At 40.1% G+C, this 103132-nt stretch overlaps 1 protein-coding gene, 1 long non-coding RNA gene and 1 other non-coding gene across 9 annotated transcripts; all 3 read left to right on the top strand.

Annotated features, from left to right (window-relative positions):
• Positions 1-15984: 15984 nt before the first annotated feature.
• LOC108271165 (uncharacterized) lies at positions 15985-19277 on the top strand. Of its 4 annotated transcripts, XR_008397111.1 has the most exons (5): positions 16018-16053; positions 16812-16930; positions 17019-17122; positions 18517-18624; positions 18753-19277. It is a non-coding gene; the product is annotated as an uncharacterized LOC108271165 (long non-coding RNA). The 4 variants fall into 4 exon arrangements; XR_008397112.1 differs by lacking the exon at positions 16812-16930 and having other exon boundaries at positions 15985-16053; XR_008397110.1 differs by lacking the exons at positions 18517-18624; positions 18753-19277 and adding an exon at positions 17600-18367.
• Positions 19278-19814: 537 nt separating this feature from the next.
• Positions 19815-101031, top strand: tle2b (TLE family member 2, transcriptional corepressor b). 4 transcript variants are annotated; one of them, XM_053683163.1, is made up of 20 exons: positions 19815-20540; positions 33404-33501; positions 36999-37062; positions 58981-59025; positions 73415-73477; positions 75309-75383; positions 77916-78090; positions 80515-80531; positions 82177-82308; positions 85690-85743; positions 88834-88998; positions 89901-90033; positions 90207-90376; positions 90560-90636; positions 95011-95260; positions 95596-95843; positions 95957-96104; positions 96240-96390; positions 96525-96601; positions 97777-101031. In XM_053683163.1, exons 1-20 carry the CDS (start codon positions 20517-20519, stop codon positions 97882-97884), a joined length of 2274 nt encoding a protein of 757 aa, XP_053539138.1. In that variant the 5' UTR covers positions 19815-20516; the 3' UTR covers positions 97885-101031. The 4 variants fall into 4 exon arrangements, with proteins under 4 accessions (XP_053539138.1, XP_017334004.1, XP_017334005.1 ...); XM_017478515.3 differs by having other exon boundaries at positions 90204-90376; XM_017478516.3 differs by having other exon boundaries at positions 77913-78090.
• On the top strand, positions 51426-51498 carry trnak-cuu (transfer RNA lysine (anticodon CUU)). The gene has a single exon. It is a non-coding gene; the product is annotated as a tRNA-Lys (tRNA).
• Positions 101032-103132: the final 2101 nt, after the last annotated feature.

Here is a 103132-nt window from a genome sequence, read left to right as displayed (position 1 = left end):
CTGTCTATATTTATTACTTTATTTAAAATGAGCTAGTAGCTAATTATCCATTTATATTTAGCTAAAGGATGATCTGTGGGGGCACGGTGGCTTAGTGGTGGGCGAGTTTGCCTTGCACCTTGCATCGCACCTCGTCCCCTGCCTCATGCCCCAACTTCCCTGGGATAGTTATAGCGCCCTTCTGTCTCTCTCTCCCTCGTCCTCTGTTCCTCTGTCTTTTTGTCTCTCTCTTTCCCTTCCTCTGTCCAGGCTCCCCTGCGTAGGATAAGCGATACAGAAGATGGATGGATGATTTGTGACAAATAATTTCGAAACCTGTCATTATACCTGGAGTTTCTCATATTTATAACATCGGTTACGAACGTTGTCGTGTGTGCCAGGCACAAACATGAGACAGCAAACAAGTCTTGTCTGATCGACTACACGGAGGTAAGTGAAAAAATGTGCCTGTTTAATTTGATCAAACTTTTTCCATGATAAATTTGAGTCTCTTTTGCACCACCTATAAAGCCTAATAAATCTAATGTGTATGTGGAATTACTAGCTGAATGAGTGTACAAAAAATGGGCTTTCAGTCAGCATCAAGCACGTGGGTTGTGGATCATGGCTTTAGACCTGAACGCCTCTCACATATTGCTCCAGGAAGAACTCGTTGCAGTTTTCTCCACCTTGCAACCTCACACACATCGCTCTGAGTTCTGGTGTGTTTACTGAGGAGAGCTGCTCATGGAAAACTCTTTCATCCCGTCTCTCATTCTTTATTCACTCGTTTACTACCTCCTCTGTCCTGCAGGGCTCTGAAGTGGGAAAGCACCCTGGGCTAGAAGTACAATAGCGCCCTTCTGTCTCTCCCTTCCTCTCCCTCGTCCTCTGTTCTTCTGTCTTTTTGTGTCTCTCTTTCCTTTTCTCTGTCCACAAAAGCCTCGGCTTGATCTCGGGCTTTCTGGTCATATCCTTTTCAGCCCCTTGTCAACTTTCTCTCACCTTGTCTCTCACAACAGGTGTCTCAACTTTCTGTAGTCATATTCGCTCTTCTACTTTTGCGCACTATGTGAGTCTGTTCTCTTTTGCAAACACACACATACACATACACAGTATGTCTCCTGCAGTCTGTCCACAGTACAGTGATAATGACACGGTAATGGCACCAATATTGTTACTGCGGTCATTAAGGTATGCCTCAGTGACTCATCTGCCAGCAGTAATGATGATGCAAATGTGTGTGTGCGCAGGACTGTTTGATCCTGGGATGCCGTCCCAGTCCCCCAGGCTGCCCAATCTCGGTAAGCTGCGTATCCCAGAAGGCCATGCACTGGGCTGCTGCAGAGCTGTGGTTACTGGGCAAATCATGTGTGGTTGTCATGTGGTCTGTTAAAACTGCCAGAGCAATAATGTCTCTCAGTAAAGGCCAACAGTGGCAGCGTGTTTGTTTTTGTGTGAGTGCTCTGTAAATGGCACCACTTACTCTTATAGAGCATAGAAACACTGCCTCTTCTTTCAGTAAATATTCACCACAGCAGTCTCCACTAATACGAGTTTAAAAGTTCATAAGTCTCAACTTGGTCCCAATTGTCTCTCTTTAGATTCATATGTTTAAATCATTGTTTGTCATTTCACAGTAATCAGTTCCGATGATTCATACAGAATGTATGTTTTTAAAAAGAAATATATATTTTCTATATGAATTTCGATAAGACCTGTTTTATCAGGATCACGTCTATCACCACCGAGAGATGCCTTATGGTCTGATAGATAGCATATGATCAGGACGTTCATGATGACTGATGCTTAATGTGACATCAAACTGCTAGATTTCAAGTCACAATCTTACAATCTAGGATTTGTAACGTGACTTGACACTGGATATTTTTTCTGAATTTGGTGTGTTCTGACTGGTAAATATGCTACATGAATCATTTATATCATATTAGATAATGTTTCTCAAACTCCTCTGCTACTGCGGCATACATAAGGCGCAGTGAGCATATCTTCATCTTCATCCCAGTGGGCGTGTCTTTATCTTCGACCCAGTGGGCATGTCATCATCTTCATCCCAGTGGGCGTGTCTTCATCTTTGGCCCAGTGGGCGTATTTTTATCTTCGGTCCACCGGGAGTATCTTCATCTTCAGCCCAGTGGGCGTATTTTTATCTTCGGCCCAGTGGGCGTATCTTCATCTTTGGCCCAGTGGGCGTATTTTTATCTTCGGCCCAGTGGGCGTATTTTTATCTTCGGCCCAGTGGGCGTATTTTTATCTTCGGTCCACCGGGAGTATCTTCATCTTCAGCCCAGTGGGCGTATTTTTATCTTCGGCCCAGTGGGCGTATCTTCATCTTTGGCACAGTGGGTGTATCTTCAGCCCATCAGCCCAGAGGGCGTATCTTCCTCTTCAGCCCAGTGGGCATATGGGCATATCTTCAGCTTCAGCCCAGTAGGCGTGTCTTCTTCAGCCCAGTGGGCGTGTCTTCTGCTTCAGCACAATGAGCATATTTTCATCTTTGGCCCAGTGGGCGTATCTTCATCTTCAGCCCAGTGGGCATACTTTATCCTTTATTTTACCAACTTTATTCTATAATGAGACACTTCTATCCTAATGGGAGTGGTCTCTTCCAGGATAACCCCACCTTCATCCACAGGTCATGAGGGCTCACTGAACGGTTTGATGAGGATGAAAATGACATAAACCATATACTATGGGCTTCACAGTCACTAAATCTCAACCCAATTGAATACCTATGGGAAAACCTATGTTAGACAGTTCTCTCCACCACCAAATATCTTTTGGAGGAGCAGTGTTCATCCCACCAGTACAGTTCCAGAGACTTGTAGAATCAAAGCTAAGCATGGGCAGCTCATGGTGTCCCAGCACCTTATTAAAACACTACGTTCTTCCTTCTTCCTCCATGAACACTTGCATACATGGAGTCACAACCGATCTTACTGGATTTGAGTAGCAGCTTGAGGATCTTGGACTTTAACTGTGACATACACACTGCAAGAGAGTTAAGGTCATTTGATTTACGCCATTCCCATCTTTAGACCATTTTACCATTTTTGATTTTTTAAAATTGACCTTTAACCTGTGTGCCACATTCTGTTAAAAGTGACTTTAGTTCTGCCAAGGCATTTTGCTGTTTGTGGACTGATTTAGGTTTAATCATCCAAGCTTTACATCAAATTAATGTTTTGCGCACACACACCTAGTTTACAGTAATCACAATTTAGCATAGTTTACAGGTTTAGTCATCTTTCACGTAGAACTATTCAAAAATGTATTAAAGTAAACTATATTTTAGATTGATTTGGAAGTGTTCAGAAGTGTTTTGCTTATTTTATGGCGTTCACGCACACTAATTTATGTTAACATAGACAGTGCGATGGACAGACGAGGAGCATAGAGATTAATGACCTTCAGTTAGAGCAGTAAATGTCTTTAAAATGGTTTAATGCAAAATCACAGTCCAGTGCATGGTGAGATGCATGCAATATCAAATCGAGATTGTGTAAAGAGAGTGATAAATTGGTTTCTCACATTGGTGAGAATCGCTTTTAGAGCATCACTTTCATTTTTATCTAATTTGCTACCAAAGCATTCTACTATGAAGTCTTTTGATCATCTGTTTCCCAAACCATTCAGCTTCCATAGTTGTGCACGTCATGAGGTATCAGAAACCAACAGCTGAGTGCAAAGGTTTGTATACACTTGTGATAAAACAAACAAGACACACAAAAAAAGTTTGGTTTCACAGAAATTAGTTCAGTATTAAAAATAGCAAAAATGCTCAAATAGTGCATGTTAAGATATTAATCGTGCAAAAACAATGACAACACTTCAGAAGCTTGGGTGCTCATTTCTGAATGTGATATAAATATTCTCGAATGCAGATTTTTGATATTATTCATTGTTGAATTGCAAAATCTTCCAAGAGGCATCGCACCCTGAAATCGTGATGGATCCAAACTTTTGAATTCAGATGTAAATATTTTGATATGGAGCAAGTGTGTGAAGTGTGAAACTGTCCAGCAGTCAGGTGTGTGTGTATGAGAGTGATTGGATATAAGATGGCATCAGATTGGCTGTTATGGGTTCCTCAAAACCCACATTCAATATTTAGAGACCACGGTGTATATATGTGTGTGTGTGTGTGTGTGTGTGTGTGTGTTGATAGCAATCACAGAGAGGTTGACAGGGCAGAGGTTACAGAAGAAGGTGCTTGTGTCACGGCGATGAGCGACGGAGACTGGAAGGTGAGAAGATATTACCCAGAGGTGCAGGCATGATGAATCAGAGGGAGCGCGGCGCTGCTGGAGGTGATCTAAACGAGTGTTGACAAGCATACACACACACCGACACACACACACACACACAGAACGCTGCCTTCTCCCTGAGGAAACCGGTGTTTAACCAGAGCACACAACCATCACTCCACCATCCACACACACACACACACACACTGCAGAGCCCGGTCCATTCAGCCTTCAGCTTGAGCCTCATCTCTTACAACTCAGCCCGAAACTCCTCGATACAGACGGTGATGAAATGACACGATCACTACAAATGATAGGAAAACATGTCCAAAATAAATAAATAAATAACTTCAACAGTGCTGTTGAATTCTTGATTCTGATTGGTCAGAAGGTATTGATTCATTTTCTATAATAGCTCAACTAAAAACTGATACAAAGTATCATGTCATACAGTAATTAATTAAAGAATATATATCATAATTGTCAAATTATTGTGGTTTGAGAGGAGTAAAACACTTCAGGTTGCATATTGTTATCAGAAAGGAATTATTATTAATCATTTGTAAGGTTTTTATTGGACGTTCTGTCCATCTTAATGATTCCAGGGATGTTTACATTAGGTGTGTATGCACGGATTCAAATACATACTCCCAGCCTCTCGGGCACCATCTACATACATCTCCCCTAAAAGATTCTCCGCACTGAACATGCAAGTCATGCACAAGCCCAAAGGATTGTTAATGTACATCGTGACCAAGTTGGAGTACACACGACTCCTTCATCTGGGCTGATTCTGGTTTGTGTGCAGGACGGTGCATTCACTGGTGGATGTTTACTGTGTGACAGCAGGTAGCCACTTCATCCATCTATCCATGCAGCATTTGCACGTCTACCTTCTCATTTTTATATTTTCTCAAACTCTACATAATGATAGAATGCTGTAGTATGCAGGATGAATATAATGAATTTCAACCCTTTCTCTGCTCTGTATGTCTCTATAGCAGCAGTGAAGAATATTTACACTAAGCATTATTTGAATATACGGATGGGTTTCGTGATGCAAGCTTCCTGACTGTTGGTGTAATTTGGCTGGATAGCGAGAATGTCAAACCTGAAACTTTTTTAGCCATTGACTCATCTCCTGTAACCCTCCACCCAAGGAATAAGGAGTATATGTGACCAAAATAAAAGTAAATTGGGTGCGAGAGAAGGAGGAAGAGCGTGAGAGGGTGAGAGTGAGCTAGTGTGTGGGGGTGTGTGAAGTGGATGTGTTACAGGGCTGGAGTCAGCGTGAGGAAGGAAAGACATGTTTACACAGTGTGTGTGTGTGTGTGTGTGTGTGTGTGTGTGTGTGTTCGGGGAAGGGTTAATGCTGTCAGGAGCCGGCGACGATCCCAGATGGAAGACTTTTAGCCGCTGAACTTAATTGGCACGACATGGACCAGGCACCGTGCCAACCGGCTCTACCCCTCTGCAGCTGCGAACAACACAGACGGAGACAGAGTGAGCTTTCATCTCATTCATCACATGCGTTCTTCATCCACTTATCCATTTGTTCCTCAGCTATGAGATGGAAGAATGATTGGGATTTCAGTCCACGGTACAGTTCAGTCATTTCCCAGCCACTACACACCTGATTCAACTCATCAGCTAATGGGGTGTTAGACAGCAGTGGAGGTAAACCGTTAAGTCGTGTGATGCTGTGACCCTCCTGGATCTGAATTGTCCACGTGTGCTGGAATTAAATATCAGCATCAGCTCGGGGCAGGGCTATTCAACTAAAATTACACAAAATTCACAAAATTCATTGCTTACAAATGTCAAGCAACTAACATGACTGTATGGCTGTAACAGCAGCTACCTTTTAACGCCTAAATATGAACGATTAGTTCCTGGCTGTAAATAAGGTAATTTGAAGTGGTCTTTAGCCCTGTAGCTAGTAATGGATAATGTACATAAAGCCATCTGATTGGATAAGCAGCAACAGAGGCTCTGCTACCAAAGCTGAAATAGCTCACATTTAGAAGTATCCTAAATTGTTAGACGGAGTTTTTTGTGATTGTTGCGGCCAAAAATGCTTGATTTCGTGCCGGCGATTTTTCAAACTCTGCGATGTAACTTTTGTGTGCTTTTTGCCGAAAAGTACTTGAATTGTGCGGTCAGCACTTTCTTAGTGATGTTTTAGCTTTTAGACTTTTTAGCTGCACTCATGTTCGACGGACATGAATCGAAGAGGGCTTCGGCTGAATATGCGTTGTGATGACATCACATGATGCGTCTTGACCCAAATCTGTTCATTTAAATAATTTTTTTTTTTTTTACCAGGTAATCCCGGAAGGACCGATTTAGATTTGTGACGTTCATCAATAAAGCCGGATGGTTTCGGTTGTTTTATCCACATTATTTCTGCAAAATGTATGTTGCTGATTTTGTAGTATTTCTTTCCATCTTTCCTTCTCTGGCTGCCAGCAACCAATTAAAACAGCAGTCAATAAAATCCTTCGGCTAAAAACGAAAAGAAAACAATATTGTGAGTCAGTTCTAGCACTGTAACGTTTGTAAACCTCATCATTAGCAACTTTTCCCCCATAGAACATTATCAGAGATTTCAAAAAAATAATTGCTCAGCTCTGGTCACCGCAAAAAATAAAAACAACAACAACAACCATACAGCAATGTTGCATGACAAAAAGAAGTTACTAGAAAAGAGAAAATAATGAGTTTGGGTATGAGATTGAACTCTACAGTTCTCAACACTCACTAACAGCGCTGAAACACTAAATAATTACCACCTCTAGCTATGTTATGACAACACCACTAACTTTAATACATTTGAAGGTTACATTTGTAAACAGACTCGCTGAGAGCTGCATTTCTCCAAAGCTAGCATGCGGTATATTTACTGTACATTAATGCAGTACTACTGTACGAATATTACAGTGTATGAAGTAAGGAAACAAGGCATGTGTACCTGTACTTGCATTCGATGTCTTACTTTGTTTCCTGTCTGTTTGCTCTTGTGGCCATATATTGTACAACTGCCATGAGCAATGATTTTTCTCTGCCTCGCTGTATTTCTCTCTCTGTCCATTCTCACTCCTGAACTAAAGCCCGGCTGTTTTCAAATCATTTAAACACCAGAACTCCCTCTGGACTCAGAAAAACACGGCATCTGGAACTTTTCAGCACTGACATCCTCCGTCTGCCCCTCAGCCAAGAGCCGTAGCCACCACTCTGTCTCTCTGTTTTCCCTTTCCTCCTTCATGTGCTTATCTTTCCTGAGCGTTTGCTGTTTTCGCCAAGCCTCTGCCACCATTGCATATTCATTTACACACACACACACACACACACACATATATATATATATATATATATATATATACACACACAAACACACACACACACTCACACACACACTTACTACAACCGCTCGCCAGAATTGCTGCCAGAGCAGGTATTTGAAAGAAGCAAATGTCCCACTGATTGTAGAAAAAACATAACAACTGAGGTTTATCTATAGGGCAGCTACCACACCAACTACCCCCCCCCCCCCCCCCCCCCCCACACACACACACACACACACACACTGTGTTATACGCACAAGACTCCTGAAATAGACAAGAGAAGCATTTCTGGTTTTGAAGGGCTGCTTTAATTCTACAGATGCCATTCAGACAGAGCTAAGTATACAAAAATCAATGATGTAAAAGGTAAAAGCAGGCCAGCAATCAAGAGTAAACAACCTGCTTTAGTAAACTGCCTTAATTACCACTCTTTCCTAGTCTCCCTATCCATTTGAAATCCAGAGCAGAGTTTTTTGTTTTGTTTCTTTGTAATACGCTAATAAGTAAGACACTACAGCCACGGTGGCATAAAAATTTACAATCACATTGTTCATGTGTGGATTCACACAACTAACACAGCTGCAAGAAATAAAGACCTCTACATGAGCTACGTTCCAGCTGTACATCATCATCTGGCTTAAAACTGTGTTTGTGTAGTTGAGCTGTTGATGATGTCTGTATGAGTAATGATTGCTGGGTGTTGTTCAACCTAAAACAAGTGAGAAAAACATGTATACATATACCGTATTTTCATGAATTAATGAATTCCTTCATTCATTTATTCATTCATGCATACCACACACAGGTACACAAGGCCAATGGCAGGAAGCTGAAGGATTGTATGGTGGATTTCTATTGTGTATACTGGATATTGTAGTAATTGTCAAGAAGGCAACATGGTACTTGAAGAGCCAGGGGCGTGTAAACTTTTGAACAGGATGATCGGTATAAATTGTTATTATTTTGTCTTCTGGGAAACGTAAATATATATTATGTTGCTTCTGAAGGGCAATATTAAATAAATTTAAAAAATAAGATCTTTAAACAAAATTATAACAGTTTACAAAGATCATCCTGTTCAAAAATTTACACCCCCTGGCTCTTAATGCATCGTGTTGCATTCTCGAGCATCAGTGAATGTTTGCACCTTATGAAATAGTTGAGTACGAGTCCCTCAGTTGTCCTCAGTGAGAAAAGATGGATCTCAACATCATATAGCCGCTGTTGGAAAGTGGACAAATATGCAGAAGATGCTGGCAAAGCAAAGAATGTGAAGGACCTGGAGGATTTATCTGAAGAACTGAGGTAGTTTAACTGCCCAGGACAAACAAGAGACTCATGAACAACTATCACAAAACATAAACACAGTCATGGATCATCCAGGTAAGTGGTTCATTTGTGTAAATTCAGTTATTATTGTGTCTTGTGGACTAGATGTAAACATCCGTTATGTGAAATAGCTTATTCAGGGCAGGAATAAATAAAAAAACAAAATGCAATTTTTACGATCCCTCTTTTTTTTCTTTTTAATTATGAACATTTCGCAGATTCTGCAACATATGTAAACTTATGACCTCAACTGTATAGTGCTCCAGAATACATAACATGACAAATAACAAATGGGAATTGCGGTATTAAATGATGACACAAGTTTGTCTCTCTCTTACCTAATTAGCTTTCTTTATCAGTTACTGTTCCAGTTCAGTTCATTCCCGGGTGTATATATAGAATCCAGTGTGTTCAGTATTCAGAGGGTCGCAAAGACAAATTAAAAGGATGGAGCTGTACTGATAGATACAAGAGTGACTAGACTACTTGACCTCTAATAAGAAAAGATATTTGTCAAAAACATGGTAGCAAATTATGCTGAAAGCAAGAGCAAACAATGCTACGCTCACAATACTATGCCCTCCAAAACCCGGTCCAATTTCCTTGCACACCTTTGTCATTCACCGTCTCTACTTAAAGCCTTTTCTGAGTCATTGGATCAGCTTAGAAATCTGAATTTGAGTTTGATAATCGTTAGTGATTTGGTCAAGACTAACTATAGCCTTACAAACATGAAAAATCAGCCCTTACCCCTTTGTATAAATGTGTCATCTGCCACAATTTGCTACTTTTATTCAAAGAAAGAAACAAAGAAAGAAAGAAAGAAAGAGAAAAACAGACAAAATTGGATTTGGGTTTAGGGTTAGGTGTAGGCATAGTATTATTTTGCTAGTCGTACATATCATTGGGAATGTGGGAGGATGAGAAAGTCAAAAAAGAGTGCATGAGGGACACAAAGCAAGTGAGGAAAGACGACTCTCATGAGACAGACAAAAAACAGAAATCACATTTGATGTCACTGCACGCACGACAGATGTGTGGTTTCAAATCCAATCAAGAATATTCCTCATTGCACTGTTACTACAGTGTGTGAGGGATGCTCACACACAATTGACCATATGAAGGTGTTGGATTTAGAGCTTGTGTTACAGGCAGAGGTGCACACAGTTCTCACAGTCGCTCTACCAAACACCCACACAAGCTGAACTGCAATGCAAATCAAATCACAAAATCACCTCAGGTGAAAACCATGAACAGTGAAAATCTCCAGCTCAGCTCAACAAGAATGGCCCTGGAACTATAGCAAACGTCTAGCAAATAGCTTCGTCCGGCTCTCATTAGTGCTAACTGCAGAAAATTGGACCTTCGGTGCATATTAGTATAACTAACAGGGAGCTCACACTTTTTAAAAACAACTACCATGGGAACTAGTTGGATATAAACAGAATAAGAAGGCATTGGTACACAGTGAAAAGCTAACAGAGCTATGGAAATTCCAGCCATGCACACACACACATGTGCACAAGCAAACACACACACACACACACACACACACACACACACACACACACGAGCACAAGCAAACACAGAACAATACTACAAATACAAATATGTAATTTGTCAGGAAATTCAAGACATACAATTGTGGTCAAATTACTCCCTCTAGAGCAGCATGCTGTTTGTGGTGCGATGATTTTCCATGACTGAGTTCTGTAGCCTGTAAGTACAAAATCCACCAACAACTCCCCCCAAAAAATGCAACACCAAATCAGACAACGCAACAACACAACTAAAAACACCACAGCAAATCAGACAATTCAACAACATAAATAAAAACACCACAGCAAATCAGACAATTCAACAACACAACTAAAAACACCACAGCAAATCAGACAATTCAACAACATAAATAAAAACACCACAGCAAATCAGACAATTCAACAACACAACTAAAAACACCACAGCAAATCAGACAATTCAACAACATAAATAAAAACACCACAGCAAATCAGACAACACATCAGCATTAGCTAAAAACAGAAAGAGTAAGTCCTTACTGAACATCATATGATTGTTAATGTTGCTGTTGCATTTTCACATTTGTTGTGTTTTTTTTTTATTTGCAGAATAGTATAGCTCATACTGTAGCTACACCCCATGGAAATTGTTGGCATATTTTTTTTTTTTTTTTTTTTTTTACATATTTGTACAAGCAAACATTCTATCCTCTTATAAACAGTGCCTATTAATGAAGGTGATGCACTCTATCAAATGACACATAAAATAGTTTTGTAGTAATTTTCACAATTTAAATGAACAAAAAACAGATCAGTCACATGGAAAAAGTAAGTACACCCCTACATTTATCACACCTTCAAATCCATAATATTAGAGTCAGGTGTTGAAGATCGGGTGCCGGTGATTAGAACCTGCTTATGGAGTGCAGGTGGAACCTGTCTTATTTATACCCCTCTCATATCTAGCGTCTGGTGTTCCCTTTGTTATTGAGGTGTGTGGCGTCATCATGCCAAGATCTAAAGAGATCTGTAAGGCCTTCAGAAAAAAGGTTGTGTCTGACATGGGATTTAAAAAGATCTCTGAATGATTTGAAATTCATTATTCCACTGTAAGGAAAACCATCTACAAATGGTGCAGATTTCAAACGATTGCCAATTTGTCCAGGACTGGCCGTCCCAGAAAATTCAGCTCAAGAGCAGAGCGTCTGATGCAAAAACAAGTCTCCAAGAACCCCAAAAGTTTATCACAGGATCTGCTAGTAAGTCTAACTGTTGGTGTCAAAGTGCATACTTCTACAATCAGAAAGAGACTACAATCAAAAAAAGCCTTTCCTGTCTAAAAAGAACATTAAAGCAAGACTACAGTTTGCCAATGAGCATATAGGCAAAGACCAGGCCTTTTGGAATAATGTGCTATGGACAGATGAATCAAAGATAGAGTTGGTTGCCCGTAGTAACAACAGACACGTTTGGTGCAGATCAAAGACAGCTTTTCAAGAGAAGCACCTCATACCAACTGTGAGACCCAGTGGTGGAAATTTTATGGATTGAGGTTGCTTCGCTGCCTCAGGGACTGTACAGCTTGCATCCATTGATTCAAATATGAATTCTGCATCATATCAAAGGGTGCTTGAAGATAATGTGAGGCCATCTGTCTGAAAGTTGAAGTTGAACCAAAAGTGGATCTTTCAACAGCATAATGATCCTAAGCACACTACAAATTCACCTAGGAATGACTCAAAAAGAAGAAATGGAGGGTTGTGGAATGGCCTAGTCAAAGCCTGGATTTGAATCCTATTGAAATGTTGTGGAGGGGTTTGAAACGGACAGTATATGCAAGAAAACCCTCAAGCATCTTGCAACTGAAAGAATATTGCATAGAACAGTGGTCAAAAATTCCAGCAAGGACAATTATGCAAAACACCTACAAGAAGTTATTTCTGCTGAAGGGGGCAATACTAGCTTCTGAGTCCACGGGTTTTGATATGAGGCCACGTGTCCACATCTATTGAGATTTCTGTTGAATAAATGATTGAAAAAGGCTAACTTTCTTTGTGATTTTGTTCAAGTACATCAACTTTATTAATAGGCACTGTTTCAAAGAGGATCAAATGTTTGCTTGTCTAAATATGTCAAAAAGCCAACCATTTTTCACATGCCTCTACATATATAGATAGTGGCATTGTGGCACATTCCTAATCTGAATAATAAACGGTCCAATCTCTACACTGCATTTACACCTGGAATTTTTATGCAGTTATATAGTCTGCATTCTCAATTTCTCTTTCCAAATTTGCAAATATGCCATGGAAGGTTTAGAAAGTTTTATGCTGGGTGGCAATGGGATGAGAGAGAATTTGGCAGGTTGGTATGTTCATGCATGAAGAAGGTATTGAAATTTTCCATGGTTGTTATATTGAAGTCACTCTTGTGTGTGTGTGTGTGTGTGTGTGTGTGTGTGTGTGTGTGTGTGTGTGTGTGTGTGTGTATGTGTGTTTGTGTCAGCAGTTACATTCCCAAGACAAATTTCACTTGCAGGAAAATCTATCAACCTAGTATGTCACTGCATACACCCATTGTTGTTTGAAAACCAAACAAACAACACAGCAACCACCCTGTATGCGTCTCCTTAAAATTAACCCTGACATGAAAAACCTGACAATCTGTTGCTGGTCCTATTGTGCACAATCACTCAGATCATTATTATCCTTACCAGTCCTAAAAAGACAAAATAGTTTGTCTGTACTTTTCATCATCTGAATTTTTACAATGTCACTGTAGGAAAATTAATAATAATCAATAATATCATGTCGTGCTTTACCTTCCACAAACTGCACCCCAGACAGAAAAATGTTACATTACAGAAGAAAATGTGTTTTTATTTCCATTTCAAGTTGTTTTCAGCTAACTGGTTGTTGGTTAATTCAAACCAACTGAGTGTGCGGTTATCATTTAACTACGTTTGAACTGCAGTACACATGTAATACTGTAAATCCATAATATGGAATTAAATCCAGTATACATTAGTTGCTCACTCATTTGTGTAATATGGATGTTTGCATGTTTCAGTTGTTTTGACAGTATAGTTAAATTACATTTAATAAAGTTTTGTGACATATTTTAGGTGCTGCAGAAGTAGAGTGGCAGCTGCAGTGGCAAGCATTATGCTTATTATGTATGAGGGAATGTCGAAACTGGCTCCAGGGACAAGAATTATCCATTTTTTGCAGGCTATTTGCTATGAATTTTTGGAATAATTTGATGGTATTGTCTCCTGTGGGCTGAAATATTTCTTACTAATCTCAGCCTAATGCAAACACACCACAGAGTGGCAGATGCCTACCTTGAAATAAGCCTTGTCAACCCAATTGCCAATTGCCAAGTCTGACATCAAATTTCAGCGCTGAGAGAAAGTCAAAATCCACCCTCAGTGGCTTACATATCAATATTTATAATTAATATGGGATCATCAGTGGCTCACACCTCCAGGGTCGGGGGTTCGATTCCCACCGTGGCCCTGTGTGTGCGGAGTTTGCATGTTCTCCCTGTACTTCAGGGGTTTCCTCCGGGTACTCCGGTTTCCTCCCCCAGTCCAAATACATGCATGGTAGGCTGATTGGCATGTCCAAAGTGTTTGTAGTCTATGAATGGGTGTTTATTGTGAGTGTGTATGTGATTGCGCCCTGCGATGGATTGGCACCGTGTCCAGGGTGTACCCCGCCTTGTGCCCGATGCTCCCTGGGATAGGCTCCAGGTTTCCCCATGACCCTGAAGGAAGGATAAGCGGTATAGAAGATGGATGGATGGATAATCAGTGGCATTCAGTGTTTATTTTATGATTTTTTCATTTAAATTTTGAATGTTCTGTGTTCAGCAAGAAGACCTTACTAAAACCTTATTAAAACTAACTAAATTAGTCATTTAGTCTGTCCAGCTCTCTCACCTCCTGACCTGTACACTGTAAATAGATCAGGTTCAAAGCTAATAATACCATTCATGCTAATACTGCCATCAACGCCATCACACTTGTTATCTCGTACATCGCTGACTAGTCCAGCCGAGCCTTTTCTGTAACTCAGTGCAACTGCATTGTGGAACTTTGAGTCCAACATTTGCTGTCTCTGCTGTTTTTATAAGCTGGACATTTCATTACTATGAATTTGAATGTCACTGAAAAATGTTGTCCCTAATGATTGAGATTGCTGAAATTGTTTCTCTAATTAAATGTGATTGTAACTGTGGTGGCAATGTCCCCCTGTGACGTCACACAGCAGCACACAGCCACTAACTTCTCACAGGTATAATGAAAATACAGCACGAACAAATTATCACCAGACCCATTAAAGTGCATCACAGACGTTTGAAGATAAGCATATTTTATGTGTTTCAGGGAACAGTTTTCCTTTAATAAATCATATCTAGCTCACGTTGATTCAACTGATCGTTGTAGTGCTGTAAGTATTTAAACCAAATCCATTGAGTATCAGGAACTATAGAGCAATTAAGAAGCCAGGACAGTAACAGCAGTATCTGACTAACTAAGGAACAAATCACATATTCTGGAAAGGCAACCTTGCGCTATACATCATCTCCACAAACACCTTCATGTCACAATATGATCCCGACAACCTACAGAGATGATCTGCCTGATCTGATCAAACTCGGTTCCTGGGAAAAGGATTTTTTAAAAAAAATTTTATGTGGCACAAGTATCCCTGCTGGAAAAAAACCCCCAATAGAAACCATCACAGAAATTCTAATGGTTTCCACTACAAATACCAATACAGCCCATCAGCTGTTTACCATTAAAACCCATTACCAAATGGTTTTCATTAGGTAGTAGGACGTAGGTCCTTAATGGTATCCACTAGACATAACATACCAATAGAAGTGAACAAATTACCAGTAGAGGCCTACAGGGACCATTACAGTTCCAATTAAAACCAATATAATTCCCATTATAACCAGTACAAATTCTCTGAGGGTTTCTATTTGGGGTTTTTTTTTTTCTTTTTCTTTTTTTTTCCCAGCAGGGATGTTAAGAGACTAAAAAAGAGACCAATACTGAGTCGTTTTAAAATGGCCCTGAATGGATAACAGGCATGATAGGCTAGACAGCAAGAAATATTTAAAAAGGAATGATCTGCAATACAGAAGGAATATTTTGTGATTTGGGTTAATTGTTGAAAAAGAAAATAATATCCCAGCAGGCACCGTTTCGCAGTTTGTCTTCACTGAGCAGAGGTAAGCCTGAAATTAACAGCGGAATTTATCGAGCATTTATGTGGCGTGACTGACAGCGGGGTTTAGGAGGGAGAATTGTGAGTGTGTGTGTGTGTGTGTGTGTGTTGAAATAATTGAAACTTCAATGCCCACAATCCCCACAGACTGCACACCTCCCCTCTCCATCGTCCGCAGCCAGTCAATAGCCTCAAGCCCTACTATTAGTCGGTTTCACCAGCCTACGTCAGGACCCAACGTGGGAGTTTCTCGTGTTCATTGGCTGGAACGTATAAGTCCCTTCAACCAATCAGAGCAGCGAAAGAGAGCTCTTTGCCTTCGCGAGCGTTTAAGGTGGACTTGGAACATAGCTGAAATGGAGAGGGTTACTCTGAGGTGATTTATTGTAGTAATTAATATATGATTAAAATTGATAATAGCACCTTTTTGTAATTAAAAAAAAAAGACATGTTTGCGTTTGGAAAAGTGTTTCAACCATGAAAACGTTTTGTGTGTGTTCAGCATGTTAGTAGTGTAGAGTAAACAGGCGAGTGAGTCCAAAATGTAGTCAATTGATCCGTTATAAAGGTGAGTCGGGTTAGTTTAAATGCTCATGTGAAATCACGTATAATTCGCTTTTTGGTCAAAATGTGTGTACTTTTTTGCATTTTGTTTCATTCCAGTGACAACTGACGGCTAGACCCGTTAGCATGAGATGTTCACCTGAGTTCACTCTCTCACTATGTTTACATGAACAACAATAATCCGATATTAACCCAATTAATACAATACTCTGATTAAGGAACTAGCATGTAAACAGATTTCTGATGACCTTAATCCGACTAAAGTCATGCTTGAAGTAATGACGTGTATGGTAAGTAATCACGTGTGCCGTTAACCGATCTATGTTCTATAACATGTAAAATGGGAACATGAAAGGAATATTCTAAAAGCAACTCATGTAAACAACTTAATCAGAATATTGTCATTCATAATAAGGTCAATAATTAGATTACTGCTGTCCATGTAAACGAAGTCCATGTTAACGAACTGACAGTGAGTGGATCACAGAAGCTCTTGAGAGTCCTTGTTTGCACTAAGGTTGTTTATGTAGTGTACAACAGCTGATTAAATCTATTTTGTGTCATTTGTAGATCTTTCTGTGAGTGTATAGGTGACACACTTATCATCTTTTGAGCATCATATACTGTTTACTTTGTGTCTGCAATTTGAGTCACATCACATCAGCGAAAAAGACACTGCAGTTTCATATGTGAGCAGATATTCAGTGCCTTGATTAATATTACCTGAACACGGTACTGTGTTTCAACGCTTTTACTGTTTCCATTCTCTAACATCAGGTGAGACGGCATAAAGAACAGCTGTCTCTGCAGAGCTGTGAAGGACAGTCAGGGTGATGCTGTGGAAAGATGAACAGTATAATAACCACACAACCCAGTTTTTGGTACGTTGTATAATCTGCTTTCAACAACACTTTTTCAAAAATCTGAAAATGAATGCCATCAAGCCCCACAGCACCTCTGTATTCAAGTATTAAAGCATTTATTTGTAAACAGCTGGAATAGTATTAAACGAGAGTGCTACTATCATTCGTTATTTGATGCTCCAGAAGATGCTCCGCACCATTTTACACAAATATGTACACATACAGTGTCTCATCACAACACTTACATTGGTTGTTGTTGTTTTTTTTGCTTTGAAAATATGTAATAGGTTTCGCATACGATCATTTTACCACCAACAATATGCTGGATACAGATACAAATAGGAGGGACACTATCATTTAAATTGGGAGAATTACTACCAAATGTCAATTTTACGTGTCATTTGGTAGATTGTATCAGCTCTATTAATATACATATATATATATTACATACATTTGGGACTTCACTATGCTTTAACTCTGTTTTTATTTGCCCAGTGACGTGACCCCTGACAGAATAACACGTAGGAACCGCAGGAGCTTGGAGGGTCCTTCCACAATACCTGCCTTCCTTTAGTTCAGGGTGGCTGTTTGAACCCTGCTGTGGTGGTAATTATCACGCCCCATCAGCGAGAGGCACGGGGAGGCTTGTGTGAATAATTACTTGCCTAATCCTCACTATTAGATAACACTGATTAGGGCAATACCTGACCTGGTTGAGTGTTGCGGACGGTGGAATGACTGACGGGAAAACACCTCAGGGAGAAATGGGTTGCAGTGGAGGAAGCGAGCATGGACAAAGGAGAATAAAGGCAGGAGTCAGGTTTGCATGAATGGTGTAGATAGCGTGATGTGGTACTGATGAAGAGAAATACACAGGACATTTTGGGGATGGTGTGATAAAGCAGTATGATGAGTTTATGGATTTGAGAGCATGCTGATGGTGAATATCACATGACTCACGGTCATGAGTGTTGCAATCATGACTGGAGTCATTAAAGTACAAGTTATTTCTTGAAGGGCCAGTAAATGTTCATCTATCACAAACAGACAGTAAACGTGTGGATGCGTGCACAGAACACTTAACCAGAATTGGTTGCAAATTGAATCATATTTCATCTGTCTGTCTTCCATTCAGTCTCTTGTTGTCTCTGTCTACTTTCCCTCTCTGGCTCGGTTCCTTTTTGCATTTCCTCTCTTTCCCAGTGAGCACAGACTGGCTTGAGATGACCATGCATGACCATTATTGAACCTGGGTGACTTTAACTGGATTGTAAAGATGACTTTTTTTTAATCCACTGTAAACCAGTTGTAGATTACTTTCATCTGGCCTCTTAAATATACATCATGTATATCACAATAATAGTCTTTCCATCCATCCATCCATCCATCTTCTACCGCTTACTCCTTTTCAGGGTCACGGGGAACCTGGAGCCTATCCCAGGGAGCATCGGGCACGAGGTGGGGTACACCCTGGACAGGGTGCCAGTCCACACAATAGTCTTTTCTAAATATTATTACAGGTGAGTGTTATTAGCCTTCAGGATTGTATCAACAATCAATGTTGAATATTGTTTCTGTTTTCAGATTGTCCTCTGACATAAAATACATGACTATATTTTATAAATCTTGTATTTACTGTTTCTTTCAGCTGCTCCCAGTTTGGGGTCACCAGAACACATCACTTGTCTGCATATTGGTTCTGGCACAACCCTCCCTATTTTCTGGGCTTGATGCCGGCACTGAGAGTGCACTGGATCGTGCAGCCGTCCAGTGGCTGGGGTTAGATCCCTGACCGAATCGAACCTGGGCCGTGGCGGGTAACCATTATAATGTAATAATTATAATAACTATTTATAATGTGTTATTTAAAAAAAGAACAGAAAAATTATGTTCTTTAAAGGGGGTGGCTTAGTGGTTAACATGTTCGCCTCACACCTCCAGCATTGTGGGTTCGATTCCCACCTCTGCCTGGTGTGCATGGAGGTTTCATGTTCTCCCCATGCTTTGGGGTTTCCTCAGGGTACTCCAGTGTCCTCCCCCAGTCCAAAGATGTGTTGTAGGTTGATTGGCATGTCCAAATTGTCCGTAGTGTGTGATTGTGCCCTGTGATGGGTCGGCACCCTGTCCAAGGTGTCCCTCGCCTTGTGTCCCCCGGGATAGGCTTCAGGCTCCCCCTGCCCCTGTGTAAGATAAGCGGCATGGAAGATGGATGGATGGATGTTTTTTTTTTTTTTTAAGGAAGGCCAAGTAACATCTGTCCACATATACAGACATAAAAATACCAGAATCTGTGAGTATTCATGACGATAGAATTTGGAAATACCTCTGTCCTCCTCCTATTTCAAAACTGTTAGTAACCTTGTTTGTGGTTTACATGGAAAAGAATGAGTGTGATTTCATGATATGTCTCAATTCGCATCATTGATTATTTGTCAGTAGACAAACTTGTCAAAATATACAACTTTGTTCATTGCTAACAATAACTACAGTAAGTTAGCTTGCTTGATTACTACACATTGTGTATAAATTGCATTTATTGCTTAAAAGGTGTCAGAAATTAATCCATGTAACACACAAATGTAACACGGTCTTGGTCACATAGCCTAATAATAGTGTTGGTTTCTCTCTCTCTCTCTCTCTCTCTCTCTCTCTCTCTCTCTCTCTCTCTCTCTGTCTTTCTTTTCAGCTATCTCCACTGTGCCACCTTAACTGCAGCTTGAGCAGGCTGTTCGTGTTTGTGTTGAAGCCAACAGGCACAATATATTACAGTCTAGGACTCGCTGCTGAAAAGCCTGCTGGATCTTCCAGTGACCTGCTGTTCTTTCCTGCTTTCCTGTGTTTTTTCTCTCTTCCCCCCTCTAGAATTAGATTAAAAACAAAGCTCTGTCTCCCATCCTTGTTTTTTTTTTTTTTTTGTGACTCTCTCCCCCTTCCTTTTACACTCTCAGTCTGGCTTGGGGAAAAAAAAAATCTCCCTTTAGTTTGTCTCTCTGTGTTAGAGGAGGAAGTCGCTTGGCTTGATTCGGATGGAGGTGTGTGTTTGTTTTTGGACCTTGTTGGTGTGCTTTGAGGAAGGACAGACAAGGGACAGTTGGATGTGACTGCGGCTTCATCCGAGCAGTCAGACTCATCAGAGCAGGAGACAGGAGGACAGCTGACAGTGTGACTTTGACTCCTGTGAGGAGGAAAGGTGGAGGAAAAAGTCAGCAGTGGGAGTTTCAGGAATTCATTTCGCATCAGCTCTTGTTGGATGCACTTGAGTTTGCCAGACTCAGAGGCTGAAGCCAGGTTCCCAACTCTGGATCCTGGGCTCCGTCCCTGCTAAAACCTCTACCTCACCTTTACAGGAGTGCAAAGAGCTCAGGGAGCCCCACTACCCATCAGACCCCTAACAAGCGTCTCTGCACTGACCATGTACCCACAGGGTAGACATCCGGTAAGTGCATGACACTCCTTTTGCTTTCATCTCCCTTCTCTCTCTCTCTCCCTTTCTCAGTCTCTATTTATCTTCCTCAGTCCCTTCTCTCTATCAGCAATACACATATGCACATGCATTGCTCTCCAGTTCAGTGAGAGTAAGCTGTAAGAGATCGAAAGACATAGATGAAACAGTTGCTGAGAGAGATGTCTCTCTTCAGAGGCTTTCAATCACACACACACACACACACACACACACACACACACACACACAAAAGCCCCTCAGCTGCACCCAGGTGTTCTCAGTAGCCAGTTTATTTTAAGTTGTGTGGGCGGAATTGCACTGTGTGTGTGTGTGTGTGTGTGTGTGTGTGTGTGTGTTTGTGTGCGTTATACATTGTATAATAAGCTTCTGGCTTGTTACACACTTGAGTTCATGGAAAGGAGGACCAGTCACAGTGAGCTTGCTTGTTATCAGGTAGGTGTTGAAAGCATACGGGTCAGTGGCCTGTTTGATGTGTTCCCGCTAGAGACCATTGAGAGACCGCATCTCAGCTGGCGTGAAATGATTACCCCAGCTCAGCCTGATTAAAATATCTCTCCATGCAACACTCTATACTGTATCACTGCCTAACCATCCTACCCATAAAGCTGCTGTATCACTGGAGTTACAGCCATTGAGAGCTTTCTCCACAAGGAACCAACTCCAGAGGGCAGTTATAGCAGGTGTTTCTTTTTTACATCTCAATTACAGCAGAGAAAATGGGAAAGATTGATATGATTGAGTGTATACATATATGCCTTTCATGTTGGGGAATGTGTTGAGAACGTTTCATACCATTTGGGATCTCCGGCATGTATTTGTAACATGTTTCCCAGCGCTGCTGAGTTGCTGAACAGACGACAGAAGCAATTACAGGGAAGTAAATCCTTCAGAAACTCTGCAGCTTCTCATCACTATCAGCTCAGTTCCTAGAAAGGCAGATCTTGCAGATCGTAGACATCACTAAATCGTGTCAGTGCCAGCCTCTGTTTGTTCTGTTCCTATGCGTGTGCGATGTGTGTGTATGGGTTAAGACCTGCTTTACAAGGCAAACAGTGCCAGGAAGAGTGGTAGCGATCATCGACACCACTGGATTTTTTGTGGTTGGTGTTAGGGCTGTGCTACTTGATGTTATATTGCGATGAATTATGCCACACTATGCTTTTTAGAGAACATTAGCAGTACTTTTGTAGCGGCCGGCAACTTCACAGTTACAGAAACAAGTAGTTGATCTAATTTTTTTTTTTAGCTGTTGTATAGAATATCACTGAAACAGTTTTTGACTGTTTTTTTTAAAAAAAAATCTTCTGCTAGCACTTGTTAGCAAGCATAAAGACCAATAAACTTGTCAGGATTCGTGAAAAAGCCCTCCAATATCATGCTATGATATTTTGCCAAATCATCCATCCCTTGGTGTTGGGATGGAACAGGATGATTATAAGCCTTATTATTCTACCAGGAAGAGTCAACGCAAGCTATGTGCACACATTATTTAATACTAAATAATCATAACGGTATAATGTAAAATGTCCATTTCAACAAAAAAAAGTGCCATTTATTTATTAAGTGCTGTTTAGGTAAATACAAATTTACAAGACAGTTATACAGCGTGATCAAACATCTTTCGGTATGCTAAGCGAACCAAGAATGGCAATCCGAAAAGTTCACTTGTTTGTTTGTTTTTCAAGGCCCATCACCAACGTACCTCAACTTTCCTGCATTTACAAAACATAAACTTTGACACCCACTTGGTACTAGACCACATAGAGCTGACTGTGTCTTCAGATTCCAGATCATTTGAGTTTAGGTTCAAATTAAGAGAGCACAGTATATTGTATGCAAGGTTGCTTCTACACAGTAAACACACTGGGACACACACTTCCATGGGTCAAATGGTGCAAGCCGTTAGTAACATGAGCCAGCTCTTCAGAAGAAAGCTGAAGACTTATTTGGGATAAACAGTGCACACCTTTCATGAGAGAGTAGGTAATCTTATACATTAAGTAATGGGAGTTTAGTAGTGTGAACACATGATGATTATATATCTAGGTATGTGAATCCCCTGCAGGTTGCTCTAGTGCAGCCTGCATTTGAAGGGAAGGATTGTGTGTGTGTGTGTGTGTGTGTGTGTTTGGGAAAATGATGTGCTGTATTGCGTGTGCATTTATACAGAGCTGCTCCCGACGCTGTGTATGTATGTACAAACCTGTGACAAATTAAAAGGAAGAACCAGAAGCTCTGTTGTGCTGTGCACGGCATTTGTTTATTTCGCTGTCATGGTTTGGGTCATTTCCGTACGAGAGTAGTCTCTTTCAGACGGACTCCTCCCCCATCCACAGGACTCAATGACTCACTGTATGGTTTGATGAGGATGAAAATGATTCCCACTCACCAGATCTTAATCCAGTCGAGATTTTGGAGTGATGTGTTTCACCAAACACCATCATCAAAACAGCAACTGAAGGAGTATCTTCTGGAAGTATGGTTCTCGAGACTCGCGTCATCATACACGAAATATTAGCAATGCTCACTAAGCACCGCCTCTGTCTGTGGGAGTGATAGAACGCTCCCTTATGTGCGTCCTAAAATATTGCACCAGCTAGAAATTGGGGCAGATTTAATAGAAGAGGATCAAAATAAGAGGCAGAAAGAGCACCTAGCCCTGAGTATGTGTGCACCTTGTCAGATCACAGCATCTGCACATCATCACGTGTGCTTAATAACTCAAAGAGTTGGGCATTCATACCTGGGCCAGACTGGTATCGTATTGGATTGGGATTTTTATATGTTTAACCTGTAGGAATTTAACTGACAATACAGATCAGAACATAAACATAGGACACAAATTGCATGATGCCCTTAGGCCTCTGAGTTAGCCTGGTCACTAATAGGATGTTGGGTATTGACTGATACTGACATCAATATTGTTGGAAAAATGTAAAGAGATCATGCATCCCTCGCAGTTTTCATCAATCATTAACTTGCCCGCCCTGCTTTTTATTGAAAAGATCTGCTCTAATTTATGCACGTCTGTGTGTGTGTGTGTGTGTGTGTGTGTGTGAGAGGGAGACTGACATTTTTTCTCGCACTAATCAGGTGGCCAAGGGAAGCATCTACGCCAAATATCCAACCCCAGGCCTCACACATGCTCACTTAGCTAGGAGCTGCTCATTTTGGCACATGCTCTCCTTCCCGCCCTTCCATTGTTCCATTCTGCCTGTAGATTTTGAGCAATGCACCTCCATAACACTGCAGGATTTTGGAGACTAAACAGGTTACAGTCAGTTATGGCTTTCCCTTCTAATCTAATGTTTTCATCAGCCAATGTAAAGCCGTCGAGGTGAGAGAAGTGAGCTGCGAATGGTTTTGGAAAGGCACCAGGTTGTTTTTCCCCTGCCAGTGTGCATTTTCTAATCCAGTGTTGGATTCACAGCTTTGGGTCGACCCCACGAAGAGAGACAGAGCATGCTGTGCTGAAGCCATGTTGCAGGCGAGTCACTGAGCTTGTAGACTCTGGAGTGTTAAATGAGGTTTAAGATGGAGTAGAAAAGCTACTGCATAGCAGCTGCTGGGACACGGGTTTGTGCTGGGAGATAGAGGCTGGCATGCAGAATCCAGCTGTTGTTCTTACCTTGATGGAGTGTTTTTCTAGTGGGTATAGACTAGGAGCCTGATCTGCGTTGCAGGGTTTAGCAAGGGTTAGAGAGTGGAGGAGGGTTCAAGCAGTGTGGAAAGCATGTGCATGGATCACAGCTATACTCCCAATCCCTCCACACCCTGGCTCTCCTCATCTCTGCTTTTTTTGCTAAATATTTCACCAGTCGATAATTATTTCATGGCCCTTGCCGTCTCCTGACTATTTTGGAAGAGGCAGTGATGCAACTGGCACAGACGCTTCAGAAATAGTGCAGTCTCTCTTCACCACACAGCCTGAACTGTGGTACTGCAGTTAGCTCAAACACTCACACACAGAGTGATCAGATGTCAGGGAACATCAGAGGAAGGGTTCCGACCTCACCGCTGCTAGGGGACCCTGTTGATAGAGCTATGTTGATATCTCTCTGTGTCTCCTTCACTGTTAATTCAAATTATATCAGCTGATCAAAAAAAGAGCTTATATTGAGATTCCACTAGATTCCAAGCACCAGTACTTCAATAGGTAAAGCACAAGGCCTCATTTCTTTTGTACCTTAAGGCCTGGTTGCACTACCTGTTTGTCAGAATTTTATTTATTTATTTTTTATAGACCGGCATCGCAAATATATTTTGTGAGCAAAACCTCGCAGTGAGTTAGCGCTGCACGATTATGGCCAAAATGATAATCACGCTTATTTTGATCAATATTGAGATCTCGATTATTTATCACGATTATTCATTGATTTTAGGGACAACATATTTTTCTTGCACGTTCACCTTTAAATAAACAGACCGCTGCTTTCACCTCCATGTTGTGCTACATTCCTGCTAATGTACAAATCTTTGCATGAAATTAGACCGGTCCTTAAAGTGCGTCATCTCGTAGAAGCGAAATATAAATAAAATTGTACCCAAAATATAATAAGTAAAAATAAAACTGCCATCAACCAAATGAAAATATGCAATCCAATATAACAATATGCAACCAAATGGAAACAGTGTTTATGGAGGAGAGACGCAGCCAAATCCCTCAATAGAGAGGTGCAGGGACGATGTCATTTTGTACCGGAACCCGGAAGTTACCATCACACCGGTTCCCTCGACAATACTAACATACAATACTAACACGTTCTGTCCATCAAGATAAATTTCACAAATGAACACAACTTTTATGTTAATAAAAGCCTAAATGCAATCACCAGAAATAAACGGCTAATACGGATTTACTCTGTGGATGGATCTTCATCCAATTTTTTGGGGGGGAATTGTGCATAGCACACCTGAACCAGTTTGTCTGTGAAGACTTTTCCTGTTCGGTGTGATGACGTTTAATGCCCCAGACAACGTCTGTAGTCCCATTTAGCAACATGTTAGTGTCATGATTTCCCCTCGCGCTAGCGCTGGAGCTCGCAGCATGCTCTTTTAGTGACATTGACTTTGTTTACTGTCTACATGTGCTTTTGTTATGATTTCTGTCCTGTCTCTACCTCTGTATTGTCATGGGTTGTTCCCTTACGTGGCATCATTAGTCTCAGCTGTTTTGTGTTCACCCTTAATTACATTTGTCATTTAAACGTCCTTGTGTCTCATTGTTCGACACAAAGTATTGCGTGAGTTTTCCACGTACCAAGCTTTTGTTTATTGTTTTGGGACCGTTCTTGACCTCGTTGTTTGATTCTTGTTTAGCCTTGTTTATCCCCGTTTGCCGATTGCCTTACTTTTTGCTTGTTTTTAACCACGCTATTGTCTCACGTTTTGGATTCGTCTGCCTCTCTTCAATAAAGTTCTTGTATGCACTTGCATCCATCCTAAACCCTCATTACATGTCAGTTAGCAACTGCTTTTTTCAATACACGTAAAATTAAAAAAAAAATCATGAGTGGGGTTTTACTGGCGTATTTTATGTCATAGAATGAAACGTGAAAATATTTTGAACTTGTGTTCAACACAGACCTAATTTCAGGCTTTTCACCAAAATCCCATTAAAAAAACCCATTGACTTTGGGCTGGAACCGGAAGAGCTAAAATGCTAACTCGTTCCCAGGTTTTGGCGTACAAAATGACATCATCCCTGGCGATTGGTTGTAAATTTAAGAAGCGCTTGTTTTGATATGCAGTGGAGTTTTCTATGAGTGGAGAACGAACTTTAAACGTCAGTATCGCAGTCGATCATGTTCATGTAATCTTGGGAGGTCAAAATCGTAATCCAGATCAATATTCAGTTTATTGTGCAGCCCTACAGTGAGTAACACGCACATCCTCAACCAACCATGCAACTGCTTTAATTGTCTTAAACTCTAAATGGGCGTACCTTTTTTTCCGTCCAGTACATCCATCCATACTGCTTATCCTTCCTTTAGGTCATCGGGACCTGTCCCAGGGAGCATCGTGTACAAGGCGGATACACCCTGGACAGGGAGCCAATTTATCGCATGGCACAATCACATACACACACACCAATCAGCCTACCATGTCTCTTTTCAAAGGAAACCGGAGTACCCGGAGGAAACCCCCACAGCAGGGGAGAACTCCGCACACACAGGGCCCACAGTGGGAATCGAACCCTCGAACCCTGGAGGTGTGAGGCGAACGTGCTAACCACTAAGCCACCGTGTGCCTTCCAGTACACAAAATACAAAATAGAGGTGCTAACTGAATGCCAATGCTAATATGAATGCAAAATAATACAGCTTGGATATGACTGAGCTTTTTGTTCATAATTTACACTGTATGTGTAGAGGAGAACTTTTTCACAGGCTCTCTTTTATATAAACGCTGTTGACCACTGCAATGCAAATGTGTGGTGAAAGCAGCATAACCAGAGTAAGACTGTTAAAATGAAAGAAACAACAATATTATTTTGTGATTCTGGTACGTAGTATCCGGAGACCAGTTTGCAAATTCAGTTAAAATTGCAAAAATGGGCCTCTGGAAATGTAATACCCGCCCTTTGGTCATATTAATTCACACAATCTCCACTCCTGTAGAAATGTTTATGCTCAGCAATAGTGGGTCCTAAATTAATCTATTTGGATGGACAACTGTTTTAGGCATTTTTAGACAACACATTTTTTTTTTTTTTTTTGCACTTTTATGTAGAAATATCTTCATAGCATAAACAAATACTATGATAGTAAACCACCACAACATTAATAAAATATTAGCATTTTGAAACGGGGTGATTATAGAGAGATGTGTGGGAGATTTTAAAGTGTGGGGATTTGACATTCTCTCACTCGTTCTTTGTCCGTCTGTGTATTTAGTTTTTTTTTTTTTAAATCATTATTTTGTGTTTTGGTCTGATTCTTGTAATTGTACAGTGACCTTTAGTGTGAGAATGGTGCCGCATAAATGATTATTTATTATTATTATTTTAAAATTATTTTTATTATTATTTTACTTTTTTTTTTATCTCTCTCTCTTTCTCCGTCGTTCTCTCTCTGTTTCTCAGCATCTCATCCTCCACACTCTCAGTAGATAATCCCTGGTAATTCTCACTCGCTCCTGCTCATCTAAATTGCACCTGACTGACTGACTGCTTTCTCACATAGCTTTCTGTGCGTGTCTGTTTTACCACACACACACGCACGCACACACACACACAAACCCCTAGATTAGCTGGATCAGTTTGGGTTCTCTAGATCCCCCTGCTGTCTGACACTCAATTACTAAGCAGACATTCTAACCCTGTTCCTGTTTGTGTGCGTACGTCTAGGCATGTGCGTCTAGTATTAAATTTGATCAAGAAAATTGCCTAACCTTTTAACATGTCTGTGGTATTATCACAATGTGATATTAGAAATGACTCCCTGTTGAGCAGACCCCAGTGTCGCAGAGCAGCATTTCAGCCATAAATGAACCTCAGAAGCATTTCAGGATTCAGTTTCGTCTTACACAGTGGCTGAACTTTAAAAAAAAAATATTTGAAGGAGGATGGCGAGGTCAACAGACAGCGCACTCCCCAGTCTTATCTTGGTGCAGACCAACATTTGCTACACTGGTGAAAAAACAAAGTAGTGAGTACAGTCTCATACTTAAGGCAGTGATTACTTGCTGATTTATTACTTGGATGTCTTTTACTGGTTATTCTGGGTCACATACTTTTTAAAAAACGCTTTCTTAAAAACCCCACAGATATTTATAGCTATGTAGTGTTTGCTTATAGTGTGAAATTGTGAAAAGCTGCAGCACATTGCACCAAACACTCCACTACATTACTGATGAAAGGTTTCAAAACCTGTTTTTTAGCAGGTGCAGGTGTGCTATGCCTCAAATATAGCATGTCAGTTCGAAACGAAGAACTTCTGATACAACAACTTGGCGTGCAAATCCCATGAATGGACTAAAAAATATATATAATAGAGATCTTTTACTTTCATTTGAATTTTATTCATAATTAAATAAGGTGTTTCTGGATGTTTTTTTGTTTTTCACACCATCCTGTGTAAACTCTGTTGTGTGTGTGAACATCTCAGGAGATCAGTAGTTTCTGAAATACTCAGACCAGCCCATCTGGCACCAGCAACCATGCCACCGTCAAAGTGGCCGAGATCACATTTTTCTTATTCTGATGTTTGACCTGAACAATAGCTGAAGTTCTTCACCTGTATATGCATGATTTTATGCCCTGTACTGCTGCCACATGATTGGCTAAGTGGATAATTGTATGAATAAACAGCGGTACAGGTGTTTCTAATAAAGTGGTCGGTGAGTGTACAGTACTGTGCAAATGTCTTACTCACCCTAATGACTCCTGCATTATTGGGTCAGTAAAAAAAACATTTTAGATTTATTGTTTTCAGACAGTAGGGATGCTCCGATCGATCAGCCGCCGATCGATATCGGCCGATAATCACATTCGATCCGTAGTCTCTAAATTTGGCCGATCTCACGAACCGATCGCAATTTGATGATGTAAAACATGTGAGGACGTAAAACACATGACGTTAAACTTTAGCACCGCAGTCATGTCATCACCAATGTGGAATTATTCTGAAGTCTCAAGAAACACTAGCTGCGTTTTACATGGACAACAATAATCCACTCTTAACCCGATTAAGACCATACTTTGATTAAGAAACTACCATGTAAACAGCGATTTTTACTTACCTTAATCTAATTAAGGTCATACTCGAATTAAGCTCTTATCGAATTGAGACACGTGGAGTACTCCTGTTTTAGTTGCATTATGGACGTGTATTACAGACATGTAAACACCTTAATCAGAATATGAATGTCGTGTGAGAGTTTTCACGGCATTTTGCGACAGGACACGATCACACACGGCAGTTCTCAACATTTTACGGCGAACAAGAGAGTTCGGCTGCGTCCCAAACCGCATATTTGCCTACTATAGGCCTGCAGTGGGGAAAAATACATGTATCTCGGCTACTATATAGGCGGTAAGTACGTGATTTGGGAACGCAGCCCACAGCTTCAAGCAGTTGTCTATTAGCACGTACAGCATGAATATAAATAATTAACTGCACTTAAAGCGTTCGTAAAAAATTAAATAAAAACACCCAAAACTGTATACGGTACCATAATGAAGACGAACTGTATGTTGATACGTGAGATTCTGGAGGGACATTGGACGGCGTGGCGTGGTGACGTAATGACGTGTGCTGTTAATCTAATTATGTTCTATAACATGTAAAACGGGAACATGACAGGAGTATTCTAAAAGCGACTCATGTAAACACCTTAATCACATTATTATCTTACTCAGAGTAAGGTCCATAATTAGATTACTGCTGTCCATGTAAATGTAGTCAGTGAAAAATTTGCCATTTGCCATGTATTTTTAAAGGCCTATTGAAATGTTAATTGTAAAATGAATGTTTCTTGTGCTTATTTATTTGATTCTCAATTAAAACAATAATCTACAACATTACTGGAAATAATATAACCAAGGCAACATCTGTGGTATTTATCTGGAAAAAAAAAAGGTTAACAGTGACAGTCAACAGAAAGCTTACATATCACTTATATAAAGCTTGAACGATCGTGATCAGGATTGGCCGATCATGATGATGAGAAATCGGTAATTAGTATCGGCTGCAAAAATCCTGATCGGCGCAACCCTGTCAGACAATAAAAATTATGAAGGCTATCAGGTTCAGTTCCAATTTAAAACTACACACACACATATAGCATTGAGCAACATATTTGATCAAAATGAATAGTTTAGTCAGAGTTATTGCGTTTCCTTACTATTGCGTGCTGTTTGATTGACGTGCATGCGTGGACTCGCACTCATTCAGTGAAGTTTAACGGAGACTCGCTCGCTGTCAGGACGAGTCTTCATGTAAAATGGAAATACTGTCATGAATTTCCAACATGTAAAGATAAGGATATGAAGGTAAACATGTTACTTCTGTGCTGAAGAAAACATGTCTGGAACACATTAAACAGCACACGCATCTGTCACAGTGTCTGACACGACAAGCCACGTTAATACACTTACCAGTTTGTTTGAAGCTCTTAATATAAAACATTCTCATGTCTTGGACGGCCTGGATCATGCACTTTTCCCGCAGCAGCTCACTCTGCGACCTCCGCTGTTTATTTGATGTGTTTTTTTCATACAAATGCGTTTTTCACCATGGTGAAGTGGCGTCACTGACGGGAAGGTGGTTTATCCACACTGACGTCACAGACCCATTTGTTGTTGCAGCCTTAGAATACTTTGCTTGTTGAATATTAGTATATGTGAAATGTCTCCTGATCTATATTTCTATAATGCATGGTCCTTTTTCTTGCTTATATGTGGTTTATTTGTTTTCTATGTTCTCTGTTTAAATATACTGTAATTCATGGTGCCTACTGCCACTGATGTGGTGTAACAGCGCTAAAGGATGTTGACTAAAAGATAGTTAGAGTGCACAAACACTGTCTGTTTGTGTCTGTCTGAGTGGAAAAAGGTCAGTGGGGATATGCTACAGACGCGCACACACACACACACACACACGTCTGTGCTATATGTACTGAACCCATCCAGCCAGTGCTGAGCCTGCAGCTTAATTACCACAAAGCCCGTGGAGTGGCTGACCTCCACCGTGAGTCTAATTGAAATTTAATTGAAATTCACTTGTCTAGACTAATTAAGCTCCTTCTGAAACCTGCAAACTTTTAGCTGCTCTTCTCACGTGTCCTGCACTGTGCTACAGTGGCTGGGAAGCGGGGGTGGGTGGGTGGGGGGTGGTGGTGATGGGCAGACACAGGCCACAGAAAGAGCTGAAGATTAGAGCAGGAAAGGCAGCCATTTTAAGTGTGGCCAGTGCTTTAAATAGCTCGTGGAATTAGAGTAAGTGAGGGAATTAATAAGGAACAGTGTGTATAAATAAGGTTGCTGTCTGGTCCGGGCTGTGTGTGTGAGATTAACAAGAGCTAACTGTGATCCTGTCATGTGGAGATGGGAGCAGGATGCTGATCTATAATCAGTGTAGGAGTAGTTTGGTCAAGAATGAAAAAGCATAATAGATTAGCTGAGATCAGCAAAACTGCAGAAACAAATGTCTTCGCTGATCAGCTGCATGTTTGGTAAGGGAAAGATTGTGTTAGTATTTTGAAGAGGTAGTAAATATATGTAGTTAATATGTGCTTGAAGCTGAAGCATGTTGGGTAGCACTGGAGTCTTTCTGAAATGGCATGTGTTACTATTACTTTTAATTCCAAGGACACTTAAATCATTTCAAGAACCTTGAGCAGCTACATTCCTTCTGATTCAGTGTAGCCTTTCAGGTTGCAGAAATGATCCTTTTGATCACATTTCTGATCTAAACAGATAAATCATTGTTTTCATTGCAGGTTCATATGCTCATTCATTCATACTCCTATACATTGTTTGCGCCTTATGGTAATGATTATGGCTGATATTTGATGGATTCTGCATAGATTTCAATTCACTATACCGTATACTGTAAGCTCACTACAATGGTAGCGGTCCAGGTCCATAAAAATGTGGACACTGACAAAGTTAGTTATTTTAGTTGTCTACCATTAAATGATTCATTATTGAATTACATTACATTTACTGTATTTACATCCAAATACTGTGTAGGAATTACAGCACTTTTTTTTATGTGGTCCCCACTTTTTAAGGGACCAAAAGAAACTGGACAAACTAACAATCATAAATTAAATTGATCATTTTAAATACTTGGTTGCAAATCCTTTGCGGTCAATGACTGCATGGAATGAAGTCTGGACCCCATAGACATCACTGTATGTCAGGTTTCTTCCCTGGTGATGATCTGCCATGCCTTTACTGCAGCTGTCTTCAATTTCTGCTTGTTCTTAGGGAGTTTTTCCTTCAGTTTTGCCTTCAGCAAGTGAAATGCTTGCTCAACTGGATTCAGGTCAGGTGATTGACTTGGCCGTTGCAGAACATTTCACTTCTTTGGCTTGGGGTGTAAATTATGCTTTGTGTCATTGTCCATCTGCACTGTGAAGGGCCGTCCAGTGGCATTTGGCCGAATCTAAGCAGATAATATAGCCTAATATACTAATTAATCCTACTGCTTTTGTCAGCAGTCACAACATCAATAAATACAAGGGAACCAGTTCCATTGGCAGCCATAAATGCCCACTCCGTAAGATGGAGTGGTATGCTTTGGATCATGAGCAGTGCCTTCCATTCTCTATACTCTTCTCTTCCCATCATTCTGGTACAAGTTGATGTTTGTCTCATCTGTCCATAGGAATATTTCCAGAACAGTACAGGTATTTTTTTTTTTTTTTTTTTTAGATGTTTTTGGTAAACTCTAATCTGGTCTTCCAGGCTAGGCTTAACAATGGTTTACATCTTGTGGTAAACCTTCTGTATTTACAAGTGTGAAGTCTTCTCTTGATCGTTGACTTCGACACAGATCTGCCTACTTCCTGAAGGGTGTTCTTGATCTGGCCAACTGTTGGGAAAGAAATTTTCTTCACAAGGGAAAGAATTCTTGTCATCCACCAGCTGTTTTCTGTGGCCTTTTGGGTTTTGGTGTTCCTGAGCTCACCAGTGTGTTCTTTCTTTTTAAAATGATTTAATTTTAACTCCAATATACTGTGGTAGACAGCTAACAATGAAAAAAAAAATAGTGTTTGAATAGCAACATTTGTTGTGACAAACGTTGTGTGCGAATATTGTAAGTGAAATAATGGAGCTGTTGTATAGACTGATGAATAACTTGGATGATCTGATGTCTGTCTTTCAGGTCCCACTGCAGCCTGGCCAGTCCTTCAAGTTCACTGTGCTGGAGACACTGGACCGCATTAAAGAGGAGTTCCAGTTTCTCCAGGCCCAGTACCACAGGTGAGGACATGGCCTTGGGGCTGCTGGTTGAATGTAACACTAACAATGCCTAATTCTCAGTCCAGTCTGATTTAGTCTCACCCATCCCTGGCATGAATAATCGATTACATGAAGTGGAGTTGAGGACTCTTCGGCTTTATTGTGAAGTCTGTCTACACAACAACTTTATCAAATATGTATGAGCAATGAATAACTTTTATAGAATAACACATGAGTAGATCATAAATCGCATTATTTGTATGCTTGTATGATGCTGTGAATGGAGTAAGCATGTATCACTTCATGATTCATGAATTGGCATCAGAAGCTAGCACAAAAACAAAACAAATAACAACAGGGCGAATTGATTTATACATTGTAACAAACAAACTTAAGTACAGTGGGGTCCAAAAATCTAAAACCATTAGTGAAAATGCTTCCATTTTGCATTCATTTGTAATGTAATAAAAAATACATTTCATTACAAATAACTTTTATATCAACAACTGGAGTGAAAAGTAGAATTTCATGGATTTCTTAGTATGCACTCGAGCTCTCATGGACTCTTCGAGTTTGTGTTCAACCTGATGATCTGTGTTGCATGAAATCCATTGGAGTTTCATCTGAGTCATATCTCTTCAATACGGAATAAAACCTTTGTTCTTCTTCTTTTTTTTGCAGAGCCGTTAACATTTCTCAAATTATCAGAGCCTTTTCAAACAAAATAAAAGAGAAACGGCCCTCGACTGTTCAAAGCCCTTGTGTTCATGTGAATCACAAACTGACATGCATTAAACAGTGACAGAATTTGAGTAGACGAGACTATGTACAGTAACTATTAATATAAATAGAGCTTGTGTTTATGTTTACATTTATTAATTTGGCAGATGGTTGTATCCTAAGAAATAAAGCTGAATCATATCAAGGCTTTATTGTACTTAGCAAGTTTAATATAGCCTCAACCCCAAAATCAATTAAGGTCACATTCATGCTCTACAAGAAAGACGTTCCATAAATGCAAAGCTACAGCATGTAATCTGTTTTTGCAAGCCTGGCGATGGTAAGCTGTACAGATTTGCACTGTTAGAATGATGCTTTGTTTTTCTGTTGTGAGAAAAGGAAACTTACCGTTTTCAACAATGCTCAGGCTTGGATGGAAATGCAGGGTTTGGTTTATCGAGTAAACCAGGACAGATGAACCAAAAAAGCAATGTAATACTCAGAACCCCCCCCAAAAAATCAGGCAAAGGGTTGAGTGATCTACAAACAGACTGAAATAGGAAAAGACAGAAAGTAGAACCAGGCAAAACCACAAGAATACATGGCTTATGTTACCTTCAAGTCCTTGGAAGTTCATATGTATGACTTTGGAGGTCGTGATTATGATGTGATGTGGCTTTCATCAAGTGGTTTTGGTCAGAAAAAATGGCTGGTACTAGTAAACAATTGAAACCCTCAGAAACCTTTTCTTTTTATTTATTTACTTTTTGTATCAATGACAAGAAATTTTTTGCCTTATTGAAAGAAAATAAAGAACTGATCAGTTATTGAAGCCCCCAACTCTGAGAATCTGGGCTCATAGAAAAATACAAGTTCTCGAGTTGTAATTACAACATTGTGGTAGTGTTCATGTGCATTCACCTAGTAATTAAGATCTTTCCCAACAGGACTTGAAGAAGCATTAGTAAAAAGCAAGACCTCACAAAGTTATTTAAAGGACTGTGTGTAAATGGGAACAGGTGTGTCTGATTAGAAGTCTGGAGCGTGTGAATAGGGATATGCTGCTTGTGTCTTGTTGGTCATGTGATGTGGCTGGAGTTCTCTGGTGGGCTGGGGATCATGGGAAATGTATTTCGTGTGTAGGATAGGTACTAAAAAGAAAAAGTATGAGAGTATTATTTAGATTTCAACACCATAAATATCACATTTTTCTCGCATTAGTCATAACAAGAGATGCACCGATAATACATTTCTCAGCCGATACCGATAGCCGATTATTTCGAGTGATATCGACCGATGACCGATACTGATAGTTCTGCCTTTTATGCCTTCTTTTAAATGAATAATAATTCATTCCAAAATTCTGAAAGAAATGCAAATAACAACTTTATTCTCTCCATTTCAACAAGTTGTTTCACAGTAACCGGTCTCATACACAGAAAACATATTACTCTGATTAACATTAACACATGAAATACATTCTGAAGATTAAAGTAAGATTTCTTAATTTACTGAATGGTATTAATTCATATTAACATTGACTGAATTCTAAAAAAGCCTCCTGTTAGTCTCACATTCACTCTCCACAAACAAAAGCATTTCTACTTCATCACCGACATCAAACTGATAATATATAATATCAATTTTTTATTTATTATCATTAACTGGATATGAAATATACTACTCTACAAATATATTTTTCTGTGCAATATATATATTTTTTCGACTCATCTTCGTTGGCCGATACATCCATGCATCTCTAGTCATAACCCATAACGTGAATGAAGACCCATATTGAATAGTAAATTAGTTAAAATAAATAAATAAATAAATTAGACAACAGAAAAAGGTGCATATACATTTATCTTCATCAAGAAATCTAGATTCAATAAAAATGTATAATATTATAATACTTATACCAATAATAGATTTTTTCAGTGAGATTCAGATTTTTTCAGACCACCTTATTTCTTAAACAACAGTGAGACGTTTCATATCTTGACCAGATGACACAGGTTAATTCTCCTTAAAGGATTTAATTTAAAAAAGCACCATATTTTATAAGGCTGGCAATCAGCTCAAGACTATTAATCTGATAGCACTAATAGGCAGGTGGTATCTGAGTTTCTGAGACTATACACATTTCATTCTTGATTTATTGAATTAGATTTGCTAATTTTGCCAAGAGTAACATTTTTTTCTCACAGGACTGTTTATGCTTTTTAGCTGCTAAAACTGTTATGTATCTATATTTACAGTGCCCTCCACTAATATTGGCCTCTTCCCATTTTGTGAATCTCAACAACCTTTTGCTGCACATCACAGCTATATTCCTTGGTCTTACCCATTGTTATGAATGACAAAGGGAATTTGGCCTATGTGTTACCTCATATTTATACCCCTGTGAAACAGGAAGTCAGGGTTGAACAATTTCCTGTTCCTAGTCACCCAGGTGTACGGAAAAAAAATTTCAATATCAATGGGAATATCCTTCAAATATATTTTTATCATATGAATTCATAGGGGTGCCAATAATTGTGGCACACATATATTTAACAAAGACATTTTTATGTGATAAACCTGTGTTTTGTTTGCCATTGTTTGATATCCATGAGAGCAGAGTATTTTTGTGAATTATTTTAACAAAAGGTTAAACAATAAAGACAATTTTTCACAGCCTTCTTTACTCGTATTTACCAAGGGTGCCAATATTAGTGGAGGGCACTGTATCTAAAGCAGAGATGTTTTTGTTTTTTCTTTGTTACCTGAATTAACAGTTGTGTTATTTCAATCCGTAGTCTGAAGCTGGAGTGTGAGAAGCTGGCCAGTGAGAAGACCGAGATGCAGAGACACTATATCATGGTGAGTCTTGGCCAGGCTTGCTCGGTCAAATCCTGTATAGTGTGTGAGCGGGTAAAGTGAGAAAAGGGTCTAACTCTGTATTTTGGCATGGGGCGGGGTTATAGCTAGAACATATGTGTTTGATGGGGGCAGACAGGGTTCAAGACACACAAGAGAAGATGTAGCACAAAAATAAATCTCACAGCTAATAAACCTGATATATAGATTATCATCAGGGAGCTGTAATAGAGGTCCGCTAGCAACCGATGATGATGCTCCAGCTATATTAACACATGTACCTTTGTGGTCAGCGTCAAGGTTGTTTGCTGTGTCTTTTCTCACAAGTTACTGTAGTCCACACTGTCTGTACCTTTGATGTCCACCATACCAAGCTAGAAAGCAAAAAGTGCATTACTTGATTAGGGACATTAACATTAACATTATGCTAGTAAGATTACGATTAACATTATGCTAGTACGATTACAATTCAGATTTAGACAATTTTGTATAAAATTCTATTAATATTTAATCTATATTTCAAATACAAAACACAAGCTGAGTTTCAATTAATATATATATATATATATAAAATGAAAATCCTAAAAACGATGTGAAAGTGATTAGGCAGAAAAGACGACACTAACCAAAGTCCACGGCTGTTTTTCATCTGTGTAAAGAGCGTCAAAACAGCAGTGTAAAAGATTTAACGTTTGATGTTTGGTCAGGCGTGTGGTGACCTTTGATCTCGTTTCTGTTCATTAAATCATGAAAACGTTTGTTTCTTCGTCAGTCCAAACGGATCACGAGTCTCCTCTGTGTGTATGTTTGTTTATCTAGATACAGCATTGAAACGTACGCCCCCCACGTTCATGGTTGTATTTATTGGGAATACCTCTTTGCATTGCATTTTGTCTTTTTAGATACCCTTTTCCACCAATTTGTATAAAACGATTAGATAGAAAACCATATGCATATGTAAGGGGAATTAAAACATTTATTATGAGTCCTAATGTGTGCCATGTGTGTGTGTGCGTTGATGTGTATTCACTGCTGTGTATGTGTCACTATGTGTGTTTTCACTGATCTGTAAAGAGGACAAGAAGGAAAAAGAATGTATGAAGTGAGTATGCGAGGAAGCACCGGTGATGATATAAATGAGAGAAGAGGGAGAGAAAAAAGGAACGAGTAAGAGGAATGTTAGACGAGTGAGAATGCGACTAGGCTGAATGAGAGATGAAAAAAGACAAAGAAGAAACGAGTGTGACAGAAATGGATGAAGAACGCAAGGAGAAAAGCAGGGCGGGAGATAGAGATCACAAGCGCAAACATGTAAATAATGTGAAGCACTCTGAAAAAGCAGCTAGCCCAGCGGGCTATATTTAGCCAGTTAAACCTGTCATGTACACCAAGACATGTTTCGACAGCCATTGCCTTTATTTTCATGCATTTATAATTCATCATCGCTTGCCCTCTCCCATTCCTGAACTGAATATTGGTTTGTTTTTTGCTTCTGATTTTCAGAAATGTGAATGATTTATTTGGTGATGGGCATGAAAGAGTACTTTAGCCTCATTAGAGATGGCGGATTAGTGGTGTATAGGAGATCATCGTGTCAGCATGTTGTTCTGTATTCATATTTAAAATCTTATGGCAATCACGGCAACATTTATAGTCAGAACTCAACTGGCTACAACTGAATTAGTGATACATGAGGGCTCAAAAGTAAGAGTCCACTAGAAAAACTAAACTTCAAATCCATTTACTGGATGAGATCATTCTTCACAGCACCCACTTAGGCATCAGGTAGGTTTATGATACGCAAAAATGAGAACAATTACAATTATCTTCTTCCAATGGCTTAAAGAAACAGTTTTCCAAAAATGAAAAACCTCACATGTGAATGAAATATTTGTCTGAACTATTGTTTCTTTATCATAAATAAGTTGTAAAGGGTTTTATTAATAGTATATACTGTAAATTATTCATACAAAAGGCCAAGTATGTTAAATTTTATATGAGGATTTCTTTAAAATTAGAAGCATTAGAAGGAATCAGAAGCATGCCGTTAGAAATTGAAGTTTAAATGAAAGTGTGTTTATTTGAATATTATTTTACCATTTGAAATAGATTTTTGAACTGAAATTGAATTTCACGATTCATCTAAAATCTTAAACTGGATTACATGCTTAAGCGTGACTGAATGTTGAAAGGGAATTTTAACAACGAGGGTCCGCATATAATTCATTTCTAAAAAGAATTCGGTCTCTTTATTAATTCACACTTTTGGATTTGCTTTCGAAATAACATCCAGGTAACTCTCAGTAAAATGAAGAAAGGTTTTTCATACCATAAATACTGGCTGGGAATATATTGTGAAAGGGAATTAATAGCAAGGCTTTGTCACAATTCTTTATAAGCGTATTTCATTTCGAATTTCAAACGATGAATCCCAAACCCTGCGATTTTGCAGATTTTCTGCAGATTTGGGCCAAGACACGTCATGTGACGTCATCACAATGCGCATTCAGCCGAAGCCCTCTTCGATTCACGTGCGTCAAACACGCGTACAGCTAAAAGGACTCATTTACCAACAAACATCACTGTGAAAGACCGTGCAAAACTATTTTGTGCGATTGCGATTTCGTCAATAGAAGTAAAAAGCACAAAAAAACTCCACAAATTGCATTGTAAATTTTGAAAATCAAGCATTTTTGGCCACAAAAAAAAAAAAAAAAAATCACAAAAGAATTCCACAAAATTCAATTTCAGATTGAATGACCCAAATACAGAATAATAACATGTCAAATTCAGATATTTGCCTTTAAATTTCTAAATGGTAAGATTCTAACTCCATTCAAGCCCTAAACTCTTCGCATCCATCGGCGGGTTCAGATGTTTCACATTCTCGTAACTACGGTACATAGCACATTCATTTAACCCTCTTATTATGTTATGGGTCACCCATTTCCACATTTGAGATGTCTGAAATACTGGTTAATCTCTTTCTCTTTGAAATCTTTCGACTATCCTCATTTAGGGTCATGAACTTAGACGCAAATATTTCTTCTATGGCTTGTCTCAGACAAGCCATAATAATGCTGTTTTTGTGTGTATTTAAACTGTGGAAGTCATTTTGACCCGTAACATAATACATGTAACTTTTTTCCCCTCAACATAATAGGAGGGTTAACTGTAGTAACTGAATAATGTAACCGAATAGTAGTTCATGAATAAGGTAAGTAACACAACAGTGAGTCTGGACAGAGAATTACTTTGAATTTGCATGATATAATCTCACGTTTTTAAACTGTGTTATCTTTCTGTTCTAAGTGAGTTTCGAGTAAGTAGGTTTTCTGTTCTCTGTGCAGGAAAACACGCACATGCGCATACAGAAGCAGTGGACAGAGATGAGGTTCTAAATTGTTTGCCTTAAATACGACTTAAATTACGTAGAACTTTAAACGACATAAACTCCTTCCTTAGTTTACATTTCACAAACAGAGATCTCAGCTAAGTGTGTTAACATGATGGAATGTGTGTGTGTGTGCTTGACAGGTGTGAGGTCAGTCTACTGCTAATAATGAAAGTGGTATGCATGCACTTGTGTTCACTGGTGCAGTCGTGGTTCTGAGGTGGTCAAGGATAGAGGGTGAGATAAAAAGAGAGAAAGAGAGAAGAGGAGGGGTGGACGGGGGGGATTAATGCACTACTCTGCACTGTAACTCCCCTGGCCAGCTCATCTGTCTGATTCACACTGACACTCTCAGCTCTATCCAGGAACATTACTGCCATAGATTGCCCTCCCGCCTACAGAGAGAGAGAAAGAAGGAGGGGAGAGACAGAGAGAATGTAAGCGTGAGGGAGATAGAGAGCGATGGGTGTTCAAAACGGAGCACTAAAAGAGGAAAAGAAAAAAAAAAACAGGGATGAATACAGCTAGATTGAGGGCAGTGAGAAAAAGAGTGATAAATAACATAAAAGCACAGAGAGAGATGAGGTGAGGGAGAAATAATGATTAGGGGAAAGGAACGCTAAAGTGAGAGAGAGGGAGGAAGAAAGAAGCGTAGTTCTGAAACTGCTTAGTCCTCAGTAAACATTTATATAGCGGGAGTGTGTGTAGAATATATTGAAGGTGAAATTAAATTTTGCCATTTCATCGCGGGCTTTTTATTCTCCATATGCTTCATCCAAAAATTCAATCGATTTAAAAAATAAATAAAAAGCAGTTTACTAGTAGTAGGATGATTTCTGTGCTTTGTGTCATATTTTAATCACCGCAGTTGCATCCAGAGTCTGTTTTATTTCATCATCAACACCACGTTTTAAAATTGTCTTCCGGTTCTTACCACGTGGAGGATTGTAAATTTACCATACCATCCATGTACTCTTTCTCTTTTTTCATGATCTTCATTTTAACCATGTCATCGTTGTAGATGCCATTTAAAACCCCTGCCAGATTACTGCCATGATTAGCTTCTTCCTATTCTACAGCCTCAGTCGCAAATCCTAATTTCATCTCGTTTCAACACGTTAGTAATTCACCACAGTGACCCGGACCTGGATAAAGCATTACTTAGGAAGAATAAATGAACATTGCAAACATGTTGGAAATTGGCGGCTGTGCACCATGACCTGTCCAGTACACCCCCGTGTTAATCAACGTGGCCCTTCTTTGTCTCGCAATCTGACTGCACACGACCATCTGCATAACAGTTTAAAATGAAGCCATCTGCTATCAACTTTTTTTTGGTTGGATCCCATGGATATTCCAGGTATATGTCTTTTTATTGGCTGTAAAACAAAACAACAGGTGTTTTTAGTAGACTTTTATTTCCCTCTGCTTTGAGTATAGGCGTATACTAGGAGCTGGTGACATCTAATGAGGTCTGTATACTAATCAGAGATGCGACTGTGTCTAGGTCAAATGCCCAATTTACACCCTTACAAGAATTGATTCAGTGACGATTAGGAAAAAGGCTCAATCCCAGGGATTCCAGAGAACCACCATTGGGCCACTGAGCAAGATGTTTAACCCTCAACCACTAAGACTATGTTCGGATGCTGTCCTTTTTTCACCTGCTCGCGATTTTCCGTGTTAAATAATTGAGATAAGCGGTTTCGACATCCAGGAAAATGAGCATTTCCACCATTTCAGGTTTAAGCAGAGTATGGGAATGCATGATAATATTACCAGCTGTGCAATCAGGAACTGTGGAAGTCATGAGAACTTTGCTGGAAGGTTCACTTGGATTTCTAAGTGATTCTGCAGTAATGCAGAACAACAACAACAACAACTGAACAGTACATTTCAATATAATCCTTTTACAAATCAGTTGTCTAATGTCCACATAGCTGACATTTTCACTCTCAAAGTGTCTCACAAGTGTCTCTGAGCAGGAGAGAGCCGATTAAAAAAAAAAAAAAAACCTAACATATTTAAGCACTTTTTACTTATCATCACCATTAACAGTATTTGTAAAGTTTTAGATTTGACACTTCAAAGTAGCCATATTTCATCTTTTTGGGTCAAAATCTTAAATCTTAATTTAAAAAAAAATTTTTTAAGCCATTTTGACTTTTTTTGGGCCACATTTTTCGGTGGTGTCACTAATAAATTTAGTTAACGGATGTTTAATATATACTTCTCTAATGTTAGTTACGTCGAAGATACATTGGCAGATTTGCTTTCACACTAACAAAATCTAAGCTTTCTCCATTTACCGTGACAGAAAGTGTCAGGGTTAGGGTTAGGGTTAGTCAGTTCAGTCGAGAACATTTGAGGTGTGGGGAAGGGGGCGGACCGGATGGTGTCTGTTCACAACACATGAGCACATCAGTCTAGATTCATATATCTACATGGTCGTCATCGGTTTTATCGGGGAGAATAAGACTGATCGATTGTCCAATTGCGTAGCACCTACACAAAACGCCTAAAGGTTGTCAGGTCTGGATATCATGGCAATGTAATATCGTATATGAAGGTGAAATTATCTTGCACAAGGCTAGTTGTATTTTGCCATGTCATGGCAACTAATTCTGCCTTCTAGTTTGTAAGGATTAGCTACGTAGCAGGACTGTGAAATCACAATCTTCAGAATGTCTGTACCTAGTACTGTAAAAGTGCTACGGCTATTATGTTGCTAGTGCTATTACAAACTCATTCATTAATAAATATGCACAAACCATAGTATTACTTTCTTTTGCTGCTTGCTGTGAGCACCACCCCCTGTAATACAACCCTGCCAATTATTTGGACTCCCAACTTGTGTAAAAAAAAACAAACAAACAAACAAAAGCATTGCAAAAATGCTGCTTGGTCAATTCTGGGTTTTTTATTTTATTTTAATTTTTTGATCAACGTCAGTAAGTATGCGATGTGACAAGCCTACACGTATCTGATCAGACATCAGTCATTCTTGTAGCATGTAACTATAATTACGTAGATGAAGGCTTTAATTCAAAAATGACATCAGAATTGGTCATTGCTCAAATGATTACTAAGTCACTAGGTTAGAAATGTGTTTGATAAAGAAAATTATGTGAGGATGATTTTTTTCTTTTCTGGTCTGAATGAGAGGATCTAAGACGAAGGTGATGAGGGAAGCTGTCGTCACGAACACACATTGCATCAGCTACTACAACTTCCGGGTTCTGTGAGGTTATCGGATGTTCATAGTTCATATTCCTATTCATATTGTCCACTCTTTAACATCACAACATATCAGAGTTTCAGAAACAACCCCTAGTAATACTAGTAGCATACAGCTTCATTTAATGCAAATTAACCTCCGCTGATTGATACAACACAAGTGTGTGCTGAATATAAGATTAGATTAACAAGACATTAAATTAGACCATGTCAATTTCATGTTATGTTATTAAGTAGTCGTAGTAACGGCTTAAAGATTGTCCCATAATTTGGATTTGCGAGTGAGGTGAGGACTCATTAAGCACAGCTTAAGTGCATTTGTTTGTTTGATTGTTAAACGTGGCTCTGATTGAATGGAGGTCACTAGGTTGCTTCTCTATCTGGTGAATTTGTTAATGACTAGAGACACTAGAAGTTTGTGATGATAATAAATCCATAATCCTATGGATAGCCATTTTAAAATGAGCTCAGCGGTTCATTTAATTATGAGCAGGCGATAAGGTTGTGAAGACTGTGCTGAGACACACAGGAATTCATGCGTCCTGTTAGTTCTGGTGTGTAGATTGTGTGGTTGTTGTTTTATATATATATGGGGATTTCATTGCGTAATTGTTATGTCCCCAGTCTGTTGTATGAACACTGTACATCTCTCTGTTCAAGATCATACAACAGAGGTGACAACATCTAACCATACCAGTTATTTATCTAGGTAAACTTTCAGTTCATGAGCATTGGTATTTAAACAATAGATCACAAAAAGGTGTCTTTGGTCTCTATGGCCACCGAAAAATATGAGCTGCTAATTATTAAAGTAGCGGTAACACCAGACTGACTCTTGTCTTGTTATTTTCTTACTGTTGCGTGGCGGACATCTGGGGAAGAAATTATCTAGCTAATGTTATGCTTACATTCTCTTCAAAGTCACACCAACCAGAAACATACAGTTAACGCATGGGCATCTGCCTGCTGTTTTCCTTTCAAGCCAGTAATACAAATGTAAAGACTTCTAATTTTATACTATACTGTACTAGTGCTCAGATCTACAAATGACTACAAATAATACAAATAGTAATGATTTTTCACAGACAGTTTGTTATTTCAGTCCGTACAGGATTCTGCAGAGTTTTTTTTTTGTGATTCTTGTGGCCAAAAATAATCGATTTTGCTGTGGCTGTTTTCTAAATTTGTGATGCAACTTGCAAAGTTTTTTTGTGCCTTTTTTTTTGTGGAAAACGACTTGAATCGGCGAAATTGCAATCGCACAAAATAGTTTTGCACAGACCTTCACCGTGATGTTTGTCGGTACATGAGACCTTTTAGCTGTACTCGTGTTCGACGCACGTGAATCAAAAAGGGCTTTGGCTGAATACGCGTCGTGATGACGTCACATGACGTGTCGGCGGTAATTTAGAAAACTTGCACGCCTCTCTGAATATTGCGCGGTTTGCTTGATTTTACGTTCATTTCTGTGATCCTGGAGGGACTGTTACGTGGACACGGAGCAGCCTGAAGACAGGACATGTGCTTACTGTATGTTAATTGTGTAACAGTTGTATAAAAAGTAAGCTTACAGACTCAGCTGGTCGCTTTTAAATCCAAAGATTTCTGCAGACACCCGTTCACCCAGTATCACTTACGCTGTTAGCATAGACCGTTCCTTTCAGTTTTTCACTTTCTTGTTATGAATGTTGACGTCTCTTGATACAGTAAGAATCTTGAAGCATGTTCAATTGTCTGATGCATAAAAGATAGATAAAACACAAAAGATGCAAGCAGCAGTTTAATATGATTCAGTGCAGAATACTTCACAAATAACCAGTCCAACAATTGCAAAAATGTCTTGTCAGAATTTCTAAAAAGGTTCTCACTCCCCATTTGCTCTGTTTAGGGAATCCCAAACAGTGACTCTGCAGAGTAACAAATGCCCTTTGAAGCTTCCTTCTGTGTGTGTGTGTGTGTGTGTGTGTAGTAACAATTTTATATATGAAAAACGTATTCAGTATCGCTCACCCTCCAATCAATATAACCGACACCCTGTTCTTTTGCATTTCTAATACAGCCATTAGATGTAAAAATGCCACAGAACGGCATCACGATAAACTTTTGATAATGTTAATGAAAACATTGTGTCTAGTAGAAATGAAGACGTTTTAAAAACCAGATAACAACCCTCAGAGGAAAGCTCTTTTTTCCCCCGATTGAAAACAAGTATTTTTCTAACAATCCAAAATTCCACATTAATCAATTCTGTTGAGGACTCAAGATTTATACTAATTATCACATAATCACGTATACATATGAAAAAAAAAAAAAAAAAAAAGGAGAGAGAAATTCAGGGCAAAATCTCAAAAGCCATATCCAAAATATTAAGCCAGTCTGCCAATTTGAACTGCTGAATCTTTACACCCCTAAGCACTTTATATTAGTATTAATACTGAACAAACTCAGACTACTCCAAGCAAATGAAAAACTGTAGTTGTGGAAAAAGCTTTATACAGTTTTACTAACGCTGGTTCGGGTTCAGCGTAGCGCTGGGTGTCGCGATAATATCATATTGATATTATGACAAATTATGTAACAGTATGCTTTTCTGATATTGTATATTTCATGATGGGTTTATTTATAGAATGTCAACGTTTTTGCACAAATTGAATTGCAGACTGACGGCGAAGGTGACGATGTAATTTCATACTAAATATTTAAAATTGTAAAATGTTATAAAATGTTGTAAACATCATGTAAATCATCAGGGTTGAAAAAAAATGCAACACTGCTCTATTGCTGAGACTCTGTGTAGCGTAGAAATACCTTCTACAATAGTGATATGATATATTTTTCTCATATTGTCCACCCCCAATCCGGTTTATCTGAATCCAGGAACATGAAAGCTAAGCCCCAGCGGTGGCCAAACACACACACACACACACACACACGTTGAGTGATGAATGTTCAGCATCGCAGCTGGACGTAGCACAGCGGTACACTCGGACAGTAAACAGCTGCCAAGTTGAACCAGAGGACACTTAACACACTCATTAGACTGTAGGACCCATTAGACTGTGTGTATACACACACATACATACATATTCATGCACACACTGCAGTATCGGCATGGGGGCAGGCTTAGCCGTGCTGAACCGAGCTACATCCACCGCATGCCGTGTGCAATCTGCTCCCAAAACAACACGTAACACACACACACACACACACAGAAACAACAAGAATGCAGTGACATGCAAGGCAGATTATGTAACTTAAGCGAGGTAGTGGGTGGTCATTATGAGCCCAATAAATCCCACAATGCCACATCCTGCCACTCTGATTTTATGAGATTTCAGTACTTAACCCATCATGTTCAGTTCACTACATTGTGAGTCTCATTGTCCCAGGCCATTTTATGATTCATATCAACCTATCCCAGGTATCCTACCTTCATATCCTTTGGGAGCCTTCAGATGTGGAAGTACAGGTATGAGTACGTGTAAGAGAAATGTGACAGAAAATCACATGATTTAAATGAACATAGGTACTGTCAAATATATTTAGATACTTTAAAATACAATTCGATTGTTATTTTACGTGCAGACAACCCAAATAGTGTCCAGATTTCTTATACAACCTGAAATTTTATTCTAGGGCCCCTAAAATAAAAACATATATAAAGTTCTCGTTTATATGTTTATTAGTTATGCAAAGGTAATGATTTAAAAATTCCACGGTACTCTGTAACAATTTCGGTACCGAAGCAAAACACAAACATGCTAAAAAAACAACACGCTATTTTATTAATAAAGTTAAATATCAATATAAAATGTATTTTTAAAAATGCCATTCTGTATACGTCAAGTATTTGATTATTAAAGCTACTAGAGTTCTCCAGACAAGAGCAGAAATGTTTTTCTGAATGACTGACATTAAAGACAAACAGTGCTAGCCCCACATCTATTATTTTCTAACACATTTTCAGATATATCGCTCATCAAAAAGCCTCTGGTGTGTACAATTACTAAACCCCATCATGTCCTCCCATTACTTATGAAAATCTGGTACCGTCAATTTTTTTTCTTTTTAGTAACGATTTGGTACCGAAGTACCGATACTTTTGACAACCGTAAACGAGAGATTGTTAGGAAATGTAAAAAAAAAAAAAAAGACCAACATATGTAGTGAAGCAGTAATGGTAGGTAAAGTAAATACAACATGCATTCATGCTTAACCAAATAAAAGCATCTGTTAAATTAATAAATGTAAATGAAAATAAGGTTTGTTGGTCAAATTTTTCCCTTTTTTCCCTTTTATATTTCTCAGTAATCCCTCATTACATTCACATAACTAATTTATAAATGGACGGAAGAGGCCTAGCGATGGATTGACACCCTGTCCAGGGTGTACCCTGCTTTGTGCCCCATGCTCCCTGGGATAGCCTCTAGGTTTCCCCGCGACCCGGAAAAGGATATGCGGTATAGAAGATAGATGGATGGATGGAACGAGGCCTATTGAAACTTGTGAAAAACAAGTCATTTTGGTTTGGTGTTCCCGATTACGTTCTCTCTGTATCACCCCACATGACCGCATCAAAAACCACATTTTTCTATTAATTCCTCATTCATTCCTTATCAGTACAGGTGCATTTAAAAACGATAGAATATCCTGGACAAGTTAATTGTTTTCCATAATTTAATTTAAAAATGTGGAACTTTAATATAGTTTAGATTCATTACACATAAAGTGAAATATTTCAAGCTTTTTTGTTTTAATCTTGATGATTAAGGCTTACAGCTCATGTAAATCAAAAGTCCAATATCTCAGAATATTAGAATAAACAATTTAAAATACTTAAATATTGCTAAAAATAGAACAAAGACGAGATTTGACTTGGACTCCACCTCAGAGACTTGACTTGGACTTGGACCTCAGGGACTTGAGACTTGACTTGGACTCCACATCAGAGACTTGAGACTTGACTTGGACTTGGACCTCAGGGACTTGAGACTTGGACTTGGACCTCAGGCACTTGAAACTTGACTTGGACTCCACCGCAGGGACTTGAGACTTGACTTGAGTCCACCTCAGGGACATGACTTGGACTTGGACCTCAGGGACTTGAGACTTGGACTTGGACCTCAGGCACTTGAGCCTTGACTTGGACTCCACCTCAGGGACTTGAGACTTGACTTGGACTTGGACCTCAGGGACTTGAGACTTGACTTGGACTTGAGACTTGACTCAGACAGGGACCTCAGGGACTTGAGACTTGACTCGGACTCCACCTCAGAGACTTGAGACTTGACTCGGACTGGGATCTCAGGGACTTGACTCGGACTGGGACCTCAGGGACTTGAGACTTGACTCGGACTGGGACCTCGGGGACTTGAGACATGACTTGGACTCCACCTCAGGGACTTGAGACTTGACTTGGACTTGGACCTCAGGGACTTGAGACTTGGACTTGGACCTCAGGCACTTGAGACTTGACTTGGACTCCACCTCAGGGACTTGACTTGGACTTGGACCTCAGGGACTTGAGACTTGACTTGGACTTAGACCTCAGAGACTTGAGACTTGACTCGGACTGGGACCTCAGGGACTTGAGACATGACTTGGACTCCACCTCAGAGACTTGAGACTTGACTCGGACTGGGACCTCAGGGACTTGTGAACATGTTTGCCAGTAAATAAAGAAATGTTATAAGAACTCTACTTCAGATTTAGAGAAACATATTGCCTCACTGCACTAGCTTGCTAACCAGGTTAAATAAGTTTGTTTTGACAATAAGTGTGTGTTGATGAATGGAGGTTGTATCCACTACATAGGTAACAAGCTGTATTAACAATGCACTTTTGCCAGTTTTATTACTGTTAGCCAACAGTCAGTAGTTTGGTGATAACCAAGCTTATTTATTTAATTAAGTCTAAAATTAATAAAAGATTCCTCAAATGGAAATCCTATGTTAATATTGATTACACAGGTAGATGCTGACCTGCTATGGCATTACTGTCAGTTGCACCTCCTCCAGTGCCTATAGGATTACCGCTCTTCCTTTCGCCTTGTCACCATGCCTAACGCAATCAAAACCATACACACCTCCACAGTGACTAACGCTGGCAGCGTTAAGAAGGCTATGTGACAAGAAAGAAAAATCCATAGCCTATGGTAAGTTCAGATAACCAAAGAAAACATCCACACAATTTGTAAAATTGGGAAGGTTCCTAGCGCTGGTCCTGGAGTACCGCCGGTCCTGCACATTGGTAGTGTTTTCCTTGCTCCTAAAACACCGGGTTCAACTAATCAGTTGATTAGCGGCCCTTCCTGAATTGAAGTGTGTTAGAGCAGAGAAAACACTAACATGTGCAAGATAAGGGGTTCTCCAGGACCAGGGTTGGGAACCTATGCTTTAGATCAATCAATAATAGTATAAACTTTGTTATAGATTTTTTATTTTATGACTCCTACTTTATCGAGTCAGTACAAAAGCATTTTAGATTTCCAAACATTAGTTTTCAACACAAAATTAAATGTTACAGAAAAATGTGTGTATATCAGGAAAGAAAGCAGCACATTATGTAAGAGACACGTTTCAGACAAAAAAACACGATGAATGCTGCTGGATTTTGCTGCAAAAATAAGAAGCAAGTGCGACAGTCAAAGTCTCCAGAAGAACCGTGTCTGGTTCTGCAAGATGCTCAATAAAACTTACAGCTCGTTTCCTTATAAAACTGCACTAAGTGTACCAGAGACTGCTATTTTTATTTTTAAAACCAAAGGGTCATCAAACTAAATAGTGACGTTGTTTCATTTATTACTGTTTGTTACTCCACTTTATAGTATTTTTTTTTAATGTAGAAACATTTCATTTCATTCTTTTTGAAGGCATCTTTGCTCTACAGAATTTCTTTGCGTGCTCCTAAGACTTTTGCGTAGTACTGTATTTACTTGTTAAATCTATTACATTGACTATAAAGTTAGTTGTTTTGATGAGGTAAATTCACATCACTTGTATCAGTAACGTTAGCTGGCTGGATTGTTGCTAACAATAAATGAACATGGAGGTATCCATGCCTTTTCTTTTCTTTTTTTGAAAAGAAAAGGTCATAATGATCCATATTTCTTTATTTTTTACATTTATTTTTTACATTTTGTAGCTGAGGCCCAGTTCTGTCTATCCATTTCTGAGTCAAACACAATAATAACATAAGCCTAGTTCAGTTAAAAATAACAGTTTGTCACAGTCATGGCTGAGTTATATCCTAAAGTAGCTTGTAAACTAAACTAACAATGTACTGCGAGTGAAATAGTATTGTTGTAGTAAAATGATGAAGTAAAATATATTTTTTTAAAAAGAGATAATTTATAAGATTCTCTTTAAAAGACACACACGCGCGCACACACACACACACACACACACACACAAAAGCATAGCCTAGCCATTGACATTACTATGCTAATAGTAACTAATAGTGCCCATAGACGTTGAGAAACTTAAAAGCAGATGTTTTTACTTTCACTAGAGTTTGATTAAAATACCCCCCATGCTTAAAGTCCTTTTATAGTTTCAGATTTATAAAGACCACTGGTTTGGCCTGAATTACTGAACATAATTGCATAACTAAAACAAAGAATTTAAATGTTAAACAATTGTGGGGGAAAAAACACAAGTAATCAAGAAAAAAAAAATAGTGGTTTGGGCATGAGACTGTAATGATTAGTAATAGCACTTGTTGCAAATCCCCTGTAGCCCGGCTAGCTCAGTCGGTAGAGCATGAGACTCTTAATCTCAGGGTCGTGGGTTCGAGCCCCACGTTGGGCGAGTGCTGTTTTCTTTGGCAGCTCTCTCTCTCTCAGGCTTAGACAGAAACTGCATACAGTATAGCATCTTCCTCTGACAGAGACAGAATTAACCAATTTTCTGGATGACTGTTTTTTACTTTCTGTCTCTGTGAAACATACATCGAGCAGCCTCCTACAAACATTAATGGCGTGCATTATGAGATTTAAGATGAATCCTGTGTTTATTATTCCAAAACTAGCGCACGGCCGCCTACACTCAAGCACCCGAATAACTGACAACGAGTTTTAAGTGTTGATTAATTCAGAAAGGACATTACTTCAGGTGTCAAAAAGGCTGCCTTTACTTCTGCTTTGAATTTCAAATGAGGAGAGAATTCCTGCAGTACGCTAAAGTAAACTGTGAATGGCTGTGAATGGTGAATGCCTAATATTTCATATAAATATAGGATCAGTGTCATACAAACATTTTTAATACTTTACACTACATTTCTGCTGAGATATCACTACGGCTTCACCACAGTGTTCAGGCACAGAGACTTACGACCGTGATATAACGTGTGTTAATGTGGATTTGAAGGTCGTTCTATAGGCAGGGTGGGCTGAGGGGTGTTGCTGCACTGGGGTATGACTGATAGCTCTAGTCTCACTCAAGGCTGCTGAACAGGGCCGAGCCATTAGGAAGTGTGTTTAAGACTTCACACTCTATTACCAATAATATAGGGGCCATAGTGCTCAGTGCTTTTACTGTATTATAAGCTTTCAGACCTGCAGTGTGTCGTGTGTGTGCAGACTTGAGAGAGAGAGAGAGAGAGAGAGAGAGAGAGAGAGAGAGAGAGAGAGCGCGCGCAGAACTATAGTCCATATATAACAAGTATTAACCAGGTGTGTAAATTCAGTAGAATTAGATATCAGGCCCAGTATTTATAATATGGCTATAGCAGTTTGTTTGCCTCATGGGCCTCATTAATCAGTCTTTGTAAAATTGTGCGTAAATGTTTTTGCACAACTAAAATTCCTGCTAGATTCACAAACATATTTAGCTGATATTCTTTGCATACACGTGTGTATGTTGGTAAATGTCACTTTTTCTCATTCACTTAGACAGCTATAAAACACAATAAAAAGCAAAATGACAAAATGGTGAAAGAGCGCCTCCTAGGTGTGGCTTGCATTAAATCTTCCAGTAATGCACCTCAGCCACTGCAGCGCTTCAGGTACTGTAGACACACATGCACTCTTCCTTCTTCATAGAGCACCATTTCTTTTGTCCTCACTGAATGATTTATCTTAATTTAGGAATTTGGTATGGATTGCTTCTTTTTTTTTAGGTTCTTAATGTGAAACGAACAAGTTTCACAAAATTTTCAAGTATGTGCATGCAATTGAAATAAACAAGTGTAATCAGTAAACATATTGTAAAATTGTAGTAGCACAGATAATGTTAGTATTTACACACAGCATTAGCTTAACGTTAGCTCGTTTCAGCCAATTTTAGTATTTACACACAGCGGTTAGCTGAACGTTAGCTCGCTTTGGCTAATATTAGTATTTACACACAGCGGTTAGCTTAACTTTAGCTCGATTCGGCTAATGTTAGTATTTACACACAGCGGTTAGCTTAACTTTAGCTCGCTTCGGCTAATGTTAGTCTTTACACACAGCGGTTAGCTGAACGTTAGCTCGCTTTGGCTAATATTAGTATTTACACACGGCGGTTAGCTTAACTTTAGCTCGCTTCGGCTAATGTTAGTATTCACACACAGCGGTTAGCTGAACGTTAGCTCGTTTCAGCCAATTTTAGTATTTACACACAGCGGTTAGCTGAACGTTAGCTCGCTTTGGCTAATAATAGTATTTACACACAGCGGTTAGCTTAACTTTAGCTCGATTCGGCTAATGTTAGTATTTACACACAGCGGTTAGCTTAACTTTAGCTCGCTTCGGCTAATGTTAGTCTTTACACACAGCGGTTAGCTGAACGTTAGCTCGCTTTGGCTAATATTAGTATTTACACACAGCGGTTAGCTTAACTTTAGCTCGCTTCGGCTAATGTTAGTCTTTACACACAGCGGTTAGCTGAACGTTAGCTCGCTTTGGCTAATATTAGTATTTACACACAGCGGTTAGCTTAACTTTAGCTCGATTCGGCTAATGTTAGTATTTACACACAGCGGTTAGCTTAACTTTAGCTCGATTTGGCTAATATTAGTATTTACACACAGCGGTTAGCTGAACGTTAGCTCGCTTTGGCTAATATTAGTATTTACACACAGCGGTTAGCTTAACTTTAGCTCGATTTGGCTAATGTTAGTATTTACACACGGCGGTTAGCTTAACTTTAGCTCGATTTGGCTAATGTTAGTATTTACACGGCGGTTAGCTGAACGTTAGCTCGCTTTGGCTAATATTAGTATTTACACACAGCGGTTAGCTTAACTTTAGCTCGATTTGGCTAATATTAGTATTTACACACAGCGGTTAGCTGAACGTTAGCTCGATTTGGCTAATGTTAGTATTTACACACAGCGGTTAGCTTAACTTTAGCTCGATTTGGCTAATGTTAGTATTTACACACGGCGGTTAGCTGAACGTTAGCTCGATTTGGCTAATATTAGTATTTACACACAGCGGTTAGCTTAACTTTAGCTCGATTTGGCTAATGTTAGTATTTACACACAGCGGTTAGCTTAACTTTAGCTCGATTTGGCTAATGTTAGTATTTACACACAGCGGTTAGCTTAACTTTAGCTCGATTTGGCTAATGTTAGTATTTACACACGGCGGTTAGCTTAACTTTAGCTCGATTTGGCTAATGTTAGTATTTACACACAGCGGTTAGCTGAACGTTAGCTCGCTTTGGCTAATATTAGTATTTACACACAGCGGTTAGCTTAACTTTAGCTCGATTTGGCTAATATTAGTATTTACACACAGCGGTTAGCTGAACGTTAGCTCGATTTGGCTAATGTTAGTATTTACACACAGCGGTTAGCTTAACTTTAGCTCAATTTGGCTAATGTTAGTATTTACACACGGCGGTTAGCTTAACTTTAGCTCGATTTGGCTAATGTTAGTATTTACACACGGCGGTTAGCTTAACTTTAGCTCGATTTGGCTAATGTTAGTATTTACACACGGCGGTTAGCTTAACTTTAGCTCGATTTGGCTAATGTTAGTATTTACACACAGCGGTTAGCTTAACTTTAGCTCGATTTGGCTAATGTTAGTATTTACACACAGCGGTTAGCTTAACTTTAGCTCGATTTGGCTAATGTTAGTATTTACACACAGCGGTTAGCTTAACTTTAGCTCGATTTGGCTAATGTTAGTATTTACACGGCGGTTAGCTGAACGTTAGCTCGCTTTGGCTAATGTTAGTATTTACACACAGCGGTTGGCCTAACTTTAGCTCGATTTGGCTAATGTTAGTATTTACACAGCGGTTAGCTTAACGTTAGCTCGCTTCGGCTAATGTTAGTATTTACACACAGCGGTTAGCTTAACTTTAGCTCGCTTCGGCTAATTTTAGTATTTACACACAGCGGTTACCTGAATGTTAGCTCGCTTTGGCTAATTTTAGTATTTACACACAGCATTAACTGCCACACATACAGCATTACTTGCGGTACTACCGTATTGACGATACTACTTAAGAAATACAGTGCCATCAGCGTTTTTTTTTTTTTAATGCTTTAGTCTCGTACCGGTATACCCTGCAGCCCTAATCAGTCCCTCGGGAACTTTTCAGAGGAGCTTGCAAGATTCTGCAGATGTGATGTCATCACAACACACATTCAGCCAAAGCCCACTTCGATTCACATTCGTCGAACACGAGTACAGTTAAAGGGTCTCATTTAGCAACAAACATCACTGTGAAAGACCGTGCAAAACTATTTTGTGCACTTGCGATTTTGCCAATTCAAGTAGTTTACCCAAAAAAGCACAAAAAACTACAGAAGTTGCATAGCAAATTTTGAAAAAAAAAATCCACAGCAAAGTCAAGCATTTTTGGCCATAACAATCCTGAAAAAATTTGATACAAAATAATAAAGATAAAGAGTAGATATAGTAACAAATTTGTGATCTGTAGTAAGCATTCATGTTTTCTAGAGCTGAGTGCATATTGGGGTGGTGGCTTTGAAGAGAAGGACTGTATTTGTACAGATATTATGTTTCAAAACAGTTAATTTCAGCTAACGTCTGCCAAATGTCTACTTTTGGAAAGATTGTTCCTGTTATTTTTGGGAATGCTGTTAATGGAAAACGGAACTAGCTTTGGGAATACTATGACCAATTATGGTCACGCCAATAAAGCTACTTTGAATTAAATCCAGAGGAGGGAGTTATTTGAAATACAGTCTTGTCAGTATTCCTGAAACGAGTTTATATTTCAGTGATTTTGAGCACAATCCGCACTCATTAGGATGTCAAATGGATTCATTGTGTGGCTTCGATTTATTTTAAAATCTAAATTATACTCCTTTGTTTGGGTTTCTGATGCGAGTACAGCATGCCTCTCACGACAAAGACAGGTCGCTAAGGGCGAAATTTCCAGGGAGGGGAAGAAAAAAAGAGAGAGAGAGGGGCGTGAGAGAGGACGGCAGGGGTATAAGCTCGAGATGATGTGAGAGAAATGGAGTTTATATAATGATAGAGCCGGAGAGATGGAGAGAAAAGCGATGAGGGATCAGAGGAGCTCTGTGCAGGAGAGACAGATATGGAGACAGAGTGAGAAATGATCAAGTGAGCGAAATGGAAGAAAAAGAGCAGTGCTGAATTGAATCTCACATGGAGAGACGGGGTAAGGGAGGGAGCGAGTGTGGCGAGCGAGGGAGTGAGTGTGAGGGAGAGTGAGGGAGCGAGTGAGTGTGGGTGTGACAGTAAGGAAGAAAGGAAAAGAGAAAGAGAGAGAGAGAGAGAGAGAGAGAGAGCAGTTGAGTCAGATTTCATCTCCATCACTCACACTGTGCTGCTTGTCTGCCTGCTGAGACAGAGTGTGTCACCAAGACCAATTCATCACAACCACAAATGCAGAAACACACACACACACACACACTCACTATCTCTCTCTCTCTTAATCTCTCTTTATCACTCTTCCTATCTCACTCCTTGTTCGGCTTGCTCTCACATCTTTTCACACTCTCTTTACTTTCCCCTCTCTCTCTCTCTCTCTCTCTCTCTCTCTCTCTCTCGCTCTCTCGCTTGCCCCTCTTTTGTGCATGTCTATGAAGCATGTGTAAAATATGCACACTATAGTCACTGGCTAGTGACTTAACACGAGATCTTTTTGTATCTCTCTGTATCGTCATCTTTTAATCTCAGATAAAGTGATATCAGTGATGTCATCCGCTTGCCTTGGTGTGTATATTTATTGCTTTGTGTTTTAGCTAGTGGCTCACGCCTAAAATATCAGACAGGACAGAGAACAAAATACACAGATCAGATAATAAAATACAACCGAGAGCCCAGAATAAAAATACACACACTGGAAGTGACCAGAAGTGATAGATTTGTTCCCTGTGCTGTATTTGAGATCGAGTTAGTGACCTCGTCAGTGGTTCTGCACATCACTGATACAGATAGACTTGAACTAACAGAGGAGCACGCTGTTAGATTAGAGCGGAGTCACATTGACTTTTTCCGTTTTCAGAATGCTTCGCTAATAGTGAGGAAACCTATGCAGATAATTATTTGCTCAGAGTTGTGAATGGCAGCCCAAATGACAAAGTATTGCACTTAATAGTCAGTTTGTCAGTTCCCCATCGGGGTCGTTACTATGTACGCATACGAATTAGGGCACATTATGGGATTTAGGATGCAGCTTTGAAATCTGAATGTGTATTCATGTGTATTAGTTATGAAAGAGCACAGCACAGCCCATGTTCTGATATTCTTCTAAAAGTAGCTTGCAGTAGCAATGTTTTTTAACACAAAGTTGGCATTTCCAGTGTGGAAGAATCCATATTGTGGATTGGTTTGTGAAAGTCGTTTTTTGTTGTTGTTGTTGTTTTTATAGTAATTCACCAACATTATGAAGACTTAATAGATACATGCTAGCTAGCTAACGAAATTGTTAGCTTCAGTCATGAGTTCTGTATTTTCAAGCTAATTAAAAAGCATTAATTCAGATCCATTTAACCATCCATTCGCATTCAAGTGACAAAGCAACAATAGGTCACTATTTATTTCCTGTGTACAAGTCGACACAAAGCCGCAGCTTCAGAAACAAAAACAGGCAACAAAGCGACAGCAGGATAAGCGACATTTGACCTGAAATTTTTTCAGTTCTGTGCTAATTAGTTACGTAAAATATATGAAGTGACAAATCCAAACAGTCGGCGCAAACGATTCCTTGGACCAAACTCATGGCGCATGTAGGCCAACGTATCTTCAGTTCCTTTAGCACCTATCTGCAGTTAGTTCCCATTTACTAACTCACGCACCAAAATGGAAGAAAATCTTAATTGGGGTTCCATCTCATCCTGTCAAATGCAGCCTCTCATTAAATGCGTATAGAGAAATGAGTAAAAATGGAGCTTAGAAGGAAGCCGTAGTGATTGTTGCCATTGGTGAGTGTAAGTAGCTAGTATGTAGCTAGGTTGCTAAAATCAAACCACTACTCTAGAGTAACACAGAGTAACTGCGCAAAGTTAGAAGACACTTTGATACACTGTGCTGCTAAAACACGGCTATCTCTGCTGAAGAAAACCCCCCAATAGAACCCCTCATAGAATTTGTAATGGTTATTAATGAGAATTGTATAGGTTTTAATGGAAACTGTAATGGTCCCTGTGGGCCTCTACTGGTAATTTGTTGCCTTCTGGTGGCATGTTATGTCTAGTGGATACCACAAAAAGGCCTACGTCCTTTATACGACAAATTACAAATGTAATGGAAACCATTTGGTAATTTTAATGGTTTAACAGCCGGGATGGTTTTTGCACATTTTGACTTAGATGCTCTGATTAGCTGTGGTGCGACCTGCCAAAGCCAAAAGTCTCAAGCCACTTTGAAATCATCATTTTACACATGATGAAAATCGATCTCCTCAAAATGGCAGCGTGAACATGTGACCACGCAGCAGAACACGTGATGTGTATTTATACTAATTGGAACAGCAGCGTGATGACGGAAGGAAACTCTCCACAGTGGCACACTGGAGCACGGAAACAACGCACGTCTGCCTCGTTCAGAGAGCTGAAATTCAGCAGTGCTCTAAAGACAGTGTAGATTTCACCCTGCCACTGGGAAGGCAGGGCGATGGGGTTAAAAATGCCCTTATTACAGATAAATGATCTAATAACAGGCTTTTAAAGTCTCAGCATTTCTCTTTCACGCTCTCCCTTTTTTCCCTGTCTCTCCGTCTCTATCTCTAGCTCTATGTATAGATTGTCATTTGTCCTTGTCAAGTTAGAGGAGCTTTAATTTGATTGATGATGTATTCGTCATGTTTAGTAGATGCAGTGTTGATTGAAGACCCTGTGTTTCTCTGTGTTCGCAGTACTATGAGATGTCCTACGGACTTAACATAGAGATGCACAAACAGGTAAGAGTGTGTGTGTGTGTCTGTGTGTGTGTGTATGTGTGTGTGTCTTGGTGGGGAGCAAATGTCCCCACAAGTATAGGACTATCTGACAGCTTTGACCTTATGGAGACATTCTTCTGGTCCTCACAAGGAAAACAGTAGTTTTTATTTAAAAGGTTTTCTTAGAGTTGATTAGCTGCAATCTTGTCAATGGATGGTCCTCACAAGGATAGTGAGGATAGTGTGTGAGCGTGTGTGTTCCTCCAGACCCAACTCCTGATTCTGTACACACACACACACACACACACACACATACATACATATACATTGTTTTTCTCTTACACATGCATATACAAGCATTTCACATGCACCACACACACACACACCCACCCACACACACGCATGCACGCGCGCACGCGTTCCCTTCTCCCTCATTTCCTCCTGCTTTCCAGCTCATTGACAGTGGCGGATGTGCCGGATGTTGGGCTCTATCGCATTCTTCAGCTGATTGATGCTTTTCTCCGGGAGTCTTGAGGTCTGTGATGAAATGACGTGCGTGTTTAGTGATGGTGGAGTGGAGCCGCTTGGCAGTGTGGGCTAGCATGGCTCAGTGTGGTGAGGATGGATCCAAGCGCAGAGCAACACTTCACGCTGAATGTGGGTCAAGATTACGCAGTTTTAAATACCGATAAGAAACACAGATGAGAAATGTGTGTCAGTGGACCCAGGAGCGTGTAACACACAGACCCTGGAGAGTAAGCTGGGCCTGGGAATAACAAATAATAAAAAAAAAAATACTTTAGTCTTCTTTTTTTCTACTTTTCTAGTTTTTGAGTAGAGTACGTATCTTTCTTTTAGAGAGTCACAATTCCTTGAACATATGAATATACTGTATAATCATTATGTTTAAAGCAGCAAGACACAGAGAAACATATATATATATATATATATATATATATATATATATATATATATATATATATTAGAGATGCAATGATACTAAATAATAATAAAGTATTCTTAACTTATTGAATGCTATTAATTCATATTAACAGAATTAATTGACTGAATTAAAAAAAAAAGCCTCCTGTTAGTGTCACATTCACTCTCCACAAACGAAAGCATTTCTACTTCATCACTGAACATCACACTGATAATATATAATATCAACTTTTATATATATTAACATTAACTGGATATGAAATATACTACTCTACAAATATATTTTTCTGTGCAATATATACTTTTTTGTCAACTCATCTTCATTTAAATCTTTCAGCGGTGTTCTGGCGCTTTAATTCAGCGCGAGCAGTGCGGCAAAAAAAAAAAATTTAGACTGGACGCCGAAGCTCCCGCTTCACTGCTGCAGCGTCCGGTGTAAAATTTTATCAGTGCAGAGATTACAGAGATTACACACTGCAGTTTTATCATCATTCCACACAAGAGACGTCATCTTTACACACAGCACGAAATCCATGTGTTTTCCCGCCCCCTTTTGATTGACAGGATATAATCAGCCCTGATCATCGGATGTTTTTAAACTATCAGCCGATGGCGTGAAAAATAGCCTTTATCTACCGATACATCGGTGCATCTCTATTTTATACATATATATATATATATATATATATATATATATATATATATATATATATATATATATATATATATATATATATATATATATAGAGAGAGAGAGAGAGAGAGAACTTTTGCACAGTAACAACAGGAGGAAAAACGTGAGATGGATAACAGCTGAACTGTGAGGAAAACGTTGGATTGAAAGCCGGTTTTGCAGTTTGCAATTTCAGCAGATTATAACTTGTCACATTGTATAAAATGATCCCAATGAAATTATGGCCTAATTTTATGTTCTGTGCGATTACACGTTCTCCGTGTCAGATTATACGATGAGATGAGATGAGGTAATAAGTATATTTCTTCGGCCTATCAGAGTGTTCCGATCACCTTTCGCCGTTGCCCCTATTGCCGTAGTTGTAGCTGCCCAGCGAGTTTTGAGTCATCCTGCGCTGTCCTCCTATTGGTGGATTTTAATATACACGCTGACATTTTACTCAAACATTTGATACTAACCAGAAGTTTGTTTCTGGTTACCTTTTGGTTACCATGGCTTTAAAATAGTATGCCACATTCTGCGTTCTAAGGCTGCCAATCTCTACTCAAGATTAAAGAATTCTTTTACACTGTCTGTGTGTGTGTGTGTGTGTTGACTGACAGCAAAATTGAGTTATTTAGTTGCGTAGTCAGTTTGTGAAGCGAATCACTCACAAGGCTGAAAGAGCACAGCGTTAGTAGAGAAGACGCAGGTGATAAACAAATGTTCCAAATATAAATTCCACCAAATCCATTGTACAGTTTTGGGTCATTATCTATGTGTACGGTGACATGGCTTCCTATCAGTTTTTCCGCATTTGACTGAATCTGAGCAGGAAGTACAGCTCTATGTACTTCAGAATTCATCCTGCTACTTCTCTCAGCAGTCACATCATCAATAAACTCCAGTGACCCAGTTCCGCTGGCAGCCATACGTTCCCATGCCATAACACTTCCTCCAACATGTTTGATAGATGATGTGGTATGCTTTGGTTCATGAGTCCTAGTTTTCCTTCTTCGTACTGTTTCATATCAAATCCATTGCGGTGGTGTACAGAGGCAAAAATACAGCAATTGTTTCACTGTCCAAGTACTTATGGACCTGAATGTATGTTGAATTTGTTATATGTCACATCCTGTATAAAGGGGCGGTCATGGCAACCTGCATCGACACAGAAACCTGCTAATGGTCTATTAACATTTGTGGCATTTGGCAGAGCGACTTTACATTTACATTTCTATAGCTGAGCAGTTGAGGGTTAAGGCCTTGCTCAAGGGCCCAGCAGTTTAGTAGTGCTGGGATGTAAACTCATGACCCGCTGTTTAGTAGTCCGATGCCTTAACCTCTGCGCTACCGCTGACCCGCTAGAACAGCACGAAGCAGCCTAGCATGTTTCCCCTACTTACTGTAGTCGTCCTCGTGTCCGTCAATGCTTACCGAGTCTCTACTGAGTCGAGCGAGTGGATTCAAATCGATGAAACTTTACAGCTCTAACAGCGACATGTCTCTTCCTCCACATCAGCTGGTCACTTGTGACAACCTCAAAATTCCACCCACCCCAAACACACACTCACACAACACTGTGATCGTGTTCTCACTCTCTCTCTGTATATGTCGAGCGTGTGTGTGTGTGTGTGTGTGTGTGTGTGTGTCAGGAGAGATGAATAAAACGTGATGGAGAGAGAGACAGACGGAGAGAAAGAGGGGGAATTTCTCTGCTGTCTTCCAGCAGCTGCCTCTACTCTCTGTTCTATCAGTCCACTATGTGTCACATGGCGCAGAGCACACTGTGTGTGTGTGTGTGTGTGTGTGTGTGTGTGCGCGTGTGTGTGCGTGCATGTTTGAGCCCATGTTGGTATTTATTTTCGTGTTTGTGTGTCTGTGTGTGTGAGTTTGTCTGTCTGTGCTGGCATCCACCACAGTGTGTGAGCATGCTCAGACGTGCTTATCTCTCACTGTGTGTGGGTGTGTGCGTGGGTGTGTGTGTGTGTGGTGTGTGTGTGTGTGTCTAGAGTATAGCCACTATGAAGGTGTGTAATGTGGATGCCTTTCACTGCTCTCTGCTCTCATTAGAGATGCAGGTGTGTGTGTGTGTGTGTGGTACAACAAATTGATTCGCCTTCTAACAGGACCCCCCCCCCTTTCTCTTTTGCGTTGTTGTTATTATTTCCATTTTCTCCATGTCTGCGGTTTTCTCTTTATTCTTTCCTTTCGATCGTTCTCTCTTCTTTTGTCCTCTTTCTCACCCTCTCCTTCATTTTCATTTCTCCTTTCCCTCCTTTTCCCTCATGCATTTCTGCTTCACTCACTCCCTTCAGATCACTTTTCCACATTCTTCCCCTCTTTTGCTTCTCTACATCGTCTCCATTTTCTCCCTTTGCCCCGCTCGTCAATATTCTTCCCCTTCTTTTCCTTTTTCTCTCCCATCATCTTCTTTTCTCCATCTTATCTTCGACTCATTTGATTTTCTTTCTGTTCTATTGCAAATGCAAAGAGAAGGGGAAAAAAAAGCAAGCGAACACGGGAAGGAGTGTGCTCGCATGGATAACTGATGAACTGGCACGTTCACACACGGACTCAGGTTTTCTCTCGGAAAGGGATGTTCAACGAGCAAATATGGGTGTGATGGTCAGGTGTCCACATACTTTTGGACATTACATAAGAACCAGTATAATGAGTAGTAACTCATTTTGTTTTTATACTATTCGCTTGCTATGGCAGATTACCTGTTAAATATCAGTAATGTTGTAGAGTTAGTTGATGCTGCAAAAAATGAATTTTTTTAATAAATATATTTTGGTATATTATATATATATATATATATATATATATATATATATATATATATATATATATATATATATATATATATATATATATATATATATATAGGGCGCACGGTGGTTTAGGGGTTAGCACGTACACCTCCAGGGTTGGGGGTTTGATTCCCACCGTGGCCCTGTGTGTGCGGAGTTTGCATGTTCTCCCCATGCTGCGGGGGTTTCCTCCAGGTATTCTTGCTCTCCTTTATTCTTATTTTCTCCTACTGTTCATTCTTTACCTCTCTGCTCTCCTCTTTTCTATCCTTAGCCCTGTCTTTCTGTCTCTCTTTCTCTTTCACTCTTACATGGGTCAACTCAAGAGGCATCTGGAAAGGTCAAAATGGCACTTTGCAATGTGTTTATTTGTGTGTGTGTGTGTGTGTGTGTGTGTGTGTGTGTGTGTGAGAGAGAGAGAGAGAGAATGAGACATGGAACTCATTCGTGAATAATGAGTCTAAGAGCAGAAGTGATGTCACTATTCTGGAATGGGATGGAAATGTTTTACGTGAACAAGCTAGAGCACATAATGTGTGTGTGCGTATGTGTGTCTGTGTGTGTATCTGTGTGTGTGTGTGTGTGAGGCAGCAGTTAGCAGAATCGGGTGTTTGTTTGATCACAAGGAATTGAGTAACTGCACGTTCCCTGCAGTGTGTGTGCACATGTGTACTTACTGACTTACAAAGAGCTGACACTTGAGACTCCTTCCATAAATGTGAACTAAACGTCATACGTTTACACTTTATAGCGTTTTCTTTGTTAAACAACAACACTTTTTAAAAATGCGTTATCATTAGGCTTAGATTGTGTGGAGCGTCGGCCATACAAGTCCCTAGTATACGAGCTGTTACTATAGAAACAATAACTATTAAGGGGCGGTCAGATTAGAGTTTCAGCATGCGGAATTTCCACCGACTTCCATTCATACACATGCGAATGCTGGACGAAGGGAACACAAGCTTCATGCAACGAACGTTCGCATTTTGCTGCGTTCAAAAAAATTCCAAAGTTCATGCGTATTCGCATCACGTGAAGACGTGACCAATAGAAGATCGACACGTCACGGTGTGACCTCTTCAGAAAATATATTTAGGTGTCCCTATTATAGCGGTGTCGCACCATCCCGTTTTATGCCGTTTTATACAACACAACTTTAAAAGAATACAAAATGAACATCAAGAGAGAAGTTGCCTGGATTGCGGTGTCGCTGCATACAGGAACAGATGGTATACTTTAACATTGGTGTGTGACATCATATCTGGTTGCCGCCTGTATTCGCAGCGGTCTCTGAAGAGATTTTGCATGCTGAAAGTCTAGTGTGTAGCCGGAGCTACTGTCTGAGCTGTGCTGTTATATAAAATTTCATTTTATTTAAATTAAATTAAAATTAAACGGAAGAATTTTACTGCACTGCCGTATAATTACAAAAGCCCGTTTTAACTTGAATTTGATTGATTCAAAAAAAAAAATCCTTTAGGCTACTATGTGCCACCTGGGCAGCTGCGTTTATGGTTCATATTATTCAGGTATTACTAACAGAAAGGAAATACACACACACGCACACACATACAGGCCTTAATATTCACTTTTCTAACAGTAAGTTGACTTCAGTTAAAGGTTAGATTTCTGTCATATACAGTTGCAATCAAGATGATTCAACCCCCGTGGCAAATCAGGTTTATTGTCCAAATTTACAGGCTTTCAGCTGTTCGCGATGAACAAATCAAACAAAGGCAGTTGAAAGAGTTCAACACAATGAATGCTTCAAGTGGTTTCCCCAAATTCAACTGAAAATGCAACTTATAATGATTTCTCCACTTTCATAATTATTCAACCCTCTCATGGCAAGCATCTTTAGTACTTAGTAGAGCACACTTTCACTGTTATGACCTGCTGTAAATGAGATGCATAGCCAGACACCAGATTCTGGCAGCGTTCCTGAGTAATCGTAGCCTATTCCTCATGAGCAATGGCCTCCAGTTCAGTAATATTCTTAGGTTTGTGTGCTGCAACCGTCTTCTTCAAATCCCACCAGAGATTTTCTATGGGGTTCAAGTCACGTGACTGTGAAGGCCCTGTAGAATCTTCCAGGACTTCTTCTGTGAACAAGCCTTGGTGGAATTTGTGGTGGGCTTGGGATCATTGTCCTGTTGGAAGGTCCAATGACGCCCGAGCTTCTGCTTCCTCACAGACGGCATGATGTTTTCTCATAGGATTTCCTGATACTTCAGTGAATCCATCTCGCCTTCCACACGCTGCGGGATTCCAGTGCCAGAGGATGCAAAGCAGCCCCAGAGCATCACCGAGCCCCCACCATGCTTGACTGTGGATAGAGTTCTTTCTTCGTTCTTGTTCCTCCAGACATACCGCTGATCCATCATGCCAAAACGTTCCAGAATCCCAAAACTTCTGTGGCTTATTTATATGATTTTGAGCTAATTTTTCTTGTGCTTTTGGGTCAGTAGTGGTGTACGTCTTGGAGTTCTGGCATGGAAACCTTCTGTGTTTACGTGTCTTACTGTGCTCACTTAAACCTCAGTGTCTGTTGCCACCAAGTCTTGCTGCAGGTCTTTAGCAGTTACTTGAAGGTTTTTTATAACCTGCCTTCTCAGAAATCTGCTTGCAGCTGTCGATAGCATCCTTTTTCTGCCCCATCCAGGTATTTCATATTTTTTCTGTCCCCCAGCCAGTCCCGGTATTTCATGTGTTCCAGCTCAAGTACACCTGGTGCAACTAATGAAGCCCTCGCTTAGTTGCATCAGGTGTGCTTGAGACAACACCTGTTTTTCATATTTGTGCTGTTGTGAGGGATTCTATTCGGGGGCTGAATCATTTTGAAACTGGAGAAGTCCTTATAAGTTGTATTTTCAGTTGAATTTGGGGAAACCACTTGAAGCATTCGTTGTGTTGAACTATTTCAACTGCTTTTGTTTGATTTGTTCATCGCGAGCAGCTGAAAGTCTGTACATTTTGACAATAAACCTGATTGATTTTCAAGGGGGGTCGAATCATTTTGACTGCAACTGTATCACTCAATGTGTGAGTAAGCTAATTAACCAGTAAGGAAAGTTTCAATATTTTTCTTACCTGTCTTTGCCAAGGGTGCTGATCATTCTAGAGTGGACTATACTACTAAATTGCGTGGATATTGATTAACATAGTGTATAATGATAGGAATATTATATTAAGGAGCTGTGTCTATGGGTGTGTACAGAACGACTGAACATCACAGAAATCCAGCTGTCGATTAAAATCTCTAATGAGTAAACCAGCGACACTGAAAACATCCTGAGACGACATGAGGAAGAATCCTTACGAGGAGCCGCAGTGTGTGTGTGTGAGTGAGTGAGAGAGGGAGAGAGAGAGAAGGTATAAAAGTTGTAATACTAATACTAATGTTAGTTATATGCTTAAAAACAAACACTCACTGTTTAGCTTGGCCTTGGGACTTTCCTTGCCTTCAGAAGGAGTGTGTGTGTGTGGGTGTGATTCTGTGTGTTTGTGTGTATATGTGTACGCATCTTTGTCTCGGAGAACAGTGTAATGTTTTCCATCCTGGTTTAATTATGAGTGTGTGTGCACATGTGTCTTTTATGACTCTGTTTGTGTTTCACCCTGAAGACCTTCTTCACACGTGTGTGTGTGTGTGCGTGCGCGCGTGTGTCTGCGCTTTACTGCTCTCTTTTCCTCTCTCTCTCTCTCTGTTTTGTTTCCTCCTTTTCCCAAATGGAGGGGCCATCAATCAGAGAAAGAAGGATGGGGAGGGAGAGAGGGGGGAAGAGAGGCAGGAGGATGTTGGCTTCTCGCCAGGAAAGAGATGCTGGCTTTCTGCCCGGAGGAAAAGAGAGAGAGTGAAAAAAAGAGAAAGCGCGCTAGACCGAGCCAACACCATGAGGGAGAGAGAGAGAGAATGAGGGAGAGTGCTGAATGATTGAGCGAGTGAGTCAGAATGAAAAGAGAGAGAGAGAAGAGCGTGATGGACGAGGGAAAGCAGAACTGAGGGAAAAGAGAAAATGAGGCCTTTATTGAATACCTCTGTGCCTGTGACCACAATCAGTGATTAGTGCTCCATCGGTAACAAATATTTGCCTTTCAGTGTTTGGAGAGTGAAAGGAGCTGCTCCATTAAAGTGGTGGGAGGGGGGGACAACTACAGGCGTGTGTGTGTGTGTGTGTGTGTGTGTGTGTTCTGTTTTCTGTCTGATCGTTGTCCATGGCTCACTCCTATTTCCCTGCATGTCTTTATATTTCACCATCTTCCCGTCTCCATTTTAATCTCTCTTTGCTTTTTTCCCCTGTTCTCCATCTCTCTCTTCCTCCAGATCTCTCTCTCTCTCTCTCTCTCTCTCTCTCACACACACACACACACACACACACACACACACACACACACACACACACAGATGGCAGTTTTGAAGCATACCGTGAAGGGTTGGCTGGGACTATAATGCAAGGGCCATTAGGGGAACACTTTCTCAGCACAGAAAGAACATCCATACATATTCATTTAACACACACACACACACACACACACACACACACACACATATATATATATATATATATATATATATATATATATATATATATATATATATATATATATATATTTGAATATTTGTGGCACTCACTAGTGAAAAGCAGGTGATAAGCAGGTCACTCTTTACCAACGCATTGTATGGGATTACGGACTGGTATGGATGGGATTACGGATTGGTTTGGATGGGATTATGGGCTGGTTTGGATGGAATGACGGACTGGTTTGGATGGGATTACGGACTGGTTTGGATGGAACTACGGACTGGTTAGGATGGGATTACGGACTGGTTTGGATGGGATTATGGACTGGTTTTGATGGGATTACGGACTGGTTTTGATGGGATTACGGACTGGTTTTGATGGGATTACGGACTGGTTTTGATTGGTTTATGGATTGATTAATGACTTTTAGAATGGATTTACTGAGTCATTTGGATGGGATTTCTGACTGGTTTGGATGGGTGAATCTGACTGGTTTTTAATACACTTACCGTCTGGATTGAACGTGTTTACTGGTTGGTGTCGATGGACGTGATCACCCATGTTTCTCGGTTCTTTAGCTAGTTTAGAGGTTTAAGCTCTCTACCGTCACGATTTGTTTGCCTTATCCATTTTCAGAAGGTTTTTTATCGGTTCACGGTCTGGTTTTGATGCGTTCATTGCTGCATTTGAACGGAATTCCTGATTTGAAGAAGGGGATTTCCTGCACTGGTTAAAACTCGAGACGTGATTTTTATCTAGTTTATCATGAAGGAATGAAACGTGGCATAAAAAGAGAGAGAGAGAGAGAGAGAGAGAGAAAATACTCTTCTTAACTAAAGAAACAGCCGTAAAACAGCAGGGCAGGAAGGGAAAAAAGAGAGATAGACAGGATTCCTGAGACATGAAGAGAAATGCTTACCATTTAAGGAATCCCCCCCCCCAATTTTCTCCTTAATTTAGTTGTGGACTTCACCAGTCAGCTCTCCGCTGTCATACCACAGCTACCAACCAGGGTGGGTGAATCCTAACATGTGCTTCCTCTGAGACATGAAGCCACCAACTACATCTTGTCAAACTGCTGCTCATGCTGTGTCACAGGGCAGCGTAACACGCTCAGAGGAAAGCGTTATCTGCCCTCTTCCACACACATGAACCCACAGACACTCGCGATTGCGATTAACAGGGGAGAGAGAGAGAGAGAGAGAGAGAGAGAGAGAGCGTATGCCATCCCTCATACCCAGAGAGCACAGCCAGTTTTGCATCCATGGATGGCTGTGGCATCTTCGGGATCTGAACTCCTGATCTCCAGACGACACGGCGAACGCTTTTCCATTGCACTACCCATTCGAAATGTTTACAGAATTTCTAAGGAAGGCGAGAGCGCTCTGATCAGCACGACCTGCTACGTCACATGGCGGGGAAAAGAGACGTCCAAAGCCAAATTCTAGTACTTAATAATACCATGAATAGTACAGTAAAACAGCAGTAAAATCTATCCATCCATCTTCAATACCACTTGTCCTACACAGAGTCGCAGAGAGCCCGGAGCCTATCAGAGAGGACTCGGGGCGCAGGCGGGGGGACGCCCTGGAGGGCACAATCACACACACAGGGCACAATCACACACTCCGGACAATTTAGAGATGCCAATCAGCATGTCTGTGGACTGGGGGAAGAAACCCCCGAAGCACCGGGAGAACATGCAAGCTCTGTACACACAGAGTGGCAGGAATCAAACCCACAATTCTGGAGGTGCGAGGCAAACGTGCTAACCACTAAACCAGTTTGAACTTACCCACGTGCACCAGGTTGCCAGGTTTACTCCTAAATTTCTGTATCATGTTCTCTAGAAAGATGGGCTTGATGCAGGTGAAAGGGTCTTGATACGATTGATTTAATCCAGGGGTGTCCAGTCTTATCCGGAAAGGGCTGGTGTGGTTGCAGGTTTTCATTCCCACCAAGCAGGAGGCACACCCGATTCCACCTGTTTAATCAGTTGATCTTGGCTTTCAATAGACTCGGGTGTGGCTTCTGCTTGGTGGGAATGAAAACCTGCACACACACCGGCCCTTTCCGGATAAGATTGGACACCCCTGATTTAATCAAATAATACTTTAATACTAAAATACCTAATTTAGTGAAAGGACTGATTTCGGCATTTGGTTTAATTACGCCTCCTATATCTTTGCATGCTGTTTTCTAGAAGCACGAATATGAAGTGGAGTAATCATCCGTTCCGTGTTCACTTTAGCCGTCAGGAATTCTTTTCAAATCATGAATTCTTTTACTTCTCCTCTCTGTCACCTCTCTCCTCTCTGTCGTTCCGTGATAGTCCTTGTCTCTTTATTTTGCTTCGAACGCAGTGCAGATCTGAAGGTACGATACGGCCTAATCTCTTGGTTGCTGCCCCGGTGTCTCCCGCTCAGTTACATGCTGGCACGGCGCCGAGAGCAGGCCGAACGAGGGGGATGTTTGCATACCAGAACACCACGCTTGACGGATGTGTTTGTACTGATGTGCATACTTGGTCAGGTCGAGCGCCGATGGTGGTAGTATCAGGTTGTGAAAACGTTTTGTGCGCACACGCACGCGTTCACATTCGCACCTGCTTGAGACAGAATATGGAACATGACTCGCATGTCCAGACATGCCTCTTCTACCACCATGAAATATTCTGGATTTGTGTGAGAAAGAGAGACAGGAATGGCTAGAGAGGAAGAGTGTGTGTGTGTGTGTGTGTGTGTGTGTGTGTGTGTGTGTGTGTGTGTGTGTGTGTGTGTGTGTGACATGTCTGTCAGAGCTCCATGTTGCAGGGCCTGTGAGGAACGAGAGAGAAGAGGTGGAGGGAGAAAAAAACGGATGAAAGGAAAATAATAGCTGTGTGGGAAGATGGTTAGAGCAAGAGAGCCCCTAAGAGGAGAAGTGAAAGAGGAGAGATGTGCAGAGCTGCAGAAGGATTGTGTGCGTGGGTGTGTGTGTGTGTGTGTGTGTGTGTGTGTGTGTGTGTTTTCGGTTAGCTCTCTTTCCCCGGGTGAATGCATAATTAGCAAATGTTGCTGTGTGTGTGTGTGTGTGTGTGTGTGTGTGTGTGTGTGTGTGTGTGTGTGTGTGTGTGTGTGTGTGTGTTCACGTGTTCCTCTTCCAGGAGATTGAATCTATTCAGTCCCTTTACACTGAGAATGCACTCTGTACGCGTATACTTCACATCAACACGTATGAATGAATAGCGTTTCAGATCATTCAACAACACAGATATGCTCAGTGGCTTCATTTCTCTCTCTCTCTCTCTCTCTCTCTCTCTCTCTCTCTCTCTCTCTCTCTCTCTCTCTGTCTCTCTCTCTCTCTCTCTGTCTCTCTCTCCCTCTCTCTCTCTCTCTCTCTCTCTCTCTCTGTCTCTCTCTCTGTCTCTCTCTCTCTCTCTGTCTCTCTGTCTCTCTGTCTCTCTCTCTCTCTCTCTCTCTCTCTCTCTCTCTCTCTCTCTCTCTCTCTCTCCCTCTCTCTCTCTTTCTTACATTCTTTTCATATTTTCTGGTATTGTTTGAATATTCACTGATTTAAGACACTTTTACAGCAATACTCTCTTTGTATATTTTAATACTTGGGCACTCAGTAGATAAATCTATTTAGAGATCTGCTTAATATTTATTATATAAAGTGCAGTGTTCTGTAACAGGCTTCATGCTCACTGTCCTTCTGGGAAGTTTGAGTTCAGAGGTCATGATTACGGTGTGGTGTGTGCTCAAGTCGTTTTGGTTAAAAAAATTAAAGAAAAGAAGGGATGGCACTTGTAGATGGCTGTTCCTCATCGATATCAGTCGTGCACAAAATAAAACTGTACTGCACTAAACAGTTACACCACAATCTTACTGTCGGCTGTGGACATCACGCCCGTATAGAGTTCTGCAGGGATGAGGTGTTTTTGTAGGCCAACCCTGAAGTTAGCATCACCCTGGTTCCCCCAAGAGAGAAAAAGCCAATAGGATTTTTCCTTTTTTTTTTTTTTTTTTTTTTTTTTTTTTTTTTTTTTTAGATCACTGAAGAAAAGAAGCTCTGTGACCAGCACAAATTCATGATTCTTACACGTTTTTGTTAGAGAATCTTCACAAGTGAACACAACTTTTATGAATTTTGACACATAAATACAGTCATCAGAAATAAAAGTTCAGCGTCACCAACACAAAGCTTTATAGCACTACAATGTGGAAAAAAAAAGACTGCAATTGGTGAAAACTACAAGTTGGAAAGTTTGAATTGGATTAGTTTGTAAGAGTGCTAGTATAAACACGATGAGGCTGTAGTAGATGAGTTTTCCTGCTCGGCGTGATGACGTTTAATGTCCCCGACAGCCTCCATAGTCCCATTTATCTACTTGTTAGCAACCGACTTTTTCAAGGCAAAATCACGAGCCGGGTATTACTAGTGTATTTTATGTCGTAAAATAAAACGTGAAAATATCTTGAGCTTGTGTTAAGCACAGACCGTATTGCAGGCATTTAACCAAAACTCACTGACTTCAGGTGGATGGAGCCGGAAGTGCAAAAATGCTAACGGTTTCATTTCCGGGTGTTAGGACTCATTTTTGCAGCTCACTATTGAGGGCGTCCATTGTGTTATCGACACGCCCGATTTGTAATTACGACATTGTGGTGACATGCGAGTGTGCTCATTTCATAATTCCAATATTTCTGACAGGACATGATGTTAACTTGAGGTCTGGTGACTAGACCAGAGTCTTTTCCTCCTCCCTCCTCCCTCCTCCCTCCTCCTTCTTTTCCCTCATGCCGTGGCCCTGTTTTAGACGCAGGGCGTGACATATCCTATTGTTCCACTTCTAAAAATATCTTATCATATTTGTCTCGAATATTTGCACGAGAATAATTCAGAAAGCTGTATGAATCACTGCTTACACAGTGCTTTGCATAAGTATTTGCCCCCTTGCACTTTTCCACATTGTGTAGTGTTACAGTCTGGAACTGAAGTAGATTTAACTGAGAGTATATGTCATGAATCTTCACAGTGAATCCACACAAAACATAGACACATTGCAATTATTATTATTATTATTTACAAATAAAATATGTAAAAGTTGTGTTTACATAAGTATTCACCCCCATTTCTCTGAAACCCCAACACCCCCCCCCCCCCCCCCACACACACACACACACACACATCCTTGAATGGAGTTGTTCCTAGAATGTTCCAGAATTTGATAGTGAACATACTGTACCAAAACAAACAGCATCCTGAAAACCATGTGGAAATGTGGGGGCGAATACTTATGCACAGCACTGTATATCTTTTTGTAGCTATATAACTATTCAGCATGCTAACGAATGCATCAGTTCATTCAGTGGTTAAAAAAATATCCCATATTTTCATATATTTATACACGTTTCCAATCTAACCGTTGTGTGTGTGTGTGTGTGTGTGTGTGTGTGTGTGTGTTTTTCTCACAGGCAGAGATTGTAAAGCGGCTCAGCGCTATCTGTGCTCAGATCATCCCTTTCCTCTCTCAGGAGGTATGCTGACAATGATTGACGACTCATCTCTCTCTCTCTGTCTCTCTCTCTCTCTCTCTCTCTCTCTCTCTCTCTCTCGCTCTCGCACACTCCAATACATACACACATACACATACATACAGGCAGACTGTTTCATCATCCGTATTGAAGACAGCGCTCAAATTTCCTCTCAATTACACCTATTTCCAGCTGTATCAGCGTGTTTTTCTGATGAGTTTCGTCTAAATAGCAGACATTTGTTTGTCATCACAGCACCGTAAAAGCAGCTATTATTTTTTATTCCAGAGAGAAGTCAGGTCATTAAACCGAGCACTGCTTGGCTAGAGGAGCTGTGTCCCAGCAGCCCTCAGTAACTCACAGTGTTGAAAATGGTCTCATTATGCATAGTTGTTTGAAACTGTGCTTTTCTTTTGACTCGCGCTAGAAAAGATCTGACGTATGCGATTCTTCCAATAATTCACACACTTGCTGTCTTTTGTTATTTCTTTATTTCTTTATTTAGATATACTGCGTTTTTGTTCTTTTTGAATTATTTCTGGTTGCTTTTCGTTCAGCGTCATCTGCATAAGGGAAGTTTTTCCTCTGTCCACTTAAACAGCGGTGATGAACTCTGGGCGCATACACGACCGATGCGAACTGATAGTTCGGTGATAATTGTACAGTCCTAGTAACCAAACTGCTTTACAGGAACTCAAAAAGAGTGATTTATATAACTGCTTATTAATTAGTTACCAGCTTCTGGCAGGAACATTTTTCCTCTTGCTTCCTCTTTTCCTTCTTTAAAGGTTGGATTTGTTTTGATGTCGGTCTTGTTTTATTTATTGAGATTCCACAGCGATTTAAGAATATTAGGATTATGAATCTGTTAATGTAATATTTCTTTCATTAAGAGTTGCTTGGAAATCTATTAACATCACAGTCCTGTGGGAAAGGCTAAAAAAAAAAAAAAAAAAAAAAAAAAACACTGGAAATTGGAAGTTGCCAAATTGTCTTGTTTTTGTTGTTGTTGTTGTTGTTCTGTCTTTCTGTTCTGTCAAAACAGGTCGTCATTTAGCTTCTCCACTTCTCAAGGTATATTTAATCGCTTGTCTTTTGTGTGGTTCAGAACAAAAACGGCAACGGAAACCCGTTGGATTGCGATCGTATCATTTCACACAGGCCGGATTTTTTGCCAAGTGATCCGAGAAGTCTTTCGAAGCCGTTTGACCCAGTGCGGCTGTAAGGAGTCGTACAGTTCACGACAAAGCCTTGTGCAATTTCATGAAAAACTCAAGCTATGACACAATATACTATGAGCCCAAATATAGCTGCACGAGGCAAAAAGTGAACCCGCTTTAACATTAGCACAGCTGGAGCTGGATCAGGAACGACGTGAACACAAATGACGCTGTAGGTCGAAACACGAGACCATTTAAAGCAGTGTGACAAAAACTGTGCCTGTTTTGGATCCAAAGACAGGAAAGGCCAGCATGACGTGGCGTGTTGTTTTTTTTTTAAATAGGTGTATATGAGTGTGTTAATAGGTGTATGAGTGTGTTAATAGGTGTGTGAGTGTGTAAATAGGTGTGTGAGTGTGTGTAGCGACAGGGCGTATCAATATGCTCATCTCTCCACCCTTATTTAATGTGTTTGCCATTTTGTAGTTTACATGCCTATGTTTGTTGTATATGTGATCATTTGGGATTGTTTGTGGTGTCTGTATTTCCTCTTTTGTTTCCTCTTTGTTGTTGTTTCCTCATCATCTTGTGTATGTTTGGATCTTGATTCAGTGTTTACAGTCTCTGAGCCTCTGTGTGTGTGTGTGTGTGTGTGTGTGCTGGTTGTTTTGTAGCACCAGCAGCAGGTGGTGCAGGCTGTGGAGCGGGCTAAGCAGGTGACCATGGCAGAACTCAACGCCATCATTGGGGTTAGTGACCTCTGACCTCCCACGTTGACTGTGTTTTCTTTACTGAATACAAACACATAAACAAACACTGACAGAAATGCAGGACTGATATGTCGTCTTATTGCTATATAATTATGTGGATGTAATTACACTACTATCGGAATCAACTGCAATATTTTATTTAACACTTTTTTTTGTTTGTTTTACTTAAAATTTTAAAACGACCTAATGATGTAAATGAAAGCATTTTGCTATTCATAATTCTGGATACATCTAAAACTTTTTATGGCTTACTACATATGATGTGAAGTCTATGAAAATATATAGAGTGTATACACAGTACTGTATACGATGTAAAAACGCTTGGCACTGGGCTGGAATCCTAATATTATTCACCTGGGAAAATGAATGCACATTTAAGTATATTATCGGATCACTTTTCGTCACCTTTTATGTGCTTTCTCAGCTATTTAATCCTTTAAAATTGGGGTGACATTGACACGTTTGGTTCATTTTCTGTTGTTATTATTTGTTTTCGCTGTTCTACGGCACAAATTGAACAGGACCAGAAAACGAGACGGAACTGGAAATGTACTCACTGAAGCGTTTCATTCATTAGTGAGAAAGAGAGCACTAGAAAAAAATCCCAGCGAACCTTTTGTAAATACAGTACAGCAAGAACTCATCCAATTCAACTGATCACAAAGCAGGTGCTGCATAGTAAATACATAACCACATAATGACTAAATAAAAAAAAATAAAAGAATAACGTTTTGAAAATGTCAGTATTTGGTGAACTATATCCAGCATTTCCTTTTTTGGGTTCTTTGGCCCAGACATCCAGAACACGTCAAACTTCTGCAGCACTCCAGCTCTGTCCTCTGGCACGCGTCTCACGCACCTGCAACCCATAACACAGCTTCACTTCCTGCAGTCGGCTTGAATTAGGGTTGAACTGTGTTCTCACTGCAATCAAGCTGCACTATGACTAACCTGAACGTGGACTGATGCCACCTTTTGGAAGCCGGTTGTTTTGATCCAGTGTGTTGCTGCCAAAACAAACCACAGTGAGGAGTTAAACACAGCAGGCGTCCATTCAAACAGACTAAGAGTGCTTTGACATTCGCAGCAGTTTAGTCCGTTTGAATCGAACCCTGGTGTGTTTCCCCTCTTGGTACGGTTCGTGTAGGCGGGTCACAATACTGCGATTGCACTCTGGATCGGACCGTTTGAGTGACGTGGTCTTGGTCCGGTTCCAGTCCAGCTAAAGTGTGGTTTCATTGCAGTGAGAAAGCAATTTGACCCGACTTCTGGAAGTGACCCAAACATGCTGTGTATTATTGGCCTGGGCAACTTTTTCTGTAGCTGCCGTAGCTACTAAACCGAGCCGTTAGGCACAAACTGAGCCACAGGACAGAGCTAGACTGTAGAGCTGCAGACACGCTACATGTTCTGAATATTTCGGGTACTAGTTACGCGGCCCCTCGCACATCACTCTCTCCTCTCCAGTAATAGCTGGTATGTGTGTGCCGGGTGTTCTGGTGCACTATGGCTGCCTTCGCATCATCCAGGTGGATGCCACACACTAGCGGTGGTTTAGGAGACCCCCCCCCCCCCCCCCCCCCCCATACCATGTAAAGCGCTTTATAAATGTAACTGTAACTAAGTAAAAAAAATTTTACAAATATTTGGACTGATGAATAAAAGGAGAAAATAAATGCTCGCGGTGATACATAAAATGTTTTAAAGTACTTCTTTATATAAATATCTAATCATTTATTTAGCACCTGCTCCTTGGTATCTGTGGTGATTTTTATGATTTTGTGCAAAGATTTGTTTCCCTTTTTTTTCATTGCTGTATTTCAGACCATTGAGTGAAAGAGTTGTTTTCAGCCCTACGTGCCACTCGGTGCTTTTTTTTGGGTTCATTTAATTATGTGCAGTGTGAAATTAAACCAAAACAAGTAGCAATTGAACCAAAAGTAATTTCACTCTGATTTGGTGTCAGGAAACCGACTAATGGGTGTAAAAGTGGCCTGAAATATTGAATGTGAAACAGTGTCCGTAGGATGCATTTACATTTTCATACCTCAAGGAACAAAAATGTTCAGGAGAGATCAGAAACAGTTTTCACAGTTCGTAAGATTTACTCTCCCCCCTGAGTCTCTCTCTCTCTCTGATTCTCTTGCTCTCTATTTCTCTCCGCTTTCCTTTTTTCCTTTGTTACTGTGCTGTGTGAGCTCTCACAATGGAGCTTAAGTTGTGTAATATGATCAGAACTGAGAAAAACTGCTGGAGAGTCTCAACAACAGCTAATCACATGCTGGACTACACACACACTCACACACACACGCGCACACTTGCAGCATACCGGCTGTAATTTAGCCGACGGTAGAGCGAGCACTCTTTCGGCTTTTGATTTTCTCTTTCTTTCTTTTCTTCCGTCTTCTTTTACTGTCTTCCTATATCTGTCCATGTAACTGTCTGTCTGTCTGTCTGTCTGTCTCTCTCTCTCTCTTTTTCTCTGCTCCACCTCTGCTTGTGGAACAGCAGCAGCAGCTCCAGCACCTGTCTCACCACACCCCGGGCATCCCACTAACCCCTCACCCATCAGGTCTGGCACTGGGGGGCGCCTCGGGCCTGTTGGCTCTCACCGGGGCGCTCGGCGTCTCCGCTCACCTGAGCAACAAGGACGAACGCAACCACCTGGATGCCGAGCACCTTCGAGGTACTGCAACACACACATGCCTTCACACTGTCAGTCAATACTCACAGCACTGCCGTAACATAGCGGGTCAGTCAGGACGTGTTTCATGTCCGATGTCCGTTTCTTTAGTTTTGCACTGGAGCTATGAGGCAAATGAAGCTCTACACTGGTAGTTTATCTCACACAGAATGTGCCTTAACCCACTTTCAGTTCTTCATTCATGTCATACACACTTGTTGCTGTAATTTAATGCACAAACGTTCACCTTTTCCCCTTAATGCAGTTCGGTATAAATTCCCGGCTCCAAATATTTGCAGTTATGAAGATGATAATGTAGTTCCAATCTGAACTTTGGAAAACTCTTTACTATTTCAAACAGTTGTTTATTTAGGATGAATTAGTAATTAATGATGTTTTAATGATGTACTTGAAACAAGGAAGTTTGACCGTATAAGCAGAGGCCGTGCTCTGCGGTTTGTTTTCTGGAGTGAACACAATACAAACCCTCCTAGTACAATTTAACTATCCGGTCAACATCCCGGTTAATCAGTATCTTTATTCAAACCTACATGCTGTTTATTGTAGAAAACCCTCATTAATACCCGAACAGCATTCATCGTTTTTGTTGATTTATTTCACTTTGGTTGTACTTCATGTTGAAACAGACTTTGTAGTCGATCTCAGTGAGCTAGCCTTCATTTAACCTGCATTTAGGAGTGTTTTCAACTCAACCTGAAAAATACCGGGTGGATTTTATTCGTAGTGGAAGAAATGAAAAACACTCTGGAGCCCCAAACCAAGAGCTTTTGGCCAGCCTTCCCTTTCTGGTCTCAGGATTTGTTGTGTTTATCGAGGAATGTTAATCACCCCGTGCTGTCAGTGGGTCTGAGGTCACTTCTGCAACCACGTACAGTTCCCAAACGACCAGGATGCTGTCAGTAAAATTAAACATGGAGCGTTCAGCATCGCACAGCTTCTAAATGCGGTGTGATAGGCGTGAACTGTACTCTGTGATAGGCGTAGACTGTGGTTAGTCCCACCAGCTGCACGGAGAGCGCTGCTTGTGCAGTGTTCAGGTAGTGTGTGACAAACTAGAATACAACAAACGCACTGATCCAGCCTTATGTAAATTACACAAGGTGAGCATGATTAAGTGTGTCTTTAGCTTGGCCACAGCCAGCAGTGAGTCAAACACCTCACTAAATATCTGTAATTTGGGCTTCTCTTAGTCAATATGCTGTATGACACTATAACTTTAACGTGCAATATCAGTGTGGCAGTGACTCGATGAGGTATTTTCAGTATGATGCATTGCCGCTTGGTCCACGTGAACATAACGTGCGTGTTTCTGCAAACTTTCTAGCTGTCATCATGCTTGCGTTTGCAGTTCTGAAGATTTTTGAAGAAACCCATAGTAAAATATATTAATTTTGGATGTGTGTGTGTATGTGAGAGAGAGCGAGAGTGTGTGTGAGACAGAGTGTGTGTATGTATGTGAGAGAGAGAGAGTGTGTGTGTGAGAGAGAGTGTGTGTATGTATGTGAGAGAGTGAGAGAGAGAGTGTGTGTGTGAGAGTGTGTGTGTGTGTGTGTGAGAGAGAGAGAGAGAGAGAGTGTGTGTGTATGTTAGAGAGAGAGTGTGTGTGAGAGAGAGAGAGAGAGAGTGTGTGTATGTGAGAGAGAGAGAATGTGTGTGTGTGAGAGAGAGAGAGAGAGAGAGAGTGTGTATGTGAGAGAGAGAGAATGTGTGTGTGTGAGAGTGTGTGTGTATGTGAGAGAGAGAGAGTGTGTGTGAGAGAGAGAGAGAGAGTGTGTGTATGTGAGAGAGAGAATGTGTGTGTGTGAGAGTGTGTGTGTATGTGAGAGAGAGAGAGAGTGTGTGTGAGAGAGAGAGAGAGAGAGAGTGTGTGTATGTGAGAGAGAGAGAATGTGTGTGTGTGAGAGTGTGTGTGTATGTGAGAGAGAGAGAGTGTGTGTGAGAGAGAGAGAGAGAGTGTGTGTATGTGAGAGAGAGAATGTGTGTGTGTGAGAGTGTGTGTGTATGTGAGAGAGAGAGAATGTGTGTGTGTGAGAGTGTGTGTGTATGTGAGAGAGAGAGTTTGTGTGTGTGTGTGAGAGAGAGAGTTTGTGTGTGTGTATGTGTGAGAGAGAGTGTGTGAGAGAGTGTGTGTGTGTGTGTGTGTGTGTGTGTATGGAGAGGAGACAGCACTGTCCTGGTGAACATGGGGAATCTGTGTGAGGGGATGTGGAGAGGACATGAGTACAGTAGATCTATTTTTAGAGCTGGACAGAGTTTTTCACTGTGACCTTGACTTTCTCTGAGTGTTATTATTATTATTATCCAGAGTGACGTCAATTCCCTCACTTCCTTTCTTTCTCTCCTTCTCTAATCCTCCATGTCTCCTCTTAACTCTCACTCTCTCTCTCCCTCTCTCCCTGTTCTCAGAGGGTGCACCCAGCAGGGTGAGTAACAAATGTGTGTGTGTGTGTGTGTGTGTCTGTATATGTGTGTGTGTGTGTGTGTGTGTGTGTGTGTGTACTTATGATAAATGTCTCCAAATATGGAGTATTTTTAAAAAAGTAAGTTTGTAACTCCTTTCATCCAAACCCAGCATAGGAGCGTGGCCTCAGCTGAGTCATATAAGAACAACAATAATAGGACTGATTAACCACAATGGACAATGACTGTAATAATAATAATAATAATAATAATAATAATAATAATAGGGAGGAAACGGTGGCTTAGTGACGGCTTCAATACCCGCCTCTGCCCTGTGTGTGTGGAGTTTGCATGTTCTCCCTGTGCTTCAGGGGTTTCCTCCAGGTACTCCGGTTTCCTCCCCCAGTCCAAACACATGCATTGTAGGCTGATTGGCATTTCCAAACTGTCCATAGTGTGTGAGTCTGCAAAGTGTTGGCACCCCATCCAGGGTGTCCCCCGCCTCTGGGATAGGCTCCAGGCTCCCCAAGACCCTGTGTAGGATAAGCGCTATCATCACTATCATCATCATCATCATCATTATATTCAGGCAGCATTTTTAATGAATGAAAATGAATAAAATAGTTCTTTTAACGAAAATAAAGCAGGTATAAAATATTGTGGAAATGGAAGTCAAAATAAACTGTCACTAACAGTTAGGTCTAAGCGGAGTTTCATAGCTCTGAAGCATTAAACGCATAAAGTAGCATGACCACGTGTTTCATCATGTGAGGATCAGCATCTTAGCCTGGTGCAGGATCGACCTCTGGCAACGCTTGAAAGATTCTCATTATCAGTGTGTGCTTTGAACAATAAAACTGAATGATTATGCGTAGACTGCAGCACCTTTTATTGCCATTTCTCATTTACAGTCAGTATAAAACATTGTCGGCTAAACTAGCAGCACTAACAGAGAGCAGCAGAGAGAGACAAATGGACTCCGAGAGACAGATTTAGCGAAATAGAACTAAAGCCGTTTAAAAGAAGAGAGAGATGTGTAGCTCTGTCTTTAAAAAATAAAAATAAAAATCAGACTTGTTGATCCGCTGATAGGAGGTGTTCAGAGGAAAAATGTGGAGCTCGGAATAAAAGAGAGACTATAGGATCCTAATCAGTTCTCGTTCATCACTTCAGTGCTGCCGAATGAGGAGGAGAGTGAGAAAGTGAGTGAGACAGACAGACAGAGAGAGAGAGAGTCTGAGACAGATAAGACACAGAAGGCTGGTTGAGAGTACTGTACGTCTTTGTGCCTTTTTTTTTTCCCCCTCATCTTAGTCCAACTCACTTCCTGTTTGGCCCAAAAAGATCACGGATGCAGAGAGACTGAAAAAGCAGATCTTACTGTTGGCGAAGATACAGACTGGCATTTAGACAAAGAATCGAACTGTGCTTTTAGAGGATGCACTATAAACTGGGAAGGATGTATGAATGTACGTTTTTTTGTTTTGTTTTGTTTTTTAGCGTGACTGACTCGTCGGTTCTGTGTGTACGTGTGGTATGCATGTGACGTGTGACGTTGTCATCGGTGTGCTTTGTCTGTTAAGATGCATTTATGTGTGTTATGTCAGTGTGTGCTGATGTCATTGGTGAGTTTGTGTGTGTTAATTCACTTTCTCTCTCTCTTGCTAGAGTAAGTCTGTGTCATCAACAGACAGTCAAGCGATAGAGGAGCGTCAGGGTCCCTCGGGAGTCTTCCCCTCTCACACCAGCAGCGACGCCAAGAGGAGGCGCTGTGACGATAAAGATGGCCCATCACATTATGTACGTCTTGTCGCACAGTCGTGACCTCACACCGATCCCTTAATATTATTAAAACACAAAACAGGCCCAAACCATGAAACTACCACCCCATGTTTCACAGATGGGATAAGGTTCTTATGCAGGAATGCAGTGTTTTCCTTTCTCCAAACATAACGTTACTCATTTAAACCAAAATTTCTATTTTGGTCTCATCTATCCACAAAATATTTTTCCATTAGTGTTCTGGCTTGTCCACGTGATCTTTAGCAAACTGCAGAGGGGCAGCAATGCTCTTTTTGGAGAGCGGTCACTTTCAACCCTGCCATGTACATCATTGTTGTTCAGTGTTCTCCTGATGATGGACTCATGAACATTAACATTAGTCAATGTGAGCAAGGCCTTTAGTTGCTTAAAAGTTACTCTGGGTTCCTTTGTAACCTCGCGGACTATTACACGTCTTGCTCTTGGAGTGATCTTTGTTGGTCGATCACTGGGGAGGGTAAGAGCGGCCTTGAATTTCCTCCATGTGTACACAATCTATCTGTGCATTGGTGGAGTCCTGTCCAAAACTCTTTAGAGATGTAACCCTTTCCAGCCCGATGAGAATCAACAACTCTTTTTTTCTGCGGTCCTCATAAATCTCCTTTGTTCATGCCATGATACACTTCCACAAACATGTGTTGTGAAGATCAGACTCAGATAAATTCCTGTTCGTTAAATAAAACAAGGCCGCTCACTCACACCTGATTGTCATCCCATTGATTGAAATCACCTGACTCTAATTTCACCTTCAAATTAACCGCTAATCCCTAAATCCCTTTAGAAGCAAAAGTCCACATATGATACTACAGTCTCCCAACCATACAATTACTTCATAGAAGAATTTTCTGAATTCTTATCTAGTCTTCTTGCCTACAGACAAAGTGGTCTGCAATTTCAATATTCTTATGGAAAATGAAAATGACCCTTTAAGTATGCCATTTGTGTCCATTCTGGACAACTGTCTTAGGCCCCGCTCATGTGTAATCACACCCTAGATCTAATTCTGAGTTTGGGCATCATTACTAGCAGGATTTTTACAGTTACCCTAAATGCAGCTGTATCTAATCATTTTTTATTAGATATCACATTAGTACAAATTCTGCGTTAGATTCTGCCTCCATGTGAAATGTGTACTTAGCCCACTCACAGCTGCAGCAGTCATACATAACTAACCAAACCTAAGTAAACTTTGCAGTGTACCATATAATCGATTCCAGCTGGACTGAGATCTTATTTAATTGAGGTGCTAAAGACATCTTTCAGATCTACCCTGGACAGTGTAGCATCTTTATTTAAGGAAAAACAGCAATTACCAGCTCTGCTCTTGGTGCAGTGAACAGTTTCGCATCTCCAAACAGGGTGAGCAAGGACGGTGGAAAAGTAAGCTGGATCTCTCAGTAACTACCATCAGACCCCTGTCTTAACCGGAACTTGCTTTTCAAACTTGATAGAAAGCAGTAAGAATATTAGGTTTTTATTTAACACAGTGTCTGAATGAATAAGTGATCCTTCAATTTAGGATTCTCAAATTCCTCTAGACCTTAGCAGCAATTAGAGACCATAAAGGCTAAGATTCTGTAGCAGGCTGCCAGCCATCCATTATGTACTACACCACTCTCTGATGATAATAACCCAGGAGGTGCCATTATCCAAGAATGTCTCAATGTGTTTAGTCCTTTTAGGTTTAACAGGCTTTATATTTTGATGCGGTGCTCTATACCAACCACCTGTGCCCTTCAGTCTGTACCATCTGCAGTAGTTTTGTAATTATTATCTGTTACTAGGAAGCCGTTACTAAACATTAAATTATTAGGCCACTCCTTAAGAAACCACATCTCTTCAGTTATGGTCCAATCTCCAGAACTCCTTTTCTGTCTAAAACTTTGGAGAAAGCTGACTCCCAGTGGTTCTAAGTAATAACAGGCACCATGTATTTCAGTCTGGTTTTCAGAAACATCATAGTATTGAATCAGCATTGGCTAGATTAATCAATGACCCACTGCTTGCTACAGATTGTGGGCATGTTTCTGTTTTAGTATCAGTGTACTTAAATGTGCATCATTTGACACTATTGACGAGGGGTGTCCAATATTATCTACAAAGCCACACCTGATTCCACCTGTTTAATCAGTTGAACTTGACTTTCTATAGACTCAGGTGTGGATTCTGCTTACTTACAGGTGCATCTCAAAAAATTTGAATATCGTGGAAAAGTTTATTTTTCCCGTAATTTAATTCAAAAAGTGGAACTTTCATATATTCTAGGTTCATTACACATAAAGTGAAAAATTAAAGCCTTTTTTTGTTGTTGTTTGCTTTAATCTTGATGATTATGGCTTACAGCTCGTACAAATGAAAAATCCAGTATCTCAGAATATTAGAATAAAGAATTTATAATACAGAAATTTTGACCTTCTGAAAGTATGTTAATTTATGTACTCAATACTTGGTTGGGGCTTTAAACCTTTTGCACCAGTTACTGCGTCAATGCGGCGTGGCATGGAAGCAATCAGCCTGTGGCACTGCTGAGGTGTTATGGAAGCCCAGGTTGCTTTGATAGCGGCCTTCAGCTCGTCTGTATTGTTGGTTCTGGTGTCTCGCAGAGATTCTCTATGGGGTTCAGGTCAGGCGAGTCGGCTGGCCAATCAAGCACAGTAATACATGGTCAGCAAACCAGTTACTAGTAGTATTGGCACTGTGGGCAGGTGCCGAGTCCTGCTGGAAAAGGAAATCAGCATCTCCATAAAGCTTGTCAGCAGATGGAATCATGAAGTGCTCTAAAATCTCCTGGTAGATGCTGCATTGACTCTCGCCTTGAGAAAACACATTGAGTGAAACATATTTCACTTTATGTGTAATGAATCTAGAATATATGAAAGTTCCACTTTTTAAAAAATAAATTATGGAAAAAATGAACTTTTTCTCTATCATATTCTAATTTCTTGAGATGCACCTGTATAATGAAAACCTGCACCCACACTGACACTTTCTGGGTAAGATTGGACACCCTTGCTATTGACCATTTTAATGGACAGACTTATAAACACAGTTGGGATAGATAGACCAAATATGGGGACTTGAATTAGGGACTCGCACTTAGGTTGCCCTAGACTAACTGACAACTTGACTTAGACTTGAACTTGACTGACTCACAACTTGAGTGTTTCATTGTAGATAAAATTGAATGCTTTTAATACATGTACACAAATTGCTCCTATAGTTTCTGGCTCTATGTAAGACTGTAGTTTGTATACTGCAGTGCTTTCCTTAGAAACAATAGCAGTGTTTTTAGCAATAAAATACTGTGTGTGTGTGTGTGTGCTTTCACTAACATTTTCCATCTTGTTCTTCTTCTCTTAGGACAGTGATGGGGACAAGAGTGAAGACAACCTAGTGGTAGATGTCTCTAATGAGGTATGTCCTGATCTGTCATTTTAAATAAATGTTTAATTCTCTATGGTCTCCTTGTGTACAGAAAGAAGTATCACAGACATCTGAAGCTCAGTACACACAGAATGAAGCCTAGGAATACATGAAAAACGTATGTTAGGTTTTACTGACATAAGTGAATGTAAGAGAAAATAAAGTTCTTATAATAACACACTCTTCCAAGTTCTGCGCTAGTTTGAAAAGAATAAAAAAGGAATAAAATTCCATCACTTTAATATATTCATATATTCATATATATAATGACCAAATTCTGAACTAGATCAAAGTGCTTTATACCAGGTAAATGTTTTTTTTTTTTTGTGTGTGTGTGTGTGTGTGTGTGTGTGTGTGTGTGTGTGTGTGTGTGTGTGTGTGTGTGTGTGTGTGTGTGTGTGTGTGTGTGTGTGTGTGTGTGCGCATGGCTGGAATTTCCATAGCTCTGTTAGCTTTTCACTGTGTACCAATGCCTTCTTATTCTGTTTATATCCAAATACCGGTAGGTCTCGTGGCACACACACAGTCGTGAAAAAAAATACCCCATGGAAATTGTTGGCTTTTTTGACATATTTGTACAAGCAAACATTTGATCCTCTTTGAAACATTTGCCTATTAATAAAGTTGATACACTCCATCAAATGACACATGAAATGGACATTTTGTGGTAATTTTCACAATTTAAATGATAAAAAAAAAAACAGCTCAATCACATGGAAAAAGTAAGTACACCCCTACATTTACCACACCTTCAATCCATAATATTAGAATCAGGTGTTGAAGATTTGGTGCCGGTGATTAGAACCTGCTTATGGAGTGCAGGTGGAACCTGTCTTATTTATACCCCTCTCATATCTAGCGTCTGGTGTTCCCTTTGTTATTGAGGTGTGTGGTGTCATCATGCCAAGATCTAAAGAGTTCTATAAGGCCTTCAGAAAGACGGTTGTGGATGCCTATGAGTCTGGCAAGGGATTTAAAAACATCTCCAAATTATTTGAAATACATCATTCCACTGTAAGCAAAATAATCTACAAATGGTGCAGATTTCAAACGACTGCCAATTTGTCAAGGACTGGCCTCTCAGCAAATTCAACCCAAGAGCAGGATCACAGGATCTGCTAGTAAGTCTTGGAACTGTTGGCGTCAAAGTGCATGCTTCTACAATCAGAAAGAGATTGCACAAATTTGACCTGCATGGGAGGCGTGCCAGGAAAAAGCTTTTGCTGTTTAAAAAGAACATTAAAGCAAGACCACAGTTTTCCAATGAGCATAAAGGTAAAGACCATGTTGCACGGTGGTGGAAATGTTATGGTTTTGGTATGGTTGCTTCGCTGCCTCAGGGACTGTACAGCTTGCATTCATTGATTCAACTATGAATTCTGCATCATATCAAAGGGTGCTTGAAGATAATGTGAGGCCATCTGTCTGAAAGCTGAGGTTGAACTGAAAGTGGACATTTCAACAGGATAATGATCCTAAACACACTACCAAGGAATAATGGCTAGAAAGGAACAAATGGAGGGTTGTGGAATGGCCTAGTCAAAGCACGGATTTCAATCCCATTGAAATGTTGTGGGGGGATTTGAAATAAACAGTATATGCAAGAAAACCCTCAAACATCTTGCAACTGACAGTATATTGCATGGAAACGTGGTCAAAAATTACAGCAAGCTGATGTAATTATGCAAAACACCTACAAGAAGTTATTTCTGCTAAAGGGGTATTATTTCTGCTAATACTAGCTTCTGAGGAAAAGGGTGTACTTACTTTTTCCACTGAAGAATATCACATCTATTGAGATTTCTGTTGAATAAATGATTGAAAATCATTTCCTTGTGGTTTTGTTCAAGTATATCAACTTTATTAATAAGCACTGTTTCAAAGAGGATCAAATGTTTGCTCAAATGTTTGCTTGTTATATATATATATATATATATATATATATATATATATATATATATATATGTGTGTGTGTGTGTGTGTGCGTGTGTGTGTGTGTGTGTGTGTGTGTGTGTGTGTATTACTAAAAACTTAATTTTATAAAATTATTTCTGTAATTTATATACATTTTTGTAATTAATTCAAAACAGCTCAAGTTGTCTTGGCAATACTGACATAAACTGATCAGGAATACTCAATAATAAGCATCGCTTTTACATTATTTGCTCTCACGCCAGTCCATTTACTTACATTTTATGTCATCATGCAAATACTGATATCGCCTGTGCATATACTTTCATGAATTATTCTATAATGATATTATTTATAGAATAATAGTGCTTATGAATTTAGCCTTCGAATAATGTGTTATCCCTTCCTTACATATATTTCAATGACTATATAAATATCACATAGACGATTGGGGATTTAATGTGTACCAATAAACTTTATACAAATTTTATGCTAATTAGGCTCTAAATTGAATATATATATATATATATATATATATATATATATATATATATATATATTCTTTTTTGAGACAACTCATATGAAGCTACTTAGTCCATTCCCTAAAGCTTGATAAATAGGACATTTTGTTATGATTAAATACAAATTACCACTGTCTTCCGGCACAGTGCTGTTTTTTCCAGCGAGTTAACGAGGCCATGGTGTATTCCTTTCATCGCTCAGCAAAGGCTGTGTTATTAGTTTAGTATAAGCTCACCATTGCTCCACAATATTTCAACCTTTGAAATTCCTCATGTGGCATAACGAAATATGTTTCCTCCCCATAATTTGCCTTACAGACACAAAACAATATACACAAACTCTCCCTGCCTGAGTGTTCTGCAGTCTTGCATAATAGATAAACATCAGTGAGCCGAGAAAGAGTGACAGAAAGAGGAGGAGTGAATGAGATAAAGAACGAGAGAGAGAAAGAGAGAGAGAGATTATGAAGCTATTAAAATGCATGATATTTGAAACCGTATATCGTAGGGGTCCATGTTATAGCTGAATATAATCAATTGTACTCTGGGAATGGAATTGATTGGATTTCTTAATACTGCCTACCTTTGCGTTTTCTAATTACATTTCTTTTATTCCCTGCCTGTGTTTCTTTTATCCCTCTTTCTGTAGGACCCTTCCTCTCCCGTGGGCAGCACCCCCCACTCTCCTCATGGAAATGGCTTAGACAGAGCACCTACGCTGAGGAAGGAGCTCCCCAGGTCCCCAAGCCTCCCTCCTGCCCCCTCACCTCCCGATCACAGCCCCGCTCCAGGCAAAAGCAAGGACCCGGCACAGGTAGAGCCTGGCACAGATATCTCACAGTATCGCACCACTGCTGCACAGGCCATTCACTTCTCTATTTTCCATTTTAAAAAATGATCTCATCTTCTGTCTTTCAGTAGTTACTAGAATGAATACTTTTTGACATTGTTGCCTCAAAGATAAAAGGGATTTGCATCGTCATGCAGTGAAGCAGAAGTATTAAAATACAACAGTAATTGTATTGTTTTAATAATTGAAACAATTATTTTAATATTATCTTACAGATATAAAAAAGAAATTGCTAGCTAAAAGTGAGTTGTTTTTTATTTTTTTATTTCGAATTGTATTTTATATGGAGGGGTTGAATTTCTCTGCCGCTACAGATACTGTGCCACTCCACTAATATTGGCACTCTTGGTAAATATGAGCAAATATGATTTAAATATCACTTATGATTTATTTATTGTTTATTAATGTTTTGTTTATTTAGGGTATTGATTTCTTTTGACATTCCAATTCCAATGTCTAAATATTCTTAAGAATTAAAAGTTGTTGTTTTTTTTCTTTGAAAGGGTGTATTTTCATCATTATGCTTTTTATATTATTATATTATCATTATATAATCAGTGGCATAAAATGGTCTTAAAAGGACAATAATATCGCAATTATTTCTGGGACAGTATATCACCCAACAACAAATGAACGGGACAGGCCTATTCTTGAATAAAAACTGTAAAAGAAATTCATAATAAGCATTCTGATGTCTAGTATAAAGCTATGAAAATATTTCATATCACTATTTGACCTGTTTTCAACATTTTTGTCCCTTTTGCCAATTTTGACATTTATAGTGCAAACTATGTCATATGGGTTTCACGTTGCATGTCTATGCCTTCAGTGATAACTGAATGTAGGATTTCTTTGCTTTTCTGCAGTCAGAGAAATGTCAGTCACCATCTTCTAAGTCAGGCAGTAGTTCCCCCTCGCACCGTGAGGCCCTCACTCCCGGACCCAGCACTTCTTGTCTTCGACTAGTCACTAAGCCTGCATCCTCAGCAGATCCTATGGGTAAAGGACAGCTGATCCACTCTCATTTTGCCCTTGATTACTTTTTATTGCTGACCAGTTTTTGCACTGCGGTCTTAGCCTGACACTCCATACAAGTCAAGCAGTTTACTATTCAACATAGGAAAAAAAGACACGGGCCTCTAACAAGTATGCCTTTGTTTTTTGTTTAGCAGCTTTGCGCAGTCCTCTGTCCATGACATCAGCTTCTTACCCAGCTCATTTTGGTGTCGTGTCTCATGCCGGACTGAATGGAGAGCTGGCCAGTCCCGGCAGCTTTGGTGGCTCAATCACTCTCTCACCCCAGATCAGTACTGCAGCTAGTGCCTACACACGCAGCCCCATGGTGAACACACACACACACACACACACGCACAAATCGTTAGCTTGCAGTGTTAACTAAGTGCCGCTGTAACGTTTGTTCTAACAGATATTATTGCATGACTTTGGCATTCACTTACAATGAATACAGCAAGCATCAATAAATGGTCTCCTAAAATATTCTTGTACCTCCTGTTGTGTTCTACAGGTGGCGTATGAATCACGCTCTCACCTCAGGCCCTCAGGGCTGTCCTCCTCTCTGCCCGGCTCCAGTGGGGGCAAGCCGTGAGTTTCTCCCTTTAAGGGTTTTGCTTCAGGCTTTCTTCCTTAACATCCCTCCATGTTTGGATTGAATTACACTGACGTACTCAAACTGGATAACGTACGGGCCATATGTTACAGCACTAATGTTTGTTTGGCTTATAATAATGAATATTTTGCTGAAGCACTTAACTAATGACTATTTTGTGAAACCCTTGTGCATTTTTCATATCGTTTCACACGCAAGCACATACACATACTTTTGGTCGGAATGATCTGGAGTCAGGGGCTTATTTAAAGGGGCCCTTTTCCACTTGTGGCTGTGTGTTGTCAATAATTGGTCACATGATTACATAACCAATTGGTTACACTCAATATCACTTCATACATCATATATTCTCACCTCAGAACTACGTAGCTCCTCCTCCTTAAATTGTGAAACTGCTGTCATTTCAAAATGCTTTTTTCTCCTCTTGCCCAGCCAAGTCCTTTTGTATGTACGTGTACTGTATGTACTTTGTATTTTGGATGTAATTGTCACTGTTAAGGTATAGTTTAATGATAAATTACATTTACATAATCCTACACTGACCCCATATTTGGTCAGTCAGCCAGGGCATATCATGTTTTTCTTCTTTAGTTTTGCACTGTGGCTACAAGACTAATTCCAGATGTCCAAGATGGCGGCACCATAACATTACTGTACAGCATTCAGCTACACAACGAAGTTTATTTCTCATAGGTATCTGTCAGTCATGCTGTGTCTTAAAAACATACCTACAGTACCTAAGTCTGCAGGACTTCTATAGAACTGGATTCGGTTTGAGCAAGTATTTGCACATTTTAGGTATTTCCAGGAGTTACATTAATAAGTGAACACATGCTAGTATTATAGTTCTAGTGCAAAGCTAAAGAAGAAAATATTTTAGACACCAAACTTGTGCTGTTCAAGTACATTTGGGACACTTGGTTTAATGAAGAGGTACTTTCACTGCTTGGTGCTCTTTTAGGCACTTTCACATTTCCTCTAAGGACAACACCTCACCTCAGACAGGTACAATATGTCTTGATTTTGACCCTGACATCTGGACGCCCTCATTATGAGCCTGATGATGGGGGGGGGTTTTGTTTTGTTTTTTTTTTGTTTTGTTTTTTGAGTAGAGAGCACTAAATGTGCAAATCTTTCACCCTCAAGCAGGCTACATGATTACAGGGACACAATATATTCTGTGGAAAGAATACGGTCCATTTATTCTGCATTGAAAGAAAAGTACAGAAAAAAATGTATCGCTTGCCAATGCCAGTTCTGTGATTTTGAATATATCAAATAAAGCGCATACTAGACTGCTACACGCAAGGCCGTGCATCTTTTTAATGTGTCACTGAGCCTCATCGATTCATATTTGCAGATCCTTTGTTCAGATTTGTTCCAATCCTGCGTTGTGCCTTGATTGTACTTAAGCTTCGAATGCCTGATCTACACAGCTACATAGTATGCAGAATTAGACTGAATTTGCTAAATAGCATCATGGGGTGCAAAATGAGATCCAATGGATTTAATTACAGATGTAAGCACACAAGTCCACCTCCGGTTATTAATTATACCTCACACTGATGTGTCCCTGTAGAGTCTTTGGGTTAGGAAGCTTCCTGGAGCAATCGTATATTATGGCTAATTCAGGCCAGTAATTATATCTTCAAGACAGCTTGTCTGATGTTTATTGTATGGATTAGTCAGCTATCTAATGACTGAACATTATAGTGATGTTTACAGACACCTTGTATATATCACAGTCTGATCAGTGGAATGTTATTTTTCCTAAAACCAGGCATCAAATAAAACTGTACCCTATTTGTCCTGCTCTATTTTTCTTTTTTTGCTCTTTATTAACACATTCAGTATTTATTTATTTATTTATTTATTTATTTATTTATATAACTGCCCTATTTGATAACATAGTTCCTAAACCAGGTCTATCAATCAATCTGGTGAACTTTTTGTTGTTGCAGTCACTGCAAAAGAAAGTTCTGAGAGAGCCATGCCGAAAAATGTAAATATGTCATTTATTCTCCGATGGAAGGACACCCAAAACATCTGAGGATTAACGCTTCAGAACTGCACAATTTCAGAACTGAACAAAACAACGTATGATGTAATTTTATCCACAGGCTTCATTTTTCCTAGTAAATATGTGTAGACATGACAGATGGTGCATGTTGAAAGCTTTCAGAGTATTTGCTCAACAGTAATTTCTTTACATTCAGCTTCACACAAGAACATTTTGCTAATTGGTAGTTCTTTATACAAAGACTTTCTCAGCACTGTGTCTTCTAAAAAAATGTCTTTGCCAAACGTTAATGGGACATGAGAAAAAGTTTTACTCAAAAATGTCTTTCTGAATGGTGGCCGTATACAAGCCATGTACCATTTAAGGGTCAAATTAAGGTGGACCATGATCCAATTATAGATCAATTATAACGTCTTAACGAGCCAATGCAAGTTAGGCCCAGAAATAGATATCCCAGGTCCGTCAGCGCTCACTGGCAACCAGCGCTTTATTCATAAATCATCCAGGATATCTACGACTGCGTTATTGCGCATAATTTATTGTTTTGTCAGATCTGCAGATGTTAATCTGCTGGTTATATTGATATCAGCATCGAGGTTCCATCAAGCGTTTTCAGGAATCAAAAGTTGACCCGCTAGACTTCACAATCTTACGGCAATCTCATGTTCTTTGTAATGTCAGGAAGATTAAGACTGTACCTATCGGAATATAGAACACAAATCCTCCGATTCGTCATGCCAGGCTTGAATACCACGTCTCCTCTTTGGACTTTTACGCCGCTCTTCATCTAACTTCATCTAACCACTGACTCCTCATAATGGGATGATGGAACCGATGGAACTTCATCACTCGTCCGGCTCTCTGTTCCATCGTGAGCGTAGAAGTCTGTGAGTGAATGCTGAATAGTGATACCATGACTGTGTCTAAAACCGGACTCTTTTCATCGGTAGCTTGTGCGGTCAGACCGAATTGCCCAGCTTTGTCCACACTGCAGATCCCTACATATCTTTCAAGAAACAGCTGAGGACTCAGAAGCAGAAACAACCTCAGATCTCACAATCTGAGTGTATGACTATGTATTTATCTACCTAGGTATGTTCTGGCAAACCTGTGTTCATAATGGTTGCCACTGTTGTTAATGTATATTATGATGATTATGATGATTGCATCGTTTATACTCTTAACTGTTTTGCGGCCGGCGTTGAGTAGCAGGTTGGCTATAGTTTGCAAAGGTATTAGTTTAACTACCTTCTCAAGTAGTGATTTGGTAGCATTAGTACTTAAATGAAGTGATTAAGTAAAGAATAATGTCATTGGGGGCATGCTGTTATAGGAAAAAATTCATTGACAGGGTGGTGTAATATGACACGATGCAAAGCAAAGTTCATGATTTTCCAATAACACCATCCCCTTGTTTAATTCCCCTTATACCACAGCAATATGCCAACTATTTTTTATATTAAAGAACGACACATTTAGTTTCATATTATGCAATGTTATCATTTACAGTATAACAGCTATAAATAATCCTTCCCTCACCAGCATTTTCTTTTCTCTCAGCTGCTCATGTTACCAAGAAACTGCAAAGACCTTCGTTCTACAGACTTTCCCATAGAGAAAAATTTAAGGAACGGCCTTAACTTGACTTTTACCTTGACACTGGAGACGCCTTCCAAAAATGATAAATAAAGGTCGACCTTTAACTAGATTTATTTGAGTTGTTACATATATAATAACATATTATAATAATGAGTCACTGCTAAATGCTAAATCAATCAATCTGTAATATATTTCTTGTTGGCTGTTTGGAAGCATTGAAATGAATGCAAGCGAATAGGCGCCACTGTCAGTCTTTGATAGTATGCCGTGTGTTTTTGTGGGTGTTAAATAACACGTCTTCTCTTTAAAAACCACACACACACACACACACACACACACACACACACAATTTGTTATATTGCAGGTAGACTGTTTAATGTATGGTTTTAGTGTCTTGTGATTTTTAATGGAATTAGTCATTAGAGTTCCCAGTGTAAATTTTTTGCAAAACTGTCTTTTCATTATTATTTGTTATTAAACAGAAGTGCTGGCATCAACTGTAGAGCATCGATGTAGTTGTTTGTAGTGGTGCTAGTTAGATTTCTATGAAGGGTGGCTTCACTGTACTTTGAGCTACAACACCTAGAGGTTTTGTAACTAACTTGCATTTCTTTCACCTGGCTTGAACTATCGTGTTCTATCCTAAATGACTAGCTTTTTTTCCGCCTACAACACATTGTCATTATGCCATTAAACCTTCCCTTTCTACTGTTTCTCCTCTTCTCTCCAGTGCGTACTCATTCCATGTGAGTGCAGATGGACAGATGCAGCCTGTGCCCTTCCCTCCGGACGCTCTTCTGGGCCCAGGCATCCCGCGCCACGCCCGGCAGATCCACACACTCAGCCACGGAGAGGTGGTGTGTGCCGTCACCATCAGCACCTCCACACGCCACGTCTACACTGGCGGCAAAGGCTGTGTCAAAGTGTGGGACATCAGCCAGCCGGGCAGCAAGAGCCCCATGGCCCAACTCGACTGTCTGGTCAGTTTCCAAACCTTTGTGTTGACCATCTTTACAAAAAGACTTTGTATGAATGTCTGATTCTTCTGATATTCACGTCTTCAGAAGTTTACATTTCCTGCTCGCTGCTCTAGTGGACGTGATGTTGACGTTTTTCGGTGTGGTGGGACCCATCGTAGATTGGTTTGTGGTCGATGCGGAGTGTACTTGCAGTCTAATCTGAAGTCTATTCGTAGTCATTTGCCAAGAAGGGAAATGTTTTGTACCATTTTGTTGTCAGCATGATATTACGTAGTCCACATTCAAGACTTAACGTCTATATCGTAGCTATCGTTCCTCTCTCTTCATCCAATCAGAACAGGGACAACTACATCCGCTCATGCAAGCTCCTCCCAGATGGGAGGACTTTGATAGTTGGAGGTGAAGCCAGCACTCTGTCCATCTGGGACTTGGCCACGCCCACTCCACGCATCAAGGCGGAGTTGACGTCCTCGGCTCCGGCGTGCTACGCGCTGGCGATCAGTCCAGACAACAAGGTCTGTTTCTCCTGCTGCAGCGACGGCAACATCGTCGTGTGGGACCTTCACAACCAGACGCTCGTCAGGTAGCTGTGAACACGAGGACTGATTAAACGCTGCGCTGTATGTAACGACGTGTTGTGCTGATTTATGGGTGCGGTTTTTGATGGATGTGGTTCTGGGGCGTGTTCCTCCGCAGGCAGTTCCAGGGCCACACTGATGGAGCCAGCTGCATCGACATCTCCAACGACGGGACCAAACTGTGGACTGGGGGACTCGACAATACGGTGCGCTGCTGGGACCTGAGAGAGGGCCGCCAGCTCCAGCAGCATGACTTCACCTCCCAGGTACTGCCACAGCAGAGAATCATGGGAAATGGAGTTTCACTACTCGTAAAACTGAATATTTGTCTGATGGATCTTTTATTAATCACACTGTGTGTGTGTGTGTGTGTGTGTGTGTGTGTGTGTGTGTGTGTGTAGATCTTCTCCCTGGGTTACTGTCCTACAGGAGAGTGGCTGGCAGTGGGCATGGAGAGCAGTAATGTGGAAGTACTGCATGTCTCCAAACCAGACAAGTACCAGCTGCACCTTCACGAGAGCTGTGTGCTGTCACTCAAGTTCGCCTACTGCGGTACGAGTGAACACTACGTAACCAAACAGTGCTGTTTCTCTGCTCATAGATTTACTAATTATAGAAGTGCATTGTGCCACCCATTGAGATCTTTTCTCTGTATGTGTGTGTCTGCCTGTCTGTTTGTGTCTCAGGTAAATGGTTTGTGAGCACAGGAAAAGACAATCTGTTAAACGCATGGAGAACGCCCTATGGAGCCAGCATCTTCCAGGTAAGAGGGAACAAAAGGAGATGAGAGTCAAAAATCATATTTAGGCTGAAGAAACCTCTGTCTTGGCTTGTGCTAAAAGGAGTGCATATTTTATTTACACAGTCTTCCTGTGATGAGTTAGTTTCATTCATGTTCTTGTGATCTCGAGATAGTTGTGTCATTATCGCCAAGTAAGCAGTGTTGGTTTCCTGAGATGACAGGCTAATTCCCTCGAGACACTTTGTTTTCCTGAGATAATCACACATTCATTTGAGATCAAAAAAAGCACACCACTTTCACAAGATTACAGATTAGATGTGCAGAAGCCTATTGAGATTTAGGACGCATTTAAAATGTCCAACGCCTACAGATAGAAGGCGGCCTGAACACCACAAATGTGGAACCAGGCTTACATTAATCAGAGAGAGAATGTTGTGGGGAATTTAAACTGTAAACACTGGCAACATGAAGAAAATAGCATGGCTAAAATCTGATGCAAGTGCTATTTTATAATTAGCAGTTCCTCCATTTATTTATTTATTTATTTCAGAAAGAAGAGACCAGAGTCCATCCTCTTGTTTTCCTTTGTTTCATGTGTTCAGGGTTTCCTATTGCTTACCTAAGAATTTAAACACTGCAGGACAAAGCAAATTCCTTTTCACATCACACATCCTTTCCCAGTGAAGTGAATTGGATAACTTTTTCTATTTAAATAATCTCAAATGAATTAAGCCATTATCTCAGGAAAACCACATTTGTTATCTCAAGTGCTTGAGAATGTTATCCCATTATGTCAGAAAAACATTTAACTAGTGATGATGATGATGTAAATAATTAAATCTCATAAGAAAATAACAACAAAGTCGATCAAAATCTGGAAGTCTAAAGTCTTTTTATGGCTTCTGTAATTCCTCACGTTATCACGTCTCTTTCATTTCTCTACCGATGTTTGTGGTTAATGTTTGTTTGATGGTCAGAGTGAGCGTTTGTGCATTGCTGAAGGTTCTTTGTTGTGTAAAAGAGAAATGGCTGTTTAGAGCTAGAAAGCAATGCTGATGACTTCATTGATGGCTAGGACTGAGATAAAGATTGTTTATACAATTAACATTTTAAATGAACCATCTATTGCGCTGTTTATTTTTGCGTAATGGTCTGACAAGCACCACCCCCCCCCCCCTCTCCCCCCCTCTCTCAAGTCCAAGGAGTCCTCATCCGTCCTGAGCTGCGATGTCTCCCCAGACGATAAATACATAGTCACTGGCTCTGGAGATAAGAAAGCCACCGTGTACGAGGTGGTCTACTGAGCACACGAGAGAGGAGCGAGAGATGGATGGATGGAAGGATGGATGGATGAATCGATGGATAAATGGAAGAAAGAACGAGTTGAAAGAAGAGCACTTAGCAGGAGCTCGTTCATGGCAGCTGTGGTGGGCAACCATGGGTGCTCTTTCCAAACAGCATTCCCCTGCTTCGTCTCTCAAGCACCATTAAACCCCCTCCCCATCCCCGTTCCATCTCCCCTATATGTAGGAAAGAGAGAGAAGAAAGAGAGGGACAAACAGAAAGAATAAGCAGAGGGAGTATAATTAGCACAATGTCTAGATGAAAGGCCTAGCAGCGAGGAGAAAGCTCGCAGGAGACAAGGTAAGCACTTAGGAAGCTGCAGCTCACACAAACCCAGATAGCAGACTATCAATACATTTACTGTAAAAAAAAACACACACACACACATTGTAGTGAGACCAAATGCAACGGAGCTCATTACACAACACCTCAGAGAGCAGAATAACCAGACTGTAGCTCTGGCTCTGGCTTGAGATACCTGCTTCAGTATGTCTGCACCACTCCAATTAAACATGCATATGGCAATTCCCAACTGAATTCTGCATCACATGTTTCCGTCTCCTGTGAGAGACTCCCTAGAGACTCTAATGAGGAGCAGCTGGACCTCTCAGTGGGTTTCATGTTGAAAACATTAGACGACAGCATTTCCGATTTTTTTTTTTATTCCAGAGAACGGTTGTATATGCAGAACACATAAGCATGCATGAGTTGAGCAGAAAGATTGATTATGTGTTCTGGAAATCTCCTGAGTGAGAACTACATCTCTGTCGTTTTGTTCTCGCTACACTGCAGGATCAGTGACCGTTTTACGTTAAGTAACAGAAGTGACGCAAACCGTGGTTCTGACATTTCAGAAGCCGGCAAACATGTAGGACATGCCACTGAAAGCGTGCCGAACACTGTACGATCAGATGCACTGTGGAAACGTTCCTTCACATAAGAGCAACAGCTTAATAGTTAAATGCAGATTTTTTTTTAAAATAATGCCAAGCAGGATGTTTAATTATTCTGTGAAGCGTGACCAATCAGCGATGCTGAATATCACTACTAGGGATGTAACAGTTGGACAGTTTGGACAGATCGATAATTTATTTAAAAGCCAATGATTGCAATGAATCGAGGCAACATACATAAATCAATTATTAAAGATTAGAATTGATTACAGGACAGACAACCGATGTGTAGAAATATCATTTATCTTCTCTCCGTCGAGGTGTTAATGTGCTAGCAAGGTGATTTGGGTGTAAGTCTGATACTTAAAATAGTCCATCTGTATGTGGTGATCTGCGAATTAATCGTAGGCCTGACCCTTATTCTGAACAAATTGGTCACATATCATTCAGAGTTTATTCAACTGAATTGTGTCTTTATTGTATCATAGCAGATTCGGTGGTTGCCTTCAGAATCAAAATCATATATCATTTGGAAAACTGACGTTTACACCTCTAATTACTTTGCAGAAAAGTACTGGCTCTGAAGCAGGAACTAAAAACAGTTCCGGGATATTTAGCCTAGAATCTAAAATTGTCCCTGACTCCTCATGGTGTCGATGCATCTAAAGTTCACGAAGTCCTGAAAAAGTCCTTGTGCTTGCAAATGTTGTTTTTTTTTTCTCCAGTGGAAAGATACTGGTTCACATTTTATTATTCAGTTCTGTTTTTTTGGTGGTGCAGTGGGTAGTGTTTCCACCTCACATCTCCAGGGTCCTGGGTTTGATCCTGAGCTCTGGTAGCTGTCTGTACTGAGTTTCACATGTTCTCCCAACACCTGTGTGGGTTTCCTCCCAGAAACATGCCGGTAAGTGTACTGGTTATGTTAAAGGTGTGAATATGTGATGGACTGAATATTCTCACCTCACGTCCAACGTTCACGGGATATCTGGATCCACGACAGTTAATGAAGCTGAGTGAATGACGGGACCAATGTGTCTGGCTTGATGGTTCACATTCATGTTGGTATGTTTGTGATCTGTCACTAGTGTGAACAAACGCCTGTCCTGAAACGAGCACGTTTCAGTAAATCACATTCACATCAACATCGGCAAAGAAAAAGAACATGATCCATCATTCAGTAGCTCTGAAGTGGACAGTCTAGCAGCAGTCTTAATTAGATAGATGATTTGCTCTAAAGGTCAGGCTCAGCTGATCAGGTGCAAGAAGGCAAAAAAGGGCAGTTTTGTAGATTTTACTGGCACTGAGAGAGACAGCAGTGATATATGCTGTAATATAAAAATGACACGAGTTCTGATCTGACTGGTATCATTACCTATGCAGACCTTGTATCAAATGTGTATTCAATCTAGGACATTTGAAAGTCACTGGCATCAGAAATACAAAAAGCCCAAAAGTCACCTAGAACATTTTAAACAGTATGCTCTCATAACAAAAATCGTCCCCGCAGCCAAATTTAGATTCTTTTTATTCCTAAGAGGCCCTATGATATATACACCCCTGCCGTATCCCTTTATATTAAAGAGCTGTGGTTGCCCACCCAACCTGTGATGTCTGAAAGCAATCCTCACCCTGCTGCGGGAAAAGATTTTGTGCTTTTAATTCGCTAACCATGTTTCTGGGGTTTGTTTTTTCACGTCGATCTGATCTGTGAATCAGAAGGCCTGTCTCGGAATCTGAACTAATCTTTTGCTCGTTACTTTTTCCAAACACAAAAAGAAGCGTAAGATTTTTTTTCGTTCGTTTGTTTTTTTGTAATGAAAATAAGTAATAGTGCTCCAACAGTGTTTTGTTCTGTTTATTGTTATGCATATAGTGTATTTCCTCCTTTCTATAAATGGCTGAGATGACGGCTGCCCGAAGATGTTGGGATTTTAGTCTTGCGCAATTCAGACCATCTCCACTGCCTTATCATCACATCTTACCTGTAATGGGAATTACATCACATCTGATCATGCTATGGGAATATCTGTATCTAATGCTGCCTACGGCTTTGTTTCTATACTGAAAACAGTGTACGGTGTCCAGCAATCTCGCTCTGAGGCCAAGGACTTTTTTTCCACAAAGACACAGCTGTGATATCACCCTCTGTAGCACTTCATATGAGATGTACCAGACATGCATATAAAGACAATTAAACTTGTGGTCATCTTTTGATCTTCTTGTCTTCTTGGTCCTGTTTAATACATCTGTTACTATATTTTGGCATTTGGCTATGAAAAAGAGAAACTTTTTAAAATCTCGGTATACGGTTGTAGCAGTTTCCGATAATGATCACTAAGCAGGAACACGTCGTGAAAATGAAACACACTAAATATCCATCTCTATATGTAGTATTGAACGTGTCAGCATTTTCTTCAGTAAATATATTTCCGATGAGGTTATTCACATGAAATTTTCACCAGACATCAGTATTAACTCAAGAAATCTATATAAAATATATATATATATATATATATATATATATATATATATATATATATATATATAAAGATTTCACAACATTAAAGTCCATTAATAAAGTTATGTGTAATAAAGTAACGACACGGGAAAAAAGTATTGAACACGCTAAGAAAAAGCAGTTCTCCAAGGCAAGGTAAGGCAAGGAACCAGCTGAAATCCGTAAGTAATTATACCCCCTATATGTGCAAATTAATGTCAGCTGAGTTAGTAAATTGATGGTCTATAAAAAGGCTTTTCATCACTAAGGTGTCACACAAGAAACATCTCATGATAGGTAAAAGCAAAGAGCTCTCCTAAGGCCTTCACAACCTTATTGTTGTGAAACATATTGATGGAATCGGATACAAAAATATTTCAAAACTTCTGAATCCTCCAGTAAGCGCCATTGGGGCCATTATCCACAAGTGGAAGCAACATCACTCCGTCATCAACCGGCCACGCACAGGAACTCCTCGCAAGATTTCTGACCGGGGAGTCAGAAGAGTAGCTCAACAGCCAAGGACCACTCGGAAAGAGCTCCAGAAACACTTGGCGGCAGCAGGTACCATCGTCACAGAGAAAACAATAGGCAATGCACTCCACTGCTCACGCTCACCCCGCAAGACTCCATTACTAAAGTCAGGTGAAAATTTCACGTGCATAGCTTCACTGGAAATATTGTTACTGAAAAAAAATGTTGACGTGTTCAGTACTTATCTCCCCCACTGTATGGGTATATTTGGCTAATCTATAGATCTGTATTTCAGTCTTAATACATGTATCTCCAACTGTCTATCTGTTGAAGCTTTGACATTTTCTACTACATAGAATTCTGAAAAGGACAGGTTTTTCTCAACGGAATCATGGTTCTCTTCTTCCTGTGTCTCAACCAGAAGTAAAGTTTTATCATTTTAAAATCACTTTACCCCCAAAAGTAATAATGGACAAAGCCACATTTAAAAGTTCTTATTCCGATTTTACATTTATTTATAACCTAATCTGTGAAGAGAAAACAACATTACTGCGAAATTGTAAAGACTTACAAGTTGACAGTGGAATATGAGTTGTCACTGTGATTATGAGCATCATGAGTAGCATTTAAAGACCTTCATCATCATGGGTTCACGTCACTGATCTCTAGTCCCTCTTATATTTGTGGATTCATTCAGTCTAAATGACTAAATGTCTTCCTGATGTCTTTTTAATAGGTCATTTGAACATTTGAAACTTTTGTTCGCTGTAGTCCGTACAGTGTGTACGTTTTCTCTGTTTTGATGACGTGACGGTGCAGAAGCATTGCGGACATCTTGACAATCGGTATCCGATTACAAACTGTTGATTAGACTTGTGTCCATTCTGCTATAGTATGTAATAACTCTGTAAATTTGGGAGAAAATCCCACTTGGATTTGTAAAACTGGCTCCATACACAAGATCCTTGCAGGCCAAGGTAAGAGTATAGTTTGTACATTGTATTTGTGTTTTCTTACATTTGAGATTTCATAATATTGGTAGAAAATATTGGTAATATAATATTGGTTGAAACTATATTTTTGATTTGTCCATCCATGCAAAATCTCAAGAACATGTGGTTTCATGATTAATAAGGAATTATTGTAAGCAGCAGATGAACGGATTACATTTTTTTTAATCGATTCAAACAAAATGGTCACAGCAGGCTCAAATGTCAATGTTTTTCTTTGATGGCTTCCTTCCTGTTTGAACTATATTTGAAGGGTATTTCAGGCACACAACTGAATAACAAGCAGGACTAGACTTCTTAGTGGCAGACAGGATTTTGCAGACTGCCGTAGCTG

The sequence above is a fragment of the Ictalurus punctatus genome, chromosome 10 (genome assembly GCF_001660625.3).
Source record: "Ictalurus punctatus breed USDA103 chromosome 10, Coco_2.0, whole genome shotgun sequence".
Lineage (NCBI taxonomy): Eukaryota > Metazoa > Chordata > Actinopteri > Siluriformes > Ictaluridae > Ictalurus > Ictalurus punctatus.
Note: the sequence above shows the minus strand (reverse complement) of the source record. Positions and strands in the feature narration are given on the sequence as shown.

What these genes read in the sequence shown, in the direction of transcription:
- tle2b (XM_017478514.2), top strand. Translation starts at nt 20,517, where the DNA reads ATGTACCCACAGGGTAGACATCCG. An exon ending in ACCCACAGGGTAGACATCCG is followed by an intron (nt 20,541 to 33,403) that starts GTAAGTGCATGA and finishes TCTGTCTTTCAG; the next exon opens with GTCCCACTGCAGCCTGGCCA. An exon ending in TGGCCCAACTCGACTGTCTG is followed by an intron (nt 95,261 to 95,595) that starts GTCAGTTTCCAA and finishes TCATCCAATCAG; the next exon opens with AACAGGGACAACTACATCCG.